This window comes from Pseudochaenichthys georgianus, chromosome 3 (genome assembly GCF_902827115.2).
Source record: "Pseudochaenichthys georgianus chromosome 3, fPseGeo1.2, whole genome shotgun sequence".
NCBI classification, from domain to species: Eukaryota; Metazoa; Chordata; class Actinopteri; order Perciformes; family Channichthyidae; genus Pseudochaenichthys; species Pseudochaenichthys georgianus.
The window spans coordinates 41,638,212-41,782,390 of record NC_047505.1 but is presented as its reverse complement, the minus strand read 5'-3'; the positions used below and the strand labels follow the sequence as shown (position 1 = coordinate 41,782,390).

General features: G+C 41.9%; 5 protein-coding genes across 6 annotated transcripts; 3 read left to right on the top strand and 2 right to left on the bottom strand.

Moving 5' to 3' along the window:
- The first annotated feature begins 46,417 nt into the window (after window positions 1-46,417).
- cnsta (consortin, connexin sorting protein a) lies at window positions 46,418-92,185 on the top strand. Of its 2 annotated transcripts, XM_034075275.2 has the most exons (13): window positions 46,418-46,544; window positions 50,859-50,947; window positions 51,220-51,588; window positions 58,819-59,432; window positions 61,023-61,053; window positions 62,199-62,285; window positions 78,125-78,206; window positions 79,183-79,204; window positions 79,424-79,478; window positions 80,649-81,205; window positions 81,656-81,847; window positions 89,155-89,305; window positions 89,447-92,185. In XM_034075275.2, the coding sequence occupies exons 2-13, from the start codon at window positions 50,935-50,937 to the stop codon at window positions 89,653-89,655; spliced, it is 2,382 nt and encodes a 793-aa protein (XP_033931166.1). In that variant the 5' UTR covers window positions 46,418-46,544; window positions 50,859-50,934; the 3' UTR covers window positions 89,656-92,185. The 2 variants fall into 2 exon arrangements, with proteins under 2 accessions (XP_033931166.1, XP_033931173.1); XM_034075282.2 differs by lacking the exon at window positions 46,418-46,544 and having other exon boundaries at window positions 50,865-50,999; window positions 89,447-92,184.
- Window positions 92,186-92,872: 687 nt separating this feature from the next.
- Window positions 92,873-102,828, bottom strand: pdcd2 (programmed cell death 2). Its single transcript, XM_034102649.2, has 8 exons — window positions 102,419-102,828; window positions 101,249-101,357; window positions 100,118-100,174; window positions 99,449-99,637; window positions 98,935-99,108; window positions 95,734-95,834; window positions 94,279-94,392; window positions 92,873-93,263 (listed from the first exon to the last, which is right to left on the bottom strand). Exons 1-8 carry the CDS (start codon window positions 102,614-102,616, stop codon window positions 93,084-93,086), a joined length of 1,122 nt encoding a protein of 373 aa, XP_033958540.1. The 5' UTR covers window positions 102,617-102,828; the 3' UTR covers window positions 92,873-93,083.
- A 404-nt stretch (window positions 102,829-103,232) lies between these two features.
- Window positions 103,233-110,826, top strand: rhoua (ras homolog family member Ua). Its single transcript, XM_034075268.1, has 4 exons — window positions 103,233-103,779; window positions 104,286-104,344; window positions 105,946-106,134; window positions 106,824-110,826. The coding sequence occupies exons 1-4, from the start codon at window positions 103,542-103,544 to the stop codon at window positions 107,109-107,111; spliced, it is 774 nt and encodes a 257-aa protein (XP_033931159.1). The 5' UTR covers window positions 103,233-103,541; the 3' UTR covers window positions 107,112-110,826.
- A 15,524-nt stretch (window positions 110,827-126,350) lies between these two features.
- On the bottom strand, window positions 126,351-138,792 carry ppm1g (protein phosphatase, Mg2+/Mn2+ dependent, 1G). The gene is made up of 14 exons (XM_034075249.1): window positions 138,645-138,792; window positions 138,249-138,385; window positions 137,080-137,149; window positions 136,712-136,797; window positions 135,924-136,053; window positions 135,579-135,690; window positions 135,297-135,487; window positions 134,305-134,474; window positions 134,080-134,211; window positions 132,546-132,648; window positions 132,284-132,415; window positions 131,979-132,108; window positions 131,763-131,862; window positions 126,351-128,020 (listed from the first exon to the last, which is right to left on the bottom strand). The coding sequence occupies exons 2-14, from the start codon at window positions 138,357-138,359 to the stop codon at window positions 127,841-127,843; spliced, it is 1,647 nt and encodes a 548-aa protein (XP_033931140.1). The 5' UTR covers window positions 138,360-138,385; window positions 138,645-138,792; the 3' UTR covers window positions 126,351-127,840.
- Window positions 138,793-139,626: 834 nt separating this feature from the next.
- On the top strand, window positions 139,627-142,856 carry mis12 (MIS12 kinetochore complex component). Its single transcript, XM_034105337.2, has 2 exons — window positions 139,627-140,040; window positions 141,023-142,856. The coding sequence occupies exons 1-2, from the start codon at window positions 139,633-139,635 to the stop codon at window positions 141,290-141,292; spliced, it is 678 nt and encodes a 225-aa protein (XP_033961228.1). The 5' UTR covers window positions 139,627-139,632; the 3' UTR covers window positions 141,293-142,856.
- Window positions 142,857-144,179: the final 1,323 nt, after the last annotated feature.

The window sequence follows — 144,179 nt, the reverse complement described above, 5'->3', positions numbered from 1 at the left end:
ATCGTGGGTACATGAGTGTTAAAAGTGCATTAAACTGTTTTAATTCCAATGCGCATTTGACTGCATAAACAGCCGGTCATATGGACAGGAAACTGTCCATTTTGTCCACATTTGACTCATGAAATGTACAATAAGATAAGTAGAGCAGAGTCACTGCTGTTAGCAGGGTCTCACACTCACAGGCACACAGGCAGAGACCCAGGGTGATGCACATGGCTCTTCCACGCAGCAATAAGTCTTTGAAAGCTGGGGAAAAGTGCTGTGAATAGAGAGAGAGCAGCCAGAGAGAAGCGGGGTGTGAGACTCACAGAGCGCACCCAGAGAGATCCTTGCAGCACATGGCTCTTGCACCCAGAGAACAATCAATCAATGTTTATTTAGATAGCCCAATATCACACATTTTACATTTGTCTCAGTGGACTTCACAGTTTGTACAGAATATCAGTATGAGAATACGACACCCTCTGTCCTTAGACCCTCACATCGTACAAGGAAAAACTTCCGGAGAAAACCCACAGTTTAAATGGAAAAATGGGAGAAACCTCAGGGAGAGCAACAGAGGAGGGATCCCTCTCCCAGGACAGACAGACGTGCAATAGATGCCGTGTGTAAATTGAAAAGATAATACATTTGCAACATAGGTAGTCCAAATGTTTGGAAATGCATGTGTGTATAATAGGAAGATGAATCCACGAGGATATCCATCCAGGACTTATGATCCAGGACCACAGCCACGACTCAAGATCCAGGGCTCGCGATCCAGGACACAGGACCGAAGCAACAGGATCATCCATGACTCGGGATTCCGGCGTATATAGACACCAAAAAGAAAGAAATTTGGGGAAGCTGGGTTACTCGGAACATGAGAGTACACAGGTATAGACAGAGAGAAGGAACTAGTAAGATGTCCCCCGACAAACTAAGCCTATATCAGCAAAACTAGGGGCTGAATCTAATCAGCCCTAACAATAAGCTTTATCAAAAAGGAAGGTCTTAAGCGCACTCTTAAAAACGGATAGGGTGTCTGCCGCCCGAACACAAACTGGAAGCTGATTCCACAAATGTGGATCTTGATAAGAAAAGGCTCTGGCTCCCATTGTACTTTTAGAGACTCTAGGAACAACCAACAACCCTGCATTCTTGGAACGCAATGCCCTAGTAGGACAGTAGGGTATAATGACTTATTTAAGGTAAGATAGCGCCTGCCCATTAAGGGCTTTGTAGGCGAGAAGAAGAATTTTAAATTATATCCTGAGTTCTATAGAGAGCCAGTGTAAGGCAGCCAGAACAGGAGTAACGTGGTCCCTTTTCCTAACTCTGGTTAGTACACGAGCTGCAGCATTTTGAATCAGCTGAAGCAACTTGACTGACTTCTTGGTACCCTGATAATAAGGAGTTACAATAATCCAGCCTTGAAGTAACAAATGCATGGACTAGTTTCTCTGCATCGTTTTGAGGCAAGATATGCCTGATTTTTGCAATGTTACGTAGATGGAAGTAGGCAGTCCTTGAAATTGATTTTATGTGGGCGTTAAAGGATAAATCCTGATCAAATATAACACCAAGATTCCTTTCAGTTTCACTGGAGGCCAAATGAACGCCATCTATAGTTAGTATATCTTTAGATAATTTGTTTTGTAGATTCTTCGGGCCAAGTACTATAACAAGTACTATAACTCAAAAAGTTTAAGGTCATCCACGTTTTTAAGTCCTTGAGGCAGTCTTGAATTTTATTTAGATGATTAATTTCATCAGCCTTGATTGATAAATATAGTTGAGTATGATCCGCATAACAATGAAAATGTACAGAATGATTCCTTATAATATTGCCTAACGGAAGCATATATAATGTGAACAAAATAGGTCCGAGCACTGAGGCACTCCATGGCTAATTTTGGTTTGCGTGGAAGATTCATCGTTGACACGTACAAACTGAGAGCGTTCAGATAGATAGGACCTAAACCAGCCTAAAGCAGTTCCCTGTATGCCAACTAAGTGCTCTAGTCTTTGCAATAAGATATCATGGTCGATAGTATAAAATGCAGCACTGAGATCGAGCAAAACAAGAATAGAGACAAGTCCTTTGTCAGAGGCTATTAGAATATCATTTGTGACTTTAACCAGAGCTGTCTCTGTGCTATGATGTGTTCTAAAGCCAGACTGAAAATCTTCAAATAAATCATTGTTTTTTAAGTAATCACACAACTGTTTTGCGACTGCTTTCTCAAGAATCTTTGAGAGAAACGGAAGATTAGAAATAGGTCTATAGTTGTCTAAAACCTCTGGATCGAGGTTGTGCTTTTTAAAAAGCGGTTTTATCATTGCTACTTTGAATGATTGTGGAACATAGCCTGATAAGACATATTCATAATATTTAATAAAGAAGTGCTAATTAATGGAAAAACTTCCTTCAACAGCTTAGTTGGAATCGGGTCTAAGATACACGTTGATGGTTTAGAAGGCAAGGCAAGTTTATTTATATAGCACTTTTCAACACAAGGCAATTCAAAGTGCTTTACAAAAAATGAAAGACATTAAGAAAATGGCATTTAAAATCAGTCATTAAAAAGAAAAGCTAGTAAAATAAACATTAAAAGAAAAAATACATGGATAAAAGTTACACTGCAGTTTAAGATATGAATAGTTCAATTAAAAGCAGCGACAAAAAGAGAAAATCATTTAATTTAATTGTTCAAGGTTTATGGCTGAAAAGCATTCTAGTTTATTATCTAGTGTAATATTAGAACTTACGTTTCCGGGAGCTGTTGATAACACTATGCTGGTCAAAGGCAAGAGGTCATTAATTTTGTTTCTAAGAGTAACAATTTTATCGTTAAAAAAGCACATACAATCATTACCCGTCTTGCCTCCGGCCCCCGGTAGGGCCGCATCTTTACCTTTTGGCCCGGCTCTGTGTGGATTTGATGTTCCACCATCGTTGTGCGTCCAGGTCGTAGTGAGAACACATCCAAACTCTGCTGAACCAGTTCCTTGGTTTGCTGTAACTGAGCTTTGGATAGCCCTGGACCATATTCAACTTCGGCCACCTCATTGTCAACTCCTGGAACTGGTTTTCCCTCTATTTCCGTAACATTGCTGCGTGCATGCAACAGATTGGGGTCTTCCATCTGGGCGGTCCCGAACTGGCCCTTCAAACTTGGAAGCAATGAGACTTCACCCTTCTCATCACCTGTGCTTAGGTCTCCAGGGAAAGCAACAAAAGGGTTATCATTTGCCTCATCTGCACTGGAAGATTGGTTGCCTCTCTGCTCCTCCGGCACAGCACACACAACTTTGGGAGACTGCTGAGGAGAAGTACCCTGGGTGGCAATTTGTCCTTTCCCTCGTTTTCCTTTGGCACGCTTGGGCTTTTTGGGACTCACCTCCTTCTGGTGCCGCAGGCGCTTGTATAGTGGGCAGTCTCGCCCCACCAAGACTGGGACTAGTAGGGAAGGAACCACCCCCACTTTCAGCTTACCTTTAACCGTGGTAAGGTGGATGAAGCATGTGGGGTATAATTTAGTGCCCCCATGGACACAGGAGACGGGCACAGTCTCTTCGGATGGCAAATAATCGAGGAGGTGGGGTTGAATGAGGGACACCACACTTCCTGAGTCCACTAGCGCTTCTGCATCTTTTCCATTTACTTTGACTGGAATCATTTGAGCCAGGGAGCTTTCCTGTACCCAGCAAGAGTCAAGAAGGTGGCAGGGCCTTGCACCAGATGAGTGGGCGGTCGGCATTAGCTCATCCTTCCCTGGGCAGTCCCAGGAAATATGGTCTGTCTTCACACTGGTAGCAACGCAGTTGGCCCTTTGGCAGGTAGGACTGTCGTCGCCTTACCTCTTCTGGTTCCCATGGCGGTTCTCGTGCCCGTCTAGACCTTGATGCTTCCCAACTGACTTTCCGGCCCCACTCAGTGTCTGTTCGTGTGGACTTAAGCAGGTCCGCTGTGGCCACGTGACTCTCCACTAGGTTAACCAACTCATCCAGACTGGCTGGATTCTGCTGGCTTGTCATTTTCTTGATCTCATAGGGCAGAGACCGAATGTATTTGTCCATCATTATCCTCTCTAAAACACTTAACTTTTCAGGGTTGCATGTCAGCCAGGCTCTGGTTACCCGGGCTAGGTCATACATCTGAGCTCTGGCTGACAACTCTGGCTTGTATTTCCAGTCATGGAACCGTTGGGCTCTTGTTGCTAAGCTGTAGCCATACCTTGCCAGGATTTCCCTTTTCAAGACAACGTAATCCTTTGCTTGGTCAGGAGGGAGGTCGAAGTAAGCTTGCTGTGCTGGGCCCAGGAGGAACGGTTCAACCAGATCAGCCCAGGAGTCCCTTGGCCAGCCCTCTCTTTCAGCTGTGCGCTCAAAGGCTGTTAAGTAGGCCTCTATCTCATCACTCTCTGTCATTTTGGGGATGAATCGCCCTGGGTTAGGCTGCACGGTTGCTCCCCTCTGGATAGGAGAGGCTGCTGTTAGGCATTTGTGGACCTCCACATGGAGAAGCGCATTCTGTTTCCGCTGTGCCTGTATCATCTCCCGTTGCAGAGTCTGCTGCTCAGTAGAAATGCGCACCAACTCTCTTAGTACATACTCCATATTAAAAATGCAAAAAACTTTCTTTATTTTTTGCAACTTTTTGACTGCAACACCACCACTAGTGTCCTTATGCCCGCATCCTCTACCAGTGTAACAGGACTTGGCAGATAAAGAGAAATACCCACTTGTCTGACAATAACCTGTACGAACAATTTCAATCTGGTTTCCGCCCCCATCACAGCACAGAAACAGCACTGGTGAAAATCACTAACGACCTCCTCATGGCAGCTGACTCCGGACTATAAACTATTCTCATCCTCCTTCATCTTAGTGCAGCTTTTGACACCATTTCCCACAGCATCCTCATTGACAGACTGACCTCCATCGGGATCACTAACACACCCCTCCTCTGGTTTCAATCATATCTCTCTGGCCGCACTCAGTTCATCCAACTCAAAACCTTCAACTCACAGCCACTTCCAGTCACGACCGGTGTTCCCCAGGGCTCTGTCCTGGGGCCTCTTCTTTTTATCATCTATTTACTTCCTCTTGGCAATATCTTCCGTAAACACAACATCCACTTTCATTGCTACGCGGATGACACCCAGCTCTACTTGTCCTCCAAACCAACCACCATCCTCCCTGTCTGACTGCTTACAGGACATCAAATCCTGGTTCTCCTCTAACTTTCTCAAACTTAACGACAGTAAAACCGAGGTTCTCCTCATTGGCACAAAATCCACCCTAACCAAACCTGACAGTTTCTCCATTACTATAGACAACTCTTCAGTCTCCCCCTCCCCTCAGGATAAGAGTCTGGGTGTCATCCTCGACGGCACACTTTCATTCAAATCTCACATCAGTAATATCACTCGGTCTGCCTATTTCCATCTACGCAACATCAACCGCCTCCGCCCGTCCCTTAACCTCTTAAGCCCGGCCCCCCGATACCGGGGGGAAAAACGCGTCACTGCAGGAGACAGCGTCTGGGGGCTTCTTAATATTTAAAAACCTATGAATTTCTTATACTCAAATAACGGGTAAAAACTCAGCAACCTGAAGATATGAGCCATTTTTACCGAAACAAAACACAAGTCTCACAAGAAGCGTTAGCATTAGCCCTTAGTGAAAACAGGCTGATGCTACTTCCGGTGCTAACTAGCAAAAACAATCTTTAAAACTTAATATGGTCTGCGCAAACTACATATCAGCTGAAAGCTGATACTCCACAGATTATTTTGATATAAGTATCATCACTGTGGGACACAAACTCACTGAGCTATCAGCCAGAACAGAGCAAGAAAACAATGTGTTCTAAACCAAAACAATAATTATGTCTTACCGTTGCTGTTTTGTGATCAAAAGTCGTGTTCAAGGGAATAAAAACGCTGCTCAAGGTTAATCCAATGTCTCTTTGTCACTTTAGAATTGTTGTTGATAATCCATCATTACATTCATGGCCGCAGAGTAGCTATAAAGTTTTGCAGTCCAGGGCTCAGGGTGTCTAATGTGCTGTTTACGCAAGCCTCTCTCTCCTTGACGTAAGTTAAAAGCGGGATTTACTAACTCTCCCTCAATTCTATAGGCTCTAAAGTTTCAAAAAAGGTGTCAATCACCCAAATCGACCAATGGGTTCCAGAGATAGGATCCTGCGTAGTATGAATAATGCCAGCAGCGGCTGCTTTACGCACAGACTAGCAGCAGAGGCAGGTGCACAACCGCTCCAGCACAGCAGCAACGAACACAGCGAAGCGACAACACAGCGACGAACACAGAGACAACAGCAGGCAACAGAACAGTCAGACAACAATCAGACCTTGATTATGAACTTCAGGAAAGGTATGTACTCTCTCTGTATCTAATAGTTGTGTATTTGGTGTAATCTATAGTAATTCCACACTCGCAAAATACAACATGGACGCCGCTTTGTTGTTGTAGCGTTATCGTTCCGTGAGAAACTAAAACAATGGGAACATCATGTTGGTGAACGTATAAATAGATACCGCGGTGAATTTAGTTTTAGGTTGGATATTCGACGGACATTCGCGGACCCGCCAGCAGCGTCAGTTTCCCCTGCTGCTGGCTGTATTACGACGGGGAGATGTTCTCCGCGAATCAAGGCTTTCACTTAGGGACCATCAACAAATGAATTTTCAATTACACAAGACATTTTTTCTTTTTAATAAATCGACAGCTTCCCGATCGAGTGAATGTGAAGAAAATCCACGCTAGAGCATGCATTTGATGAACAAACCTCTTTTTATTGCATTGTAATACTTTAAATAAGTTTTATTATTATTTTTGATGGAAAAATGAGCTTATTTCTTCAATACCTTCCAGGTCATGTGACCTAATAACTCAAAATCAGTGCTGGGTCAAAGAACTACACTGGCTGCATAGGACACACCTATTTTTATTGCATTTTAATACTTTAAATATTTTTATATTAATATGTTTATGGAAAAATGAGCCTATTTCTTCAATACCTTCCAGGTCATGTGACCTAATGACTCAAAATCAATGCTGGGTCAAAGCAATACATTGGCTGCATAGGACACACCTCTTTTTATTGCATTTTATTACTTTAAATATTTTATATTAATAATTTGATGGAAACATTTGCTTATTTCTTCAATACCTTCCAGGTCATATGACCTAATGACTCAAAATCAATGCTGGGTCAAAGAACTACACTGGCTGCATAGGACACACCTCCTTTTATTGAATTGTAATACTTTAAATATTTTATATTAATATTTTTGATGGAAAAATGAGCCTATTTCTTTAATACCTTCCAGGTCATGTGACCGATTCGCTCAAAATCAATGTTGGGTTAGGGTTAGGAAAATACACAAGAAGAGGAACAATTTCCAAAGCCTTAACCAGTGGTGTCAGCAATTATTTTACACTATGTTAAGACAGACACCAGTAGAGGAAATAATGGCTGGTAACATAAGCAGAAGCCTCACCAAAGACGTGTTAAAGAAAATATCCTCTGAAGTGAAGAAAAGTGCAAGGCTCCACGATGACATGATGCTTGAACTCATGTTGAATCAAAAAATAATCAAAGAGAGCAGCAGTCATGCATCATCAAAAGGCTATCTTCAGCACCTACAAACTGATCCGTTTGCTGTACATTTATACACAGATGCTGGAATAAAGATATTGACTGAGCACTTGAAAAAGCCAACACCTACGACTCTCTACCTTGATGCCACAGGCAGCGTGATACAAAAAATTCCTGATCAAAATAAGCGGGTCTTGTATTATGCTTTGGTTTTGCCCGGAATGGGTAAGGATAAGCCTCCCTTGCCTGTCACAGAACTGATCACCAACAGCCATTCCATTCCATCTATTTCCCATTGGCTCATGGAATTTAAAAGAAAGTTGTCTTACATAACAAAAAGAAAGATAGCACAGGTTGAGACAGATTATAGTTGGGCTCTGATAAACAGTGTGCTTCTGTCTTTTAACAGGGAAAATATGTCAGTGTACCTTGACAGAGCATTTGAGATAGTGTCTGGATAAACTGAACTGATTCCTAACTTTACTGTGCTGCATCTGTGCTCTGCTCATATCATGAAGGCTGTGTCACAACCATTTGAAAAAAAAACTGTAGACAGAGGCACACAGGAATATGCAACATTCTGTTTTGCGTACATCCTGAACTGCACAAGTATGCAGGAAGCCCTTGATGATTTGTTATCATATGTGTGTGTTTTTTGATGCAGAGGAGTACACTCATTCGGTAAAACTAAATTCACCGCGGTTAAATAGATTAATTGTATTTCGTGACTATAACACGGTAGTATATAAATAAAGCTGTAGTGTATATCAACCCAGTCTATATATATATATATATATATATATATATATATATACAGAGTTGGGTGTAACACGTTACAAAGTAACGCGTTACTGTAATAATATTACTTTGTCAGTAACGGAGTAGTGTAACGCGTAGTAGTGATTAGTGTGATTACTTTATAATTCAGTAATCACACTACAGTTACTAACATTGCCCCGACACGCGTTACTTCGTTACTTTCTAAAATCAGTCATAATCAAACCTCAACAAACAGCTGCAAAGAACACATGCTAAGGTGAAGCTAACGCACATAGCTGTTGTTTATTTATATTACACACGTAGTCTGTTCTTCTTCTCTGTTTTCCGGTTGTTGCCTGTATTGAATGACGAATACACACTACCGCCGCCTGCTGGTAAGGAGAGTTATTGCCACTCACGCATGCGCAGTTCGTACGTGCTCGGCTGAAGTCTTTGCGGTGTGCTCCAGTCTGGCTCCAGTGCAACACATGGCCAACATGCAGGAGAACACGCGGACGCAACAGCGTGAGCAGAGATAGACTGCGCAAAATATACAGATAACAGGAGCCAGAGGACAGCCACGGTCAGATAGGAAAACATTCAGGAGCTATCTGGATCAGTCTTATGCGACAATGGAAACTGAACTAAAGAGAACATTTGAAACTTTAGCAGTCTGCGTGATCTGCCTGTAGGGAGGGGCGGGCCGGCCCTGCGAGTAAAGTAACGAATTACTTTATGTAGAGAGTAACGAAGTAGTGTAATATATTACTTTTTTTTAAAGTAAAATGTAATATGTAATATATTACTTTTTTTTAGTAACTACCCCATCTCTGTTCCACACACGCCAAATGGATTCTGTTTTGTAGTTCGACAGACATTGTTCTGTGATAAACGAAAATAATGGTAACATCGTGTTGCTGAACACTTTTCAATAGATAATTGTATTTCGTGACTATAACACGGCAGTATATAAATAAAGCTGTATTGTATATCAACCCAGTCTATATATATATATATATACTGTTATTCCACACACGCCAAATGGATTCTGTTTTGTAGTTCTACAGCCATTGTTCTGTGAGAAACGAAAACAATGGTAACATCGTGTTGGTGAACACTTATCAATAGATAATTGTATTTCGTGACTATAACACGGCAGTATATAAATAAAGCTGTATTGTATATTGTTATGGAAATCTAGGACCCAACACGGCTGGAGAGTACAAGTCAAAGTGATCAAAACAAATAAATGGTGAATCGAGAAAAGCTGTCTTTTGGTTATTTATTTGAAGCTTCAAATACACGATACAATAATTAAATATGTCACAGGTCTGACAGAGTATGAAAAGTCTGCCCGAGAGTGCGCAGAACAATGAAAAAGCAGAGATTATATAGGAAAAGAGTGGGAATGTTATAACTCTTCTGTTCACACGGCGAGATTGTTATGAGACACCTTCTGGCCTTGAGCAGATAGCATAACGGTTCTTGTGTGACTGTGTATGAGTCTCCCAGTCTGCTGAAACAGCTGTGGCCTTGCAGAGCCTGGGAATAACCCATAAGAGAATATAATAGAATGATAATGGTAAAAGCACAACAAGAGGAAATAAGAAGCATTTGGTTTAAGCATATGAAAGATATAATAAGAATCATATAATAAACATTTCCACTACATTCTCCCCTTTTGATCATACTTGATCAATAAAAAAACAAATGATAGGATAGACTGATATAACACATCAATGAATACACTCCATCGCTGGTTTAAGTAAACACATCACAAATATATCATAGAAAACTGGCTGTTTTTGTGGAGGACAGACTCCAATATAATGTAAGCATAAGAGAGGAGATACACACATGATTATATTGATAAATCGGAATCAGACTCTTCTGATTCTAGCTGGTCTATCTCACTGTGGCGCAAAGGATTGTCGTGTAATGGAATAGTAGTATATTGAACGAAAGCTGAGGATACCATGCTGGAAACGCACTTCTTCAGTATTGGGATAATCAAACAGGTACAACTGATTAATAGGCCAAAAATGATCGCCAGGGGTGTCACTATCCTAGCCAGCCATGCTTCCCACCCGCCTGATGTAAGCCAGGCCCACCAGTCCCAGCCACCTGCGTTGGATATGTCATCAGCTTTCATGTCAGCTAACAGGTTGTTAAGATGCAGCACGGTGTCAGTGATGTTCTTGGTGGCGTCGGGAATGTAAGTGCAACAGGAGTCACCGATCACATGACACAGGCCACCCTTTGAGGCGAACAAAAGGTCAAGAGCAAATTGGTGCTGCATGAGCATGTTCCTAGAGGCTATTATAAATGGGGGCAATGCCTGGAAGCCTTGCGTCGTCTCATAAGTCAGATTCTCTAGCCGGACGTGTAAGGTATCTATTTTATGGGCATTGTTTACTGTACCCCACCATGGGAACAGGCCACCCATGAATTTAGCTCCAGCAGATGTCAGATCTCTTTTTACCTTGTGGTGGTCGGGGTGTTGGAACTCTGGGTAATGATGTGTCGTGTGCATTAAGGACGTGAGTACAGTGACTGCTGGATTCAAATCCACTAGAGTGCATGTACCTATCCAGAGGGGAGCCAGAACTTGATAGAGCTTGTCGCCGCACAACCAAACGTAATCTTCTGGCGCGCTAAACCCAGCATCACTGGGCCACGCCAGTTGGAGGGAAATATGTTTAACATTAGGGAATTCTACGTTAGAAAGGATTCTTTCAGGGGCACCAGATATGTGACAATACGAGATTTTGTAAGCACCGTAACTGCATGTGTTCCGTAGGATGCGGGTACAACCAGTAGTAGTGCCTAGGAAAAAATAAGGTGGTGTAAGAGACGTTTTGTGGTAAACTCTCTGGATGCATAGGCTGTGTTTCATCCCTCTCAAATGACTGGGGTGCACATGGCTGACGGGTTGGTACTTTGCGTATGTGGTGTCAAGCGTGGATGCACGCAAAGAGGAATTAGACCGATTACTGCATGGTGGGGGAAGCTGCCTAGCATAACGCCACTCGGTTACACTGTCTTCACCCTTGATGGGCCTTGTCAGAGCCATAAACGCACAGAGGTGTTCAACCTGGGTCAGAGAGCGCGGACGAACTGGCACGGACATTGATGAGTCCTGGGGGAAAAGAGTGCATGCATAACATGACCCATTTTGTCCTGCGGCCTGCAAGAATGATCTCAGAGTGTGCCACCAGATGTTACCGGTGATCCCATTACTGGTACTGGTCTGACCCACATCAATGTTGCTATGGTCGTTATCGCCTATGTATAGATTAAATGTAGATGTACCTATGGATGTCAACAGTGGCGTCAAAGGTTGCTTACGCTTTTCCGGGGTCTGAGTTTTGGGCGCGAAGTCTATGTAAAATGTGCCACACGGGTCGGCGCCGGATACATACATACAAACAACATAATAACCCCTGTCTGATATCTGGGCAGCCTGTAGTTGCAACAGGATAACGGAGCTCGATGAATTGACCTTGGAGATAGACAATCGCCCTTTGATGTTTGTTTTGTCGTCCCATAGGGTGTAACCCCAATCGGTGTGCGCGGTGGTCCATAAAACAAAAGTCCAGCCCCCCGAGCAGTGAGTGGCGGTGTGACTGTCACTCTCGACATAGCAAATGTAGGCGTCTGCCCCCCCCAGTTTCTTAGGGTCGGGGCAATGCATGTAGTTGCACGGGTCTAACTGCACTGCGCTATCTTCCCCATCCCTTAGAGTAATGTTACCAATCCCTGTCTTGACCAGCCCCTCGACCCATGTGGTTCGCCCTGCTTTCCCCCGCCCCTCGACCCATATGGTTCGCCCTCCTTTCCCCATGAACCTCTTAGATACCTCGATTTTGGCTGACATGCTGTATGCTGACCCTGGATACATAAAATATAGGACTAGTCCTAACACAACTATCATGGCAAGTATGCAGAGGAACCATTCTATGATTGTCCAGGCTCTCCAGTAGTATTCACATTGCTCACGGTTGCGTTGTCGTCTCTCCAGGCGAGCCCTCATCACGAGGGGGAAATGTTCCATGGTGTGTGTGAGTGTATTCTCTCAGTCCATTTCGTGACACGGACAGTCAGACTTCGCACACTGATAACACAAGCGAGGAACCAGAGAGCATATGAAACCGCTCAGCTGGCACTCGCTCGTGACACCTTGTGTGTAGTGTGTTTTGGTGTATGTAGTGCAAGTGTGGTGCTGGTGGTGACTCGGACACGTCACTTGTTGTCATCTGTTGGTGACTCGGACACGTCACTTGTTGTCATCTGTTGGTGACTCGGACACGTCACTTGTTGTCATCTGTTTCTGTTGGTGACTCGGACACGTCACTTGTTGTCATCTGTTTCTGTTGGTGACTTGGACATGTCACTTGTTGTCATCTGTTGGTGACTCGGACACGTCACTTGTTGTCGTCTCCTTCTACCGTTTCTCCTTTCCTGTGACTACGACCTCGCAGTGGCTGGCGTGGACCCATGTAGCTCTCTCGGCGACCTTGACCGCTGTCTGGGTGACGAGAAGCACCTGGTAGGGACCTTGCCAACGATTGGATTTCCAACTCTTTCTCCGGAAATCCTTGACCAGCACGAAGTCGCCCGGTTGAAGGCGGTGAAGCGGACCAGTGGCAGGAGTAGGCAAGGCTGCGGCTACCTGACGTCGGATGTCTGCTAAAGTGGATGATAGGTTAACACAATATGACAACATAGCATCCTCACACAAAGTTGTGGAGGGAAGAGGACATCCTGGAGCCTTGAGTCCAATCTGTGGAGGAGCCCCAAAAAGGATTTCAAATGGGCTGAGTTGACTCCGTGTTCTTTTCCGCATCCTCATGTACATCAGCACAATGGGCAGAGCTTGTATCCATGACAGACCTGTGTCTGCACAGCATTTTGCTAGTTTGTTTTTGATTGTGCCGTTCTCTCTTTCCACCCCACCCCCACTCTGTGGGTGATAAGCACAATGCTTTCTGATGTCCATGCCCATGTATTCTCCTATCTGCGTAATGGCCTCATTAGCAAAATGTGAACCGTTGTCACTAGAAATTTTGTCTGGTAGTCCCCATCTAGGAATGATTTCCCTCAGTAGTGCCTTTGCCACAGCATTTGCTGTCTGTGCTTTTACTGGGAAAGCTTCAACCCATTTGGACCACATGTCGACCACCACTAAACAGTGCTTCTTACCCTCTGATGGGCTAAGCTCAATGAAGTCCAGCATTAGGTGCTCAAATGGCCTGGTGGGAGGTGGATGTGCTCCGGGTCCTGTAACCTTTACTGGTCTACCAGAATTTTGCATAATGCAGATTAGGCATGCTTCACAGTGCTTTTGAGCTGTTACTGTGAATCCCCTTGTGAACCACTCCTGATTAATAGACTCTAACATCCCCCCTTTTGACACATGATCCCACCCATGTGTCAACTTAGCGAAATGAGGGAAAAAATGTCTGGGAAGACATGGATTGGAATTTGGACCAACCCAGATGCTGGAGGTTGGGTCAAAAACAGCCCCAGCAGCCTTCCATTGAGCCTTCTCAACTGGCGTAGCTAGCTGCTGCATGGAAGTCAGTGATGACATTTTGTCAGTGAAGGAGGAGACAGGGATTTTAACAAATGAGGGTGCGTGAGGTGCGAGAGGTATCAGGGCAGCTGCCTTTGCGGCTGAGTCAGCAGACGCATTTCCTAGGGAAACTGGGTCTGTACTGCTTGCGTGTGCGGCACATTTACAGACTGCAACCTCAGATGGGAGCAGAATGGCGTCTAGTAAGCCTGCAACCAGCACATGGTTAAGTACTGGTTTGCCATCAGATTTCAGAAATTGTCTACACTTTTAAGTCCGGTCTAGGTGTGCACACAATGGAAAGTACGTCAACCGTCTTCAGGCAATGTTCAAACTAAATGAAGTCTCTCCTTTTGAAACATCATGTGTTGAAATAAACACCTGCAGTTCAAAAATAAAAAGTGAATTGCCTAATATTTTTGTTGTGGAATCAATTAATTTATTTCTTTAAAGGCAAAAACATGAAAAGGCTAAGAGAAAAACCCTATTGAATACAATATTATTTGGAGCAACTTAATTTATAAATGGTTGTCAACTTAAAAACATGTGTTCATGTTCAACATGTGATAATTAAGTACATACAATTTAAGATTATATTTAAATCATACGGTAAAACAAGTTGGAACTTTTGGAGTAATCAACTTAAAAACTTTATGCTACCAATTATTAAGTAAGTGGTAATTGAAAACACCTCTGATTGTAGAGGAAAAGCCTTCTCCCCTAACCCAAATAACTTTGTTGCTTTAACAACATTTCAATAGAAGTTGTCTTAACTCAATAACCATCGATGCAACCTATTGCCTTGATTTTCTTTGTTAAGCCAAGGCATTTGTTTTTAGAGTGTACGTAGACTGGGCCTCCCATATAACCTATCTGAGCCAATATAAAACAATCAGCCAAATAACTTTTCAATACATTATTGATTACTATTTTTGAGGTACTTTTAGGTTAGAAGTGAACATAAGTCAGAGGTAAATGGTGTACTTTTACTCCACTACATGTATTTAATCCCTTTAGTTACTTCACAGATCTGGATGAATGATGTGAAATATAATCAAGTGTTAAATCAGACTTTAGTTCCACCTGGAGTAAATCCACAAGCTACCCTGCAGTCTACAAAGTACTTCAGACTAGCTGCACCTTCACCAGCTTTGAGAACACTTTCATGATCAATCATTATAAAACATATCATATATATTATTCTGAAATGGACCAATCTGCACAACGACTACTTTTACTGTCTTTCACTATATTTAGATGAGAATACTTTTCTACTTTCACTTGAGTAACATTTTGAATGCAGGACTGTTACTGTAACACTCTGGTACTTCTACTTTTACTCAAGTACAAGATCGGAGTACTTATAATTTCACTACAAGATCTGAGTACTTATTCCTTTACTCAAGTACAATATCTGAGTACTTATTCCACTTCTGGTAGTGTATTAGTCTGAATTGTAGCTACAAAATCACACAGAGCTGCATAAAAATAGAATAATATGTACACGTGTGTACAATGATTTCTAGGTAATTTTGACTACTCAAGACACCTCACTTATACATCTTCAAAGTATTGGCTTTCAGAATATTAAACTTGTTTCGGCAAATTCAGATGATAAATACAACTTTGAAGCTTGTAACGGCATAATTACAAGCAGAGCAATATCAACCCAGTATATACTGTTATTTCACACACGCCAAATGGATGCTGTTTTGTAGTTCTACAGACATTGACTATTAGCAGTTTATAAATAAAGCTGTATTGTATATCAGTCTATATATATATATATATATATATATATATATATATATATATATACTGTTATTTCACACACGCTAAATGGAGGAATTATTTCTGATTTGAGTTACATTTTTGAAAGAATAAGCCAGTGAAGTAATCAAAGTAATTGTTTTTTCCACATTTGTTTTCACAGTGATGAGGACGAGTATCAAATGGCTTCTGGATCACAGCCATCAACATCTGCCTCATCCGAGCTACGACGTGCATCAGATCAGCATACAGTTGCCCCAGAGCCATCAACATCCAAGCTACGCCGCCGGACGTCTGCACCAGTACTAACTCAGCCTCCCTCTGCATCTTCTGATTCAGTGGACAGACTGTCAGGAGGAAAGTGAAACGGGCTAGTGTGTGGCAGACTAAGATTGTTACCGTTCCTGACGCTGTGGTGGACTACAACAGAAGCATGGGCTGCGTGGATGTGTCCGATGCTTTTATTGGGTACTACAGCGTTCACCACAAAACCATGAAATTGTACAAGACTTGTTTTTACCATGTTCTGGACACTGCAGTGGGGACAGCTTCCTTCTCCACAAGGAGCTGCACAAGATGAGGGGTGACCCCGGCAGGATGAATCCCACACACCCAGAAGTCCTTCAGGGAGCAGCTTGCTGCAGACACGAGGGGTGAAGTCCCTGCAGCACCACCACCACTTCCCCCCCCCCCCCCCCCCATCATCACTCGTATGCATTCCCAAGTATTATGGAGAAGATGCCACTGCGCTCAGGAGGTGCTCACAACGGTGAAGACCTATCTACTGCACTAAGTGCCTGGTGCCTCAATTCAAAAACACTAAACACATTCAGGTTGTGGACATTTTTTCTTTTTTGCCAGTTTTTACAAAAAAAATGCTTGTGTTATTTCGGTTTTAGTGTAGTTTTTTAAATAAATCTGCTCCTGTTGGAGACAAATTTATCCTATGTTTCCTAATTTTTATTGTGTAAGTAAACCTTCCTCTAAGTGTTAGTCGGGTGATAAACATGTAAGGACAGTGGCAAAGTCCACACACACACACACACACACACACACACACACACACACACAGACACACACACACACACACACACACACACACACACACACACACACACACACACACACACACACACACACACACACACACACACACACACACACACACACACACACACACACACACACACCATTTACATTAAAAAAGAAAAGAAATGTAACTTAAAAAAAAAAACACTTGTATTGATGGAATGATTACCTATAGTGATAATAAAATAATTGTTACAGTATGGTAGCTGAAAAAGGTCAAATGGCACTGATGGTATCCAAATGTGCCAAAATGTGCCCAAAGGTCAGTCCGCCTGGACTACTTTTTGCTAAACCTCTCTAAAAAGGTCACATTTTACTTGTTTTGCATCAATCTTGATACAGGGTACTTATTATATGTTCTACTTTGGATTCCTAAATCTTTTAGTCTACCATACCATCATTCAAGGGTGGTTTTCACTATAAGTAATGTTTTTGTTTTAGGCGGAGTTAAGAATTTACCTTTTTTTACTATGTTCCATCTGAATTTACTCTGACACAGAAACATCTATATTGATTCTGACACTTCTACATCCAACTCACAGATGTAACCTTGCTTTGATAAAATAAATTATTCATATAACCCTTTTAGAAGTTAAGTTATAGTCATTTGTTTTGGGCATAGCATTTTCGAGCCTGAAACCTGAAAAAGAGGCTCAGGGTTTAAGAGGTTAACCCTAAGACCACCGCCATTCTTGTTCACACCCTGGTCACTTCCCGCATTGACTACTGCAACTCCCTTCTCTTTGGTCTCCCTCTCAAATCTATCCACAGACTTCAACTGGTCCAGAGCTCTGCCACCCGCATCATCACCAGATCCCCCTCCATTAACCGCATCTCTCCTGTTCTTCAGCAGCTTCACTGGCTCCCCGTCAAATCCCGTATAATTTTTAAGATTCTGCTCCTCGCCTTTAAGGCCATCCGTAACCTCACTTCTCTGTACCTCTCCGACCTCCTGCACATCAACACACCCATCCGCACTCTCAGGTCTTCTGCTTCCCTCAGCCTCACTGCACCCCCCTTCCATTTAACCACCATGGGATCTAGAGCCTTCAGCCGCTCTGCACCCCGCCTCTGGAACTCCCTCCCACCTGACATCCGCAACACAGACTCTCTCCCCATTTTCAAATCAAGCCTCAAAACATATCTCTTCACACTCGCATATCCACCCTGATCATTATCCATTACACATCCTCTGTTTTTATTTATTTGGTTATTTGATTGATTTATATACTGCATTGTCTTGTTTATGTCTCTTATGCTGGTGTTATGTCTTGTGTATCTTGTTTTTATGTGTTTGTACGGTGACCTTGAGAGCCTTGAAAGGCGCCTATATAAAATAAATGAATTATTATTATTATTATTAAAAGTGGTAGTGCAGCAATCACAACAGAGGCAGTGTTCAAATCCAAAAAAGGCTTTATTGCAATCAAACTCCAAAAATAGCTTCCATTAAACAAAGGCTAACGTAGCCAGGCCCCTAACCGACTTACCAGCTTACAAAAAAACGTTTCCTTACACTGGGAGCCTCCTGCTCCCTCCATGTGCCACACACAACTGAGCAACTCTGTGTGCTTTGTCTCCCTTGAGGGAGTTATTAGCACCAGGTGTGAGGTCTCCACACCTGCTCTCAATACTGCTAATTGGAAGAGGGTGGAGCCACCTGTTCGGAATGTAGGTGCCTCCCACTACCCTGCCTCTCAGCCCCTTACAAAACAAACACTCATAAATACCTCAAGATGAAGCAGGATGGCATTGCACATTCTCGCTTTCGAGCGCTGGGAACGGCGTCTTTCGTCACGGGATTTTGTTTTCTGTAGCTCGTGCCACTGCCATAAGGCACACACTATTGCGGTCTTCATTCTCAATATTGAGAATATAAATCAGAGGTGTGCCAGGACCTTATATAGGCTGTCAGGTCCCTCATGATTTGGTAATTGATTAGAAATTCGGTGCAGGTGTTTTGTCAAAGAGGTGTGACTCAGGGCCGTTTCTTCCTATAGGCGGACTATGCGGGGCCACTAGGGGGCCCCCAAGCTGAAAGTATTTATTTATTTTTTATTCATCCGAAAAACTAAAAAAGTTTAATTCATACACACAAAGATGAACACAATTATTAGAAGCGGGGGGCTGAAGCATAGCTTGTGGAAAGTAGCCCTCCCGTGCATCATCCTAATACAACATCGGCATTATTGCATCAAAAATGTATAGAAATGAAGGAGTACAAAGAAATAAAGAAAACAATAAATGCATATATATATATATATATATATACAAAAACTAGATATAGGGTCATTTTCTGCACATGTCAATAGCAGTTTCAACTATCTTTTTTTGGAAATTAAAATACTATATATAAATATATACATAGGTACACATGTACTTGGAAAATGAATAATAATAATAATAATATATGCATAATTGCATATAAACATTGTGAACACTTATTTTCAAGTGACTTTTTTTACATTCATATGTTCACGCTGTGGTTTGGAACTGCTTTTGAATGTTATTAGGCATTTTCTTATGGAAAATGTTGTGCATAATCAGTACTTTTTTAAGCTGTACAATCTCAACACATTATAATATATTGAGTTTTTTTAAATATGGGAGTTGTGTGTTCATATTTACCAACACCACAGACTATTCGTAATACTTTTTTTTGGCATGTTATTATTTTTTGTAGATTTGTTGAGTACGTGTTTCCCCATATTTCAGAGCAGTAGTAAAGGTAAGGGAGAAATAGACTGTTATAAAGAGTATATTTTCTTCAAGAATGTTCTTAGTATTATACAAAATACATATTGTTTTTGACAGTTTAGTCTGTACATAATTTATATGGTGCTTCCAATTGAGTTTTTCGTCAACAAACAGTCCTAAAAATGTACATGCACCAACTTTTTCTATCTCTGTATTGCAAATCCGTATAATGCAGTCATTTCTACTCTCAGACTTTGTATTGGATAACATGTAATTTGTTTTGGCCACATTAAGGGATAATTTATTAACTGCAAACCAGTTACATAGTATTTTTAATTCTGCATTCACAATTTTAAAAAGATCCCCAAGATTATGATGGGAGCAGAGAATTCAAAGTTCAGGTTCAGCCTCAATATATTTGGGGAGAATTGAAATGAGCCGTCTTTATTTGTAGACAGCCAAGCCCCCTCCTGTGTTCGCAGTGGCGTTTTTATATGTACAAAAGTGGTGGGGCACAAAAAACGTAGATGTCTATGTATAAGCTTCTGCAGTAAGGTTCATGGCTGGTGAGGCACTGGCTCTGACTCTTCAGGTTTACAAATATTATATTTTCACCTAAATCAAAATATAATATTATTTTCAAAAGCTTTTTTTGTCTGATGCTTCGATTAATTTTAAACAGACAGTTCAACAAAAGGATACCCAAAAAATGTAATTTTATCATTTAAATATTGAATTGTTCTCTCTTAGTAAGATCCCATTTTCAATACAATTGCGGTCTTACCTTGACTTGAAGATTAAGTCCATTTGTCCATCCTTCTGGACAAAAATCTCTATTACTTTTTTTGTAAAAGTCCTCCTTATCTTCTTGTAGTTTCAAAAGTCTATCATAAATCTAATCGATAGATTTATGATTAGAAAATAATAAAAGTAGGGTAGACATGTGGATATTATCCGGCTGAACAAAACATGCATTTATCTAACAGGTATGTTTCCCACAGATCTTATTTTGAGCTATTTTCTAAAATCCCATGGAGAAATATCATTGCTTTTTTGTGGAGGGAACCCATGCGCAGCTTACTTCCGGTATTTAGGACGCGTCTCTCGTCTCCTCTTCACACACCACACTTTTCGTGGCACACATACTTACAGCCAATCAGCTCTGAATTATGTGAGATGACGTATGGCAGCTCTATGCCCCTATGGTCATTATTTTTTTGCCACACACATTAAATAGGACAATACTCTGAGCATGCGCAGTGTAGTTTTTATAGTCACCGTTCACTTAGACATTGAGAGGGAGGGGCATGATCGGTTTTGTCCCACATGGTTCTAAACAGCTCAATAGGCACACACTGTAGACACTAATTAGAAGAACACAGACTAAAACAGCAATGTACAGACGAATCAGATGATTAACCATGATCTTAAAATATATTTTATATATTTATTTTTTGGGGTTGCAGAGCAGAGAGCAGACTCATTCAAAAGGAAATTCAAAAGGAACAAAGTTTTCCATGATGAATATAAAACATTCTTGGAGGCTGTGATAGCAAAAGGTCACGCTCAGCTACTGCCGCAAGAGCAGCTCAAACCTGAGAGTGGAAAGGTGTGGTACATACCACATCATGGGGTTCATCACTAGGGTTGGGTATCGTTTGAATTTCCACGATTCTGATTCCGATTCCGATTCTACTTTTCGATTCCGGTTCTTAACGGTTCTCAATTCCGATTCTTTGAGGGGCAGGGTAAAAAAAATGATTACGTTCTTGTTGAGAAAAACAAGCATATCTGCCTTTTCAGGCATACCAGGAAGAAATGTTTGAACATTTTAAAGCAAAATGCTTCAATCAAGTGCACTTTAAGCAGAATTACTAGAGACTAGATCTAGGGGGTACATAAACACCCATATAAAAAAGATCGGTTTACATTTGAATAATTAAATAAGTATGTGAGCATAACCAATAACCCATAGCCAATAACAAATACATGTAACGTATTTTATGTTTGTTCTTCATTCATATCTTATTTTACTATTTTATTTATGCATATTTTTTTATCTCTCCAGTTTAAAACGATATGTCTGGTTTACTGTCCTATAGTATACATTGGAATGATTTCAAACCTGTTTTATCCCAATAATTATAAAGGAGTGCCTTGGAAATATGTGTTTACATAAATTGTGATCAAAACGTTTGAGACCCACTGAGATAACTTAGACTAAAGTGAACTATCTAAACACTCAAGAGTCCTTTACCTCACTGAGCTGTAGTTATCAGTCTCTCAGTCTGACTGGAGAGGACTCTCCCTCCACATTATTGTAGAAACATCTTCTTCTTCTTCTTCTTCTTCTTCTTCTTCTTCTTCTTCTTCTTCTTCTTCTTCTTCTTCCGTTACAGCAGCTAGCACCAGATGCTAATAACAACAGCGCCGGTTCCAGTGCACCCTCCCTTTCTCCCTCGCTCACTCGCACTTTGGCTGTGAGCTGCGGGTGCCAGATAAGCCAACATCCCCCATTTTCATCACTTGCAGCGCCCATCATACAGAGCGAATGAAACGTGTAACCGGGGTGAAAAAGGGTGTTACATTTACTTAATTATGAATGTTTTTACATCAATTCCGAAAATTAGGATGAGCACCAACGGTCAAAACATTTGTTTTCCCTCCCAGAGCTGTCAGCGCAGCGCCTCCACAGATCTGGCGCCCTAGGCGAACATCTATAACGCCAGTGCAACAGGCCGGCCCTGGTCTCAGGTTTTACTGTAGGAAGTGTAGGTACAACGCTACATTTCCCGCCCCGTCGCAGTCATACAGTAGGCTACGGAGAGCGGCGAGAAACATTTCCTCAGGCATCGAAAAGCGGAACCGAAATTCACATTTCTAAATGATGCCGTTGGAATCGAAATGTTGGAACCGGTTCCGAACCGGAACCGGTTCTCGGTACCCAACCCTATTCATCACCCAAAGAAGGGCCAGATTCGTGTAGTGTTCGATTGTTCCGCATCTTATCAAAGATATTCATTAAATGACAAGCTTATTCAGGGTCCCAATCTTACCAACACGCTACTTGGTGTGCTCATTCGATTCAGACAAGAACAGATAGCTTTCATGGCTGATGTCGAGGGGATGTACCATCAGGTCAAGGTGGCTCCTGCCGATCAAGATTATCTTCGCTTTCTTTGGTGGTCAGGAGGAGATGTCAGTTTACCTCTCGCTGAGTACAGGATGACAGTACATCTATTTGGTGCCACTTCATCAGCAAGTTGTGCAACCTATGCTCCCACTAAAACCGCTGAAGACAACAAAGATGATTTCTCTGCAGAAGCTGTTGACACTGTCGGAAGAAATGTCTATGTTGATGACTGCTTAAAATCTGTCGCTTCTGCTGATCAAGCTGTGAAGTTATGTGAAGAACTCAAGGATCTTTGTGCAAAGGGAGGATTTAATCTGACAAAGGGGACAAGCAACAGTAAAACTGTGCTGGCCTCCATCCTAAAGAGTGAAAAACCCAAAGAGGTAAAAACCTGGACTTAGAGACCCAAGACAATCTTCCAATAGAAAGAGCCCTAGGGATGGTTTCAAGTCTGCTTAAAATCTCAACCAGCCACAAGGAGAGGCATCCTTTCAACAGTCTGCTCTGTGTATGACCCACTTGGATTTCTTTCACCATCTATCTTCACTGCAAAGCATGTCTTACAAGAGTTGTGCAAACTCAATTGTGGGTGGGACGAAGAAATCCCGGAGGCTCTCAAGAAACAGTGGCAAAGATGGCTCATGGGATTAAAGCAGATAGAAAGCTTCAAGATTGATCGATGTATCAAACCAAAGAATTATGGACAAATTAAATCTGCACAATTGCACCATTTCAGTGATGCAAGCGAGATTGGATACGGTGTTGTCATCTACCTTAAAATGACAAATTAAGATGAAGACATTCACATATCCTTCATGTCAGGAAAGTCACGTGTCGTGCCTCTGAAAAAAGTCACTGTCCCAAGATTGGAGCTCACAGCTGCAGTACTGGCAGTACGCATGGACAAAATGATCAGAACCGAGCTGCAAATCCCATTATGCAAATCTGTCTTCTGGACTGACAGTACATCTGTTTTGAGATACATCATGAATGAAACGCTAAGGTTTCAGACATTTGTAGCCAACAGAATAAGTCTGATCAGAGAAGCAACAGCAACATCACAGTGGAAATACATCAACACTAAACTGAATCCAGCAGATGATGCATCTCGGGGATTGGCAGCAGAATCGTTCTTGAAATGTGAGACTTGGATAAATGGTCCATTGTTTCTGAAAAAAACCTGAGGACAAATGACCTGAACTGATAAAGGTTGGAGGAAGGCTAAATAAAATGGCAATGCCTGAGGAAGCAAAGCACCCAACCATTCTTGGAAAACACCACCATGTCTCTAAAACCATACTTCGAGATATTCATCAACAAGTTGGTCACAGTGAAAGGAATCATATGTTATCCAGGTTAAGACAAAAATACTGGATACCATGTGCCAATGCATTAGCCTGAAAAATAATATCTGAATGTACCGTGTGCAGACGCATGCATGGAAATGCAGGAGAACAAAAAATGTCAGATCTGCCAAAAGACAGAATTACACCAGACCTACCACCATTCACATATGTTGGAGTGGATTACTTTGGCCCACTGGAAGTGAAAAGAGGACGAAGCATTGTGAAACGATATGGAGTTATCTTTACCTGTCTAACAACCAGAGCGGTGCACTTGGAAGTAGCTCATTCGTTAGATACAGATTCATGCATTAATGCCTGCAGACGTTTCATCAGCAGAAGAGGAAAAGTATTGGAGATGAGGTCAGACAATGGGACTAATTTCGTTGCCACTGAAAGAGAGCTGAAGGAATCTATAAAAGAGTGGAATCTGAGCAAAATAGAACAAGCCCTCCAGCAAAAGGATGTGAAATGGACCTTCAATCCTCCTTATGGAGCACATCATGGCGGAGTATGGGAAAGACTAATCCGGCTTGTAAAGAAAATGCTGCTATCCATCACAAAGCAACAAACACTTGATGATGAAAGCCTTTCAACAGTTCTGTGTGAAGTTGAAGGAATTCTTAACAGCCGACCAATAACTACAGTGTCAAATGATCCAAATAGTCCATGGGCCAGACCAAATATCGGTACCACCCGAGGTGGCAAAACATTTGTGGTACCATTTTGTTCATAGGGTCCATATAAGTACATTAAGCCATGATAGACTTTCCAACTGAGTAGCTTAGCGGAGTTACATGCTACCCCATTATTGATCAAATAACACATTTTGTCACTTACAAAGTTTGGCGGTATGTTCTGTGTTTGTCCCTGCTATGTGGAAAATGGTAATGAAACTTGCCTGAATGAATATTATATAAACTTTGTATGTTCTATTTGGAATATATTTTCAGATCTTTGGGGAAGAAGCTCATTTTGTTGCTTTTCAGATAATGTTATTGGAGCCGCATGTTATTGCCATTTTATATGTTATCGGACACTGCATCTGATGTACCGGTATGTAGATATACATTTTTAGTAGGGCTGTCAAGTTAACACGTTAATAACAACACATCGAGTTTAAAATACCATCTACAAGCTGATGCTGACAGCCCCGCTCCTGCCGCCCGCTTGTGGCAGACCACACTTCCACGCTCACCAGCAGGCACCGACTGGCCATCGGGAGGACCGGGAGGGTGTGTGTATGTGTGGCCCGAGCGAGCGAGAGAGAGACCTTACGTGCATTGTTGTTGTTAGCATCTGGTGCTATCTAGCTGCGCTAATGGATATAAGGAGCTGTTTAAAGGAAAACAGAGGAGCGACATTTCGCCACAACTGCGCCGAGCACTTGACTTTATGCAGGCAGCCAGACAGTGGGACATTGTACGAAAAGTCAGCACACTCAGCTCGGATAGTGCGCAACATGATTGCAGCGTCCAGGCAGCTCCCGTTCGAGCATATGCCTTGAGTTGCACATAGCTCCAACGATCCATCACACGCACACACACACACACGCACGCATGCACGCACGCACGCACGCACGCACACACACACACACACACACACACACACACACACACACACACACACACACACATACCATTTATATTGTATTATTGTATGAGAGGTTCCAGGTTGAATTGAGGCGAATATTTGTAATGTTCAGAGGTTGTTGTGTTTAATATTCATGAGAATATTTGTCGTTGTTCAAATGATAATAAACATTAGCATAAAGCATATTTGTCCACTCATATGTTGATAAGAGTATTAAAAACGAAGGTACTAAGGTACATTTAGAACAGATAAAAAATATGCGATTAATTTGCGATTAATCGCGATTAACTATGGACAATTATGCGATTAATCGCGATAAAATATTTTAATCGACTGACAGCCCTAATTTTTAGTAAAGATGTATAGTTAAGGTTAAGTTAATATTTCAGTCCCAGAGGCAGGACCCAGCGGCACGGCACCAAAGTGGCCACGCCTGGAGTGCCTCATCCATTGCACATCTCAAGATGAAGACTCAACCCTGGTATCACCAAAAGACATTGGTTCCAGGAAAACCCTGCTGAGAGCAGCAGAAATCAGACAGCATGCACCGATCTTAGACATCGCAAAGGACTTGCCAGATGATGTCATACCACCTGTCACCTACCATCGGAAGTGCAGAAGCATCTTTACTGGAGAGAGGCTCCAGGACAAGTCGCTGTACGTGACCTGTGGCGAGGCATGCTACCTGATCACCAAGGATCACTGGCATGAAATCCAAGATCTGAGATCAACCCAAGAAGAAGCTGATACATGCTATGTATGCATGCTACTTCATGCCAGACATGCTTCAGGTGATGGTCATGGGTCCATAATCATCACAGCTGAAGACACTGATACTGTGTCTTTGCTTCAGCAAGACGATGGCCTGCCCTCTGTATCAGAAGTGTGGTACACAGAATTGTACACGATACATAGACATTGGTAAACTAGCGAGCTCCCTGGGCGAGGAAGTCTGCCAAGGTCTTGTTGGACTACATGCTCTCACTGGGTGTGACACAGTCAGTGCATTCGCTGGTCGTGGAAAGTTAAAGGAGACCTATCATGCTATATTTAAATGATATAGTGTATGACCATACCTATATAAGGTATATTTATACATTTTATTTTTCAAAATACCAAACAGATCATTTTTTAGACATGCCTCGTTTCGCTCATTTTCGCTTTATTCCAAGCCCGTCTTTGAAAATTCTGAGCAGCAGCTGACCACGCCCCCCTGCAGAAGAGCAGGCATGAGCCGGCGAGAGTCACGTTACCATGCTTGCTGTGATTACGAGTGTCGAATAAACATGTCATCTCAGAGCAATGCATGTGTTCAAGCATACTATCAATTTGATCCAGAAACTGACCCTGAAGCAGCGGAGGTTTTGGTGGAGGTGCAAAAATCTCGGTTGCAGCAGGACGTTTCTGAATGGTTAGCTGACAAGCTGTTGTCCCTATTTATTTTACTCTGTTACGATGCTTGCTCCTTATTCCGTTCATATTTTGGCTAATTAGCAAGAATGCAATGTGTACCGTTTGTAACGCAAAAACAGCGATATATATATATATATTTATAAAGGGAGACATTCATATTTTCAGCATATATACAATGGCCTCATTGCGTTTAATAGTTTACAGTCCTTTTCTTCCAACATCCTGCAACAACCGTTGGAAAGTTGAATAACTTAGGATGATAAAAAGTATAACTCCAACAACACCTCAGTTGTCAGCAATGTGTGTAGTTTCATGTGTTTTTAAAAGCTCAGTTATTGACTTATTTGTGCAAATTGCGCCACGACGTCATTGTACTATTATATACTACACAGCAATGGCATAACACACCCATGTGTACGACAAAAAGGTCCACACACACAACCTTATGCTTTTGAAATCAGAATATTCTTTACCCATCCAAACATGAATAATCACGACACATTTTGATATCAACTTGGAACTTTATTGTCAAAATCAACGGTTAAAAAAAGCCATACAAAAAAACTAAATGTAGCCTACTTGTATTTTGTATAAATGACATATATTTTTACAGAAGCTTTGTGAGCTGGTGCTGGGGCTTCCTTGGACGCAGGATCAGAGTGGTGATTCCGGCTTGCGTTGTCCTCAGGATACGCAGGGAGTTTCCTGATCCGTGAAATGTCGATGTTGGGTTCAGACAGCAGCCAAATTGAACCGTGTAGCATACCCGGCGATGACCTCCTCCCTGTCAGGTCGCTCATAATGGTGCAGGGTCCACAAAGACTTGCTCGAAGATGAGGTCCATCAAGTTGGCCACGTAGGGCTGTGCAATGGTAAAAAAAGCACAACAAAAAATGTGGTTTAGATTAGTATATGCATGTAAAAAACTGAAACTTCTTAGCAAAGCTCTCTATTTAGCAAAGCTCTTTGCTTAGCCTTTTCCAATCTGAGTTAGTTTTGAACCGTAACGTGCATGCTGTGTTTCTGACTCAATACAGATGATGTGTTGGAGAGGGGCTGAGCTCAGTAGACTGACTGTAATGAGTGCTAGCCACTAATTAGCCTGTTGCTAGAGGTAAGGCCTTGTCAACAACAACAGACCGACGGGGCTTTAGCTCAGTTTTACTCGTGGTGTGTGTCCCCCCTCGCATACATACACAGTGTTGTATCCTAACACACCCCCATTTATATTCATGTGCGCAAACAAGTAAACACACAAAAGCTTTTACATATAACGCTGCAAAACACGGCATGTCTCATTAGCGTAGCGTAGCTTAGCTTACAGATCGATGATATCTGATCGTTCTTACAGACTACAATCACAAAAGCGTTTACATATAACGCTGGAAAAAACGGCACTTGCCTACAGAAGATTACGTTTGTTATTATAACTTACTCAATATGATTGTAGAGGATACAAAATACTAATAAATAGGAGAATAAATACTTGTGTTATCGCCTAGGGCGTGGCTGTACAGCCTTCACACAGATCGCCATTATGGCAGTATGTCTGAACATGTTAGCAAATGCCTGATAATTCAAATGACAAAGCAAAGACTGTGGAGCGTACAAAATAAAATGCTACAAAAATATATAAACACCTAACCGATTACTATTTGGGTTTGAGGCGACATTGATGCGGCGAAGCTACATGCTACAAGCTAGAGATAGCTTTATCAGGAAAAACACCGCTAAATAAAAACTTACAGCTTCAAAATTGGATGTGTCCTCACTGGCCTGGTCCCGGATGGTTGGTATTGATCCCGGGTTTAGCATTAGTTTGGAGGCATATCCGTGTTGGACTTGAGAGAAGTTAATAAACATGTCCGTGGTAAAATGTTTGGAACACACAAACAGAAATCTTCCGTGGTCTTCTGGCACATGTCCCTTGTAAATGAAGTCTAGCCACAGATTCATTTATTTTTCCACTGATGGCATTGCATGCAGTCCCCTGTCCCGAGTCTTGCAGCCAACAACAGCACAACGTTTAACTGGCTTAGACATCCTGGCAAGAGCAGGCAAAAACACAGATGTGACTGGGGTGTTGATTATTTAGCCTGCCGATGCGAATGAGAGGTTTGGCAATGCACGTGGCCGTGGCTCATTCCCCTGATAGGTGGAGAGTTGACCAATAAGCGGAGCACTTCTTTGTGACGTAGAAAAGTATTGGAATGTGGATCCGTTTTTTTCAGATCCGTTGCAGCCCCTTTTTTAGAGATTTGGCGAAGGAGGAAAATAGAGAGGGTTGTGTTTTCTGACACTTGGTGAGTTCCCTGGAACACCGGGGACACATATATGTATAAAAGACGTACAAAGGTGCATTTTGCATGATAGGTCCCCTTTAAGTGCACTGAAGCATCTGAAGGAGAATGAGACCTACCAGGAGGCCTTCAAGCGTCTTGGTGAAGCATGGGATGTATCTGCTGACCTATTTAATAAGATGCAGGACTTTGTTTGCCGGTTGTATGCATCCTCATACACCACCTCTGATGTCAATGAACTCCGCTACCAACTCTTCTGTGCACAACGGGGAGAGGTGGAATCCAGCCAACTGCCACCATGCAAGGATTGCTTGCACATGCACGTCCTCCGCGCGAACTATCAGACCGCGATTTGGCGACGCTGTCTTGTGAGTGAACCTGTTGTACCAGACCCCAAGGGCTGTGGCTGGACTACAGGTGACGATGGCAGTCTGGAAATAGAATGGATGCAGGGATCACCGGCACCTGATGCAGTATTGCAGCTGATGTCCTGCAAGTGTGCACATATCTGCAAACTGCAGGTCTCCCTTGAAAAAGAGATCTATGATCTCAATGGGACCAATCTGGTTAAATAAAGGTTTGAAATGAAATTAAATGAAAAACTTCCAGCCGGTGTGCGCCTGGAGAACCAACTGAAGTGCACGGACATGTGCAAACTGCAGACATGCACCAACCAGAGAAGTGAAGATGAGGACGAAGTCGCAGTGGAACTGGACGAGTCTGACACTGATGATGAAGAGAACTGACAATGTTTTGTTTAGGCAATGGTCTGGACTTTATAGTCATACCGGTACAACTTCAGATGAATGTATAGTACCCATGAAGTGCATGGCAAGTCACTGTCGATGAGTATAAACTGATATACTCAAGTACTGGGTAAATATGTAAGTAAATCAAACTAGACTTGCCCCCATGAATATGTATTGACCTTGTGAAGTAGTTCTACATGTAAAACTGGTAGTATAGTTGACTTTGTGTAGTTGGCTGGTCAAAGCTAGACACTACAGACATGTACATGTAACTATGTTATGCAGTTCCATGTTTTATGTTGTTTCTTTTTCAAGTAATAATAATTGTATTTGGCTAAAATATTGTCCAAGTTACTTTAGAATGACCTGTCTAACTAAACAACACCATAAGAACAATGCATTAGCCATTAAATGGTTGACTTCATGTTGGTATTTGAGTTATATGTACATTCAAGCCACATTTTACACCTTCGAATTTGGCGCTTCGGGTCATTGTATTCAATAGCTGATTTCTATGACTAAGCTACCACTCTGGAATGTCTATCATACCAAAATATCATCTATAGATATATGCCACTTGAAAACACTTCACTACAATTTGCCACCTTGGGTGGTACCGCTTGCCACGGAGCCCGGCCGGGCCCAGCCCGAAAAGGCAACGTGGGCAACACCTCCGCTTCTCCCTCCCGCGGGCCCACCACCTACGGGAAACAACGATGGGGTCGGGTGCGCTGCCAGAAGGGTAGCAGTGAAAGCGGAGGGTCTCGACGGACCAGACCCGGGCGGCAGAAGCTGGCTTTGGGGACGTGGAACGTCACCTCTCTGGGGGGGAAGGAGCCGGAGCTTGTGCGGGAGGTGGAGCGATACCAGTTGGATCTGGTTGGGCTCACCTCTACGCACAGCGTCGGCTCTGGAACCTTACTTCTGGATAGGGGTTGGACTCTATTCTTCTCCGGAGTTGCTCAAGGTGTGAGGCGCCGGGCGGGTGTGGGGATACTCACAAGTCCCCGGTTAGGTGCTTCGTTGTTGGAGTTTACCCCAGTGGACGAGAGGGTCGCCTCCCTACGCCTGCGGGTTATGGGGGGGAAAACTCTGACTGTTGTGTGTGCTTATGCACCCAACAGCAGTTCAGAGTATACGGCCTTCTTGGAGACCCTGGAAAGAGTCCTGTATGGGGCTCCTGAAGGGGACTCTTTAATCTTGCTGGGAGACTTCAACGCACATGTGGGCAATGATGGAGACACTTGGAGGGGCGTGATTGGGAGGAACGGCCCCCCTGATCTGAACCGGAGTGGTGGTTTGTTACTGGACTTCTGTGCTAGTCATGGATTGGCCATAACAAACACCATGTTCGAACATAAGGATGCTCATAAATGTACGTGGTACCAGAGCACCCTAGGCAGAAGGTCCATGATCGATTTCGTTATCGTATCATCGGACCTGAGGCCGTATGTTTTGGACACTCGGGTAAAGAGAGGGGCGGAGTTGTCAACTGATCACCATCTGGTGGTGAGTTGGGTCGAGTGGCGGGGGAAGCCTCTGGATAGACCTGGTAAGCCCAAACGTGTAGTTCGGGTGAACTGGGAACGTCTGGATGGGCCCAAGTTCAGGAGGCCTTCAACTCGCACCTCCGGCGGAGCTTTTCGTGCATTCCTGTGGAGGTTGGGGACATTGAACCAGAGTGGTCGGTGTACAAAGCCTCTATTGCCGAAGCCGCGGCGGGGAGCTGTGGTCTCAAGGTCCTAGGTGCCTCAAGGGGCGGTAACCCTCGAACCTCCTGGTGGACACCGGTGGTCAGGGAAGCCGTCCGACTGAAGAAGGAGGCCTTCAGGGATTTGTTATCCCGGGGGACTCCCGAGGCAGTTGCAAGGTACCGACAGGCCCGAAGGGCAGCAGCCTCATCCGTGGCCGAGGCAAAGCAGCGGGTGTGGGAGAAGTTCGGAGAAGACATGTAGAAGGACTTTCGGGCGGCACCAAAGTTGTTCTGGAAAACTGTCCGACACCTCAGGAGGGGGAAGCAGGGGACCATCCAAGCTGTGTACAGTAAGGTACGGTGGACTAAGGATTGCACCACTGCTTTTTGCAGATGATGTGGTTCTGATGGCTTCATCGGTCTGCGACCTTCAGCACTCACTGGATCGGTTCGCAACCGAGTGTGAAGCGGCTGGGATGAGGATCAGCACCTCCAAATCTGAGGCCATGGGTCTCAGCAGGAAACCGATGGACTGTCCACTCCAAGTAGGGAATGAGTCCTTACCCCAAGTGAAGGAGTTCAAGTATCTCGGGGTCTTGTTCTCGAGTGAAGGAACAATGGAGCGTGAGATGGGCCGGAGAATCGGAGCAGCGGGAGCGGTACTGCAGTCGCTTTACCGCACCGTTGTGATGAAAAGGGAGCTGAGCCAGAAGGCAAAGCTCTCTGTCTACCGGGCCATTTTCATTCCTACCCTCACCTATGGTCATGAAGGATGGGTCATGACCGAAAGAACGAGATCGCAGATACAAGCGGCCGAGATGGGTTTCCTCCGCCGGGTGGCTGGTGTCTCCCTTAGGGATAAGGTGAGAAGTTCGGTCATCAGGGAGGGACTCGGAGTTGAGCCGCTCCTCCTTCGCGTCGAAAGAAGCCAGTTGAGGTGGTTCGGGCACCTAGTTAGGATGCCACCTGGATGCCTCCCTAGGGAGGTGTTCCAGGCACGTCCAGCTGGGAAGAGACCAAGGGGTAGACCTAGGACCAGGTGGAGGGATTATATCTCTTCGCTGGCCTGGGAGCGCCTTGGGATACCCCAGTCAGAGCTGGTTGATGTCGCCAGGGAAAAGAAAGTTTGGGGCTCTCTGCTGGAACTGCTACCCCGCGACCCGACCACGGATAAGCGGGAGAAGATGGATGGATGGATGGTGGTACCGATAAGTGGAAATCCAGGTATGAGCCCATGGACTAGCAGGGCAGGACCCGGTGTCGGCCGGACAGGAACCGGTGGGACAGACTTCGGCAGGATCCCCCAGGGAAGAGGACCAGGAGTTGGCCGGACCCCCGGCGAGACAGGTGACGGCGGGACCTCGAACGGAACAAGACATGGGATTGGCAGGACCCCCAGCGGAAGAGTAGTCGGCGGGACCCCCAACGGGACAGGACATGGAGCTGGCAGGACCCCCAGCGGAACCTCCAACGGCACAGGACATAGGGTTGGCAGGACCCCCGGCAGAAGAATCATCGGCGGGGCCTCCAACGGCACGGGACATAAGGTTGGCAGGACCCCCGGCAGAAGAGTAGTCGGCGGGGCCTCCAACGGCACAGGACATAGGGTTGGCAGGACCCCGGCAGAAGAGTAGTCGGCGGGGCCTCCAACGGCACAGGACACAGGGTTGGCAGGACCGCCGGCAGAAGAGCAGTCACGACACTGTCTCAGGGGATCTTAATGTCAGGGTTTAGTGCTAGTATGCTGTTAGCTGTTGTGTTTTAGTGTTTTGTCTATCGGTCTGTTGATAATAATCACTATACTCTCTCTCTCCAGGTGTCGGCACTTCCTGTCCGTGTGGCACCTGCTAGACTGATTGTTGTTCCCGCCCCTGATTGTGTCCACCTATGCCCCATTACCTAATATGTATATTTAGTCCTTCTCTCCCTTTGTCTGGTGTTGGTTCGTCTTGTGTTATCGTTAGATCCATGCCTGTTTACCAGAGATCGATATTACAGTACCTAGTAGATCCTAGTGATTCCATGGAGAGTCCTAGTAGAGCCTAGAAGTCATTGATAGCTTTGGTTTCTGTCCAATAAAGACTATTACCAAGCAACAGAATCGAGCATCTGAGTTCTTACGAGCCCATCGTATCAGAACGAACCAACCTAACAAGATGGACTCAGCCGATTCTACAACGCTAAAGACGGCCCTGCACGGGCAGGGTAGACTCCTTCATCAGCATGAGGAACAGCTGTCAGCTATTAACCAAGGGGTCCAGAGTTTGAATGTTCGTCAAGACAACCTTCAAGCTACTGTGTCAACGGAAATAAACCTACTGGCTGAGAAGATGCGGGAAGTACTCACTCATCTCGTGGCAAATCCTGGTGTTCCTGCGGCACAGTTTTCCGGTCCAGCGGGGGTCGGGTCTGCTGATATTCCCGTTCAAGTCCCCGTACATTCGCCTACGATCCGCCTCGCTTCGCCAGAGAAGTTCTCCGGAGAATCTGGAAACTGTCGTCCTTTCCTGGTGCAGTGCGATCTCCACTTCAAACACCAGCCCGCAGCATTTCCCACCGATCAAGCTAAGATAGCTTTTATTGTTTCTCATCTGACGGGGAGAGCGGAAGCCTGGGCAACAGCGGAGTGGTCCCGGAACTCGCCTGTTTGTCAGTCATTAAGACTGTTTTTGGAGACCATGAGCAAGATTTTTGATCTGACATCACCCGGGAGAGAGGCAGCGAGAGCCCTGGTGAACATTAAGCAGTGGCAGAGGAGAGTGATGGATTACGCAATCGAGTTCCGTACTTTGGCAGCGGAGAGTGGGTGGAACTCAGCGGCTCTCTTTGATGCCTTCCTGCATGGATTATCGGATCCCATAAAGGATCAGTTGGCTCCATTACAGCTGCCTGAAGATGTGGACTCGCTCATCGCCATGGCTATCCGGGTTGATCAACGTCTAGCTGAAAGAGGGCGGGAGAAAAGAAGGAATACAGGATCCACTCCACCTTTCAGACAGGAATTACCGAGGGAATACAACGCTTGGCAGAGGAATTCCCAGTCTTCACCTCCAGTGCGACCAGCGCCCCCTATCGCCGCGGAGGAACTGATGCAGCTCGGTAGAGCCAGACTCACTCCGGAGGAGCGTCAGCGCCGTCTACGGGAACGGCGATGCTTCTACTGCGGCCAGCAGGGTCATGTTTCGGCAGCCTGTTCAGTAAAAGATCGGGCTCATCAGCGGGAAGGAGGACGCTGGTGAGCCGAGTGACTTCCGTCGACTCTCCAGTCAGAAAATTAATGCAGGTACAAATCAAACTTGGTGATAATACTATGACTCAGGATGCATTAGTCGATTCTGGGGCTGATGAGAGTTTGTTAGACTGGGAGTTGGCTAAAAGTTTAAACTTAAAGGTCGTTATTTTAGATCAACCCTTAGAGGCTAGTGCCTTGGACGGACGCCTTTTATGTACTATTACTCATCGCACGGAGCCCATGGTATTAGTCATAGATCAGGAACATCGTGAGCAAATAAGTTTTCATTTATTTAACTCTGCTCAACATCCTATCATTTTGGGGTACCCCTGGCTTGTTAAACACAACCCTCACGTTGACTGGCAGACAGGAAAGGTTAAAGGGTGGGGAGTTGAGTGCTCTCGTTCATGTTTAAGTAAAACAGGGTTGAGTAAATTGCATGGATCTAGTAACTCTAAGCAGGGGTCAGGCAATAACACTGACACTTTTTCTAAGCCTTCTGACTTTCCTGATTTGGCTAAAATTCCGGCGTGTTATTTAGACATCAAGGAGGTGTTTAATAAAACACGAGCTACTTCTTTGCCACCCCATAGACCGTACGATTGCCCCATAGACCTTCTGTCAGGCTCTACTATTCCCAAGGGACGGTTGTACTCACTTTCTGGGCCAGAAAGGGAGGCCATGAAGGAATATATCGATTCTTCACTCAAAGCTGGTTTGATTCGGACATCTTCATCCCCAGCAGCGGCAGGTTTCTTTTTCGTGGGGAAAAAGGACGGGACATTGAGGCCCTGTATTGACTACAGTCCGCTAAATCAGATCATAGTTAAGAACAGATATCCCCTTCCACTCATCTCTACGGCATTCGAACTGTTACAGGGAGCTAAGATATTCACCAAGCTTGACTTAAGGAATGCTTATCACCTTGTGCGCATCCGGGAGGGCGATGAGTGGAAAACAGGTTTCAATACACCTACGGGACATTATGAATATTTGGTGATGCCTTTTGGACTTTGTAATGCACCTGCTGTTTTCCAAGCCCTCATTAATGATGTGTTAAGAGATTTTCTGAATGTTTTCTGTTTTGTGTATCTCGATGATATTCTCATCTTTTCTCCAGATGAGAAAACTCATGTTAACCATGTGCACCTTGTTCTTCAGAGACTCCTGGCTAACCATTTGTTTGTGAAGGCCGAAAAATGTGAGTTTCATGTCAACTCAGTGTCATTTTTGGGCTTTGTGATTTCCCCTAACAAAGTGGAAATGGACCCAGCTAAGGTCAGTGATGTGGCTAATTGGCCAACACCAGACAATAGAAAGAAAGTTCAGCAATTTTTGGGGTTTGCTAACTTTTACAGACGTTTCATACGCAATTTCAGTGCTATTGCCTCTCCTCTCCATGCCCTTACCTCTCCCCATGTTCAGTTTGTGTGGAATTCACAGGCAGAGAAATCTTTCCTGGAACTGAAGAGGAGGTTCACCACAGCTCCCATCCTGACGGTACCTGATCGCCACCGACAGTTTGTGGTGGAAGTGGACGCCTCCAACGACGGCGTTGGAGCTATACTGTCCCAGATATCAGCGGAGGACAACAAACTTCATCCATGTGCATATCTCTCCCGTAAGCTATCTTCTGCCGAGAGGAATTACGACGTGGGAAATCGGGAACTGTTGGCGGTGAAGATTGCTTTGGAGGAGTGGCGGCACTGGTTGGAGGGAGCGGAGCAGGATTTCCTGGTCTGGACGGATCACAAAAACCTGCAATACATCAGGAAGGTCAAACGCTTGAACTCTAGGCAGGCCAGATGGGCTTTTTTCTTTAACAGATTTAGGTTCACTCTGTCATATCGACCTGGTTCACAGAATGGAAAGCCTGATGCACTCTCCAGGATGTTTGATCCTGAGCCAGACCCCATTCTGCGGCCAGACCGAGTGATAGGAAGTTTTTCCATTAATTAGCACTTCTTTATTAAATATTATGAATATGTCTTTATTATCAGGCTATGTTCCACAATCATTCAAAGTAGCAGTGATAAAACCGCTTCTTAAAAAGCACAACCTCGATCCAGAGGTTTTAGCCAACTATAGACCTATTTCTAATCTTCCGTTCCTCTCAAAAATTCTTGAGAAAGCGGTCGCAAAACAGTTGTGTGATTACTTAAAAAACAATGATTTATTTGAAGATTTTCAGTCTGGCTTTAGAACACATCATAGCACAGAGACAGCTCTGGTTAAAGTCACAAATGATATTCTAATAGCCTCAGACAAGGGACTTGTTTCTATTCTTGTTTTGCTCGATCTTAGTGCTGCATTTGATACTATTGACCATGATATCCTATTGCAAAGACTAGAGCACTTAGTTGGCATACAGGGAACTGCTTTAGGCTGGTTTAGGTCCTATCTATCTGAACGCTCTCAGTTTGTACGTGTTAACGATGAATCTTCCACGCAAACCAAAGTTAGCCATGGAGTGCCACAGGGCTCAGTGCTCGGACCTATTTTGTTCACATTATATATGCTTCCGTTAGGCAATATTATAAGGAATCATTCTGTAAACTTTCATTGTTATGCGGATGATACTCAACTATATTTATCAATCAAGCCTGATGAAATTAATCATCTAAATAAAATTCAAGACTGCCTTAAGGACTTAAAAACGTGGATGACCTTAAACTTTTTGATGTTAAACACGACCAAAACTGAAGTTATTGTACTTGGCCCGAAGAATCTACGAAACAAATTATCTAAAGACATACTAACTATGGATGGCATTAATTTGGCCTCCAGTGAGACTGTAAGGAATCTTGGTGTTATATTTGATCAGGATTTATCCTTTAACGCACATAAAATCACATAAAATCAATTTCAAGGACCGCCTACTTCCATCTACGTAACATTGCAAAAATCAGGCATATCTTGCCTCAAAACGATGCAGAGAAACTAGTCCATGCATTTGTTACTTCTAGGCTGGATTATTGTAACTCTTTATTATCAGGGAGTACTAAGAAGTCAATCAAGTCGCTTCAGCTGATTCAAAATGCTGCGGCTCGTGTACTAACCAGAGTTAGGAAAAGGGACCACATTACTCCTGTTCTGGCTGCCTTACACTGGCTCCCTATAGAACACAGGATAGAATTTAAAATTCTTCTTCTCGCCTACAAAGCCCTTAATGGGCAGGCGCCATCTTACCTTAAAGAACTCATTATACCCTACTGTCCTACTAGGGCATTGCGTTCCAAGAATGCAGGGTTGTTGGTTGTTCCTAGAATCTTTAAAAGTACAATGGGAGCCAGAGCCTTTTCTTATCAAGCTCCACATTTGTGGAATCAGCTTCCAGTTTGTGTTCGGGCGGCAGACACCCTATCCGTTTTTAAGAGTGCGCTTAAGACCTTCCTTTTTGATAAAGCTTATAGTTAGGGCTGATTAGATTCAGCCCCTAGTTTTGCTGATATAGGCTTAGTTTGTCGGGGGACATCTTACTTCTTCCTTCTCTCTGTCTATACCCGTGTACACTCATGTTCCGATTAACCCAGCTTCCCCAAATGTCTTTCTTTTTGGTGTCTATATACGCTGGGATCCGGAATCATGGATGATCCTGCGGTCCTGTGTCCTGGATCACGAGCGCTGGATCTTGAGTCGTGGCTGTGGTCCTGGATCATAGGTCCTGGATGGATATCCTCGTGGATTCATCTTCCTATTATACACACATGCATTTCCAAACATTTGGACTACCTATGTTGCAAATGTATTATCTTTTCAATTTACACACGGCATCTATTGCACGTCTGTCCGTCCTGGGAGAGGGATCCCTCCTCTGTTGCTCTCCCTGAGGTTTCTCCCATTTTTCCCTTTAAACTGGGTTTTCTTTGGAAGTTTTTCCTTGTACGATGTGAGGGTCTAAGGACAGAGGGTGTCGTATTGTCATACTGATATTCTGTACACACTGTGAAGACCACTGAGACAAATGTAACATTTGTGATATTGGGCTATATAAATAAACATTGATTGATTGATTGATTGATAGGGAGTGTGACCTGGCCAATTGAAGCCAAGGTCAAACAGGCTAACAGCAGGAATCCTGTTCCTAAAGGGTGTCCTCAGAATCGCCTGTTTGTTCCAGGGACACTTCGTTCTAAGGTGATTCATTGGGCCCATACATCTGTTCTTTCATGCCATCCTGGAACCAAGAGGACCCTCTTTATGGTGAAACACAGATTCTGGTGGCCTGCTATGGGGAAAGATGTGGCAGAATATGTGGCAGCATGTCCTGTGTGTGCTAGGAACAAGACGTCTCGTCAAGCTGTGGCAGGTCTTCTCCGACCTCTGCCCATTCCCAACAGACCATGGTCGCACATTGCGTTGGACTTTGTGACAGGATTTCCACCTTCGGCAGGTTACACCACAGTACTCACAGTCATTGATCGTTTTTCCAAGATGGTACACCTCATCCCCATGTCCAAATTTCCTACGGCCAGAGAAACAGCACAGGCCATGTTGTCCCATGTTTTCCGTATCCATGGTTTCCCAAACGATGTCGTTTCAGACCGAGGCCCACAATTCGTTTCACGTTTCTGGAGGGAGTTTTGTCCCCTGATCCAAGCCACTGTGAGCCTGACGTCCGGATACCATCCCCAGTCAAACGGCCAAGCGGAGAGGATGAACCAAGAAATGGAGACCTGTTTGAGATGCCTGGTGTCCCAGAAACCTACCACCTGGAGCAAACATCTGATTTGGGTTGAGTATGCACACAACACCTTACCCACATCAGCCACCGGAATCTCTCCTTTCCAATGTGTCCATGGATACCAGCCTCCATTGTTCCCGGAGCTCGAGCAGGAAGTTATCGTACCATCAGCACATGCTCTGGTTCGCCGCTGTCGCCGGGTATGGAAGGGAGTTCGCCAGATGCTGCAGAGAAGTGCGACCGGCATGAAGAGGTTGGCTGACCGAAAGCGACGTCCATCTCCTAGATACAAGGTCGGTCAACGAGTGTGGTTGTCCACCAAAGATCTTCCTCTGCACGTCCCCTCCAGGAAACTGGCTCCTCGGTTCGTTGGTCCATATCCCATTTCAAAAGTTATTAATCCTGTTGCTGTTCGCCTATGTCTCCCAAAGTCCCTCAAGGTCCACCCCACGTTCCATGTCAGCAAGCTGAAACCAGTTTTAGAGAGCAGACTGGTTCCCCCCTCCACACCACCTCCACCTCCCCGGGTCATCGACGGAGGTATCGTCTATACAGTCAAAAAGATTCTGTCAGAAAGAAAGCGGGGTAGAGGGAGACAGTTCCTGGTCGACTGGGTAGGGTATGGAATAGAGGAAAGATGCTGGATCCCGGGCAGCTTCATTGTCGACAAGTCCCTTATCACAGATTTTGACAGACTACGGTCTCACTATTCAGGGACGTCTGGAGCCGTCCGTAAAAGGGGGGGTACTGTCAGGGTTTAGTGCTAGTATGCTGTTAGCTGTTGTGTTTTAGTGTTTTGTCTATCGGTCTGTTGATAATAATCACTATACTCTCTCTCTCCAGGTGTCGGCACTTCCTGTCCGTGTGGCACCTGCTAGACTGATTGTTGTTCCCGCCCCTGATTGTGTCCACCTGTGCCCCATTACCTAATATGTATATTTAGTCCTTCTCTCCCTTTGTCTGGTGTTGGTTCGTCTTGTGTTATCGTTAGATCCATGCCTGTTTACCAGAGATCGATATTACAGTACCTAGTAGATCCTAGTGATTCCATGGAGAGTCCTAGTAGAACCTAGAAGTCATTGATAGCTTTGGTTTCTGTCCAATAAAGACTATTACCAAGCAACAGAATCGAGCATCTGAGTTCTTACGAGCCCATCGTATCACTTAATATTTAAGAACCTATTAATGTGTTATACCAGATTGACGGGAATAATCACAGCTAACTGACAATACATTCCATTTTTACCAAAACAAAACACAAGTCTCATAAGAAGCATCTAAATGACCGCTGAGCGAAAAATGCTAATGCACTTTGGCACAGAACTCAAGATAAAAGATACCCTTATTACTTATCGTAGCTGCACATACAATATATCCGATTAAAGCTGAGGTTCCACAGATTATTTAGGTATATATATCATCACTGAGTGATCCGAACTCTTGACAGGGGAAGCAAACACAGACATCACAACACGTACCTTTACAGAGCTTTTACGGGAGATCGTCTCACCGTAGCTGTCAATCTGATCAAAAGACTGGTTCAATGGCATTAAAACGAGAGAAAACGCGGCTGTATCGGTTAATCCATAGGTTGATAATGTTTCTGGGTAATCATTTTTTTAATTTATAATCCATAATTCCATTTTTATGTAAAGATCAGAGATTAAAAGTTAGCTGCTAATGGTAGCCACCAGAGTTATCGCAGCTTCCGGTCTTGGCTATGCAGTAGGCAGTCTCACACACACACACATTACCAAATAAGGAGTATGTCGGAGTTCCCCTCGATTCCATAGAGAACCGCAGTGACGCGTCCTAAAACCCGGAAGTAAGTTAGCATTTTTACCACGTCCGGTTCCTTCGATAAAAAGCAATGCAATTTCTCCATAGGATTTTGGAAAATAGCTCCAAATAAGGTCTGTTTGAGACACAAATTGAAGAGACAGATCACGTTTTGTTCTACGACATTAAATACATCAGCAGTGACCCCGCTAGTGATTTTTGAAGAGTTTACGTGTCTGAATAACGATGGTTGTTAACAAGTGGCTGAATAGGACTACAGAAGTTGTCCAGGCCGTTTTACGTCATTACACCGAAAACGTAAAACACTCCCGCTAAGTTTGTTTGCCCTGTTCTGCTTGAAAGCAAGTACCTGCCTCCTGGAAACTGTTCAAACAAACACTTCAACTTGTACCATTTACAATCTGTATGTTTGAATATGGATCTTAAGTTGGCGTGACGTTGAAGCAGCGACCCTGCTGTAGTTACTTTATAGCATAACGTTAGCATTGTGCTTCTTGCGACTAGATTTATGCTTCAAAAACTATAAAAGTAGGATAGACATGTGGATATTATCCGGCTGAACAAAACGTGATCCGTCTCTTAAATGTGTGTCAACCACAGACCTTATTTCGAGCTATTTTCCAAAATTCTATGGAAAAATTGCATTGCGTTTTTGACAAAGGAACCGGAAGGAGTTTACATCCGGGTTTTAGGACGCGTCACTGCGGTTCTCTATTGGCTCTGACTGTTAGAAAGAGATGTCAATCAGCAAAATCGACCAAGGGGGGCCAGAGATATGGAAAATCCAACCAAATGACCCCAGAAGTGGTTTATTTTTTGCTAAATCTCTCTAAAAAGGTCAAATTTCACTTGTTTTGCATCAATCTTGATACAGGGTTATTATATGTTGTAGTTTGGATTCCTAAAGCTTTTAGTCTACCATCCCATCATTCAAGTGTGGTTTTCACTATAAGTGATTTTTTTTTGGACGGACACAATCATTTACATTTTTTTACTGTGTTCAATCTGAATTTACTTTAAAATAAAAACATCTATATTGATTCTGACACTTCTACATCCAACTCACAGGTGTAACCTTGCTTTGAGAAAAAAGATTATTAATGTAACCCTTTAGAAGAGAAGATATGGTCATTTGTTCTGGGAATGTCATTTTCGAGCCTGAGACCTGAAAAACAGGCTCGGGGCTTAAAATAAGTGCTTAAACATGCAGTAGTTAATATTGCAGGAAAGCAATATATTAGTACTTTGTCAGGCTTAATATTTATACCCTGAAGTAAAGTATTAAGCAGAAAGTTTGGTATAGCGTATTTCTGGTATATTCATTTATAATGTCATCTAATATATGTGTGTTTTTATATATATTCATGTGTGTTAAAACTTGGATGGACAAGTCCATTTTTTCCTCTAAAATATAGAGAGGTTTTTTATATTGATGTATTCCTGTTAAGTGAGCTGACTTGAGGTTAGAGGAAGTTCAGAGGATGTCGTGCGTGCTAAATTGCCACAACATGTTGGAGTAATTGGCTTAAATATATGTGTGTGCTTAATTACTCTGTAATAGGACCAGTTTGCATGACAGGAAACATCCTTATATAGACACACACACACGTAAGGAGAGGGAGCGAATCAGACGGAGTCAACGGCTGCTGACTCATTGTCTTGGGTCCGCCCAGAAGTGAAACTGGCCAATGGAAAACTGCCAACTCACTGGCTAGCTCACCCAGAAGTGAAATCGCCAATAACAAATAGCTAGGGAGGAGGAACCAACACAACTCCTCCCCACTTGTGTGTATACATATTATGATATGCTCATGCTCGGCACTGTCTTCTGACTGACTGTCGTGGTACGTATATCACACGGTAGTAGAATTCAGCCCGGAGCGCTCTGTATTGTACTATTGCAGAGTGCTCTGTATTTGTATTGTTGTTTACCATTAAAGCAGATTATTGTTTAACCCTTTATCTGGTGCTTTGAATTCCTTCTTTTATAAATCTGACTAGCTCATCAAAGGACACGCGGAGCCGAGGTGGGTTTCAGACCACTCCTTGCTCCAACAACCCCCAAAGCTTTTTTCTTATTCAAAATAAGACCTTAACCTAAAGTATTATTTAATGTTTAAATAAAGCCTTATTAGTTTTTATGTCTACATTTCTGTCTACATTTCAATCACGTGCTTTAACCACCAGGTGTCCCTTTCTATCAGCTGTGCGCCGTTATGGTGTAAATATACCAATATACCGATTGGAACAAATATAAAAGTCAGCCGAATTAGTGTTGATACTGCAAAGAGACTTATATTGTGAAGAGAAATTGAAGATTTTGTTTAATTGATATAGCCTATTTATGATCCACGTCACATATTCAGTTTCGGCGGCAGTTGTTCCTGTTTGTCTAGAAGTCTTCTCATCAGGGCTCTATAAATAGCGAACTACGGCAGATATGTAATATTTAATGCAGCCGAACCGTGTATTAGAATGCCGTTATGTGATGACCTCCATAGAGAAAAGCAAGCAAACTCGGAATAAAGTATTATTTTTATTTTTTTTAATGTTTTCGGATTTCACATCAACAGGAAGTCCGGTTAACTAAAAATGTCCGTGCGGAACAATACCCCAACCCATAGATCCGTGGGTGAATTATGTCAATCATCACATCACACACATCCCTTTACATTTCAATTTTAATTCACATTAAAGTATTTCGTGAGGCCTTCTAACATGTTTTTAAATATAATTAGGGTTGTAGTTGAAGAGTTTGTAAATGATTGCGTTGCCTGGCACGCCCATTAATTCCACAACCACACACATGGATTAACATCGATTTAATACATTAATGTAGCCTTTATTTATGCTAAAAGAGGTGTCAACCAGCTGGGGCAACAAGAAAATCGGCGAAATCGAGTGTGACTATTACAAAATAAATAATTATTGACAATAACAACCGACCGTCGGGGAGCGTTCTCATGGCGTCTATTATCAACGCTATGGGAGGTCTATGAAAGTCTATAGGACGCCCAGCCGTTGAAAACTGATTCTCAAGGGGTACCCTGTCCGTAATAGAGTGACGGGGAGGGGCCCTGACCGACCGTCAACATGTGACGGGTTGGGAGTGAGAACGTGTTGCCCTTGCAGAGGCATCTTATTTCAGATACTTGTACAAGTGATGGAGGTAACGAGATATCTCGAGCTTTAATTTGTGGTTTAGCTCTCTCTTCACTCCCAAGGTCTGATACCAAGGTCCATGGTGCCGGAGTTGCAAAACTGTCAGCTGCAGCTATCGTTCAAACAGTTAATCTCCCACTTGTTCATGACCCTACCTGACCCCTCTAACTGTGTTACAACATCCCAAATGAGCCACCTCACCTGTGAGTCATAGAGTAGAGCTTGGCTGCATAATTTACTCCTGCAGGACACAGTAGAAGCTGGAGCACAGTTTTCACAGCAATGTGCACAATATTGTCCATCAAATATTCTACTGGTGAGTAAATATGGCTTCTGAATGAAAAATATTTCACTATTTGGTAGATTTGATTATCTGTCATTTTTAGACTAGAGTTCAGATTTAAATGAGTCCACACAGTATTTTATGATCTAAATTATTACATTTGTAAGCAATGCAAACAGCTGGCTTTGCAAACACCTGTAGGAGCAAACACAGTAGTGGTGGCTTAAATCCCAGCTCTGCTCCGCACCGTCCGTTAGATGAGCCTGGTCAGATTAATAAGAAAAGGAGTTCAAAACACCGGCATAAAAGTTATAACAAGAATCTGATTTTAATGGTAAAAAGACACAATACGAAAATACAGAGTGCCCTGTAACAGAGCACTCCGGGCTCCCCGCTCTACTGCCGTGCGATACAGGTATCGGGACCAGCCAGTCAGCAACAGGGGGCATCGTGCATGAATAAACAACAGTATATATGGACATATTTGGGGCGGAGAGTCACTGCTTATCTTCCACCGGACTGTACTCCTTTAATTTCCCAGGGAAGGTTTCACACAAACTATTCTTTCTCAAACAATCAAACATTGTACACAGATATATTGGTATCAAACATTGTACACAGATATGTTGGTGTTTGAGATTATATTGGCCCCAAAAAGAACCTTGAAAAGGACATGTGTGTGTGTTTGGTAAGAGGAAGTGTGTGTGTGTGTGTGCGTGTGTGTGTGTGTGTGTTTGTGTGTGTGTGTGTGTGTGTGTGTGTGTGTGTGTGTGTGTTTGTGTGTGCAGGGTTGGGTTGTAACGGAATACATGTAACGGCGTTACGTAATCAGAATACAAAAATCAAGTAACTGTATTCAGCTCGCATTACATTTGAAAAACGAGTAATCTGATTACAGTTACTTTCGTAAACCTGAAGTGAATACATTTTGGATTACTTATTGGAATTATTGGTGGAAAGATTTCCTCTCAACATTTAATATTCATCACAGTCCACAAAACCTATTAGGCTACCGCCGCAGATGGACCAAAAAAGCGTTTGAAAAAAAAAAGTCGCTTTTTGTTTGGTAAGAGGAAGTGTGTGTGTGTGTGTGTGTGTGTGTGTGTGTGTGTGTGTGTGTGTGTGTGTGTGTGTGTGTGTGTGTGTGTGTGTGTAGTTGTGTGTGTGTGTGTGACAGGGTGTCTGGGTCATGGAGTGTGAGTAAGAAGGTTTATATATATATAGGATTACTTTAAAACAGTCCCAAATAATACATGTTCACTTCAATACAGTTTAAGATAATAACTGTTTACTTTAATACAGTTTAGAACAATATCTGTTTGCTTTACACCATAAAGTGGAAATAACTAATCTTAGAGAAAATGCACTAGATTAAATTGCTTGCATTATTGTTAATGCTTGTCCCAAAAATAAATCCACTGATCACTTTAATATGATGAATGGTACTGACAGAGTAAAAGCAGAAGATGGCGACAGTGCACCGTTCTCCCAGCAGCAGCAGAGCAGCAGCAGCAGCAGCAGAGGCCTGCTGACAGGAACGACCTACGGTGACGACCCCTGTCTGTCTGTCGGAAACACCTTCATTCAGTACAAGTACAACAACATCCCCAGCAAAGAGTCTGATGCCACAGCTGTTTACATTCAGCCATCCGTTTCAGCCGTAAGTAATGGATTCACTGTTTGTGTGGTAGACCTTGTAGTGTACACTAGCTAATATTTAAAAGCGCATTTATGTAAATTAAAATGGGTATTTTTTTAGGTTTTCTCCATGGTATGGTGGCCAGATGTGTTATCTATCGGCTAGCTTAGCGCTAACTAATTGCTTGCCGTAGCGTTTTGTGTTGCTGTTTCGTTACGTGTTTATGGATAGTAGTTAGCTTTAATGTTAGCTTTAGCTGGTCGAAGGTTTTTACAATTTGATGAAACAGAAGACTGTCAATAACGTTAAATCAACTGCGCATGATCCGTAACGATAGCGACCAGGCTAATCTCCTGCTGTTTCATCAAATTGTAAAAACCTTCGTAACATGCTAGCTCTACATCAACACACTTAATAATGATTACACGTTAGTTAACCGTCGGTTCGCAAGCAACCAGTTATTGGTAACAGTGTCATGGTGGAAATGACTGCTGTCAGTCACCTGAGTGTGTTTTGACTTCCTCGGGTCATCAAGGTAATGTTACCACAGTTTACATTAAATATATAAAGTTATAGACATATTTTAAAGTCAAACGCCCTGTGCACATTTTAACAAGTTAGCTTTAACGTTATGGACTTGCTGGCCTAAACTAGTGATCTAGCCAACAACTATGCCCCACCTCTTTGAATGACTAAATGCGCAATGACTGCAAATATCTTAGCCAACGTCTAATTTGCTATTTTGCTAGATTTTAGAATCGAAAATACCTATTGTCTCATTTTTTCATGCAACATACTTATAGAGGTTTTTATTTGCAAACGCTGCAATCAAAAAGGCTGCATTTGAAGCACAACCTAACCTATACAATCTAGACAGAGGTGTAAGAAGTACTCAGATGTTTTACCTAAGTAAAAGTAGGAATACTACAGTCTGAAAATACTTTGTTACAAGTAAAATTCCTGCATACAAAATATTACAAAAAAGTACAAAAGTATTGTATCAAAATATACTTAAGGTTCCAAAAGTAAACTACTACTTATTGTTCGTAATGTCCCATTTTATAATCATATATATTTATTTACTGGAGTATTATAAATGCATTAATGTGTTCATCACTGCTGGTAAATGTAAAGCTAATTTAATTACCCTATGTGCTGCGCCTCGGAATCTTAACCTTTCATTTTATATCATAGTTTATGTATTCGTTTATTTATATGTTGTAGGCCTATTAGTTTATAATGTGAATATGTAAAGTAACTAGTAACTTTTGTTGTATAAATGTAGTGGAGTAAAGAGTACAAAGTGTTGATTTACAGGGTGGCTTGGCCATCTTACAGTTCACTCCAGTCTGGGCCCCAGTCTGGTTTGGTGACAGGACAGAGGGGGTTTGTGCTTTGTCTTGCTTTTGACACTTCAGTGATTAAACAAGTGAAATGGAAAAACAAGTGAGTTTAGGTGTTTAAAACAATTCTTTATGTAAACATAACCTGACATATAGCATTAACCTATATTTCTGCCTGTCTGTAGCTCTGCTGTATGTTAGAAGTCTTTGCAGTGGCCTCTCACTGGACAGTGTCAGTTCCCTCCACCCTTTGTTTTGTTTGTCCCTTCTTCTGTCTTTCATTATTCATTGTCCCCCATGGAGTAGGGTGCAAAAAAAAGAGAGGAGAGGATGGACGGTTGTATAGACAGATGGCTCTGTGGGGGATAAATACACCCTTAAATCATAAAAAAACATGTGTGATGGGGACAGTAACACCTGTGTGTATAAACAGGAGGTTGTTGTTGCATCAGTCTTTAATATCACAGTTGTTTGCAGGGACTGTTTTATCCTCCAGAGCTGTGGTTCCCAACCTGCCAAAGATCGCAGGGGGGCGCCAGGCCTCTGATGATTTGAGGCCAAATATCATATTTAGACTTTTTTCTTTTACATATAATTGTAAGGCAATACATGATTGTCACTAAAAGCCTTGTCTCTACATTACAATAAAATATAAAAAATTATTGACTAATTAATTTTAATAAAAATTCAAGTTAGTATTAAAGGCATAAAAAGACAGAAATGTATAATTCTTTCATTAATATAAATGTTTCTTCTGCCCATAAAGTGTCCAAACCAGGCTTGTCTGGATAAGCGCATTGTCACAGTTGCTCCAATCAGATCGGTCTCCTCCATTTTGTAGATTATTTACGATTTTTTTTAATCCACATAAACACATCGGCAAAATCCGGTTTACTTTGAGCATGTGTTTTAAACAGTTTAATCTCTTTGTGAATTGTTTCCACTTGCGCCGTCCTTTAATTTCTTCATACAGCGGGAATCCAAATAAATTAATCCTGAGTCCAATAACCATCAAAGTCACTCCAATAGTGCTCCTTAATTACGCTTTCATCCTCCTTTAACAAAATACTTCACATTCATCCAGTTTGTGACAGTAGTTGTAGCATTTTTGAGACTTTTAAACCTTAATTACCACTGTTGCGCAACTTCCAACAGGAGTTATTTGGGGGGGCTCTTGGGAAAAAAGGTTGGGAACCACTGCTCCAGAGGATAATGAGAGCCTGGAGACAACAAGACAACACTCTCTTCTATTTGTATCTTAGAGCTATGTTCATAGCTAGAAAAGCAAACTTAGCTTCCTATTTTTACATTTATTCATACCGATAACTTCCTGCTTCTCAAGACCGATACCGATAATAATATAATATATATATATATATATATATATTAAATGTACCTGTAGTTTTTGCACACCTGGTGGTAAAAAAAAGACTAGTAGTGAGCAAATGACATGAGCATTACTACTATGAACAAAACTAACCCTGGGGTCGTCTCTGGCAAACTTCTTGCCTTTTTCAAAAGCCTCGTCGATAGGTAAAAGCCCCGGTGCCTTTGCAGCTGGCTTTGGATTCGCCGCTCGTTTAGCAGCGCAGGCGTCTTCGTACGCTTTTAACACACCATCGTAGCGATGTTTCAGGTGACTAATCAGGTTGGAAGTATTATAGCTCGTTGCCTTTTTCCCTCCTCGTGGAACTTCTGCATTGCATTTGTTAATACAAATAGCAAGCGAACTATCTAACTCTGTAACTTTGAAATAGTCCCATACTACCGACGACATGTTTGTTTACTGTCCTGGCTTCACGGCCGCACACCATTTACGTCACAGCCAGGCATGAGTTAGGTAGCGCTGGATTTGTGAAAAACTCCCCTCTTCCTAAACCACTAATACCACAGTACTGGCAAAACGGGAGGAGCCCTCATCCCAATCCACCCACACCCAGGGGCGCCGCTAGGGATTTTGGGCCCCATGAAAAGATATCACATTGGTTTCTGAAACATTTTTTTCTTTATGTTCTAAAATAGTTTGGGCTCCTGTCAGTCACGGGCCCTTAGAATCGTCCTAACTTTTCACCCCCTTACGGCGCCCCTGCCCACACCGCAGTATTTTTTTCTTTTTTTTACCCAAAGAATATATTGTATATTATCGGGGCTATTAATACTTTTATCGGGTTTATCGGGATGACGTCATAATTCCTAATATCGTGCACCACTAGCATTTATCCATAAGGTGTTGTCAGTCTCCTTAAAATGTATCTAATCTTATGCAACCTTAAGGCAAGATGATCCTAGAGTTTCTCACTTCAGTGTTAGTGTTAATAAACCAACATATTAATCTGTGGCACTTGTATGTGTTACAAATATATGTACTACATATACGTGTTTTAATATGAACACAGGGAATCAATGTTGAGCAAGGTCTGTTTGTCAAGGCTTTTTATTTCTAAATGTGTTTTGCTGAATGTTAAACAGGGTTACAAGCAGAACAATTAGCTTAGTGATACAGAAAACGAAATAAAATATGCATTTAAGCTTTATTCTGGTGAGCAAGTACAGTAGATGCTGATTTATCTTTGGATAGGTGAGAAAACTCTCTATTTAGTTGGTGGTATCCTAATCGTTAAAGGACTTGTACACAGTGTTCAGTTGTTTGTTTTGTTGTATTTTCGTTTGTTATTTATAGTCAGGGCTGTATCTGGGCTGTAAAATTCCCATGTCAAATTGCAGTGTACAACACATGTGTTTGTGGTATTACACTACAGTACAATGTGTTGTTGGTAGGACTTTATTCTGGAGTATTTAAAAAAAAAAAAAAAAAAAATCAGTTTAAGCCTTAGGGTTGGTTTGACAACTCGGAATGATGCTAGACCTGTTTTGTATCTTTCCCTTTCTCACTCTCCCTGTCACCTGAGTGGAGTCTGACTTTATCTGTCTCGTCATGCCTTCTGTTATTGATATGCATCTGTTTTCTGTCTGGTTTTTCTTATCTCTGCAGGCTTGAAGAAGTGCTTGTCTAATAGGCGGCGTTGACCTTCATGCTGAAAGCTCAATCGTTTTGAGGGTGTTGCCCGATGGATCATGGTGGTGAGTGTCTACATTTCACTAAAGCGGAACACATAATATCATCTCGACATATGTAAGTACAGCAACTTGAAAACCACAATATAAATACTAATATGACTGTTGGGAATATTTTTTTTTTGTTGTCCTCGGTTGCTTTGTCCCAAGTTGCCGCTGACCTGTTAATATGAAATCAACTGAAAGATATTCATAGGAGTTATATATATATATATATATATATATTTGTATTGATATTTATGGAATTAAGAAAAACTGATCCTTTGTTTTATTTATAGGCCAGCTTGCGAGGGAGGACAGAGTAATGTCACAAGTTCAGATGGGAGAGGTTGACCTCTGTGATAACCTTCCTAAATCTGAAGATCTCACTTCCCAAACTCGAAATCTCAACGAGACAAACACACTCTCACAGAGACAAAATGAAGAGGAAGGAGGGCTCATACAAAAAGCCAACAACAATGGGAAGGACGTGGAAGAGGAGCAGGGAAAGGCAGCATGCACAGAAAGAGGTAGAGAGGATGAGGAAGAAGACATTGATGAGGTGATGAAGGATGAAGAAGACGAGGAAGAGTCAGAGGAATCAAGCTGTCTAATGCGCTGCCAGTCTCCAGACACTCCCATGACTGATTCCTCCTATTCAGAAACAGGTAAGGAACATACACACATGAATGAGAAAATCATATCATATACAACCATAGACAAACACTTCCCCACACAGTACAGACATCTTTGTTTCTCGGTAGTACTTTTGTTGGCCATTTAGAGGCATTAGAAAACCACAACAAGCTTAGGGCTACACAGCTGAGCATTTTATTAATACCTAAGCCTGATTATAACGGGCACAGTTTTGTCAGAACATGAAACACAATTCACAGAACCACACACACAAATAGCAGAAGATCTCAGAAATGTTGCAAAAGGAAACTAAAGGAACGGCTGAAAACAGCACCTCTCTCTGCTCTGTTGAGTTTCATTGGTGTTCTCCAGGTATACACACCTATGTTTCCTTATAGTGCTTACATCCTGGTTAATGAGTCGGCAAACAAGGTGTCTGGCCAGAGGCCTGTACTACGAATCCAGTTCAACATACCCTGGATATGTTAGAGTTCTCTGGCTTAACTAACCCAAAACAAACACGATCTCGCTAAGCGATCCTACGACGCTGGTTATCAACTCGGTAACTCAAGCCAGGGTTTCTCTGTCCGCTCACATGAAAGGGGCGGGGTTAGCAACATTTGACCAATCACAAACATGGACAAGCGTACTGACGGCTAGTGCTGCGTACCGGTATGCCGAACCGGTACTGGACTTGTAAAAAGTTTCGGTTCAAGTCCGGTTAAAACCGGAACGTCAGAAACCGGTACTTGGACTCGCAAAAAAACTAGCACTTACGTATATTCTGGTGTCTGTGGTTATTTAAACATTCCCTGATAAACGTTATTCAGCGTCAATAAATGAGTGCTAATCCCAGTGTGCTCAATGTACAACATCACATGTCATTTCACCTTCGACTCACGGTTTGAAAACGTAGCATTTCGCCACATGCTAATGCTCACCGGAAGAGAAGAATTTTCAGAATACAAGTATTAAGTAAATAGTGTGAACTTCTGTTTTTTTCAGAATAAAACTGATTTAAATTAAATAGTGTATTTAATTCAAAATTACGCCATATCAACATTGATTTTAATTTCTTACAGTATGTATGTACATCACTATGTATGTAGTATGTACTGTATAATGTACACATGTAGAGTTGTAGAAAAGACATGGTGTACAGATAGTACAGTACACTCTGACTGTACAGTCACTACAGTGTAGCCTATACTGTATAGTAGGTGTGTAACAGTGTAATGCGTATAGTCTACTCTACACTCTACCTTTCAGCAACGTTTTAGGGATTTAGGCTCAGTCAGCTCAGGGACTGTTTGGTTACTTTAGTTTGGTAAATGAAATAAATGTTTGAACTTTGTAGTAGTTCACTGTAGTTGCTGCCATAAGTCATTTGTAGACTAAGTGGCAAAAAGTGTTTTTTTTACATTTGTACTTTTTAGAGAAATGTGGACACAAGCTGGAAGGGAGCACAATAAACCTGACGAGATTGGATTTGAGTTGATTATGAGTTAATTTTCAATTGATAATTAGCTCACAATAAGTTCACTTTAGTTACTCACACAACTTGACACAAGCCATGGTTCAGGTCCGGACTTATAAGTCCGGACCTGAACCTGAACCTCTGGATTTGAGTCCGGACCTGAACCTGAATGTGAGTCCAGGTACGCAGCACTACTGACAGCGCAGCGTCATACTTCCTGAATGAAAAGTAAACTATGATATTAGAAAAATATGAAGACGTTAATCTTTAAACATCCTTTAAACACTTTATCCATAAAAGCAACATAGTTGCAGCTGCAAGGTGAATACAGCTGGCAAAAGAAAAAGTGTTTAAATACATTAACAGGTTTATGATATCACTGCCCCGTCTAAGACACGAGTGGATCTGACTTTAATTACATTTGTCTCGAGTGTTTCGTCAACTTAATGTGTTGCTTAAAATAATACTTCTGCATACAGTATGTGACACTAAGTGTTGCACGGCCAGATACGGCTCAAGAAGCTGACTCGGATAAGGAAATATATGATACATTATGATGTGATATCATCAACGGTAGTTTTTCTGTATTTCCTTTCTCCTGTAATATGACTTGATCACTTTAAACTCCGCACACTGAGCTCTCATTGGTCAGCAGGCGGTGCTTTCACTGGGTTGATCTCTTATCCTGGAACCAAACCTGCTATGGACCAGAGGCCTGTACTAAGCCGTATTTTCGCTAACTTCAGGGAAAACTCTGGATTTCCGGTCCTACGAGGCTGGTTCACTTCTTAGCAGGCTAGATCTCTATGGTAAATTATGCTGAACGGCTAGCCAGGGGGGTATACTACGAAGCAGGATTTTCGTTTAGCAAGATAACTTCTGGGATTTCCGGTACTACGAAGCTGGTTCACTTTTTAGCGGGCTAGATCTCCATGGTGACTTATCCTGGAACCTAGTCTGTGCTCCGAAGCAGGATAGGTTCCAGGATAAGAGATCAACTCAGCGATAGTGTGCGGAGGAAATACAGTTTAAACTGCGGTTGCAGGAAAGACGGCCGGCCAAAATCACCGACTGTGTGAACGTGAAAATTAATAGAATATCACCTCCCATGTTCAGAGCAATCGGACTATTATAACTATCATTATACTATTATGTTAAGAAAGCTTAATTAAATATCTGCCACAACATAAGTAACCAGATCAAAGTAACATTACGTAGCCTACAGTCCGCGGCACTGTGAGTGCAGACGTCGATGTGTCCCATTATCATTCATATCACATCATATCACATGCATCATAATGTATCATATATTTCCTTATCTGAGTCAGCCGAGCCGTATCTGGCTGTGCAACATTCACAGTGTCACATACTGTATGCAGAAGTATTATTTTAAGCAACACATTAAGTTGACGAAACACTCGAGACAAATGTAATTAAAGTCTGATCCACTCGTGTTTTAGACGGGGCAGTGATATCATAAACCTGTTAATTTACGCATTCAAACACTTGTTTTTTTATCAGCTGTATTCACCTTGCAGGTGCAGCTATGTGGCTTTTATCCTGGATAAAGTGTTTAAGTCATGGATGTTTAAAGTTTAACTTCTTCATATGTCTAATATTATAGTTGACTTTTCATTCAGGAAGTATGACGCTGCGCTGTCAGTACGCTTCTTCATGTTTGTGATTGGTCGAATGCTCCAGATACCACCCCTTTTATGTGAACGCGCACCTAACTAGATAGGACACGGCTGGCTTGAGCGAACGAGTTGATAGCCAGCGTTGTAGGACAGTTTAACGAGAGCGGCTTTGTTTTGGATTAGGCCAACCGGCTAACTCAAACATATCCAGGATAGGTTGAACTAGATTCGTAGTATACCCCCCTGGTCCGGAGCAGGTTAGGTTCCAGGATAAGAGATCAACTCAGTGAAAGCACCGCCTGCTGACCAATCAGAGCTCAGTGTGCAGAGTTTAAAGCGATCAAGTCATATTACAGGAGAAAGGAAATACAGAAAAACTGCCGTTGCAGGAAAGACGGCCGGCAAAAATCAACTGACTGTTTGAACGTGAAAATGAATAGAATATCACCTCCCATCTTCAGAGCAATCTGACTATTATAACATTAGCGTTAAGAAAGCTTACTTAAATATCTGCCACAACATAAGTAACCGGATCAAAGTAACATTACGTACAGTCCGCGGCACTGTGAGTGCAGACATCGATGTGTCCCATTATCATTCATATAATAATAATAATCCTTATATTTATTATAGCGCTTTATCAATGACTCTCAAAGCGCTTTACAAATACACATTACACATACAGATCATACATACATGTAATGGTCATCTACTGTGGACAATACCCACAGGAGCAAATTTGGGTGAAGTGTCTTGCCCAAGGACACAACGGTCACATCATAATGTATATTTCCTTATCGGAGTCAGCTTCTTGAGCCGTATCTGGCCGTGCAACACTAACGGTACGTCCACACAGCAGCTTCAGAAGAATCTTCCACCGCTTCCAACGCTTCTCTGCCCAGAATGGGGATGACGTCACTTTGCCTCGCTTTTCGCCGAACTGCATTGTGGGAGAGCGAAGCGAAGATTTCCAGGATGTCCAGGATTTCCAGGATTCCAAAGTTGAGCAATGTTCAACTTTTGAAGCTGAGCTGGAAGCGCTAGCCAATCAAACACGTTTATGCAAATCTGACAGTAGAAGCGCTAGCCAATCAAACCGCGTGTAAGCAGGGAGAACCAGACCGCAGTTCATTTCCTCATATTCCTAACGAGAAATTACGGTAGCAAATCACCCGGTTCTTTACGACCAGAACTATTAACGGGATACAAACCGGAGGAACCAGGCATGGAGGGAGGTGGCAGGGACAGTGGGTGAAACTGGTAGGTTTTCGCCTGTTTGGGGAGTTTATATATATATATATATATATATATATTGCTCGCATAAAATCCCCGGGGTTTTTTGCTTTGTATGTCGGGGGCGGGAGATTCATGTGATTGGTTGTTGGTCGCATTGCTCGCAAAAAATCCCCAAGCTGTCAGACACGCCCAGCTCCAAGATTTTCAAGATTTTTGAAAAGCTGCTGTGTGGACGTACCATTACAGTGTCACATACTGTATGCAGAAGTATTATTTTAAGCAACACATTAAGTTGACGAAACACTCAAGTCAAATGTAATTTAAAGTCGGATCCACTCGTGTCTTAGACGGGGCAGTGATATGATATCATACACCTGTTAATGGACGCATGGGCATGCAAACACTTTTACTTTTGCCAGCTGTATTCACCTTGCAGGTGCAGCTATGTGGCTTTTATCCATGATAAAGTGTTTAAGTCATGGATGTTTAAAGTTTAATGTCTTCATATTTGTCTAATTATAGTATGACGCACTGCGCTGTCAGTACGCTTGTCCATGTTTCTGATTGGTCGAATGCTCCAAATACCACCCCTTTCATATGAACGCGCACCTAACTAGATAGGGCAAAGCTGGCTTGAGTTAACGAGTTGATAAACAGCATCGTAGGACAGTTTAGCGAAAGCGTGTTTGTTTTGGATTAGGTAAACCGGGTAACTCAAACATATCCAGGTTAGGTTGAACCGGCTTCGTAGTACAGGCCTCAGGCTAGCCGTTCAGCATAAGATACCATGGAGATCTATCCCGGTAAGAAGTGAACCAGCGTTGTAGGACCGGAAACCAAGAGTTAACCCTGAAGTTACCTCGCTAAAGGCCCTGTCACACTGTCCCGAAATTGACACCCGATGGACACACGATAAAGGAAATGTTCAAATTCGGCTGTGATCGTAGCAACATCGGGCCATTCGTGAGGGCATCTAAGCCATCGTATGACCGCCGGTGGAGTTTCTCAGGCTCCGGCAGCAACTTCGTGAGCGGCAACTTCGTAAGGCACTCGTGAGGGCATCTTGTCAAATCGTGTCATCTTCGTGTTATCATCGGTGCATTCGCCCTCACTCTGATCGGGGCGAATGCCCGATGGCACCGAGGATAACAAGATGCCCTCACGATGGCCTTACGAAGGGCAAAATTGACACATGAATTCAACACGAAAATGAACCTTCGCAAGGTCCTTCGGCAATTTTTTGGCATGCCAAAGATTTTGCCTCCGCTCACGAAGTTGCTGCCGGAGCCTGAGAAACTCCGCCAGCGGTCATGGCTTAAGATGCCCTCACGAACGGCCCGATGTTGCTACGATCACAGCCGAATTTGAACATTTCCTTTATCGTGTGTCCATCGGGTTGTTTTATTGCACAACAAAATCATGTAAATATATTATGTAAATAACCCAATTTGTGTTCTGTGAAACTAAAAAGGATATAATATATTATTTTGAAGGACAGTTGACAGGAAATTGTTGTTGTTATGGAAACAACATTACGGAGAAAACGTAATATTTTCTACATATAAAGACGGATAAAGTAAAGAACAAAGTCTGAAGATATCAGTACAGTATCATAGTACTGTAACATAATTGTTTTTGGTACTTTCATTGCAGTTGTATGTCTTAAATGTAATGTAAATGTTGCCTTCGTGTGTGGTTCGGGGCCATCTTCGTGCGAAATTCACAATTCCATATTCGTGTGTCCATCGGGTGTCAATTTCGGGACAGTGTGACAGGGCCTTAAGCGAAAATCCGGCTTCGTAGTATAGGCCTCAGGTGGCACGTGTGGCCGATTGGCCCATGGATGTTACATTTTTACCTGCAGTGTTTTTAAATAGCAACAAGTCACTTTCTGTCTGATTCAGTAAAGTCAGTAAAACCATGTGCAGTGTACAGACAATCAAACCATCTTAAATAGTCAAAAGTGCAGTGATAGTAAAATAACATTTGACACTTTCACAACTGTTGACTGAATATTAATGTATCAACAGTGCTTTGACAGAGTGTAGTGAAGAACAATACTCGGGTCAGGATCTGGATTACTCTCTGTTGGAAAGCTTTTTTATTTAGTCGTTTTTTTTGTAAGTGGTCAGCATTATGGATTGAGGTCAGGCTGACGGCAGTGATTAGGTCATTCTGATCACATGATGAGATTGAGGGAGTGAAACAAAGCAAATAAGATTTAAGGAGGCTGCGGGTAGAGATAGAGACAAAATGTATGAGAGGAATAGATGAAAAGAATGATTTAAAAGACCAGAAAATAAAAAAGTGATACACATATGTTTTCAAGCTTGCCAGACATGGTAATCAATAACACTGTTTTTCAAACCAAATAGTTTAATTTCCTGATTTTTACCTGTTTTCTTTACACACACACAAAATAAATAGTTGCTGTGTTGGTAAGCATTCAATTGTGCTCTAGGTTTCTCCAGTGATGTCACATTTGGGACAAACAGTGTGTAAGCTATTGTGAAAATGTTAGCTTAACACAGTTCCCATAGTTACATGTGTATGTTAAGGAGGTTTGTATAATAAGGCCTGCCAGTGGTCATGAAACGTAATTGAGATACTTTTGTTGGTTAATGTGTGAAAGATATATCACATATTTCAATTAATTGGAAGTAACCCTCCGATATTTATAGAAGTTATACATGTAATAAGAATTTGGTGAATTGGCAGCTGACATGATCTTCTTAATTTAGTTTAAAATATAATTGTCAGTATCAAATTGTTACAGCTTTTATACACCTGTGTCCTCAGGATTTTTAAACAGTTGTAAGCAAATTATCTTGTTGCAACACGTTCGCTGTGCCCCTATATATTATTTCTCTAACTTCTCTCTCTGTTTGCTGCTGTCCTCTTTCCCTCTGTAGGCAGTCTGCTGGAGACTCCATATCCCTTCAGCCCTGGGACCAGTCCAGAGCCTACATCCCCTTTGGTGGTCAGTCCAGAGACCATCAGTGGAGTGGATCAGGGCCAGGATGCTATCAAAGGGGACTCTCATAACTCTGAATCAGTTGCCTCCACTACAGGGTCCAATACTCTGGCACCCACCTTCACCACGGGGCCTATTAATTCTACTACACCTACTTTAACCTCATGCACTTTCCCACCTGGGACTACATGTATCACAGAAGCTGCAGACAGAATAGCAAAAAATACTGACTTCCCTACAGAACATCTTACCTCGGAGCCATTTACAGGAACTACTTGCACTACGAGGAATAATACTTCCATTGCTTCCACCCCTCTGAGTTCAACCACGGGACCCCTTACCACACGGCCTACGACTGCAGGCACAGAATCCACTACCACCACAGGACCTTTGACCTCCAGTTGGAAACACATTACCTCCACTCCAGTGCCCACTTGTCTGTCAGACTCCACCTGCGCCACAGGGCCTATTCTGAGCTCTGCACTGCTGAAGTCTCTGGAGGAGTTGGCACAAAGAGGAGATGACACCCACCTTCCACAGTACCTTCACCAGGTAACCTCCCTGTTATATTCCTGCCATATTATGTCAAATACTTCAAGCTTATCACCACTCTTTCTGCCAGTCATTCACTTGAGCAGACTTTCTCCCCTTTAATGGTTTCTTTAAGTGTTATTTCTTGCTGTCTTTCAGTCATTTTAGTATCTGTAATGTTAGCTCTCTCGCACAAGTTATTAAATCACTGTTATCCAATCAACCCTATAATCGTAGTGGCACTTTGTACCCAAAGGCATGGGTGTCTTCAGCGTCTATATTCGAATACAACGAAAGATATGTACGCACTTAACCCTAGCACACTGCAAACCTGCGTGACTGAACATGTATATTACAGGGTGTGTGAATATTTTAGTCAGTTTGATTTACACATGCTTCCACCAGGCACACCTGAGCTACTTTTTCGTGTGTGTGTGTGTGTGTGTGTGTGTGTGTGTGTGTGTGTGTGTGTGTGTGTGTGTGTGTGTGTGTGTGTGTGTGTGTGTGTGTGTGTGTGTGTGTGTGTGTGTGTGTGTGTGTGTGTGTGTGTGTGTGTGTGTGTGTGTGTGTGTGTGTGTGTGTGTGTGTGTGTGTGTGTGTGTGTGTGTGTGTGTGTGTGTGTGTGTGTGTGTGTGTGTGTGTGTGTGTGTGTGTGTGTGTGTGTGTGTGTGTGTGTGTGTGTGTGTGTGTGTGTGTGTGTGTGTGTGTGTGTGTGTGTGTGTGTGTGTGTGTGTGTGTGTGTGTATTTTTACATATTTACATTCCCAGGACAATTAGGTAATTTTAATTGGGTTTAGTTTTCATATATATTTACTTTGCATTTTCTTAGTGTAGATTGTCACAGTTTCTAAGGGGGAAACCCTGGATCATCAAATTGAATCACGTCAGTACAGTAAACTAAAGGTCATTCAGTCGTCACCACCCCCCCTCATTAAAATGTGAGAGCCTTTTGTGCCCTCCTTTCCTCTCTCTCTCTCTCTCTCTCTCTCCCCCTCTCTCTCTCCCTCTCTTTCTCCCCTGTCTCTCTCTCTCTTTCTCTCTCCCTCTCTTTCTCCCCTGTCTCTCTCTCTCTTTCTCCCCCCCTCTCTCTCTCCCCCTCTCTGCCTCTCTCACACACACACTTCTCTTGTTCTAAGATCAGCTGAGCAGCATGAACGCAACACTTGCTGAAGAGAGGTAGAGTGTCTACGACGGTCTCTCGTCTTTCCGTCTTGCCTTTCACTCTCACACTCATTTTCTCTTAATGATAATGTTATTATGTCATATATTTTTATTTATTTTTGTCAAAGTTAATGACTATAGAACTCCTTTTAGCAGCAGAACAGTTACAGCTCTGGACAGATTGATGTATCTGATGTATGTTATTTATTGATGTTCTTTTTACATATTTTCTTGTTCTTTATCAGACCAATCTTTTCTTTGACTGATTTTGACTCATGTATCATGTTCAAAGACCACTTTTGGATGAATGGTTTTAGTCTGGTTTGAACCTTTATTGAGACATATTGTTTCTGATAGCTTTTGTTACAAACTGAATAGGTAAAAGCCCAAAAAATATATTATAATCGCGCACGCTATGAAAAATGTAAATGTCTCTTTCTCTCTCTGCAGATTGCCGAGACCTTTGTCTTTCACAAAGACTGTATCCTTATCACTATGTTGTGTGTCTGACTGTTTGTATTAAGGTTGGTTGCTCTACTCTGTTTTTATTCATGTGTTTTTCTTAGGCTAACTTCTTCTTGTCTATGTTTTATAATCAGTTTTTTACACACACTGGATTTAGAGCTGTAGAATTTGGGGTAACTTGTCGCACTAATTTCATTTGATTATTTGATGCCTCACTGATTTAAAAAGTGAGGCTAATAAGAGATCAAAATACATTTGACAGAGAATAAAAGAGCGAAAAATAACTGAACAGAGAGACGAGGAAGCATGACAGTAACAGAATAGATAAGGAGAACCTAGAGAGGGGTAATTATTACATAAGATGAAACAGAGTGAGAGGAAAAGCACCGGTAGCTGAGCTGGCTTCTACAAAATGCCCAGAGGCTCACAAGAGAGGCAGAGAGAAAGAATACACAGAGGGAAGATACTCAGATTAAACATGAAGGGAAAGAAAACCACATCATGTTGCCAAAACAATGATGAAAGATTGCAGCATTTACAGGTATTTCCCAAGTAAATAATGATTATCAACATAGAGATTCATTTAAAGATGCTAATTCGCTGTTCTTTTTAGCTGCAAATCAAAAGATTTGTTGTTTCTGAACCAAAGAACCTATTGATCTTCACGTACAGTGCATACTCACAACCTTATAGACTCTTATATAAATAACACTTGCAGTAAATGAAAAAGCGGAAGAGAGGAATAAAGGCAGGAGAGTGAGTGTGCATGGGAAAGGATTGGAAGCTTGGACTGATTTAATAAGAGGAAAGAGACAAAGTGGGATGGAGGAAACGATAAGAGTCACAGGAAAGCTAGCGTAGCTATGTCATGCATGTATAGAGGGTTACTTGGGGAGAGAGAGAGAAAGCATCTAGCCATGTCAAAGAAGGATTGTGTTCTGCCGGCTCATATCCATAAACATGAGCGACTGCATCCTGGAGAGCTTTCTTCCTCTGTCTCTTTTGGCCCGACTCTATTTCCCCTCGTCTCCTCCTGCCTCCGTCTCTCTTCATCCTCCTATTTTGTCTGTCTCACTTCTTTTTGACCTTTACCTGAGGCAACCTGTTCCCTGAGTCGTGTGTGTGTGCATTTGTGTGTGTTTCTTAACTTGTGATGTTCAGACCAGCGGGCATTATGGTGCATTCAACTAGAGAGACTCTATCACCAGAGAGTATTGGACAACTTGAATGCACTCCAAGGGCAGTGGGGTAAGAACCATGCACATACAGCACACATGGGCCAGATGCATGTACTGTGTAAGTACAACCCTAATATACATGTTTGTCTGTTTAACAAAATACTTACATTAAAATAGAAATGTATGTTTCTAAAACTAAATGCTATAGAAGTATGAGTCTAACACATGTTCCTAAATCCTTGTTGTTGTATACATGCACAGCTTATAAGCATAAAACGATAGTTACGGCTGTAACTACGGTTCTGTGAGTCCCGGATGACCGCCAGAGGCGGTGCTTTAAGCACTGGATATGTCCATCGCGCGCATGCGCAGCTCGAGTACCAATAACAACAAAGTCACCTGTGACCCACGTGACACCGGCTATATCAGCCGGTGTCGTCAGAGGATCTGTTCCCAGAATCTTCTCGCGAGTACACAAGAATTCTGAGTGACAGGGAACTCTGGCGGTCATCCGGGACTCATAGGACTGTAGTTACAGCCGTAACTATCGTTCTATTTCGTCCCTACTGACCGCCAGAGGCGGTGCTTTAAGCACTGGATGACTTATACCAACAATGTCATGAAGAATCCAAGCCCTTGCTCACCACTGGAAGCAGCGGAGCTCGGCAAAAGGACCACGTCCAAAGAATGGGGAGTGGCGACATTGACCTGATGACAACTGGAGAATGTGCCAGAAGACGCCCACGACGCCGCGGCGCAGATGGTCTCCAGGGGCACCCCTCTCAGAGCAGCCCAATATGTTGAGATGCTCCTTGTAGAGTGGCATCTCAGCCTGATGGCAGGGGGCGGCCACTGGCCCCGTAAGCCTGTGAGATGGTATCGACAACCCAGTGGGGCAGCCACTGGTTAGAGGGCATAACCTCCTTTAGTGCCGCCAGGGCAAAATCAAGAGTTGCTCCTCCTGCCGTATACAGGCAGTAGCCTTGATATATGCCCTTTGGTCACCCCCAGGGCACAGCAACTTCGACGTGCCGTACTCCTGAATGTTAAAGCGTGCCAGCTGGGCAGGCTGATTGAAGTGGGTTTGTGGAAGGACCCCGGGCGGGAATGCCACATTTTCCCAAAGGGCAACGCCTGAAAATCTCACCTCGGGCATGTATTGTTTATGGAGAGGACATGCAACTCCCCGAATCGCTTCCCTGAGGCTATGGCAAGCAGAAATGCTGCCTTCGTGGGCAGCCACCTAAGCCCCACCTGGGCCAGGGGCTCGAAGGGAGGAGATGATGGGGCATCCGGCAGCAGGGGCAGGTCCCAAGCCGGAGCCCTCGGGGTGCTAGGGGGACGCTGCCGTAAAGCCCCTCTCATAAAGAGGGACACCGACCTGTGGCGCCGTCGACCAGAACATGTCGGGCAGAAATCGCAGCCACATAAATTCAGAGTGGAGTGAGAACGTCCACTATCTAGAACAGGGGTGCCCAACCAGTCGATCGCGATCGACCGGTCGATCGCGGGGAGATTCCCAGTCGATCGCGAGATGTGTCTAAAAATAGAACAACAATATTCAGTTGTATCGTTAATGTCCTATAACATAATCTTCCTGTGCCAGAATAATGCACTTGAACGCATCAAAGCTTTGTGATTGGCCGGCGTGACCCCATGTGTCGGGGCGTGGCTTGTGGGCAGTGGGCACTAGTTCGCTGACGTTGTCCGTGTCAACAGGAGTGACAGTCCGCACACACAGACCGCAATGGTAGAAGCAAAAAAGCCCCAAATATATCATTTTCACTCCGAGTGGGAGGATGATTATTTTTGTATCTATTCCAATTCAAAGTCCATTTGTCTCATCTGCAATGCGAGCGTGGCTTTATCGAAGAAGGGTCGTTTAGGAGCGGCATTTCAAAACAGTGCACAAACGCTACGAGACGGAATCCCCTCCTAATTCTGCCCTACGCTCAAAAAGGGGAGGGGCCTGAAAGGACAGCTAAATGCACAGCAGTCCATTTTCACCAGGCCCAACAACAAGAGCAAGCTGGTAGAGCACCAGAGCATCTTATCGTGTCAGTCACGTTCTTGCGAAACACATGAAGTCTTTCAAAGACGGCGAAGTTGTGAAAGAAGCATTCCTGGAGGCTGCGACGCACTTTTGGGGGACAGTAAAAATAACAGTAGCATTTCAACAGGTTTTTGAAAAAATACAAACTCAAGTTAGATACCGTTATTAATCAGCTGTAAGTTTTAGTTTGAACTTATTCATTATAATTATTGTACAAAATGGTATAAGAATGCAAACATTAAGATCTGTTCTGTTTAAATTGATTATAGTCTATTATCAATTCAGGTTAAGAAACTAGTGTTGCTTGCATCCTATTTTAAAGGCATTTATTTTTATACTCTACTAAAATGCAACAAAAAAAAGGGTTTGATTCTATTAATTTTGTCTTTTTGATTCCTGTGTAGCTTCAGATCTGAGTTGTCTTATTGGTAAACCTAATTTATACTTTTGTAGCAACACTATTTAGTATTTTTATATAATGGCAAAGAAAGGGTTCAGAGTATTTTCTTTTTTCCTGTGTCATATGAGGCAGCACTGTTCAATGTTTCTTGAAAACATTACCCACTGTATGTGACATGTGAATAAACTCCAACTCCGTATCAACAACACTGTTGTGTAACTTCAGTTAAATACTTGTATGTGTGTAGATTAGAAAGAGGAAAGATAAAGGATCTGCAGTATTTTATGAAGTATTCATCGTACGAAGGTCAGTTTTATACAAGTAGAAGTGTGTCAAGTTAGGTAGTACCTACTCAACCTGGTAGTAGGCTGTCAGTAATGGCTACGCCTCTCTATTTGGACTGGTAGATCTCGGCAGACTGGCAACTTTAAAAGTAGCTCTCGGTTCAAAAAAGGTTGGGCACCCCTGATCTAGAAGGTACTGTTGTCTAAGCAACAACGTACATGCTGTCCCCGAGGAACACGCACATTCTTGCCCCCCCAGTTGGGGTAGAAAGTGCGTGAGTGCAAGCTGCACAGCCTGAAGCTCTAGCACGTTGACCTGGCGCTCACTCTCCTGGGCAGACCGCTGACCCTGAACTGTCCTGCCCTGCCGCACTGCACCCCACCCTGAGAGACATGCACCTATGGTGATGGTCTCCTGGCGGGATGGGATGGCGCCCATGGGCACACCAGGGTTTCCGCTAGGATTTTTTCTCGCCGGTCAAATGTCCGGGCAGAATTTATTTTACCGGACTAATTTGAAACTTACCGGTCATATTTCAATAATAATAAGAGTTGTGTAGCAGAGTTTCCGTTAGCATCTAGCTACCGGACTATGAGCAGATATGCTTCAGTTTAAAACTCAGTTCACGGGCTCATTTTTATATTGCTTCAGTTTATAATCGTAACAGATCGAAAAATTCAGATTCATTTTTCAATAAATGATTCCACAAACAACATAATTATTACATTCAAACAAACTACTTGTAGTAGATAACGTACATTATTCAAAAGTTTACATTACATTTGAATAATAACACGGGAGAAACGGATCCTCTCTTTTCCCTCTCTCTCTCTCCTGACAGCCCGTCAGTTTCTCATGCAGCTCCTGCAGCCCGCTAAACAGAGGGCGGGCTTCAGGTGCTCATGCAGAGCTGCGTGTCTCAGCAGCTGATCTGATCTCTCTCTCGCGTCCGGTTATACTTCACTCGCGTTTATGTCCATATCGATCAGATCCAGCTCTCCTGATCGGCCTTTATAGAGAGCACCGATCAAACTATTAAGAGTGAATATCGGCCGATAATGACCGGCGGCCGATCGATCGAAACCTCCCTAATTATTACCAGACATGTTGACCGTCAGGTTTTGAATTTACCGGTTTTTAATACATTTTACCAGCTAAAAACCGGTAATTACCGGCTAACGGAAACCCTGGGGCACACCTACCAGGAGATGGGCCCTGCCACAGGCAATGCTGCGACACCCTGACTTCCCTGTGCCTGTGCCACTTGGCGTCCAAGTGAAGGCTGTTCAGCCACATCTGCATGGGGCGCAACGACAGCGGGCCTAAGGGCCCAGCGGCCGAGGCAGCTGCCAGTCTGCCCAAGGGCCGGAGGAACTGAATATAAGGCACCCTCTTGCCCGGCCCACGTGGAAGTAGGCATCCCTCAAGTCCACGGTTGAGAACCACTCCACCTGTGCATATGCAGTGGTCAGCATATAGAATGGCAGCACCTTCAGGAATCTGTTGATTCCTCTGAGGTCCAAGATCGGGCGAAATCCGCCGACTTTCTTGCTCACGAGAAAGTACGCCGAGTAGAACCCCCTGGGCTAAGCAGAGGGTCTTACTGGCTTGATTGCGTCCTTGGACAGAAGGAAGGACAACTCTTGGCCCAGAGCTAGGCCCCTGCCGGATCGCTGACGACTGTCAATTAGACCCAGCCGAAGGCTAGGGGCCGGAGCTGCAGTCCGTACCCCTTGGTTAAAGAGCATCCCAACAACTGTACTAGTAATCTCGAACCGTCAGTTTAAAAAAGAAAAAGCGATACCGTTCCGTTAAATATCAATAATTTCGAACATCGCGGGGAAATGCCTTCGACTCATTTTGAAGTTTTGGGGGAAGCCGGAAGTGACGTCAATGCGGGAACGCTTCGAGAGCCAAACACGGACAAAGTGTGTTGTCATGCATAGAAATGGTGAATTACTGAGATTAGGCACGTTAATAACGTTTTAATGAAGTTGACTACAGTATATTCATATTTGTCAGTGCTTTCATGTCAATTCGGCGACATAAACATAAATAATCGTGGTGAAGATGATGATTACATTAGGATTAAAAATCGGGAGTGAGAGCTGCTGAATCTCCTCCTGTCAGATGTGATATAAAAACAAATCGATTATTTTTGTGGTTGTAAACTCAAGTGGATGAAACTACATTTATTAGTGCTTTCATGTCAATGCGGCGAACATATGATACATTTATGATCGTGAGGATGATGATTAAAAATCGTTTGTTTGAGCCCGTCTGCATTTCCTGATGAAAAAACAAACCGATGCTTTTTGTAGTTGTAGTACACCAACAACATGGATTAAACGTGTGGTTTTTTTACCACAATGTTGGGGAAATTAATGGATAAAATGCACGGATTATTATTATTATTATTCCCACTCCGATCGGGACACTAGGTCCACCGTTTCCCCGCAGCGAGGCTCCCCCCGTTGACAGTTTACGTGGGCTGGGTGCAGTGGCGGACTGGCCATCGGGACGAATCCCGATGGGCCGGTACCGAAGTGGGCCGGTCGGATAAGTAACTAGCACATCCCCCATAGGCGGCGCGTGAGGCTCACGTTTGAGAAGGCTAAATAACTTCTTTTACCTGACGCTGCCCGCCTCCGGCGTCTATAGAAAAGAGATCAACTCAGTGTGCGGAGTTTAAATCTCTCAAGTCATATTACAGGATAAAGGAAATACAGTTTAAACTGCCGTATGGAGAGAAGACGCCGACGTGTCGCACTTATCATTCATATTACATCATCAATCAGATCATCGATCATATAATATCATATATTTCCTTATCTGAGTCAGCTTCTCCAGCCTCATCTGGCCGTGCAACACTCACAGTGTCACAGACTGTATGCAGAAGTATTATTTAACACATTATGTTGACGAAACACTCGAGACAAATGTAATTAAAGTCAGATCCACTCGTGTCTTAGACGTGAACGCGCTCTCAGCTGGAGAGAGAAACCCTGGCTTGATTTACCGAGTTGATAACCAGCGTCGTAGGACCGCTTAGCGAGATCTCGTTTGTTAGTTTGTTGTTGTTAGTTTGTTTGTTACTCAAACATATCCAGGGTCTGTTGAACTGGCTTCGTAGTACAGGGCACAGGTGGCTAGCAGCGCTAATGTCAAAGACACAGACATTATACATTATATTTGTATTTTACCAGTATGCAGTGACACAAATATTTACATATTTACATTTACTATCTACAGCACCCGCCGCCCCTGACATCCCCCACTCCCCCCGTTGACAATTTACTAGCGGTACCGAAGTGGGCCGGTCGAGAGTCCCGGGATGATTTGTAGTCTGGCTACATGACCGTATGATCGCCCATATTGACGCACCTCATTCCTAAACTTCTAACAGATACAACATAAACCGATCCTTCAGCCTCATATGAGCTCTCAGACACGTTCAACATGAACCTGTCTGAGCTTGCTGCTGTGTGCGCCGTCGTGCGTTTACATCTGACTGTATATATATATATAAAGGTTTACATGCAGAAGCTGGGATCCTGGAAGGTGCAGCTGGAGCGCTGTGCCCGCAATGACGTCACCCATCATTTGGCGGGACTTGAAGAATCCGCGAGAAGATCCAGAATATTGTCAACATTGAAGGGCAGATTAATGGTTATCAAAGTACAAATATCCAAAATCAGTTCAGTAACGGTTTTCAAGGGGACAATATGTACTCAAATTGATGGGTTTGGATGATGGGGGAAAACCGTGTCACAGGCTCTTTAAGGTGAAAACCACCCAAGGGACTGAAGTACAGACCGCCCAGTAACTGAGCTGCTGCTGGGAAAGCAGCCGACGACCGCCCCCGGGATTTCAGGGCCCCCCGGACCCTGGAGCCTCTTGGGGGGCTCCGGTAAGGCTCTGGGGCACGAGGCCGCCTGGAAGGCGGGCGACCTGGGGAACGAAAGTCATTGGGAGGCGGTTGAGTGGGCCGCTAAGACCTCTGCAGACCACCCCTGTAATCCGGCGGCTGAGTGCGGCTGCTAGAGAGGCCCCTGGGCCTGCTGGGAGTGGGCACAGGTCTGCGAAGACCCGAGTGCTGCTGCCTGGTATGCCTAGCTTGGGCGGCACGCTCCAGTCAGGGTTTCCGTTAGCCGGTAATTACCGGTTTTTAGCTGGTAACATTTATAAAAAACCGGTAAATTCAAAACCTGACGGTCAAAATGTCTGGTAATAATTAGGGAGGCTCCGATCGATCGGCCGCCGGTCATTATCGGCCGATATTCACTCTTAATAGTTTGATCGGTGCTCTCTATAAAGGCCGATCAGGAGAGCTGGATCTGATCGATATGGACATAAACGCGAGTGAAGTGTAACCGGAGCGAGAGAGAGATCAGATCAGCTGCTGAGTCTGACCGAGACACGCAGCTCTGCAGGATCACCTGAAGCCCCGCCCTCTGTTTAGCGAGCTGCATGAGAAACTGACGTGCTGTCAGGAGAGAGAGAGGGAGGGAGAGGATCCGTTTCTCCCGTGTTATTATTCAAAGTTGATGTAAACTTCTGAATAATGTACGTTATCTACTACAAGTAGTTTGTTTGAATGTAATAATTATGTTGTTTGTTGTTTGTGGAATCATTTATTGAAAAATTAATCTGAATTTTTCGATCTGTTACGATTATAAACTGAAGCAATATAAAAATGAGCCCGTGAACTGAGTTTTAAACTGAAGCATATCTGCTCATAGTCCGGTAATTACCTGCTAACGGAAACTCTGCTACACAACTATTATTATTATTGAAATATGACCGGTAAGTTTCAAATTAGTCCGGTAAAATAAATTCTGCCCGGACCGGCGAGAAAAAATCCTAGCGGAGACCCTGGCTCCAGTGTCTCCAGGGCAGCTGACCTAAACAGCTCCCCTGGCTCAACTGGTACGCTACGGAGGACTCTCCTACATGCCTCAGTTAGTGGTGACTGGGCCAGCGAAACCTGGCGACGAGTCTGTACCAGCGACAAGGCGTCCTCATACAGAGGTGCGTCAACCGAAGGAGGTGCGCCAACCGAAGGAGGTGCGCCAACCGAAGGAGGGGCGCCAACCGAAGGAGGGGCGCCAACCGACTTCATCATGCCCCTATCGGCAGCTAGCCGATCCACTTTAGAGGACAGCCTGTTTCTAGTCCTTCTATTGGGGGGAGCACACATAGCCATCGCTCCCTCAAGTCGCCGGGAACGGCCAAATTGATCTGGAGGAGGATGTGACAAGGAGAGGTGTCTGTTGGCTGCTGCCAGACGTTCCACCTCAGTGATTCAAGCCACTCTGAGCGCCCGAGGCATGCAGCTACAGCTCATGCAGGCGTTTACCGTGAGAACCTCCCTCAAATGCTCGAATTTCGTCCCCACTGACCGCCAGAGGCGGCCGAGGCAGGAGGGGCAGCGGTCGTGGCCATCCTCGGGCTCAAGAGAAGCCATACAGGCGCTACATGAATGAGCCATTCTGTAGGTAGCCAGATGCAGCGTAGCCGGGAGCGGGTGCAGGAACACAGCCTTCACCAGCTACCTGCTTAATGGAAAGAGTAGAGCGTTGCTGCTACTCGCCGAACAGAAAGAGGGATGTAATTACATCCACGTTACCGGCAGAGGAAGCGGGAGCGAGAGCACTGCCTTCACCTGGCTGGATTAATAAACACGGCAGTTCAGCGTCTACCAGGAGCGGGGGCGAGAACACTGACGGCTGAGTTAGAGACGAATGCCAGATGCAGCATAACCGGGAGCGGGTGCGGGAACACAGCCTGCACCAGCTACCTGCTTAACGGAAAAACAGGGCAGTTCCGCGTCTACCAGGAGCGTGGGCGAGAACACTACCTTCACTGGTTGAGTTGGAGACGAATGCCAGATGCAGCGTAACCGGGTGCGGGAACACAGCCTTCACCAGCTACCTGCTTAACAGAAAAACGAGGCAGTTCAGCGCCTACCAGGAGCGGGGGCGAGAACACTGCCTTCACTGGTTGAGTTAGAGACGAATGTCAGATACAGCGTAACCGGGAGCGGGAACACAGCCTTCACCAGCTACCTGCTTAACGGAGAAACAAGGCAGTTCCGCGTCTACTAGGAGCGGGGGTGAGAACACTGCCTTCACTGGTTGAGTTAGAGACGAATGTCAGATACAGCGTAACCGGGAGCGGGTGCGGGAACACAGCCTTCACCAGCTACCTGCTTAACAGAAAAACGAGGCAGTTCAGCGCCTACCAGGAGCGGGGGCGAGAACACTGCCTTCACTGGTTGAGTTAGAGACGAATGCCAGATGCAGCGTAACCGGGAGCGGGTGCGGGTACACAGCCTTCACCAGTTACCTGCTGAACGGGAAGAGTAAAGCGGTGCTACTACTCGCCGAACAGAAAAAGGGATGTTGCTACATCCGCATTACCGGTAGAGGGAGCGGGAGTGAGAGCACTGCCTTCAACTAGCTGGGTAAAATAAAGAAGATTAACAGTATGCAAGACGTTAGCCGAGCGGCTGCTGCTAACGATCAAGCGAGATCAAGTCAAATAACACACATGTTTAAGACCAGATAACTGTTTAAGAGAACAGCACAGTTGTTTGTGCCAGGCGGGTCGTCTGTTAAATCAAGGAGTCGTTTACCACGGACTGGAAATCAGGATCGGAATGCTCCGGGTGGATGAGGCCTGATTTATCTCGAGAATTACGCTGCTTCCTTATAACGTTTAAACAGACTTTTCATTCACAGGAACTTTTGAGAATCTTTCCCTGAGATCTCCTCCTGCAGGTTTGGTCTGTCTTGTTCACCGGTTGCTTCAGTTCGAGTTTAACTTCAGTAACTACTTAATGAATGTATCTTTTCATGTTTAAAGCATATTTGTTCACTTCTTATAGTAACAGTTGCTCACAAGATCATACAGATAGCATATAAGCAAAACGTTTGTGAGAGGGTTTAGCTTTGAGCAAAATACCTGTTACAATTATTTTGCACATGTCTTTGGGGTCTTGGTTTTATGTGATTATTGTTTTTAGCTTAGAATAAGGACACTAGAGGAGTTCAATGCTGGATAAGCAAATTCTGTTAACTAAGGACCGAAAGTGGTTAGATATTTAGGTAATGGCGGTTAGAGTAAAGCGTGTTAAGCTTTGGGAAATACACTGTTTGTGTAGGGGAAATGGGAAAATGGTGAGAACAATGTGTGATAAATGTTTTCTTTTTTGTGTGTGTTATAGTCTGTTTTTGTTTTTGTTTTTTTCTTATGGTTTCTTTTATGAATGCTCCAGAGTACGGCAATATTTTAGCACCTTAATCTATGACCAGCTTGTACTTCAGCTCTCCATTCTTTCAATAAGAAATCTTCAATGACGACTCCATCTGCCCGTCCTGGGGTGTATGGCTGCCAGGTCAACTTTATCAGCTGGAACTGTAAGGGCCTTAATCAACCTGTAAAGCGTAAGAAAGTCCTCTCCCATCTTCAGAACCTGAAGGTAAATATTGCATTTATCCAGGAAACACATTTAAGGATTTCAGACCATTCAAAACTTAAAACTCAGTGGGTGGGTGAGGTGTATCACTCCAAATTCAATGGTAAAGCTCGAGGCACTGCTATACTTATTCACAAATCCGTACCCTTTGTTGTATCTCAGATCACTGAAGACCGCAATGGTCGATATGTTATGGTATCTGTCTCACTGTATAACACACCCTTAACTCTTATTAATGTTTACGCACCGAACGGTGATGATTATATGTTTTTTAATGAGCTATTCTTAAATGTGCCTGTTGCTGCGGGTCACCAATTGATAGTGGGGGGAGATGTGAATTGTGTTCTAAACCCAAAATTAGACCGCTCTTCAGCACGGCCCGTGCAGTTAACAAAATGTGCATTGGGTCTGCAGTCACATTTAGAAACTCTGGGAGCCGTAGATGCGTGGCGCTTCCTCTTTCCGTCAGCTAGGCAGTACTCTTTTTTTCCCCCTGTTCACCAATCGTACTCACGCATTGATTACTTTTTTATTGACAAACGCCTTCTTCCGATGGTAAAAAATTGCTCCTATGATGCTATAATAATATCAGATCATTGTCCTTTGATCATGGAGCTATGCTTTGAGAATCAACCAACGCCTTGGAGATGTAATACCCACTTACTCTTTGATGAAACCTTCATAAAATGCATATCTTCAGAAATTGACATATTTTTTGAGATGAATATTGATAAAGACATGAAATGGAGTTCTGTCTGGGAAAGTCTTAAAGCATATATCCATGGGAAAATAATCTCTTATAGCTCCTTCAAAAACAAACAAAGAAGGATGCGCTTGCTGGAGTTGACCAATATGATTTTAAATTTGGATCAGCAACATTCTGCTTCTCCATCTCCCGATTTATATAAAGAGAGATTATGTTTACAGACAGAATTTAATGTTCTTTCTACTAGGCAGACTGAACAGATGATTTTAAAATCAAAGGGATTGGTTTATGAGCAGGGCGAAAGAGCATCCAAAATTCTTGCTCACCAATTGCGGCGCTCCGAGAGCTCACGACTAATAGCTCAAATCAGAAATGAATCTGGCCATCTGACCCATGATTCTGGTGAAATCAACAAAACATTTAAGAACTTCTATAGTAGACTTTACGAATCTGAATCCTATAGGAATGAAAAACTGCTGGATACATTTTTTGAAGGCATTTCTTTTCCCACTTTAGGCGATGGTGCTAGGAAGCAGCTCGATGATCAAATTACTGCATCTGAAATTGAAGAAGCTATAAAAACAATGCAAGCAGGCAAATCTCCTGGGCCAGATGGCTTCCCAGTTGAATTTTATAGAACCTTTAGCAAAAATCTTACTCCTGTTTTAAAAGAAATGTATGATGAATCCTTAAGATCCAGTTCCTTACCGCCAACCTTAAATGAAGCTACAATATCCTTACTCTTAAAACCAAATAAAGACCCATTAGAACCTTCGTCATACCGCCCAATCTCTTTATTGAATGTTGATTTTAAAATATTATCCAAATGCCTTGCTAGACGCCTGGAAAAACAGTTGCCGAAAAAGCCTTTGACCGGGTAGAATGGGGTTATTTATGTTATACGCTTGCTAAATTTGGATTAGGTGAACACTATATATCATGGATAAAACTATTATATTCATCTCCGATGGCACAAGTACAAACCAACAAAGAGAAATCTAGTTATTTCTCACTTCACCGCGGTACAAGGCAAGGCTGCCCACTATCTCTCCTCCTATTTGCAGTAGCGATTGAGCCCTTGGCAGTTAAACTCCGTTCTGAGGCACATTTTAAAGGAGTGTTTAGGGCTGGAGAGGAACATAAACTTTCCTTATATGCAGATGATCTCCTGCTCTACATTTCTGATCCCCTGGGATCGCTACCATATGTCTTCAGTATACTCAACAGCTTCGGAAAAATGTCAGGCTATAAATTAAACCTTCAGAAAAGTGAGTTGCTTCCTATAAATAAAATAGCTAAAACTCTACCTTTTCAAAATTTCAGTCTGGGACAAACATCCGAGTATATTACTTATTTAAGGGTAAAAATTCCACAATTACATAATAAACTCTTTGATCTCAATTTTACTAACCTTTTAGAAACAGTTAAGAAGGATTTAAAGAGGTGGAATACACTACCCCTCTCCCTGGCTGGCCGAATCAATGCCGTTAAGATGAATGTTTTGCCGAAATTTCTTTATTTGTTTCAATGTGTGCCAGTATTGATAAGAAAAAAATTCTTTGTAGCCCTTGACAAATCTATCTCAACATTTATTTGGAGCAATAAACCTTCAAGAATTCGTAAGGCTTTTTTGCAAAGGCCAAAACAATCCGGAGGAATGGCTTTACCTAACTTTGAGTATTACTACTGGGCAGCTAATATTCGTAGCATATTATTTTGGAAAATGCTGTTAGACAACCAACAACCATCCTGGTTGGCTGCTGAAGCCTCATTCTGTAAACAATCTTCACTACCTGCTCTCTTGACATGCCCCACAACTGTGGATCTCTCTGCATATAAAAATAACCCAACACTTGGACATTCCCTTAGGATCTGGGTACAGTTTAGGAAAAAATTTGGACTTGTATTAATGCCCCTTTCAGCACCTATTGATCAAAATCATTCTTTTCCCCCATCACTGCAGGACCTTGCTTTTAAAATTTGGAGACAAAAGGTATTAAATCTTTTGGAGATGTATATATTGATGGTAATTTTGCCTCATTCACCCAGCTGAAACAGAAATATAACCTTAATAACAATCCATTTTTTAGATACTTGCAGGTTAGAAACTTTGCTCGAACTAATCTAGTTAATTTCCCTTATCCCCCGGATAAAACAATATTAGACCATATTTTGGATGTTAACCCACTCGGGAGGGGTGTGGTTGCTCAAATATATAAGATCATTTCTCAACTTGACTGCCCCTCCTTATCTATAATTAAAGGCCTATGGGAAGAGGACTTACAATTACAATTGGATGAGGACACATGGGATTAAATTCTAAACAAAGTTCACTCCTCCTCTATCTGCGCACGGCATGGAATCCTACAGTTTAAAATTCTTCATCGTCTCCACTATACGAATGCGAAATTAGCCAAGTTTTATTCTAATGTGAGCCCCATGTGTGCTAGGTGCAAGAATCAAGTAGAAAATCTTATTCACACTTTTTGGACTTGTACTTTGCAAGTACTGGGAAGATGTTTTTAAAACTCTCTCAGAGGTGTTTGAAATTCCTCTCAATCTGTCTCCACTGACGGCATTGTTTGGAATTGTTGCTAGAGAAGCGCAACTTCCAAAATATAAATTAAATGCCATTGCTTTTGCATCGTTGATAGCTCGACGACTAATTCTTCTTAAATGGAAGGATGAGTCACCACCCACCCATAGTCACTGGATTAGAGACCTGTTGCAGTTTTTGCGTCTGGAGAAAATCCGGTCCACTCTGAGGGATCTACTGATAGATTTTATAAGGCCTGGCAGCCATTGATCACACACGTAGAGAAGTGCAAGCTGGACTTAACTCTTTAAAGAAGATTGTGTATAGATTTGAGTGTTGCTGAATCTGGGTTACTACTAAAGCAATATTGTACGTTTTGCATATATTTTGTCTTTTTGGTTAACCATGGCCAGGGCTCACACGGCATATAACCGTAGTTACAGTAGTAACTATGGCCAGTACTTACACGGCCTAGAACCGTAGTTACAGTCGTAACTATGGCCAGAACTTACACAGCATAGAGCCGTAGTTACAGTAGTAACTCTGGCCAGTACTTGCACGGCTTGGAACCGTAGTTACAGTAGTAACTATGGCCAGTACTTACATGGCTTAGAACCGTAGTTACAGTAGTAACTATGGCCAGTACTTACACAGCATAGAGCCGTAGTTACGGTATTGACTATGGCCAGTACTTGCACGGCTTGGAACCGTAGTTACAGTAGTAACTATGACCAGTACTTACGGCTTAAACCCGTAGTTACAGTAGTAACTATGGCCAGTACTTACACAGCCTAGAGCCGTAGTTACGGTATTGACTATGGCCGGTACTTACACGGCTTGGAACCGTAGTTACAGTAGTAATTATGGCCAGTACTTACGGCTTAGAACCTTAGTTACAGTAGTAACTGTGGCCGGTGCCTAAAAGTGTCAGCCAAACGGCTGCCCACTAGACAATATAATATTGGGAGGATGAAATCCTCCTTAATGGCCATACATGCAGAGCACACAGCAAACACAGTGAAGATTGTTCTCTGCATATCGTCCTAGTGCTATGAGTCTAGTACTAGGAGCAGTAAATACAACGATATAGCGCTACTGCAACCATACCATGCGTTTACCGGGAGCGAGAGCGAGAGCACTGCCCTCACCGGCTGAGTTAAATAATGAAGCTTAACAGTACATGCAAGGTGTTAGCCAAGCGGCTGCTGCTAACAATCAAGCAACCAAGTCAGAACACAATGTTAAGACCAGATAATTAGCTTCTAAGAAAGAGAACAGCCCACATAGAACCGTAGGCCATGGTTACAGTACCATGCTCCGCACATGCAGAGCACACAGCACCCGCAGTGAAGATGTTCTCTGCATATCATCCTAGTGCTAGGAGTCTAGTACTAGGAGCAGTAATACAACGATCTAGCACTACTGCAATCAAACCCTATGTTACCGGGAGCGGGAGCACTGCCCTGAGTTAATAGTTAAGCTCAACAGCAAGGTGTTAGCCAAGCGGCTGCTGCTAACAATCAAGCGACCAAGTCAGAACACAAATGTTAAGACCAGATAATAGCTTCTAAGAAATAGAAAGTACTTACCTTACTCTCTGCATCTAAATAAAAAACGGGTTTAAAGTATGACACTCTGGGCTTTCCATAGTAAATTGAATGAGGGACACAGCCAAAGCTGGGACTCAAATGCTAATGATAGCTCGGGCACAACGCCACAAGCAGAACTTTCAAAAGAGCATAAGGGCAACTTTATGGGAGAGGAAGCGGGAACACTGTCGTCACCAGAAAGTCTAAGCCAAACAAATAATAAGACGGCAATCAGGACAACTTGGCTGGGAGAGGGTGCGGGAACACAGCCATCACCAGCAACAAGCTGACACAAACCTGTCTGTCGAGGCTCTGCACAGCCGGCCACAGCTCCTGGAGGACGCGTTAACGACCCGTATCTCCGACTGTCAGTCGCGAAGCTGCACGTGGCCAGCTGCTTGCAGAGAAATCCCTCAGATCAAACGTTCAAACCTGAACGCTGTAGGCTACAAAAATGTAGCCACGGTACCCTCGCACAGCGAGAAGATGAAAGGAACAGATCCTCTGACGACACCGGCTGATATAGCAGGTGTCACGTGGGTCACAGGTGACTTTGTTGTTATTGATACTCGAGCTGCGCATGCGCGCGATGGACATATCCAGTGCTTAAAGCACCGCCTCTGGCGGTCAGTAGGGACGAAATAGAACTATTCAACTGTATGACTGCAGCCTCTGTGTCTCGTACATGGGATCCTCATAATATAGTTTTATTGATCGTATCATTTAAATTCCATAAGATATGGACCTACATTACGTTCATAATTGTATTGCCTACAGGAGAACATGCTCTTAGTGTCTTCCTCGTAGCTGTAACAATGCTTTTACCTGCCTGTGTCTCTCTGTGTGTCTCCATCTTCTAGAGAGTCAGTGTAGAAGTTCTTCCTCCGACCTGGAAACTCAACATCTGGACACTCTTAAAAACATCTGCCAGACACACAGTCGGTCAGTTGGCATGCATGTTTGTGTTTGTACTCTTTCAGGGCTTTAAATTAATGAAAATATATCATTTGCACATTATTTACAGCTCTATATGCAGCAGTTACTTTCACTATGAGATGCTGAACAAAGCAACTTCACTTAGCATCTTATAACCTGTTATATCTCTGCTACTTTGTGAAAATATAAATGTGTCGCCTTTTTTGTCTTTCTAAACTCTACTTCCTAAACCTCTGTGAGAGTTAAACAGATACTTAATGGTGTGTGATGTTCTCCCCTTACTATAGCTAGGAGTCCATATTAAAGTTATTACCCAAATGTCACTCTTTCTATATACAATATGGTAAGGTGTGTTTGGTGAAATATTTCCAAATGTGTGATTTCATCTCATACAATTAAGTGTGTGTGTGTGTGTGTGTGTGTGTGTGTGTGTGTGTGTGTGTGTGTGTGTGTGTGTGTGTGTGTGTGTGTGTGTGTGTGTGTGTGTGTGTGTGTGTGTGTGTGTGTGTGTGTGTGTGTGTGTGTGTGTGTGTGTGTGTGTGTGTGTGTGTGTGTGTGTGTGTGTGTGTGTGTGTGTGTGTGTGTGTGTGTGTGTGTGTGTGTGTGTGTGTGTGTGTGGCACTGCAGTGATAGTTAAAACATATGTCCATTTGCTGCTGCTGCACTTTCAGTCATTTGAGCTATCACACTACTAGGGTTTCACTTCTCTTAACACACACACACAACACACACACACACACACACACACACACACACACACACACACACACACACACACACACACACACACACACACACACACACACACACAGACACAGACACACACACATATTGTATTAGCCAGGGAAATGTGTTTGAGCTAATATTAGATTGAATGAGTAGAGAAGGGTCACCCATCTTTCACGTCTTCATTTACTAAAACCTAGAACAGACCTTCAATCCTCTCCCAATCTCACTGTGTCTCTTTTTCTTCTGTTTACAGACCAGGAGCTACAGATGCTGGGGTGAGACATTAGTCATTCATTTGTGTCTTTGTATGAAAGTGAAAATGTACATAGAATGAATGTGCATTTCAAATGACTCGTTGATTTTTAAATACACACCTCTCTTTAGTTCACTGTGCATGTTGCCATAGGTTACATTTTTAAATAATGCGTAACTTGCATATTACTAAACCGTGTAGTGGTATCGCGTGTGTTACATTTTTTCGTTTGTGTGTACAGTGTCCTTTGAGGCCTACCTTTGAACAAAGTGGTGTGCTGCCTTCAAGTACCTCAGGTGAGTGATTGTATTATTGTCATGTCCTGATTAAGTAGAAAGTGTAAGAAAAGGTATTGAATGGACCTTAAGCCAAACATTAATGTTCCTGCTCATCAGAAGGGTGGTTGGTTATAATGTAATTCATATGCGGTTTTAGGACATTTGGCTAAGGCATAATAAAAATAAGAGTATTTTTCAAAAAAACTCCCTTCTAAGTCATGAGAATTATTTTTTGGGATAATTTGTAGGTTCTCACTCAGTGAAATGTATATAAATAAAGGCATTAGGGTGAACTATGATGGTTTCGTACTGTGTGAATGTGTTAAATGGGTACATTCAGTAGCGTTGGTGGAGAGACTGAACAGACTAGATTAGATTAACATAGTGTGAAGCTGACAATTGAGCGGCCCGACCAAGCAAGAAGGCAGAAGCAGAGAGTACAAATATAACCCGGTGTGGGCATTTATTCCTCATGGGCACATGATTCACAGCCTCAATATGACTGTCCTCCCTGAACACAGTCAGCAGCCACAAGGATCTCACACACACAAACAGGAAAAACAGAGCCTAAATACACACAGACTAATCAAGCCAACAAGACACAGGTGAGGGGGGAGGAGACAACACAGGGCACCAGGTGAACACAATCAGCAGCAACAGACAAAATGGGAGGGGGAACACTTTTCAAACACAAACAGGAAACAGAGACAGACAAATTCAAACACAGACAGATCGCGACAAACGGATGCACAAATTACATACACTTTGCCACCAACGAAGCTATACAATCCGTAACGGAGGCCGAGATCGATGGCCCCAGAGATCACCTCCGTTACACATAGGGAGATTTTTTTTCAGAGATATGTCCTTTTAAGTATTTAGTTTGTTTGAAAAGAAAATACAATACCGCTAAATACACAAGTCCCTCTCAACTGCATTTCGGTTGTAATTGCTTTGGTAAGATTAGAAATAATTTATAAAACATAAACAAATAAGTGAAACTCTTCCATCCTGCAATCAGTCGAAGGTTGGTGTGATACATAAACTGCCCCGACCTGGGACAGAGTGTGAAGCCAAATGTCCTCTAGGATTAATAAAATAATCAAATTCTATTGTGATGCCTTAAACAAGTTTTTTCTTGTTGACCCTTTAATACCTACCCCATTGTGTCTCTTTGTAATCATCCAGTCCATCAAGTTGATGAATGGATGGAGCCGAGAGGCCATGACTCCTCCTCCCCTCGGAGCAGCCCTCCGGTCGTCCCCTCCATTAATTTGACGGATCACCTCGATTCCCCTGAGACCTCAGGAAGAGAGAGGGAAGACCTGAACAGGAAAGGATGTTTTCATGGAGATCAGCTGACCGTCAAGCAAGGCAGCGACGGTGAGGTAGGAGAGGCAGAAGGAGGGGTAGAACAGACCACGTCAGTCATTGGAAATGGACTACACCCCTCTACAGATGGAGAAATGGATCAGTCCAAGCCTGCAGAGCAGCAGGGAGGAGATTTAGGTCCCGCACAGGAAAGGGAAGCAAAAAAAGACGAAGAGGAGAGTGACCTGGAGAAGGCAGCCGAGGTCTTAGCGATGGAGGAGGAGGGAGAGGAAGAAGAGGAGAAGGAGAGGCAGAAGAAAAGAGACGCTCCTTGGTGTCAGGAAGCTCTCCCAGTGGAGACTCTGATCAGTGGGGCAGAGGTGGAGCTACAGCAGGAAGCCCATGCTGAGGAGCAGCTGCGCGAGGAGACCCAGGTACAGAACCAATCCAATTACATTAAGAGAAATACAATTTATATTTTAAAGTCTGTCGTTTACTGTTAGTTATTTTGTTTTCGTAATTATTTTAAACTCTGCTATCCTGGAACTACATTGTTAAACTACCATTACCGTATATATTTTACTGGTTTCGAAAGGTTTGCATTGCTAAAGGTTTTTAGAGTTGTGATGATGATTGGAGCTCATTCTAACCACTTAGTTCCTCTATCTATATTATGAATCAGTATTGCTCATGCTAAATATAAATTGTATCACTTCCTCTGTTCCTTACTATTTCCTGGGAACAACCTCCCTATCACTTAGTTTAGAGCCTTGGTTTTAATGGCTTCCATCAGAGTGTTGTTATAGCAGGTCAATAGAGAGTAGAGCAACACAAAGGGATTAGTATCATCATAACTTTATGTTGGTATTTCATTGTGACTGCAGGAGAGCACTCAAACCGGCCTGCCCCAGGAGGTCCGCCTCCCTCAAGGGGATCGTTTGGAGGAGCAGGCTGAGGAGGAGGAGGAGGAGGAGGAGGAGGAGTATGAAGAGGAAGAGTACGAAGTGGAGCAAATTAAAATCATCAGTGAAGCTGCCTCACTGGACGACATGGCTAAACTCATCACTGTACAGCAGGTGTGTATCTTATCTTGCTCTGCTGTGGATTGGTAAGGGAGAGTAACCTTGTTGGACTTTTCAGCAAGTTATTGATTTGATTTGTTGGTTATTTATATTTTATTTAAGTGCTGGCATGCATTAGGGCTGCCTGTGGTAATAGCATTATGTTCACGATAAAGATAACACAAGCTAAAAGTCTAGAATACTATATAACTATTCATACACACTAATAAAACGCAACTTTAAAAAAGAAACTGGCAATTTGATGACCACAAAGGTTTCTGTCTGTTTCTGCCCATCCTGGCACTTTATAATGGACAGCACCATGCCCTGTTGAGCAGCCCTCATGGTATTACATAGCTATTACTGTTGTACTTTAGACTAGATTAGTTTTGCGGATATGGAAGCCACATTGACATTAAACTCTTCTATAGTGAGGTAAAAGTTGGAGAACTGAAATGTCAGGCCCCTGCGATGTCAGAGTCTTGATTGGTTTCTTTGTTGTTGTTTTTTAAAATTATCTGTGCGGTGGGTTGTGAGCATACAGTCTATGGTTGTGAGATAAAAAGCTTCATTTTTATATTGAATTAAAATGTAATATGTCATTGGTTTTAAGTGCTGGTTACATGACTCACAGAGAAAGGTCGAGACATAGATGAAAGCGAGGAAGCTGCTGGGAGATGCTCAGCATCTGGAGCGGGGACAGAAAGAACTGAGGCACAAAGTGGCCTGCTTTCATCAAATATAGGATGAAGTGCAGCCTGGGAGACATGTTTCAGGCAGCAGTACTGTAGTACTCAGTAGGTAGCTCTGTGATTGGTCTACTCAAGGTGCGGAATTCAAACGTATCTTATTGGAAGCTTGGTAACACTTTATATTAAGGTACACAAATTAACCATCAACTAGTTCATTAACATGCATATTAGCAGTATATTGGCTCTTTATTAGTCATTATAAAACACTTATTAATGCCTTATTCTACATGACCATATTCTACAAGTAATAGGCCATTAGTTGAGAGTTTTTCCTCAATAACCCTCTAATTAGTGCTTATTTATTGCAAGTAAGGAAATTGTTGTAGCCTGGTCTTAATATGCTCTGCTCAATATGGGCCTAATAAGTAGGGTGACCAGATGTCCCGCTTTGCGCGGGACTGCACAGCATTTTCACGACTTTTGGTGCGTCCCGCAAATTGAGACGATGTCCCGCATATCTCATTTTGATTGGCTAAAACGCTTTTCTTTAAAATCAGATTCATCCCATGGCTGTTGAGAAAGCAGGGAAGGCTATCATCAGGGGGCTGTGTTTGTTGTCAATCAAACTGTAACACACGGCGGGTGCTGGTCAAGTGTTAACCAATGAGAGTAACTCACTCACACACCCCCCCACCCCGCCAAACAACAACAACAACGAACGCAGGCGAAGCAGCAGGTTATGGAAAATGGAGGAAACTGAAACTACAGCTAAGAAGAAAAGAAGATGCACATACAACAAAGACTGGGAAGACACTTACCCGTGGGTGAAGCCAGTGCAGGGCGACTCTCAGAGAGTTTTTTGCAATCTTTGCAAGAGTAATTTTTAAATTTCACATGGCAGTGAATACGACGTCAAAAGACACAGAGAATGCGATTCTCACAAGAAACGTGTCGCTCAAAAAGAGACATCCCACTCTATGGAGACATTCCTACTCAAACCAAAAAATGATGGCCACTCAGACAAGGTACCAGCAGCAGAAATAACCAGTGTTTACCATATAGTGCAACACTCCCATTCATACCGGTCAAATGACTGGTAACAAGCTAGTGCCGACCATTTTTCCAGACTCTGAGATAGTAAAGAAAATGTCATGTGGTCGTACAAAAGCAGCGTCCATAATAACAGATGTGCTTGCCCCTGCCTCTGTGGAGAGATGTTTGACAGAGTCAAAGACACCAGTGGTTCTAGGTGACAAAATAGCCCACACACTGTGTGTGGGGGCCCACCTTCTGTTGCTGTGATGGACACAACTGAAAGCTATTTTTTATTTTATGTATTATTATGCTTCTGTTCCCTCCTGGCCAGTGTTGGTTTTATTTTATCTATTAATTTATGTTGTGCCTACTTGTACAGGTAATACACTAGTTGAATTAAGAAGATGCATTTCTAAACACTTGAAGTGAATAATGCCTGCTGCCTTGGTTAGCCTTAGTTTACTTTTCTTTATTAAAAAACTGCATTTTGACTTCACTTTCTGCTCTGTTGTTATATATTTGTTACGTTTTTTTTTCCCGGGGGTTGGGGGGTGCTGTTGAGAGGGTGTCCCACACAACCATACTCCTTGTCCCACATTTGGTTTGTTGGGATCTGGTCACCCTACTAATAAGGCAGTAGTACCACAAGAATAGTAATTCTCCCATAATAACACTTAACAATTATGATCTATTCTTATGTAACAAGACACGAAACTATAAGTGTTAATTGTTTCTAAATAACTCAAAAGTAGGTATTTATATCTAAGAACATGTTCCCTATTTTAAAATGAAGTCTTGTTCATAACCAATAAGCTATTAGTTTGACTCTAATTTATAAGAATATGTTTTGGGGTATTGACAGTTCAGCTACCAATAGCAAGGTGATATTGACCTGTATGTTTCATATTTGCACATTTATAATTTTGTAAAATGTATAGGCCTACTGAAGGTTAGGAAACCGGGTAGGCCTACAGGAAGTACTACAAATGTTCCCTATGCAACCTGAAGAGTAATGGGTCAAGTCCGTCAGAAAGCAATGACTGTAAGTGTAAGCCTTACACTTACACTGTAAGTAACATGTATTGTGTTTATGTGATGACATTTGGAGATGTTTAAACACAATGAGAAAATGCGTTAGCATTCGCGCTAGCATTCATGCTAGCGTTAGCATACATGCTAGCGTTAGCCATACTAGCCTGTATACAACATGCTTATTGCACAGCTAGCATGAGCTATATTTACCTTGTTTACACTTAGCGGTCCTATGTGTTAATCTGTGTATGTTACACTTGCATGTATGAGATCATGAAGTGCCTTGTAACTTCTTTTTTTATAGTTTCACTCCGTTTGAATGTCAGTGGACTGCAAATAAGTCAATAAAAGAGCATGGCTGCTCATTCCCTGGCTCTCAAAAGAGTTTGTCTGGCTGTTTAATTTAGGTTCACACTGAGACAGTAGGCTACTACACAGAGAGAGCAGGTCCCACAGTATGATCACAAATACATAAAATCTGTTAAAAATCGGTTTTTATTAAAAAGTACAGGCTGCATATGTGTTCTCTGCCTTGGAGAAACTTGACATGTTTTGTATGTGTCTGAATGATCTCTCTTTAGTGGTTCATTAATAAAACAGATATGTCAACCGTGAGCCTACTTTGTTCATGTACTGTTGAGGTTAATTTCAGTAGGTGTGTGCTATAATGTTTACAAAGTGTGAAGAGGAGGCAACTTTAGAATAGGGAACCTGTTCAGGTCAATTAGAGTCAAACTAATGGCTTATTGGTTATGAACAAGACTTCATTTTAAAATAGGGAACATGTTCTTAGATATAAATACCTAATTTTGAGTTATTTAGACACAATTAATACTTATAGTTTCATGTCTTGTTACATAAGAATAGATCATATTTGTTAAGTCTTATTATGGGAGAATTACTATTCTTGTGGTACTACTGGCTTATTAGGCCCATATTGAGCAGAGCATATTAAGAACAAAACTCATGTACAACAACTTCCTTACTTGCAATTAAATAAGCACTAATTAGAGGGTTATTGAGGAAAAACTCTCAACTAATGCCTATTACTTGTAGAATATGGTCATGTAGAATAAGGCATCAATAAGTGTTTTATAATGACTAATAAAGAGCCAATATACTGCTAATATGCATGTTAATTAACAACTAGTTGATGGTTAATTTGTGTACCTTAATATAAAGTGTTACCGGAAGCTTTTCTGTTATACAGTGGGGCAAAAAAGTATGTAGTCAGCCACCAATTGTGCAAGTTCTCCCACTTAAAAGGATGAGAGAGGCCTGTAATTTTCATCCTAGGTTCACTTCAAATATGAGAGACAGAATGGGGGGAAAGAATCAAGGAAATCACATTGTAGGATTTTTAATGAATTAATTGGTAAATTCCTCGGTAAAATAAGTATTTGGTCACCTACAAACAAACAAGATTTCTGGCTCTCACAGACCTGTAACTTCTTCTTTAAGAGCCTCCTCTGTCCTCCACTCGTTAACTGTATTAATGGCACTTGTTTGAACTCGTTATCAGTATAAAAGACACCTGTCCACAACCTCAAACAGTCACACTCTAAACTCCACTATGGCCAAGACCAAAGAGCTGTCAAAGGACACCAGAAACAAAATTGTAGACCTGCACCAGGCTGGGAAGACTGAATCTGAAATAGGTAAGCAGCTTGGTGTGAAGAAATCAACTGTGGGAGCAATTATTAGAAAATGGAAGACATACAAGACCACTGATAATCTACCTCGATCTGGGGCTCCACGCAAGATCTCACCCTGTGGGGTCAAAATGATCACAAGAACGGTGAGCAAAAATCCCAGAACCACACGGGGGGACCTAGTCAATGACCTGCAGAGAGCTTGGACCAAAGTAACAAAGGCTACCATCAGTAACACACTACGCCGCCAGGGACTCAAATCCTGCAGTGCCAGACGTGTCCCCCTGCTTAAGCCAGTACATGTCCAGGCCCGTCTGAAGTTTGCTAGAGAGCATTTAGATGATCCAGAAGAGGATTGGGAGAATGTCATATGGTCAGATGAAACCAAAATAGAACTTTTTGGTAAAAACTCAACTAGACGTGTTTGGAGGAGAAAGAATGCTGAGTTGCATCCAAAGAACACCATACCTACTGTGAAACATGGGGGTGGAAACATCATGCTTTGTGGCTGTTTTTCTGCAAAGGGACCAGGACGACTGAGGAAAGGAAAGAATTAATGGGGCCATGGCTGCAGTCAGATTGTTTAAAAATCAGCTCCTAAGTTCTAACCCTATCGTCTATTCCTTGACCTCTGAGTGAAACGTCACGGGGTTAAGGGATAGTGGATAGGAGAATTCAAAAGGACTTAGGAGAAGAGACTGCGGTACTTTAGAAAATCCGAATGCACTTTCACTATCCGACGTGTTTATGATGCGCCAGCGGACGTCATTGTGTGCGTCTGCTGCTGTGGGGAAACCACAGTTTTCTATACAGCGGACTACAACATGGATGTTTAATAAGAACGAGGGACTACTGTGAACTCATCTAGAGACTCTGCACCGTGCTCTGATGCTGCTGCTTTGCTTTATGAACGTGGACAACAGAGAAACATATTCTTCAGGACCAAAGTTGGAATTGAAATACAAAAGGAAAGTGAAACTTCTGCTCGTCCCCCTCTCCCTCCGGTCCACATTAATACAAATGATCCCAATAGGCCTACGTATGATTGTATGAACTAAAGATCTTAAAATCAATACAGATGTATTTATTATAAACGTTAGTCCTTAACATCTATCACTGTGTATATCACCATTCAAACATCTTTTAAAAGTTGAACAAACCCCACACAGCTCAGTAAAGACTGAAATGTTGACTTTATTTGATAATTTCAGTGAAAACTAACGTTCATATTTCTCTTTTTGATTATAATACTGATGAACGTTCAAAACAAAGCACTTTGGCAACTTACCACCTATGTTTTAAAATGCTTAATAAGCACCGTAACTTTCATGATATCATTTCTCGGTCATAATCGGTTGTTTCCGTGAACGGCCGACTGTTGAGTGACGGCAAATGCTGCGGCTGCAAGGCATTGTGGGGCAGCATTTTCGCTTCTCCTGTCGGTTAGGGAGGTCCAGTGGTTCCTAAGCTAAAGGAGGTTATAAAGGAAGTTTGAAACCTCCTTTCCTATCATTCTCATCATTCTAGAGAATTCGAACGGCACTTATCATGGCTGCCACTGAGGGACTTCCGGGTCATTTCACTCCTTTAGGAAGGTTCCTAAGCTAAATGGACTATTCGACTTCAGCCCATGTATCGTGATATTTTGAGTGACAACCTCCTTCCATCAGCAAGGGCATTGAAGATGAAACGTGGCTGGGTCTTTCAGCATGACAATGATCCCAAACACACCACCCGGGCAACAAAGGAGTGGCTTCGTAAGAAGCATTTCAAGGTCCTGGAATGGCCTAGCCAGTCTCCAGATCTCAACCCCATAGAAAATCTTTGGAGGGAGTTGCCCAGCGACAGCCCCAAAACATCACTGCTCTAGAGGAGATCTGCATGGAGGAATGGGCCAAAATACCAGCAACAGTGTGTGAAAACCTTGTGAAGACTTACAGAAAACGTTTGACCTCTGTCATTGCCAACAAAGGGCATATAACAAAGTATTGAGATGAACTTTTGTTATTGACCAAATACTTATTTTCCACCATAATTTGCAAATAAATTCTTTAAAAATCAGACAATGTGATTTTCTGGATTTTTTTTCCTTCTCATTTTGTCTCTCATAGTTGAGGTATACCTAGAATGAATTGCAGGCCTCTCATCTTTTTAAGTGGAAGAACTTGCACAATTGGTGGCTGACTAAATACTTTTTTGCCCCACTGTATAAAGAAGATATCTTTCACTGTTTTGGTGGTCTATAACTTTTTCAAAAAAATGGCCTTGTGTTTTTCAAACTATAAAGAAACCAACTACATATCAAGACTATTGCGTCAGATGTGTTTATTTCACTACAGACTTAAAAACATGTGTTTGTAACAAATATAGTACAAAGGTCATAGTACTAAACAGATTCTCATATTTTAATCTGCTTCCCATCCAAAGGTTAATTGACATTAAAGTTTAGTCACCAAATCGTGTTTTTACTTTCACATTTGTCATTCAGCTCAACCTTGTGAGCAGAGTTATCTCACTGTCTGGCAGCAGTTGGATGATAGCATTATGATACATGATGTAATGTGAAGTGTTTCAAAATACGAATGGTACTCTGCCCGACCTCGATGGCCAAAGTTCATTTGCAATCCTATACGTATTGTATCACTTTGCATTGAGCCTGGGATAAGAGTTGGAAGTCTAATGTGCATAACTTCTGTCAAAGGAAGCAGTGCATTGTACTGTGAGCCTGACTGATAGAGATTTAAAGCTGCTGATTGTGTGATTTACTGACACCTGGTGGACATGCCTGGTGATGTGTATGAATATGAACAGAGATCCATCTGTATTTTTATATAATGAAAATTATGTTATGTCAACATAATTGTCTGAACTTCCTAACATCTTTGTTTTATTTCTGTTGTTTTCTTGTCAGGCGTCTCCTGCCTCTGGCCTGGTGTCCATATTAAAGAGGCGTCCTGTGTGTCTGGAAGACGTGAGTGTGATCGGCTCAGAACCCCGACCGGACAAAACCCCGGCCAAAAGACGCGTCCGCTTCAAAGTCTCCGATGATGGCTGTGAACAAGGTGGGTTTTTCATTTATTTCCCAAAGGTTAAAGACCTGTATAGACCTCCATAAAAACATCAAACACAGGAATTGGTCTGGGTTAATTATGATGAATCCACTTCCTCTCTAACTAAATCTCTCCTTCTTTCTTCCTCTGTAGATGTTGGCGGTGGAGACTCCTGCCTGCTACTCTTCCTGCTTTGTTTTGTTACCGTAGTGATCAGTGTGGGTGGCACCGCCCTTTACTGTGCTCTGGGCGACGCCCACTCCTCCGTCTGTCAGGACTTCTCCAGGAACGCAGACTTCTACGTCGCCCAGCTGCAGAGTGGGATATCTCAGATCCAGCATTGGTTGGCCCCCGGTTCATAGCAGCAAACAGCTAGTCAACATTAAGGAGCAGCAGGTCTCACTGTGGATCTCTGGGGGTCCAGATGCCCCTGCTGCTTCCTGGGACGATGTTTTATGAGGTCAGGGAGCCAGGCAGCTGCCACAGTCCCTAGCGCTGTGTGGAGCTAGCTCGTTGGTTGGTTAATATTACATCAGATATTGGCATTTTTAAGCCTGCTCTACTTCGTTTTTAATACTCTTTGAATACAATCCCCGGGTTCATTGAGCCTAAAAGTCTTAGGTGAGATTATTCTTTACCACAGGACTTTGAGAGTTAAAGTAGGGCAGAAAGAGGAGAACGGAGTGCTTTACAGAAGAGGAGGAACTGACCTGCACGCCTCTCAATGCTGTCCACATTAAAAAGGTTATTCATTCTCGAGCTAAGTTTAGACATTCAAGTGTCCTATTGAACTAAGGTAACACGTGCACCGTCTGCCAGTGACAACTACATTTCTAAGGTCACTGGTAGTGAAATCTACCATGACTGGATACAAACTTTCACCGACTTCTCCAAGACTCATCTCCCTCAGTTAAGAAAAAGAACAAAATAAATGAGCTGCAATCCAGGGTGATGTTTAAAAAAAAAAAAGTATATATAATATAAAAGTATATATAATGTACACAGTTTGTTGACTGGGGGCTCAGATATGTTGTACACACACTGCACAATGGGAATGGCCCAATGGGCATTTTACAAACCTTTGCAGCCACTAGCTTTTTATTGTTGACTTTTTTAATTCACACATTTTTAAATGAACAAAGCATTTTGCGGTCAACTACTTGGAATGAAATCATTATGTCTTAATCAATCTGAATGAATGTTTGGATTTGTAATGTTAGACTTTGATTTGTGTCACCTGTAGGGAATTTATGTATTATTCACATTGGACATGGGTCTCCTGTCTCCTTTACTGTTCTTTCTGCAGTGTGCTGACATGGCTGCCATGGAGACTCAAAGTCCAAACTGTACGTTTATGGTTTTCAATGAGCTATTCTTAACTTTATGTAGCATATGCAACATGTACAGGAACACAGTGCACCTCTGTATATACTGTCAGAAGAATGTTTAACATGTTACACATAATACTGGTACGATTCTAAAAAAAAAATTCATTTAATTTGATCAGCAAATATCCATTTCCACAAACTGTTTTCCGGGTCAGTGTGAGTTCATGCCTGTTATGCACAGATAACTTGAACAGAAAATAATCTTATGCGGGTCTGGTGAGGTTTGAGATGTCTTAAAACATGGGACGATCGATATTTGAAGCTCTGTCTGCCTGTGTGTTTGCTCTTCTTAGATTATAGGCATCACTCTCAATATGTGATTGTCAATGTTTACTATTTGTTTTTTTCCCAAATTATTCTTTGCGCTCAGTGTCCTTAAATAGTAATCTAGTGAACATTTGTCATTTCCGATAAACAGTTGTCTGATTTGTTTACATCTGCTTGACCCGGTTTTCTAGACAAAGAGGTCCTTTCTCTTAGTGGAAAACTGATTTCCTTAACGAGAGAAAATACTTACTTTGTCCATGAATCAAAACCTTTATTCATACACCAGTGCTTTAACTACTATTTCTAATCATTTAAAGCAATCTTTGCCTTTTTGCCTAATTTCTACCTTTTTGTGTCAATGTTTGGTCTCCAGTTAGTCATCTTTCCTTTCGTGTGGATGCAATGAAAACTGCCCGTATCTCACAAAGGTCTTAATTGTCAGGATGTAAATAAAAAGACTTACTTATGCATTCAGAACAGTTAACCTCTTGTTATGGTGTGTCATCTACATAACCTGTACTAAGTTTGAGATGTGAGTTTTTCCTGGGACATCAGGAGTAGATCGTTATTTTTATTTTGCACATGTTGTCTGGCTGGTTCAGATAACCATCACTCAGAAAACCTCTTATTTAATCTTCTAGATGATTTTAAGTATTTGTAATACAAGGGATGTCAAATGGAGGTGGTTCAAAAAAACGAAGGTGCCTCTTTTGCATCGGTTTGTTTTTCTTGCTTGATAATTGTAATCAGTTATTTCACCTCTTGCATCACCATTGTTCTTAAGGAGCCTTTGACGGAACATTTTATTTCTCAGTCCATAACTCTTCCTAATGCCATGGTACACGTTTAGTTTCTAAAGCTGGCTTGTGACTGATGAGTTACTGCTGTCTTTATCTTCTTCTCTCACAGATTGTTAAAAGATTCATGTTTCTCCCATCTGTAAGCATTTGATTTGTTTTCATTTCTTTTACCCATTTGGGTTTTAGGACATTCAGAAATGAGAAGTCAATTTTTTTGTGTATGAATCAGTACTGTGTACGCTGATATTAGCCGGAAGATGGGCATTTGTCAAATTGTCTGAGTTCTTGCCTCTTCTTCTTACAGATTGTTATAAGGAGATGAAAAAAAAAAAAAAAAACTTCTTCCCTGACATGTTTCTTGATAAAGCCATTCAAAAAAAAAGTTGTTTGAGCCTCAATTCAGTCTCTCCTGGAATGATGCTCGCTGCTGTTCTTGTTCATTCAGTTTGAAAGTGGCCTGATGGTATATCGAGGTCCAGGTGCATGATGGGTTAAAAAAGGCTGTCTGTAAGTCTTACTGTGGATGTCTTCGCCATAAAAGCAACACGATTAGAAGTGAATGGGGGCAGTTCAGTTTGATCTTTACATGTATGAACCGTCATTACTAAATATTAACACTGCTTTCATCATAAGCTCGGGATGGAAACCTATAACAGGTTCTTTGGGGTTTTTCACCAGAGAATTTAAAGTACAATTACACAGGGTTCTTGGGTGAATCCTTTTAAAGTTATAAAATACAAACAAATGATGGATAATTTGAAATTGTTATATATTTCTTATGGGATGTAAACAATTACATTCATATCAGTATGTTGTTTCTTTTTAAATTTTGATAGTATTTTAACAACAAAACAACAGGATTTGCCTCACTTTGTCCACTAAATGATGCAGAACATGATATGACTGCTGTTAAGACAGGTTTGGTAAACACTTCATTGTGTGGGAAGTCACATGTTCCTTTTGTTTTGTGGAGTATTGGCTCCAACATATATAATGTATAAACAGTACAGTATATGGCAAAAAACCTTGAACCCATAAGTCAGAAACACCACCGATGCATTGTTCCCAACAGTGAAAAGTCAAAGAATAATACAAAGGGTTTGGAAGTTGCAAGGAAGCAGAACTGTTTGAATATCTGAACTTTTATTATTAATCCAGACGGTGAATATCTGCCCCTCCAAAAAAAATCGTCATTGTCCTTAAAAGTCTTGTAGAGAGGAGTTTGATCAGATAAAGTACAGGGACATCACTACAGGTGTGATCACTGCAGTCAGAGAGAAAACCAGTTTCCTGACAAGAGTTGTCTGAGCTTCACATGCATCAGTGTGACAGATATTATGAAGGTTGAGTCTGTGTGAGTCGATCTGAGCTGAAGTCTTGTTTCCATATGAACTCGGGGCAGTACTGATCGTCATTGTTACAGCTGGCTGAGCAGGCGTAGACAGCGAGCGTCCCCCAGTCGATACTGGCTCCTGTAGAGTCCACACACAGACTGTTCAACAGCTGGGGCATCACCTGAAGAAACACACAGATTATTCCATGTACTGACCCTTTAAGGTGCTGACAGTGTTGACGTCACAGTGTTAGCTGATGGGAAAACAAAGCTAGGTTAAAGGTAAACAAATGTCATCCTGCTGTCTTGTTAGTCGCCAGAATCATAGGACTCATGCCTACAAATTATCCCAAACCACTGGTAAGAAAACGAAGACAACTATGGTTAAATTAGATAAGACCAGGATTGTTCTTAAAAATGCTGGTAATTGTAGCAAACATATCAGATAAGGAAAGTTGTATCTCTTATAGTTATGGATATGTGTTTAAAGGTTTGTCATGCTCATGGAATAATAATAATTCAATAATTGAAGTAAAAGGAATAACATCCCTTTTAATTCTCAGCGCATTATCTGTACGGCCAGGAAGATAACTGCAAATAGCAGGGGTAGTAGTTATATGCATCTTGAGATTTATTAGACCTCTGTTTCTCCAATTACACTTGGTTTCTCCGGCAAATGTCTGCAGGTAATCCTGTCAGATCGCCTATCCATAGAGTCAGACGGTATCTTTCGGGGTCAGTCAATCTGCCCGGTAGAATAATGTTAATTTATCAGAATAATACTCACAGTTTCGGTCAATAAAACTTGCTAGAATAAGCTACTGTGTTCAGGGAATAATTCTGCCTGTCACACCAACCACTCAAGTTGCAGTTTATATTATGTCTGCAGAAAATGTCCTCACTTTATAATTTAGTCCTATAAGACAATTTGTGTAAAATGGTCATAATAAGCAGCTGAGTGGGACACACCTGTAAACATTATACTTTTGCAACGGTAACAGCTGTGCCCAATGGATAATCTGTCTTTATCAACTTAAGTCATGTAAACAAATAAAATGCCCCTTAACTTGTTTTTTATCACCAACGTGCACACACACTTTTAATACGTGTGACAAAATAATCGCACATAGGCATTTGAGACAGCGTTGAAGGGCGAAAGCTAGGGATAAAGAAGATGGAAGGACAATAAATGAATACCTGAAACTCAAAGATCCTCTTGGCGCCACAGGTGCATGGTGGGATATCCTGATCTGAAGGGATGTCCTGAGAAGACACCCACAAGGGGGATCCCCCTCGACAGTACCGCACCACCTGAACAAAACAGCACTGTGAGAAGGACTCGGAGAAAACGGCAAGATCTTTCTTACTTCATATCCTAAGTGTAGGGGTGTCCAAACTAATGGCGCGTTTCCACTGTCGGCCTCGCTCGGCCTCGCTTGGTTGGTTTGGTTAGGCCTTATTAGGCCCGGCTCACTTTAATGCTGCGCTTCCATTACAGTTTAGGAACTGGGGTAGTTACTATAGTAACGCAGTGTAGGCAGAGCCGTGACGTCATCTTCAATGAAAGCCCCAGAAAAACAACACAGCCGTTAGCTCTTAGCACTCAGAGCTCACAGCTCTTCATATCTGTTCAGAAACTAGACAAAAGTTAAACAAGTACAAACCACAGACTGCCTGTGTCATGGCGAATACAGTCGCTGGTTTATTTATGTCTGTAGGCCGTTGTTGTGAGTGTGGATGGTCGGAGCATATATAACGTTAGCTTAGCCAAGCTCCATTTAGAAAACAAGCATTTTAAAAGGGTTTTTCGCCTGCCGTCTGTCTGCAGACTTGTCAAAGCATTAATTCATGGTTTTTACTAACCGGTATCAGTATGTTGTTACTTCGGCATCATTTTGAAACGTGTATTACAATTAAATCACGGTCAAATATGTTCATCTTGTTGTAGTTGTAGCCCCCTTGCCAGCGATTCTCTCTAGTTTAGCATACTCAGCCCGACTCAGCCTGGTTGTTCCTGGCCCTAGAACCATGTTTGAGTCGGGCCAGAAAAAAGGTGAAAAAGTAGCCCCGGGCCAAAACTAGGCCAAGTGGAAACGCAACCAAAAACAGGCCCCGCACGGCTCGGCACGCTTAAAGCGAGCTACCCGCTGCAGTGGAAACGCGCCATAAGGCCCCGGGGGCCAAATGCGGCCCATTTTGAATCGGCCCTCATCAAATAAAAAAAGTATAATGGAATATGGCCGTAAATGAAACTTGTGCTTGTCTTACATTGTACTTCTTAAATATAAATGTAGATTACACAGTAGTATTCGTGTGTTAATAAGACCACTTTTCAAATAAATTCAGTCAATTAAAGTTGGAAACATTTTTCTAACATATCTTAGTTGATAAGAAAAAAGCCCAATGACTTATTTACATAAAAAGCTTGAAATACACCCTTCCTATTTCTCCTTATTATAATCACTGAGGCTTCTGTTTTAAGGGATGAGCTGCAAACACTCACAAGCATCATTTACCTACATTTGATTGCTTGTGCTAACTTATAACTGAACTTATGAGGCAATATAACTCTAGTGAGTGGCCCAGCCCTTCGTATATTCTTCTGTATGTGGTCCTAGGTGAAAAAGGTTTGGACTTAGTGTGTTTGTTCACCTGGTGTGGCTCTGGTGCAATCCTCTTTTTGAACCGCTGCACCATATTGTTGTCTTCAGTCTCGTGCATCGCCATCTCCTCCAGGTCTGTCTCTGCCAGGGCTGAATACAGATAATAATAATTTAGCCACAAATTAAAGCAAAAACATTTCTGCAGTGCTGGTGATGCCTTCCAGCAGTGGAACTCCTGTCATTATCCAGGTAACCATTCAGTGCATTAGTGTTACATGATTTCTAGGAATGCTCCGATCGGGAATTTTGGGGCCAATCGCCGATTCCACAAACAACCAAAATAATTATTACATTCAAATGAAGTACATTATTCAAGTTTACATTAACTTTGGATAATAACATGGGAGAAATGAGCGGAAGCGCTCTCTTTTCCTCTCTCTCTCTCCTGACAGCCTGTCAGTATCGTCTCATGCAGCTCACTGATCCAGTAATGAGTGACCCGACAGTGAAGAATACATATATGTATAACTAGTAGGGATCGACAGATATGGCTTTTTCAAGGCCGATACCGATTATTAGTAATCAAGGAGACCGATAACCGATATTTGGAACCGATATACATTTGCAGTAAAATCAGAAAATCTTGGTGTCAAAATATAGAATAACACAAACTCCAACACAACTTCTTTGAAATGCATTTAAGCATAGCCTATATTATGTTTAATGAACTTTTAAACATCTTACAACTGGTTTCCTCTCTGTGCCCTTTTCTTTAGTGCAGCCATCTGCAATGAGTAATGCGGCTTTCACACCAGCGCTTTTCAGTTTCTAGCTCCGAGCGGGAGCTTTTCTGCTTCAGCTCCGGTTTCCCTTTTCAGCTCCCGCTCTGTGCACACCGCCCACTGGCGCCCCAGAGCTGCCCTTGCTGCGTCATGACGTCACCGTTTACATCGCTGATTTGCCATCCAACGGCAGCCATTACGGCGCTCACAACAACAACTGCGTCGGGTCGATGATCGTGTTGCTTTTAATCACACGAAGCCAGAATAAATTGAATAACGACTTCTCCAACCTTATACTTTTCTCCAGAGTGCCGTGGTTCATTGTTTATTAATGTGTTTCTGCAGCATTTACCGACCGCTGCAGTGCTGCTCTTCCACGGAGTGTATTCTCCCGTTAGCTCCCGGTTAGCTCACACTGCAGCGGCCGCTCTAAAGTATTCACTGTCCGACTCACACAAGCAGCTGATGCATATCCCCAGTACCCTTAGCCTAAGTGAATGTGTGTCAGTCTGAATTGATACTGTTTGGTATCACAACGCTGTTATGAAAGTTTCTCTGGTATAAAACGGGTGATGTTAGCATAGCAACCGAAGCTAAACTGACTACTTGCATCCGATAGCTGCAATAATACAAAACAACACGTCTGCCTCTCTCCACAATGATCGATAACTGTGAACGGATGGTCAAAGTAAGGCACAAATAAACAGAATCACACGAAGCCTGGTTAGTGTTGCCTGACTTTATAAAGTGTGTTTATAGGCACTACTGCTTGTAGGCACTGGCAGGCATGACAGTCGACCCATGGGGAGGTGGGTTTAGTTTCCTGCACGCCTCGACGTAAGAGAGACGTAAGCGACGTCACCTCTTAGCTCCAAAGCTCTTGCCTCTGGACCGACAATTTTTTGGAGCTGGAAATAAAGCGGATTCCGGAGCTAAGAGCCGGCGCAGCTCCGGTGTGAACTGGAAAACCCGGCGCTTTTCAGGCTCTAGCTCCGAGCCGGAGCTGAAAAGGCGCTGGTGTGAAAGGGGCATTAGAGAGAGACAAGAAGTGGGGCTGCAGGCTGACATGCTTAACTAACAATAATGCTTAATTTATTATATCAAACCAATGCCTGTCTATCTAGCATAAAATCCCAATAAACTGCTAGCAACTGCAAAACACTATGCTAGCTAATGTTTTGCAAACTATTAAAAGTGAGTCTATTACAGTAGACCTAACGTTAGACTAGTAGCCTCACTTCTAATATTTTGCTAAACATTTGCTAAATACATTAGCTAATGAGCTAGCCCCCGCAGCCTCCCCTCCGCACCACAGTTCCGCTGCGAGACGCTGCACGCTGCGAGACGCTGCACGCTGACTGACTTCCCGCGTCCCTGTGTAACTGGGAAGCTGATAGAATTGGATCAATAGATCGTGCTGTTTTTGCAACTTCAGCATAGGGGATTGGGATGTTTATTGAACTTCAGCTTTCAACTGATTTACCTTCGAAACACATGTATGGCTCTGCCGCTCAGCGCTGCTGCTTGCCTCTGTCTGTGTCTGCGTTCTTCGCACCTGCCTGTAATCTGAGAAGGTCCCGCCTCTATGGCTGGCTCCCGCCCGGAAAATCAGTGTTGATTGACACTTCAGTTCAGATAGCACTGTGGGCGGGACATTGCTCGTGTACAGAGAGTGGTGACTGCAGACAGAGAAATGGCCGCATCAGAGCCAAAGTGTTATCGGCAATTTTATAAAAAAAAGGCCGATACTGATAATCGGTCAAATGATGAATATCGGCCCCGATAATCGGCCTGGCCGATAATCGGTCGACCCCTAATAACTAGTTTAGCTTGTTCCAGAGGTAGATAAAATAGCTAAGTGTGTTAGGTCTAACTCTTAGTGTGTGTTTTGCTCCGCTCAGCGGTCCGTCACAGCGGGTGGAGCTGCAGAATTTCTGCTTCACACACATACCCCTATTTTATTGTCATTTTCGGACACCTTAACATACTGCCAGACTGGTGAAGCCATTTTGGCTTGTTTTGCCGCGCACAGAAAAAAGTGTCATGTATTTTACGTCATGTGATCGGCCTTTATAGATCGGAGCATCCCTAATGATTTTAACATGTAGAAGCGACCAGTAGCCATACAAGTTAAATCTTAATGCAACAGTTTTTTCTGTCCTGTATTATGTTTGGACCAAAAATATAAAGCACTTTGCTCATTTGCTACAAACCATACATTCACTCATACCACTTTTATACGGCTTTTTGAGCTCTACCTGCAAAATAACAGTGACATTTCAACCATATGAAAGCATTGTTCCCACAGACGTTAGAGGCCGTTGTGTGAGACTTGTGTAATGTGAGAGTTTGCATGTGCATGAGAGAGATTCAAGCAGTCAAATTGCTTTTGGTATTTTTTGTGTAGTGAACTCCTGAAATTACATGTCTTCCCCAACTTTCCATATCAGAAATAATTGAAAGCTTACCGTCTGCTAAGGAGTCTGCACCCTGTTTCTCTTCCTCTTCTTCTTCTTTAGACTCTTTTGTGTCTTCATCCTCCTCCTCCTCCTCCTCCTCCTCCTCCTCCTCCTCCTCCTCTGGTTCAGTGACCAGCTCAGACTCAGGGAAGAGGAAGGTTGATGTTGTGACAATGGGAGCTTCTATACAAACGGACAAGGACACAACAGAGATATGAGGACAAGAATTGTTTAATACTCTGACTCTAAACTCAAGCTATAATAATGACTTCACATGTATTAATCACACACACACACACACACACACACACACACACACACACACACACACACACACACACACACACACACACACACACACACACACACACACACACACACACACACACACACACACACACACACACACACACACACACACACACACACACACACACACACACACACACACACACACACACACACACACACACACACACACACACACACACACACACACACACACACACACACACACACACACCTTGTCTGCCACACTCCCTCTTGTGTGTGTGTTTCCAGTGGAGGGTCTGGTGCGGTTTTCCACAGTATGTGACGCTGTGACAGCGGGAGCAGGCTTTGTTGCCGGGGCAACCGCAGACCCAGCATAGTTTCACTCCGGAGACGGACAACACATTCGGGTCCGGCTCAGGATCACTCGGGGGTTCATCCTCTGAGAAAACAGAAGATTGACAAAAAGAAGATCCCTCATAAGGAAGACAATTTACTGTTGAAGAACAGTTTCTTCCCCTCTGCTACCGGCCCCCCCACTGACACTTTACCTCTGCCACATCATAGACTATATGCATTACATTAATGCACACAATGTTCATACTCCTTTCTGCACATATTCATATTTCACATTTCATAGTTTATATTCTAAAATTCGTTTTAATATAATTCTGTTTCCATGTAAATGACTGCTTTATTTAAATGTTATTGCTATTTAACTGTATTTTATTACGGTGTAAAAGATTTTTTGTTTTATATTAGATTTCTTGTTTTTTATATGTTATGTATGCACCATGACATCAAGTCAAATTCCTAGTATGTGCGAACCTACCTGGCAATAAACCTGTTTCTGATTCTGAAGTACTTTGAAAACTGCACAATGAGAAAAATGTCAACTGCAAATTATTAAAAAAATAGCAACCTGGTGGAGGGTTGTAGGGGTAAAACTCGTTCCTCCTCGATACCTGGCTTCTGAAAACTGAAAAGGGAAGAGGAAAGTTCAAAATCGGAAAAATTACACTTACTCTTAAAGATCTCCTATCATGCTATTTTTATGGGTCTCAGATATATAAAAAACATGTCTATGATGTGTTTTGCTCAAAATACCAAACAGATCATGCGTTTTAGACATCCCTCATATCCCTCTATGTCAGCCCTGTTAGAGAATGGCTGATTCTGGGTCCTTAGCTTGAGAAATAAAATAAGAAGAGGGGGAGCTTGTGCCTGCTCAGAATTCTACCACAGATTCAGCTAAATGCTCCCGTGATGAAACGCGTATCATGTTCCAAATCACATCAAGGATTATTTCTGAAACAGTATGGAGCTCAAATGCTTTTTCTCTTGCGGTTTTACCACAAGGTGAGTTCCTTTTTTTATTTTCTGCTTTTTTACACATACTCTCTCTGGTACAGGTTAGCTCTGAGTGTTAGCATGCTTGCTAATGTAAACAAAGACCATATTACGTTGTGCATTGTTTCTGATAGCAACTTTCTGATAGTGCCGTGGGTGTAAAGCCAGCCCACCTTTCCGAGATATGGGTACGGAAGAAAAGAGAGAGGGTTTTGTTTTCTGACATGTTGTGAGTTCCCCGACACACCGGGGACACATATTTATGTATAAAGGACATTAAAAGGTGCATTTTGCATGATAGGAGACCTTTAAGAAAGACATCCTGCCCTCATGGGACAACATGTGAAACATTAACGGCCCGTCCACACAGCGGCGTGCTTTGACGCTTGCCGGCGGGCGTGTCTGACACTCGACCAACAACCAATCACATGAATCTCCCGCCCCTGACACACAAGCAGCGGTTTGATTGGCTAGAGCTTGTACTGGCATATGATTCGATTGGCTGACGCCTCGCCGAGGCGTCAAAAGTTGAACATTGCTCAACTTTTGCTGCGAGACACGCCAGCTACGCTCCACGTCGCTTCCCACGATGCATTTCGGCTAAAAGTGACGTCACCCCATTCAAAGTGAATGGGGAAGCCTCAACGCACGCCGCTGTGTGGACGGGCCGTAAGGAGTAAGGACCAATCACTGTTACAGGTACCTTTAAAACAGCGGCTGTCATTATGCGTGTAGCACTCGTGAGTTTTGCAGCAGAACAGAAAGAGTGTTCTGTGGAAACTTCTGTCCTGACCAGAAATTGGTCCGTACACCTGAAAGGAAAATGCAGGAAGTCAGTACTTTACATTTCATACATTAATTATCGTATTAATTGGGCTGATATTGTAAATAGATGTTAGCTTCTTGTTCATAATAAAAAGGGAGGAAAATAACTACCGTACTTTTCGGACTATAAAGCGCACCTGCATATAAGCCGCAGCAGCTAAATTGTCCGTCTGTCTTGCTCTCATTCTGTCTCTCGGTTCCACTTTTACTTTGGCGCGCTACCTGTCTCACTCTTTTCCGGCCTGCTGGAGCCCGCCGCTTAAAGGTGGCGGGCGCGGACCGGTCATAGAGCCCATAGTGTTAAAGGTGGTTAATTTTACCTGTAAAATCCATAGATTTAGGAGGTTAGTGGCCGTTAGCTGTACAAAAAAAATTGGGGAAAAAGTCGCGGTTTATAGTCCGAAAAGTACGGTATTATATTAAGAGGAAATCTGCCAAAATGTATTTCATATTGTGATGTCTTTTCTCTTTTGAAATGTCTATGAAAGTAATGTTAATATTTTTTTTACACTTTTACTCATTAATGATATTTTTTAGTCTTGATTCTACTGGTTCAAACTTTAAATTAGAAAACATATTAATCAAATGTTTTTACAACACAATGTAAAACAAACAAACAAGGCCGCTTCCTAAAGATGAATATTTTTGTTTGACATGTTTTTTTTACTTACCTTTTTTATATTTCTTGTGGTTGACTTACTTTTACTTTTTCCTGAATGTGTTCTGTCTGTTACTATGTAGTTGTATTTATACTGCTCACTTGGCTAGGTCTCCACAGTTCCAAAAAGTACTTAATCTCAAGGGGATGCTCCTGGTTATAAATAAGGGTTAAACAGAACAAGAATGAATAAAAAATAAATAAATAAAAGGTGTGTCACTTAGGGACTTCATGAGATAAAATAAAGGCTAAATCTGTATAAGGAACTTTGGGGAGCGTTTAAACGTCATGTAACACCTGTGTCACGGTGGGTCTCCGTCCTTATGGGTTAAGATTAAAGCATATTTTACTGTGAAAAAGAAATATGTATGGCTTCTCCGGGACACTGACCTGCAGCAGGAAGGCCATCGGCAGGCGGCACATCTCACACTGCAGCCCGGGCAGGGAGGGCAGGCCTGTCCGGCTCAGCCACGCCGGCCTCCCCCCCACTTTGCTGGGGAACTGCGGGGCCAGAAGCCGCCACGGCTCCACTTCCTCCAGGAAGCCGAGGACCACCTCCTCCGAGGACAGGCTGCGACCTCCGGACATTTTAGAGAAATGAATATGATATGTTAAAATTGACAGAATAAATCCTGCTTCACAACCGTTCACAACACATGTTTTGAAAATGTGGTGCCGTTCAGAAAAGGGTCCGTGAGGAAACAGCGATCCGCAGGTGTTTCGTTCCGCACTCCGCAGTCCTCGAAGCACCACTGTAGAAATACAGAGGCTAATGCTGTTCGGGGGACACGCAGTATTTGTTCACCTGACACTCTGAGACCCATGAAATGTTATAATGTTTTTTTAAACAATATTTTACGTCATCTTTATTTCCCACTCTGTCCACTAGAGGGCCCACATGTCTTGTCAACAGTAAAACGTTTCAGGCAAATAGACTTGACAAAAATAAGTGTAATGTTATGAAAAATAAATGGGCTATTATTACTAATAATATTGTTATATTTGTATTATTATAATTATTGCTATTATTTTTATTATTATTGTTGTTATTATTATTATTACTACTAATACAAGCTTGATGACACTCCCTCTCACACACACACGCACGCACGCACGCACGCACACACACAGACACACACACACACACACACACACACACACACACACACACACACACTGTGATGTCATTTGAAGGGGAGTTTGGGACGGGTCTGTCCATTGGACGGCTGGACGGACACAGACTGTGACATTATTGAATCAGCGCTCTACTAATCGGACTTTAATTCACATTTAATTCAACCATGAAGCTCATAGTGTACACAGAGTCAGCTTTGTGGCTTTGTGTGGACAGCAGAAGTTCCAACTTTTTATAATTAACCTAAAATGGAAACTAAAGTGAGGCGGACAGCAGAGAAGTCAGTTGACACACCGGTTGATAATCACGGAGGAATTGACGATGTGAACACTGGCTCGACCCGGGACTGAGCCTCCTGCCCGGGGCTCCTCCGGCTACATGTCCCCCTCCTCTCCGTGCCAGATGCCTCCGCGGGGCGAGGGGTGCTTCAAGCCGGCCCCGGTATCCCCTGCTCCGCCTGTCCCACCGAGGAGGGTCCGGGGCTCCGGGAGGACGCGGCGGGTGAAGTGTGTGCTGGTGGGGGATGGAGCTGTGGGGAAGACCAGCCTGGTGGTCAGCTACACTACCAATGGGTATCCTACCGAGTACGTGCCCACCGCGTTTGACAACTTCTCAGGTAAAGGAGGAAGATGATGATGATGATGATGATGCCTACTAAAAAGGAGAACAAATAATAATTTCCGAAAGTCTTTTGCAGACATTTGCAGTGTTGTAAAGGGACAGTGCAACAACAACATGAACTGTAGGAAAGAATAGATAGATATTCTGTTTATTTATTTGTAAGTCTACCCCAAGATTATTATATTGTATTTGTATATTTTCACCCCATGTTATACCTTGCAATCTTTTACTTGGATTCTTTTCCCTTTTTATTTAAATATTGTAATTTGGAGTTAACCGAAGTTACAAGATTGTATTGCCAACTTCACTGTAAATGCTCTGCACAAATAGTTGCTAAAGTCAATTTTATGCAAACATTTTACAAAATGCTGAATTCAGCCTTGCATATATTGAGATGTCTTGCCCTTTTCTGTTTTATTATTATTTAACTGAACATCTTTGACCAAATAAGATATTTAAAGATTTAACCTTGGACTTTGACTTCACTGTTTGTGTGTGCAGCCGTGGTATCAGTGGACGGGCATCCAGTCAAACTACAACTCTGTGACACAGCCGGGCAGGTCAGTGACCTCATCACAAATACACAACACACACTTACACTTATACTTACACTCACACACACACACACACACACACACACACACACACACACACACACACACACACACACACACACACACACACACACACACACACACACACACACACACACACACACACACACACACACACACACACACACACACACACACACACACACACACACACACACACACACACACACACACACACACACACACACACACACACACACAATACGCACACAGAGGGGAAGAGTGAGCAGCAGCATCATTTCCTGTTTTAGTTGTATTTGTGTTTGAAACAATACTGACCATGTGATGAAGATTAAACCCTTATTTCTCTCTTTCTTTATTTGAAAAGAGAAGTATACTCAAACACAAATTGTATTTTTGTGAGTGGCATTATTGTTGTTGTTTTCATAATTGAGAGAGCTAGACAGGAAATGTGGGAAGACAAAAGAGGTGGTGTGACATGCAACAAAGACCACCCCCAACAATTAGTCTACCCTACAAGTTTTAATTGAAAACTTTTCTCAAACTTAACAAATATCTTGTTTTTTTATCATGGCAATTCAGAGATGTTGCTGCAGTTTTCTTATAAAAAGATGTGGCTGCTTTATCCAAATATCTTTTTAAATGACAATGTAGTTTGACTGACATGGTGAGCATGGAGATAATAGGCACACAGATTAAGTTAAGTTTTAAACTAAATATGCTAAAACGTTTAAACATCTCAGTTGGATTTGATGTGTTTGTTGGTGAGCTCAAACTGTCCCGCAGGTAATTCCTGGGAAAAATGATGTCGCACACAGGAAGTGATGCATTTTGCATCTGCATATGGAAGAGCAGCAGCTGTTCTCTGAAATAAAACCAATAATTAAGCTTCAACTAATTAAACTTTAAATTATTGTGAACTATACTGGAGAGGTTAATCCATTAATGAATTAGTAATTTCTTCAAGAAAACAAACTCAAACCTCTCTGATTCAAGTTTCTTAAATGCGATATTTTCAGTTTTCTTTACTCCTTTATGACTGCAACTAATAATTGAGCTGTGGACAAACATTTCAAAGACATTTCAGGACGTTTCTTTGGCTTTGAGAATCACTGAAAGCAATGTTTCTCTATTTTGTTTCATTTTACAGACCAAACAACTTGTCGATTGATCGAGAAATTAATCTGCAGAATTAATGATAATGAAAAAAATCATTGTTGTAAATGTTGACCATGTAACAATTTAAGTGTATCTGTTAAAACAAACAAAGTGTGTTTTCAGATGTGATGGCAGAATGAATGGGAGGATCACAGGCAGAGGAAGGATAGACTCAGAGATAACACGTCAGGGAGGAAAAGCTCAACATATCCTCGTAGTTTATCATCTGTCATAAAGAACAGACACTGAGTAGCACCAGACATTGTTTTGGAAAGACATGATATGCAGAACGTTGTAGATGTCTTTCTTATCCTGTACCATACTCTGTTTTTTGTCCAAATACTCCTCAAGTCTCTTCTCTGCTGCATTTGTCAAATCTCTTCATCCTCAAAACGTATCTCTCTCTTTATCTTGATTCCTCCCTCCAGGATGAGTTTGATAAGCTGCGTCCTCTGTGCTACACCAGTGCAGATGTGTTCCTGCTGTGCTTCAGCGTTGTCAGTCCCGCCTCCTTCCAGAACATTCCGGAGAAATGGATCTCGGAGATCCGGAGACATGCACCCTTTGTACCCATCGTCCTCGTTGGGACGCAGTGTGACCTCCGAGAAGATGTCAAGGTGGAATATTTACTGATGTAGAGAGAACGTAAAGAAGTTGCAATATGCTAGACAAAGTGATGCCTTTATTCTGACAAAGTTCAAACCACTAGCTTTGAAAATTCTGAATCACAATTTGACCCATTTGACACATGTGTTTTACAGTCTTTTTCACAACAGACATTTTTGATTGCCATTAGAAAAAAAGCACACATGTTATTGATCACATTAACAATGAAGTCTCCTTGTAAAACACGACAGTGTGACAGATCAGCCATATTTAAATAGCACCTTAAAGACAATAATTGTGTTTAGAAATATATAATGTTACTAAAGTGATAATTTCGATGTTTTGAAGTGGGGATGTATGAGGTTGCTCTTTTTCTACATTGACAAAAACAGTAATTTTACATTGCAGTTTGCACTAGTTGTTGGTCTACTGCTGCCTTAACTGTATTATTTTTAATGTTGTGTGACTTTGTTGTTTTAAAAATACAAATTCAGATTCATGAAAGTCACACAATAACACAAACTAGAAACAGAAAAGTGTCAATGTTATGCCAGTCCTTCGATCCTAAACCCTGTTTCTTTGTATTTGTGAATGATCACTGATTGAAGAAGAACATTGCAAGTGTCTTCTTCCTCTTTAACAAATAAGAAGATACAAGCTCTACAGAAGCATGGTAACATTGAGTTTCCTCTTCTCTTAGGTTCTCATTGACCTGGCTAAGTACAGGGAGCGACCTGTGGACCCAGCAGATGCCCAGGAATGTGCCATGGATATCGGAGCTGTGGCCTACATGGAGTGCTCGTCCCTGACCCAGAAGAACTTAAAAGAAGTGTTTGACACAGCCATACTGGCCAGCCTGCAGAACTGCAGCTCCAACAAAAAGCATCCCAGAGGGAAGCAGAAACGACAGAAAAAGCAAAGGCAGACACCGGACAAGATGAAGAGTCTGTCCAAGTCCTGGTGGAAAAGGTACTGCTGTGTGGCCTAGACCGACGTCTGAAGATTCTCTGTTACTGACTTATTCTGGTCTGGATTCAACTTGAGTCGCTCTCTGTTTGGGTTTCTCTCTTTTCGAGCCTGACGTGGTCCTCGACTTGACTGTGACTGGGAACCAAAGTAAGACTGGCAAGGATCGTAAATATTTTACTTTTTCTTTTTATTCCAAGAGGGGTTTCAGTCTTCTTGTCGATGAGATTAAGTACTGAGTTCTAACAACATTTTCTATAAAATATAAGCAGTACCGCAGTGTCCTTTTTCCAACTCTTCCGGAATTGAATCGCCATCAACTGGGACTAACAGGATATCGCTCTATGTCATGGTGGATGTGATAATGTTCCTTAACATTTGGCCAGTCCAGAAAGTCTTGTCTATGTTTAACACTTACAATGTAAGCGTGTTTAGTCTGGTGTTCTTGTTCCCAACCAAGTATGCATTTTGGTCGCTTGGTGAGCTTGACTTACTGAAACTGCTTCCGAACTTCCTTTTTTTATCTTGTCTCCAACACTCATGATTAGAAAGAACTGCCTCCTGATAAAGAGCGTCTCTCAGACAAAACATTGTTGTTTATTAAGGCTGACCTTTCCTATTCCATTAGTAATTGTTAAGGTGTTTTTCATGCTAAAATACCTCTTTGTAACAAAAAGATCTATTGGTTCATTTCTGGTGTGGCCTAAAAACCTAATCTGAAACCAGAAACATAGTTCATCTTTTATTTTGGTCTCGATTTGAACTATTTGTGGGATAAGTCTGGCTTGGTTTTGAGTTTGTTTCTCACTATTTGGGCAATAAAACAACCAGAACACTCATTCTTTTTGCTGAAGCCTAGGTTTAGGCTCATATCGTATCTTAATTGAAAAATAATTATATTTTCTCCTTCAGGAGAAAAAATATCACAACATCCATGTGATAAAACCCTAGCATTGTTCTGTTACTGCAAGTTGTATGTTTATCTCGAAGGCACAACATTGCATGTTTGTCAGGTTTCAAATATTGGAGGTCTTTCTCTATACAGACTTATCCTTCATTATTACTGAACAGCTCTGAAAGACATAGAAAATACTATATTGGCTTCAGATATGTGTACTGCTTGTGGGGTGTTTGATTTATCTTTGCACACACTTACACAGCTTTACTGTAAGTGTGAGCACTCAACAGAATTAGATCAACTCAGCGCCCTTTGCATGTGTTCAGATGTTTGTTCATGTAGGTTTGCAGAAAAGATGAATTTTGTATCTTTGCTTTTCAATGCAGTTGTGTATCTAAAAGACTGTGAAGTTTTAATTATGTACATATTCAGTGACATATTTTTCTTTAAACTTAATTTTCATTAGTCAGGTTTGTTGATCTGTGTTTGTTCCCTTTACCCAAAGTATGCTTTATTATTAACCATTGGTAATTTTGGTAACTCTGCATCTCATTATGCCTGGTTAGTTTTGCAGCATCTCCTCTCTCCAAAGATAAGGACACACATTGTAAAGCAGAAAAAAAACGCATAATATGTTGATGTCAATGTTCAGCTGCCACACCTTCCTTTGTACATTGTAGTTACTAAAGCAGAAGAAAACCCAATTATTTACAACTACTTCTCTACAGTGCCTTCATCTGAATGGCTCTTTGTATCACTGCAGCCGAAAGAAAAAGGGTGCAACCAGGTCGCAGTCTGTAATGACCTCAAAGAAAACCGGACAGTTTTTTGTGAGCAACATCATCATTCATATTGATCAGACATAAAAACAAAACAACACATTTACACTCTAGCATTCTTAGCATTAGGACAATCTAAATCATGGCCTTAACCACTGTCTAAATCCAACTTAAACCTTTCTCTCCAACCCAAAGATTATACATTGGATAAGGAGTGCAGAGTTAACATCTGCATAGTTAATATGTGTTCATCTCAACAATATTCATTATGACCCTAAAAAGCTCGCCAAAACTCTGCTCTGGAGCAGTTTAAGTCAAGTGTATGATGAAAAGCCTATTCAATTATGTGAAAATTAATAAATGTCTTCATCAATGTAAGAGAAGCAGAATAGCATTAGCTTTTTCTAGAGTGTAGTGTGAAATGGAGTGAGCTGTGAAGTGCTTTTAAATGTAATTGCACTGTGAAGAAATGTCTTAAAATGTACAAACAAAATGTTCACAGATTGGCAGTCATGCCATGTTTCAAGTGTTACAAGACAGCTAGACCATGTACAATCATAGCAGACAATATGCATGACTCTATTGACTTCTGTAAAAAGGTTCTTACTGGTAACACTCACTATAACTTCAAGTGTGTCTCCCAACAGACTCTTCTGCAGAGGAACTCAGTGTGTGTGACCCTAACTGACCTTACGGTTGCTCTACTAATTGGCTACAACCTGTAAACCAATGCATAGAGAGAGTTGAGAACTTATTCTAAAATGTATTTGAACTCATAATGTTGAAGAAGTGTGTTTCCTGAAGCTGTTTGGTAACTTTCTGCTGAAGATTTTACAACTGCGGATGAATGGGTTCACTGTGTCCCGATGTTTTACTCATGATAGCAAATGCATTGTTTCTTGCTTGGGAAAAACGTCATAATAAGTTGCTTGTCTTGCTGTTTGGGTGCAGGCTTGGTTGATGGTGGATTTAAGTGGGGTAAATGTGGTTCAAGCCTGCCTTTTATTTTGAGACAAATATTTGTTAGATTACTCCTGCTTGAATACATTAAAACGGAAAAATTATGAAAACAAAATATACTATAACCCTTTAAAGTGCGTTCATGCTGTCAACTCTGGCCACAAATGATAATGTTATGTATCAAAATGTGAATAGTAACATGAGTTGAGAAGAGTCATACTTTCCCTCACTGATAGCTACTGGTTGAACCACACAAAGTCACGCTAGTAGCAAAACAAAGTATGCTGATAAGAAGGTCTGCATTTCAATGTTCAAATCAAACATTTTATTTTTGAAATCTTTGCTTGCGTGTTTTATTCATTTGAATGTTTTACCTGCTTTCAGGAGCCAGAATAGGCTAAAAGCAAAGTATACCCTGTATGACAGATGAATGGCTTTGTAATGTTGAACAGATAGGTCTCTGAAAGTGAACTAAGGTGTTAAAAGAGAGTCAGAAAAGAGACAGGAAGGTGACTGGATAGGAAGTTATTTGTTGGTTCTGGGGTTTGGTTGAAGGATAGACAGAAATGTGAATGCTCTGTGTTTGGGACGGAGGCAAAGTCTGTAAAATATAGGTATGACTGCAATGATTTCCGTTTTTTGTGATACAAAAGGGTGTAGAAATCTACCAATAAAATACAAATACAATTGTTGCTTTACGTGACTGACCTGGGATTACCGTAACTGCATTCGTTTTTCTCAACACTGCCTTCCCACACAAGTCTAATTGTACAACAATATCCCATAAAGTCCAGTGAGGTAAAACAAAAAGCAGACCGCCTGGGGAAACAGACAGAAAGGTTCATTCTTGAGATTTCAGGGTTTTATTGAGGTTACCCCCTGAAGCACACCTGAGCTCACTCACATGAGACACCAGGAGCTTCCCTCAGCCTGTGTGAAACATCCTTTCTCCTGCATGTAAAAACATTGTAACAGAGACATTTAAAAACAGAAAGCATGCTGACACTGAATTCTCTGTGTCACCAAGGACGTCAGTCAGAGAAAGAAATGTTTGTACAGAAGTTTTATACCCTGAGAAATAAAGAATATTTGATATAATACATGCTGTGTTTTGTTGGTTTTGAGGCTGTGTGCTCAGCGGCGGGACTGGGGAATGTGTGTGTGTTTTAAATATAACTCCCTGTGACAGCCCACAGGCTGTAAAAGAGAATATGTATTTTGTTTCGTTTTTTGGGAATGCATTTGTATTGAGTCTATATCATTTGTGCACATTGTATTGTTTCCTCATCAACAGAGTTTTACAAATTATACCAGAAAGAGAGTCAGGTAATGGTCAGGAGGGTAGGTATCAGATACAGGGCTGCAAATCACAACTAATTACTTTGCCGATTATTTTAGATCATCAATACAAAATGTCTGAAAAAAGGGGTTAAAAAGTCTATCCTAGTTTCTCAATCTTCAAGGTGATTTTTTCTTATTCTGTCTGTTGTTGTCTAAAATCAACAAGTTTTGCATGATATTAAACAGAGAAAAGCAGGAAATCTCCATATTTAAGAGGCTGAAAACAGAATTTTCTGCCATGTTTGCATGAAAAATAACTTAAATGTCAAAATGGTAATCATTATTTTCATTGCAGCTCTAAGTTAAACACACAAAACAGGCCCTCAACTCAATTTTTAAGACAACACATGCTTCTTGTTGTTTTTTGGGCACCAAATTGAACACGTTTTTTAATGATGTTGTGGCTACAGTAATGTTTTGGAATTTAACTTTGAACTTTGTGATAACAGAATGCAACAACCATGCTGCGCTCAGCTGATGCACATCAGAGGCAGGGGATAAGATGTGAGCCATGTTTGGGGACACACACACACACACACACACACACACACACACACACACACACACACACACACACACACACACACACACCCACAGAGAGAGAGAGAGACGCTCACAGAAAGACCTCTAACTTCAGACTGGATTTTTGTAAACAGACTCTGCTTCCAGGCCCTCGTGGTTATGCAAGAGCTTTATTTTGAAGGCTGCCATGTGACATTTGGTTTGTCTGCTGTTCGTGGGGTCATGCCCTGACTTCACTCTGTCTGGGAAACACAGCTTTCCTCTACCTGACAACACACAGTGTGAGCACATAATGAGGAGGCCGACTGTGTCCTGGTTACATCACTGCTCTGTGACTGAAGCTGTGCCAGGTCCCATTTACTGCTGTTCTGCTGTTGTTCTCACACTGACTCATACACATCAATTCCCTTTTACAATAACAATCATTCATTAACAATCATGAAATAAAAATCTGCTGGAAAACCAAATCAGAAAGACTTTAAGAGTGCACAACATTTGTTTTATTGTCTTGGTCTCAAGTCAGATTTTCAGCTTTGATTTTATCTTTTTTATTTAACGAACCTCACAAGACCTGTAACAAGTAATGATGTTGAAACAGTAAATATTTATGTAGAATCTAATGAAATGTTACTCTAAAATCTAACCAGGCCTTATAATGGAACATGTAATCACACCTCACAAACTGTAAACACAGGTAGCACCAACATAACAGTTGAAGTGAGTCGTTTTCCGATCTTTATATGAAATCAGCCAACAATCTTTGAGGTAGTTCAAGTTCAAAATGGTTTCCAGAGCGCTCATAATGTCACGATATCATGTTGTTAAGGCTTGAACTCATTCAGAAAGACACATCTGCTCTGATGCCTGTAAGATGCTTTTAGTAATATTCATAATTGCGAAATAATATCCAGTGATTTATCATGTAGCAGCTTATTTTAAACACATTTACTTAATTAAGTAAGTGTTATATCATCATGAAGGCATTCAAATATGGAGAAACAAGGATGGAAAATGCAGAAATGCAGAGAGATAGCCTTGTTTGTTACACACAGTATAATTACGGTATTTTTTAGTACATGGGAGAGGGATGATAGGATCAAAACGTCTAGATAAATGTATTTTTGCAGGACTTTATTTGTAACTAGTTATTGCGAAATGGTAGAGCCACATGTGCATACAGAGGGCTGCCAGAACTCAAGGCGACTGAAGCTCTGTTCCAGCCCATTTTATAGCCTCTCTCTCTTTGTGTGTGTGTGTGTGTGTGTGTGTGTGTGTGTGTGTGTGTGTGTGTGTGTGTGTGTGTGTGTGTGTGTGTGTGTGTGTGTGTGTGTGTGTGTGTGTGTGTGTGTGTGTTACATAAAGAGGGGCCAGAGTGACATCAGTGCTGACTCTTAACGAGCAGAGCTGAAATACAATATCCCCTTTCCTAACAAGCTATAAACCCAATCAATGTGTGTGTAGACAGCTGTGTGTGTGTGTGTGTGTGTGTGTGTGTGTGTGTGTGTGTGTGTGTGTGTGCGTGCGTGCGTGTGCGTGCGTGCGTGTGTGTGCGTGCGTGTGCGTGCGTGCGTGTGTGTGTGTGCGTGTGTGTGTGTGTGTGTGTGTGTGTGTGTGTCTTTGGGTAAGAGAAAGTTAAGAAAAAAGCTATAGAAGGGGCAACAGCCGGTAAGCAGGAGAGAGAAAGACAGCTTCTGTACTTTTCATCTCATGCTCACACAAGCACGAGCATTCCCTCTGTGCATTGATAGGGGTCGTGGTTGTTGTTGTTTGTTAGAAAGAAAATAGATTAACCTGCTGACAACAGAGGCCTGGATTATTTGAGGTCATGATTTCTGGACAGAGACATTGCTGTAGAGTTTGTAAAATTATTAGTTTTTGCACTTTAAGCACCATCAATCAATCAATGTTTATTTATATAGCCCAATATCACAAATGTTACATTTGTCTCAGTGGTCTTCACAGTTTGTACAGAAACTACAGAAACACCACAAGCCAAGTAACATCTAGTTCCATTATATTCAAGACAAGGCAGACATCTACCACAGAATTCTCCAACACACAATTTCGATTTATATATAGCTCTAAAGATAATGTACATATTAACATACATATTTCAGATTGTCGGGGTGAACTGCTCCTTCAACTCTTAAACCTGTATTGGGAGGCAAGTCCTGAAATTGTGAGAGTGTGTGAAGAGATGTTCTCCCCCACAATGTGGTAAACACAAGTTCACACACACACACACACACACACACACACACACACACACACACACACACACACACACACACACACACACACACACACACACACACACACACACACACACACACACACACACACACACACACACACACACACACACACACACACACACACACACACACACACACACACACACACACAGTTTACTGAACAGATTCCAACAGACTGACACATACTCTTGTAATCTTTGCTGGATGTGCTTTATCTCTGACTCAACTCTGGTACAAACACACATTTTCCCTCTTTACTTTCCTTTTCTTATCAGTCTTTGGTTACTTTTTACTGTATTTTCCTGTTAAACATTTCCTCTGCTCCCCTCTTACTGTCCTTCATCTCCTGTCACAGCTCATCACATCTACAGGATGTCTATTTGAATAACCTGGTGACGTGATGTGCGTGTTTGCATTCGTGTTCAAAGTTCACAGAGTGTGTCATGTGGCATGTGCACAGTTGAGAAACACTGACAAACAAAGATCACTCCTCTCAACATACATCTCAGCTCCTGCTGACGTCCACATAAACACATTACTAAAGTTAACACCAAAAACACCATCAAGGTCAACATCCTCCACATTTTCACATCCCGATCCCATCACTGTACTTATGAATAAACACCATATGTCATGTCTCTATTTATTTATTTAGTACTTGCTAAGTTAATTACAGTGTTTACAAAATATTTCAGATAATAGTAACACCTCTTAATAGCTATTTTTGGATTATCAATTTCAGTTTGAGGCCTCTACTAAATCAAATCACTATTTTTAAATATATATAATTCAATATATCGTGGCTCACAACCTAACTGAGGAGATACATCTTTCTAAGACAAGCTAAAACACAAATTAAATTAAAACACGGTACAAATCTAATCTAATTATATACTTGAAAACATATCAGAAAAAGCACAGGTGTAACTAGAAACACCGATTACTGCTCCAGTAGAATGAGCATCGAGTCACTTCATCAACTTATTAATTAGACTGTGTGCTTTTCCTACCATGACGTGACAGTTTTACTGACTATGCTGAGTAATAAGAGACAAAGTATTTGACTATTAATGCATGAGACTGCCTACATGTGAATAAGCAGCAGCAGCTCGAGGGCAGATGATTTGTTCAGGTGAGGAGCTGAGGGGGAAACTGAGCAGCTAACAGGTGTGGAAAAAGGACGAAAGGACAGTGTGTATCTAACCGTGTATGTTTTATCTAAAGCCAACTTTGAGTGCATTTAGAAGATCTTTAGAAAGCTAAATTAGTGTTGTCAAATAAGACAACACTTATAAAACATGAAAAACAATGTTTTTGCCTGTAATTAAAAAAATAAATCTCAATATTGACTTCATCTTATAGTCTTAAAATGATAATTTCAAGGTAATGTTTGCTGTTGCAATAACTGCATCTCACACACACACGCACACACGCACACACGCACTCACTCACTCACTCACTCACGCACGCACGCACGCACACACACACAGCACCCTTGTGGGAAACAGGGATTAGTAACTGATACTGAGAGGTGGGAGAAAGCAACCTCCCTCTGTGGCCTCTTCAACCAGATGTAACCAGCTGGCACACACACACACACACACACACACACACACACACACACACACACACACACACACACACACACACACACACACACACACACACACACACACACACACACACACACACACACACACACACACACACACACACACACACACACACACACACACACACACACACACACACACACACACACACACACACACACACACACACACACACCAGGCTTCTGGCCAGAACGTTTGTCGTTTTCTCAACAGTGTGAACTGACACATAATGTAGTGTGTGTGTGTGTGTGTGTGTGTGTGTGTGTGTGTGTGTGTGTGTGTGTGTGTGTGTGTGTGTGTGTGTGTGTGTGTGTGTGAGAGAGAGAGAGAGAGAGAGAGAGAGAGAGAGAGAGAGAGAGAGAGAGAGAGAGAGAGAGTGTTAGAGAGACCCACTTTAAGTTGTGTGGAGTTCAAACACTGCTTCAATGAATCTCTCTAACACTTTGACCGGCTCATTTAAAACTTTTTTCTCCATATTAGAATAACAGATAAAGATACACCACACGTTGACAGAGAGAATAGATGCAGAGATAGTGATGGTATGACACGTATGAGTATGTTTTGAGACAAGAAGATGTGTGAAGTGTTATTGTTAGTTCGCGCTAAAGGCAGTATGGGAGTGTGACTGATGTGGTGTTGAGGTGGTGTTTTCAGGGAGTCAGCTTTATCTTAAGAAGCAGTGCATCATGGGAGCTGGTCCTGAGGGCAGAGGCAGATGACTCATTTATTTCTGTAGAAAAACATTTGAGTGTTGATAATTGTAGAACTAACACCTGTTATTTGTTCATCATTTTATCGTCAAATGTAACAAACGTGTTGTGTTTTTATAAAAAAGTTGGGCAGTGTTTATGAAAACCTTGAGTTATAAACAGCAGTTTTAGCTGTATCCAATGACCTGCTTTGAAATGTAGCCGTCAATTGTTTGAAACATTATATGCTGTAGACTTGATGCCTTAATTTCTTAAATAAAATTACTTTGTGGCTTCAAGTTGCTGGTTTGAAACCCTGGACCATTTTATTAAGGGGCAACATAAATAAACACTCTTCAAACAAGAGGAGCAGTTAAAGAGCCTGTGACACGGTTTTCCCCCATCATCCAAACCCATCAATTTGAGTACATATTGTCCCCTTGAAAACCGTTACTGAACTGATTTTGGATATTTGTACTTTGATAACCATTAATCTGCCTTCAATGTTGACAATTTTCTGGATCTTCTCGCGGATTCTTCAAGTCCCGCCAAATGATGGGTGACGTCATTGCGGGCACAGCGCTCCAGCTGCACCGTCCAGGATCCCAGCATCTGCATGTAAACCTTTATATATATACAGTCAGATGTAAACGCACGACGGCGCACACAGTAGATGACAGTTTAATGTTGAACGTGTCTGAGAGCTCATATGAGGCTGAAGGATCGGTTTATGTTGTATCTGTTAGAAGTTTAGGAATGAGGTGCGTCAATATGGGTGATCATATGGTCATGTAGCCAGTGGTGGAATGGGACTAAAAATCATCCCGGGACTCTCGACCGGCCCACTTCGGTACCGCTAGTAAATTGTCAACGGGGGGAGTGGGGGATGTCAGGGGCGGCGGGTGCTGTAGATAGTAAATGTAAATATGTAAATATTTGTGTCACTGCATCCTGGTAAAATACAAATATAATGTATAATGTCTGTGTCTTTGACATTAGCGCTGCTAGCCACCTGTGCCCTGTACTACGAAGCCAGTTCAACAGACCCTGGATACAGGGCCGGCCCTGACCAATTTGCCGCCCTAGGCAAGATTTTAGCTGGCGCCCCCCCCCCACCCCAAATGCAGACACTCACTATGATTCACGCGTGCACGGTTGTGGCATGACCACCAACACAGAAAGATAAGAAAAGAAAAAGATGGACTTTTATTAATCCCTCGTGGGGAAATTATTTCTCTGCATTTGACCCATCCTAGTGTTAGGAGCAGTGTGCTGCCATTTTGAACGGCGCCCGGGGAGCAGTGTGGGGAACGGTGCCTTGCTCAGGGACACCTCGGTAGCACTTGGTCTTGCCGGGACTTGAACTGGTGACCTTCCAGTTCCCAAGCCAAGTACTTTCTTTATGGATATTTTACAAATCACTCCCCTTTCAAACTGTATTCTTGTTTATTAATAACAACTTTTTTGTACTGTCAGTATTTTATACCTGTTTTTCACCTATTCTCTTATTTTTTATAACTATAATGATCATATAAAGGTGTGCCTTTATCTCACTGAGCTGAGGTTATCAGAGCCTCTCAGTCTTTCAGGAGAGAGCTCTCTAAAGCTCTCCCCCTCGCGGCCGCTTACACAGTAAATTCCAATGTTAATAAAAGCACACAGAAGCTGTGTACGTTTTTTGGGAGTTTGATTTATTTTAAATGAATACAAATACAAAATTAAAACCTATAATTGCACACTAAAACCATTATTTCAAAAAAAGAACAATTTCACATAAACCTCTGGTTTTTACTGGGACTGGGGCAGTTCAACTTGATTTGGGGGGGGGGTGCCATAGTTTATGGGCGCTGTACGCAATATATACGTAGTTATGTTAGTATAAGATAATAAGATGTACTTAGTTGATCCAAAATCGGGAAATTGTGTTGTTATGAAATTTAAAAAAATATTTTTTTTCAATTTCTAACTTTTTTTTTTCCGGCGCCCCCTATGGGTTGATGCGCCCTTAGCATTCGCCTATACTGCCTATGCCGAGGGCCGGCCCTGCCTGGATATGTTTGAGTAACAAACAAACTAACAACAACAAACTAACAACAACAAACTAACAAACGAGATCTCGCTAAGCGGTCCTACGACGCTGGTTATCAACTCGGTAAATCAAGCCAGGGTTTCTCTCTCCAGCTGAGAGCGCGTTCACGTCTAAGACACGAGTGGATCTGACTTTAATTACATTTGTCTCGAGTGTTTCGTCAACATAATGTGTTAAATAATACTTCTGCATACAGTCTGTGACACTGTGAGTGTTGCACGGCCAGATGAGGCTGGAGAAGCTGACTCAGATAAGGAAATATATGATATTATATGATCGATGATCTGATTGATGATGTAATATGAATGATAAGTGCGACACGTCGGCGTCTTCTCTGCATACGGCAGTTTAAACTGTATTTCCTTTATCCTGTAATATGACTTGAGAGATTTAAACTCTGCACACTGAGTTGATCTCTTTTCTATAGACGCCGGAGGCGGGCAGCGTCAGGTAAAAGAAGTTATTTAGCCTTCTCAAACCTGAGCCTCACGCGCCGCCTATGGGGGATGTGCTAGTTACTTATCCGACCGGCCCACTTCGGTACCGGCCCATCGGGATTCGTCCCGATGGCCAGTCCGCCACTGCACCCAGCCCACGTAAACTGTCAACGGTGGACCTAGTGTCCCGATCGGAGTGGGAATAATAATAATAATCCGTGCATTTTATCCATTCATTTCCCCAACATTGTGGTAAAAAAAACACACGTTTAATCCATGTTGTTGGTGTACTACAACTACAAAAAGCATCGGTTTGTTTTCTCATCAGGAAATGCATACCGGCTCAAACAAACGATCATTTAATGTATCATATGTTCGCCGAATTGACATGAAAGCACTAATAAATGTAGTTTCATCCACTTGAGTTTACAACTACAAAAATAATCGATTTGTTTTTATATCACATCTGACGGGAGAAAATTCAGCAGCTCTCACTCCCGATTTTTAATCCTAATGTAATCATCATCTTCACCACGATCATTTATGTTTATGTTCGCCGAATTGACATGAAAGCACTGACAAATATGAATATACTGTAGTCAACTTCATTAAAACGTTATTAACGTGCCTAATCTCAGTAATTCACCATTTCTACGCATGACAACACACTTTGTCCGTGTTTGGCTCTCGAAGCGTTCCCGCATTGACGTCACTTCCGGCTTCCCCCAAAACTTCAAAATGAGTCGAAGGAATTTCCCCGCGATGTTCGAAATTATTGATATTTAACGGAACGGTATCGCTTTTTCTTTTTTAAACTGACGGTTCGAGATTACTAGTAGCCCAATATTTCATTGCACAACAGTTGTTGGGATGCTGTCACAGGCTCTTTAAAGTCATGGACGGATTGAGAGACTTTTAGCCGTCACCCCGTCTGGATATGAACAACAACCCCAAACTCAGAGAGTCTCAAAGTGTACTTTAATCATTTTAATCTCTTTGCAGATATTCTGTATCTATTTGTGGTTGTTTTATCTGTTTATGTTGTCTTTTTGTGTCTGTTTGCAGTTGTTCAAGACTATTTTGGTTGTTTTTAACATCCTTGTGGCCCCCAGAGAATGCATCCTAAAGACAGGTGACCCTTCAGTATTTCTCCTATCGTGGCCAGTCCTATGACCTTGTGATTATGAGTTAAATGTCATTACAACTCAGGACACCATCGGGTTTAATTAAATAAATGATTTTCAGTGATAATTTCTGCAAACATATAAGTGGTTGCTGGATATAACAAGTTTTTGTAGGAAGCAACATATAATATATCTGTTATGTTAATTCATGATGAATTGATTAATGAGCAATGAATAGATGCTTTAACATTCTCAAATATGGTATAAGGTCTATTTTCTTGGTTAAACAATTATCCACAGTGGGTTCGGTCACAAGATATGAGACGCCTGTGCTACATTTACAGCACAGAGCTTTAGTTGCTCTCCCTGGAACTGTGGTTTTAATCCCGGTCACAAGATGATTTAGCTGTGGGGAGGAACACCATTTATTCATCACAAGATGTGCAACAATATCTTCTTTTTTTTAGTGTAAGTGTATGAGTAAGTGTTGTATTCTAGTGTCAGTAGACAAAGCTCTTGCTTCACATAGATTACAGCAGGAAGAAGGACTTCTCTCTGGCTTCATGTGACAGCTGAACCACGGCTCTTTCTCTGACAGAAAGCAGACATGTAGGGAGATTTTTCAGCCGCATTATCTCTTAACACACTATAATGAAACCTCCATGAAGGCGCTGATCACAGTTTGGATGCTCACACTGGGACTCCAGATTATTTAGGGCATGTGACACGTTTATGTCATGTCGATGCTTTATAGAGCACACATAGAGACCACTTTCTTTATTTTGTGTACAATGTTGTGGTGCTTTTGTTACTGTGCATGCACTTTTACCGACGCAGCATCATCTCACATTATTTCCCTTAAAGTCATGTTATCTTCCAGGGATCACTATGGGTTTATCCACCACTAATGTTATGAGAGAGAACTTTCAGCAAGGGAACTATAAAGGGCTGAAGCCTTACATGATTTTAACCCAGGACCCTGTGACCAACCCATGAATAACTAAATAAAGAAGATAAAAGGAATACAGAAGAGGAATAGAAACCATGACAGGAACATGTGTCAAAATGATAAAGTACTCAGAGGGAAAGAAGATCTCATAAAAAGAAGCGTGGAAATGAATTAGCTTGGATTTCCTTTCCTCTAAAAAAAGAGTCAATTCTTTGTGCAAGGAAGCAAATACTGCCTCCAAGTATCCAACAGAAACAATTTCCTGAAAACATTAAAGATATCGCGCTACAGGATAAACAGTTTTTGTTTTCAGAATCATTGTCCATTTATCCGCTGTTCATTGCTATGATCAGTTTTTTCCAAATGGCTATTTGCAAAGTAATGAGAAAGTGAGGAAATGTTCAGTGATCAGATAGCAGTTTCTTTCCACTTCTCTCTTATCTTAGACCGCACCCGTGCGTGGGCGTGTGTGTTCGTGTGTGTGTGCCTACAGTACATACAGATGTCCAGATATGTGTGAATCTGTTTGTGCAGGTGGGTTTCTGAATGTGCTGCCCTGATGAACCTGGATATTTTTGACCAAATATTCATATTTATGGACTTTGACATAATATGATCTCTCTCATGTTAAGGATGTTTTCAGCCATTCTTTTTTTGTAAGTGTCTCAAGTGTTAGTAATACTGCTCTTCTTTTGATTGGTTGTTGCAGCATGATTCTCTTTATTTTGTATTTATGTTTTGGTTTTAATGCCTTTTTCTATAGATAAATCCTGTATTTGTGTAAGCACAACAGTGGTTAATAAGAGCTTTAGACAGGACAAATACAGGGTGTCCGTGTGCTTATCTGATGACAGTCTTCCACAGAAGACCGCATTCCACGATATCAGATAAGAAGGAAATGGAAAGGAAAGCATGGGAAATATTGGAAGACAAAGAGGATGTATAATTTACTGAAAACAGAGGAGGGAAGAAGAGAGGAAGTGGAGTGAAGGGGTGACAGGAAGTGACAGTTGGTGGAAAAGAAAAATGGGAGGAGGCGGCACAAGAGATGTAAAAGGAAAGAGAGGGGGAAAAAAAGGATGTGGGGGGTTTTCCTGTTATTCCATCCAACATGCTTAGCTTGATGCAGACGACACACACACACACACACACACACACACACACACACACACACACACACACACACACACACACACACACACACACACACACACACACACACACACACACACACACACACACACACACACACACACACACACACACACACACACACACACACACAGAGAGATGAGTCTGGATCTGACATGCTGCTACATCCTGTCAGCAACAGAACAGCTGACTTTGACATCTTCCTATTGTGTATGTGTGTGTGATTGATTTTTTTTTAAAAAAGCATTAAGTGTTTTGTCTTTCTCCATATCCTCTTTGGGTAAATTGCTAATTGTGACACTAAGTACACCTTATATAAGATCAATGTATTAATATAATAACATGTTAATATAATGATAATGTATTATAATATATCGTGTTAAAGAAAACTACTAAAGTCCCAATAATAAATATTTGAGGTGTGTGTGACTCTGAAAGAAACCTTACAGTTAACTACTTTTGGTCACAGCAAGTTTTAAATGGCACTACATGTGACCGCTGGAATGTGTGTGTGTGTGTGTGTGTGTGTGTGTGTGTGTGTGTGTGTGTGTGTGTGTGTTTTGGGACATTGCTGCTGAACTCTATGCAATGAGAAAGCAACGAGGCCAATACAGTTTTAGGAGCGAGAGGGAGATCGAAAAAGATCTTGATGAATACTTACTGTGTCCGACTACAATCTGCTGTTGTGGTCTACTTTTCTATATATATACACCTGCTGCCTCGACCTCGACCACACACACACACACACACACACACACACACACACACACACACACACACACACACACACACACACACACACACACACACACACACACACACACACACACACACACACACACACACACACACACACACACACACACACACACACACACACACACACACACACACAGTTAAACATTTACAATTGGAGGTCTAGTTGGCCTCCTGTGGCTCTCCCCCAGCCATCACTCAGGTTTAGGACACACACCCCCGACACACAGCTGGACAAGGACGCCATTGAGCTCCATAGTAGAAGCCTTTTAGACACATTTACTGCAGTCAAAATCTGCCTGAAACAGCTTCCTATAGGGGACCTTTGAGAAACAACCAATCATGTATTCCAGGAAAACTGTTGTAGAAATCGAAACACTATGGCTGTTCAGTCATGCGTCTTGTTTTTGCGATCACCAAAAGCGGAGTAGTTTTATCAGAAGGGGAAGAACTCAGATCTTGTACCTAATTGAAAGTACAAAACGAACACACTATACTTGAAGTACCAGAGGTAAAAGTATTAAGTATACAAATGGGTTCATTTCAACTGTAATGAAATAGAAGTATAAAGTGGCAAGAATAAATATTAAACTCAAGAATAGTACAACTATTTCTAAATTGTATTCAAGTACTTGTATAGACATTTAATTGGATTTTTGTAATAACTTCAAAGCAACTCTTTTGCAGCCTCTCATGCCAGGAGCTTTTCCCACTTACTCATCATATTCATTATGCATACAAGATCAAAATGGTCACACTCACAGAAACCCAAGTGTGTTATGTCTGTTTTACTGTCTATATAACAGATTTTCCCATAAGCTTAAACACAATTGTCCATTCAGAAGATACATTTTGGCCAGCTACACTTAAGCATATTTTCTCCAAAGATAATTTCACAATACATAATAAACCCTGGTGTACAGAACCTGATGATTTAACACAGATGACCTGTTGAAATACTGTAAATACAAACAAAAAAACATCATGAAAACTCTCCGAATGGCACCTCTGCCATAGCCTTTGGTTTTAAAGGTTTAAAGGGTGATGTTGAAGTTTCATCAAGAGTGTCTTTGCAATCTAGAAAAACGTTGCTTTCATAGTGTCCACTCAAACCACTTACAGTAAGCTTAATCTGCAGACAAAAACGAAAAACATCCTTCCTGGTAAAGAAAGGGTAAAAGTGTGTCCATTCTGGTCTTTTGTGTGTGTGTGTGTGTGTGTGTGCGCGCGCGCGTGTGTGTGTGCGTGCGTGTGTGTGAGATGACATTTTTAGATTCCAAGGACAGGGTGTTTCCTCTCTTGCTCTCTATTGTTCCTGACGCAGCAGTGATCCTCGGGGAGCAGAACAACCACCAGGCTTGTGGAGCAGCAGCAGCCAATGGGAGGGCAGGACAGAGAGGCCCCTGGGCTGATGGGAAATAAACTCTGTCCTTTTTTGCTTTCCTATTTCTTTGGAGAATTAAATTATAACATGTTCACTTTGTCCTTATGAGAAATGCGGTGAGTGGTCAGTATGTCCTGAAGGTGTGTGAGCTACAGACATCTCCACTTCTGTCCTTCATGGCAGGCTGCTCTCCTCTCTGCTTTAGAGGGATCATAAAAGACCTCAACAACACTGGCCCAAACCTCTCCATCTGCTGCCATCTACAGGACTGTCTCTGTGCACGCCGTCCAGGAAAGAGCACGGACAGTTGGTCCATGCAGATCAACAGGCAACACAGCATAGGTGGGGAAAAAGGTACTCTGATATTGTAAAAGTACCAGAGTGTAGGAATACTCAGTTTTAAGTAAAAGTACAAAAGTATTAGCATCAGAATACTTAAATTACCAAAAGTTGAAGTAGTCATTGTGCAGATTGTCCCATTTCAGAATAAAATATGTTTGAGTATAATTATTTTTATCAAAGCTAGTAAAGGTGAAGCTAATTTGTATGACTTTGTATACTGCCGGGTAGCTTTTGAATTTACTCTAAAGTCTGATTTAAGTGTCGCTTGTATTTCACATCCAAATCGGCAACGTAACTAAACGTAATGAATAAATGTTGTGGAGTAAAAGAACACCATTTACCTCTGAATAGTAGTAAAGTAGCAACAAATGTAAGCACAAATGCCTCAACATTGTACTTAAAGATGGGGTAGGTAATTCACTTCAGAAACACTTGTTGCTCTTAACATCCCGATAGCAATGAATATATTAAATGCTTTGACAATAAATACATACAAAAACGTCATCTGTGGAAGCCGTAAAAAGCACGTCCAGTCATTTTAGCCGGCTAAAAATAATTGTATAGTATGGCCTTCCTGCCTGTCAGCCTTCCATCTCGTGCACAAACTTATCTCGTGCCATCATTGGTCATGTGCGCGTTCGTGTGTGTTGGAGGAGGGGCTCTGTAAGGAAGTCTGAAGGAAGAGGCAGATTCGGCTGCGTACTTTCAAATTCGAGCGCACTCGAGCTGGTTTCTCCATTCTTACCTACCCTACCTTTAAGTGAAGTACTTGAGTAAATCTACTTGGTTACTTATGACTGCAACACATTGCTTGTGTCTAAAACAGAAATCTTTACATGCTAGGCAGAGAGCAAAAAACCCTTCAAAAGCATTTAAACTATATTGTTAGACATTTGGAGAATAAAGATCAGTAACCATTACATGGGTCATTCCATGTCCCCCATATAAAAAATCTAATAATCCATGCCCAAAATGCTAAAACATGCACTTGTGTTAAACATACTTGTCTTGAGACAAAATGTATATAAAGTTGTTTCAAAATATTATTTAAATGATCAAATAGCTCTCGAACATCCCCTAAAATGGCATTTTTTTCTTGTCCCCGCTTCTTGGTGACCAACTTGCATGTCAAATATAACATTTAAAATAGCGATTTAATTTACTTTTTTTGGTATTATTCTATTGATATATGTCTCTTGTAATGGTACAATCAATTTGTTAAATCATAAACATATTTTAGATAACAGTAATTTTGCACAGAAGGTGTGTCCCTCAACATGCGTTCAACCCTGTTACCCAAACCTTTTTAGATTGGCAGAGGAAGTGACAAAACTGTAAGTCAGATGACACAGTGGAAAGGACATCAGCAAGCCATGTGCTAGTCCCATGGGTAGACCAAAACTAAGTCCTCTCTTTTATTTTTCATATTTTTACAATCTTTTCAGTCTTAAAAGAGTGTGGCATTCTGACCACACTCAAGCCTGTTACTGATATTATCAGAATAAAGCTTATTCATTTCAAAATTATCTTTCTTGCATTAGATATCCAAGTTTGTCCTTGCCTTGAAAGTAGCATTACATGCTACATCTAGCAATACTTCCTGAGGTTAAAGCTCAAATTAGCATTGATTTTCAACCCTGTTACTATAATTAGAGTAACAGGGGTAATTCTTCATTGGAAAATATACATTTGATGCCTAGCTGGGCAAATCACTTTTTTTGATGGTTTATTATCTGTTTTTCATAAATACATAACAATTATAAAATAAAGGTTCATTTTTCAAAAATGTTGGTGTCTAAATTGTCCTCCAATTCTGGAATGACCCATATATTGACATCAAAGTGATAGCTCTTTTTAAACAGGATAGTGCATTCAAGGTGACTTGAATATTGTCTGACTGGCAGAGGAATGTTATATCAAAAATAAAAGACTCATCTAAAAACCCTGATTGAAAAAAAACACAGGAACACATTTATGATTATTTAAAAAAATGTATTTGTATGTACTTACATACTGGTGTCAAAAGAGTATGCACCAAAAATGTCACATTGACTCACAATTACAAAGAAAAAGCTTTTTTCTTCTTCAATTACAAGTATTGAAAAAACTATTTACAGAAAAACGGGGAATGGTGACAAGAAAGTACACTAGAGACAAACTTATAGTCACACGGTGCGGTTTAAATGAGGATTCTGCGAATAAAGACGAGAAATATTCTGAACAGTTACGCTGTCTTGGTGCTCTGAGCTTCACACTGTATTTCCACTCAAAAGTAACCTTGTGCATCCTCTCCACAGTACAGCGTTTCCAGAGTGTGCTGGCAAGAAAATAAACTTACTATAACTGTTACATCAAAATAGAAAAAGAAAAATAACAACAAACATTTGAGTGGAAATACTTTTTTTACTAAAACACATAGTGGACAGACGGTGAGAGGGAATGTGGTGGACAATCACCACTTGTCTCTGGATGGACACAGAAAAGTACACTAGTTCAAGAAACCCTGGCATCTTATATTTGTCTGGATATTTACAGAATCTAATCAAAACCAGAAACAAAGCAGGAATGGAAATAAAGGCCAGATAACAGGGATGTGTTGTTTTTGATTGGGCTGTTATGGAACCGAAGGGGCTAGTTCCCCGAATCCGTCACTTAATAGGGAACATTCGGCGGCACATTCACTGGACAAGTATGCTCACTCTCGCTGCTCCTGGAGTCTTTAAATTGACTACAAAAGACAATAATATCCCCTTTCAATCATTTTCAATACCGTAACCTTTACACGTCTATCTGAAGCCATTTCGGGTCCCTTCAGTGCGTTTGAGGATGTGAAATGGTGCCTATAAAAAAGGGATTTAATGGCACTTTGAGATATAATTGGGCACAACACAAAGCATTGTGCGATTCCATATTGGGAAAGTAGCTTGCATGTGTCAGGTTTCATATTGCAAAATGGCAATGAAAAATGTGTGTCTTACTGTAATATGCCAAAAGCAATTATACACAGGCCACTAGGAGAGCTATCCTCAAACTTCCACTGAAACAAAACTGTGAAACTGCCATGTGGGGAAATATTTTCACTACAGAGGGCAGTGATGTAAGGAGAGATGCAGAGGAGATAAGACGTCTCTTAATGTTTAGAAATACACAGATGTCTATAGACTGGATCATTCGGCATCTAGTTACAAATACTTGGAAAATAATGAACTATTCAGCATGTATGACTCCTCTGAATTTAAGAAGTCTTTACAGCGACACCAACAAAAAGAAATAACTGAAAGGGTGTTAAAGTGAGAATAAAAACTATACCGATGATCTCAGTTCAGCCGATCTTTGAACATACGTATAGTCATTTAAATTCGTTTTGAAGGGGGGTGTTTGTGCGGCAGGGATCAACTGTAGAGCAGAGTTTGCCTCTGGGGAGCCGGGACCAGCTGCTGCCTCTGGCTCCGTTTCTCTCTTTATTCACTTTTGGCCTTTTTGCTGTCGTTGCCGTTCTTCTCGTCCTCGAGCTTCCTCTTCTTCTTGTCGTCCGGCTGAGCGGTGGCCGGGTGAGGCCGGAGGGTGATGATGATGCAGGTCATGTTGTCACATCCGGTCCCGTCTCCAGATGTGTCTGGGGCCAAACAGTGGTCCAACAGCTGTTAGAAAGACATATGGGATTTAAAATGAACGTGAGAAAAGAGAGCTACAAAGATAATTGTGTTGTGGTTAGCTACTTAGTCTACAAGCTACATAGCACAATAACTATCTACAGGGAAAACTCTAATGTACGCGACTGATCAAATACTGTTGATATTGGGAGGAGGGGCTGCCGTGTCATTCAGTCTACAATAGTTGTTAGAATATTTTGAGATGCTTAGCTAATTAGGCTAAACATTTAGGTTACATACAATCAGTTTTGGCTTAAGCTTGTTTATAACAGTGTCATAAGGACTGCGAGGGGGACCCGAGTTCCCATCAGCAAAAATACATCGGTTTGCTATCCTGGCTCCAGAATGGTGGGATGAGCTCCCCATTGACATCAAGACAGCAGAAAACGTACACATCTTCCGGTGCAGACTGAAAACTCATCTCTTTCGACTCCACTTCGAGCGATGAAATTACTAACAAAGCACTCATATCAGGGTTCTTACACCTTTTCCAAAGTCAAATTCAAGCACTTTTCAAGGTGCATTTTCAAGCATCTTACAGCTGTTGTAAATTACATATTTATATACACATACTTATACTCAAATGATTATTTCCCTACGTCACATAAAATCAGATGTTCTTTATGCTGTAAACAACCAAATATGTGTTTCATGATAGCCTTCTACACGAGGATGAAAAATTAAAGAAAAGAAAACTTTAAAAAAAGTTTAATATTTCAAAATGAGTGATCTGTACGTAGACTGGGCCTCCCATATAACCTGTCTGAGCCAATATAAAACAATCAGCCAAATAACTTTTCAATACATTATTGATTACTATTTTTGAGGTACTTTTAGGTTGGCAGTAAACACAAGTTAGAGGTAAATGGTGTACTTTTTCCTCCACTACATGTATTTAATACCTTTAGTTACTTCACAGATGTGGATGAATGATGTGAAATCTAATCAAGTGTTAAATCAGACTTTAGTTCCACCTGGAGTAAATCCACCAGCTACCCTGCAGAATACAACGTCATTCAAACTAGCTACACCTTCACCAGCTTTGAGAACACTTTCATGATCAATCATTATAAAACATATCATATTATTCTGAAATGGACCAATCTGCACAACGACTACCTTTACTGTTGCTACTTTCACTATATTTTGATGATAATACTTTTCTACTTTTACTTGAGGAACATTTTGAATGCAGGACTTTTACTGTAACGGAGTATTCCTACACTCTAGTACTTCTACTTTTACTCAAGTACAAGATCTGAGTACTTCTACTTTTACTCAAGTACTTGTACTTTCACTACAACATCTGAGTACTTATTCCACCTCTGGTAGTGTATTAGTTTGAATTGTAGCCACACAATCACACAGAGCTGCATAGAAATGGACTCACAATGGTAACAAGTGGAGAATAATATTTACTAATGTGTACAATGATTTGTAGGTAATTCTGACTACTCAAGACACCTGACTTATACATTTTCAAAGGAAGACTGTGTTCGTTCTACAATTCTTTTTATATAAAAGACAGTTTGTTTTCATCTGTTTTCAAGTAAACAAAGTATTGGCTTTCAGAATATTAAACTTGTTTCGGCAAATTCAGATGATAAATACAACTTTGAAGCTTCGGCATAATTACAAGCCGAGAACGGAATAATGTAACATCACAGCAAGCATAACAACAGCCGGTGTTTCTTGTGAGTGTTTCCCCGGTACACAAACGCACACACACTCGCGAGCTTCCCCCAGACCAGTAATACAAACGAAAATGTGTCTTCGGGTCAATGTGACTGATTTCGATAGAGCAAGTCACATTTGGTTTAGGCACGAAACATACTACCAGTAGAAATACATTGCTTTCAAAATCGCTCTGTGTCGAATCAATAGATTATATTTCATGACTATAACATGAAATGCCGTGAGTGCTTCGTCCTCTGAACACCACAGGATGGCGACTGTAACGCACATAACATAGGTACGTTCCTCTGAAATGATTGTCCCCTGCAATTATTATTATCCCTCAATAGAGTTCGCTATTCAGCTCGCTAACGTTAGCTTAAACAAACGTAACATGCAACGTTAGCCAAATCTAAAATGCTCTTCTACGGCGTACCTTTCATGTGGCTCGTCAGCGCAGACTCTCGCATCGTTATTTTTGCAAACTTTGCAGGAGGCTACTCGTGGGCTTGACCCTCGTCTTAGCCATGGCTTGTATTTGTCTTCTGCTAGCCAACGCTAGGGCTGAACGATTAATCGATTCTAAATCGCGATTTGAAATAATGCGATTATCAAATCGCAAAGCCTGCGATTTTTTTAACATTTTTTTTTTAATTTAATAATAATAAATTACATTTTTTATTAGAGCGCTTTTACAGGTGCTCAAAGCGCTTTACAAGTACACATTACACATATTAGACATGTAAGAGTCATTACTGCGGACATTACCCACAGGAGCAAATGCGGGTAAAGTGTCTTGTTCAAGGACACAACGGCCTGACCCAGTTGATCCCGAGGCGGGATTCGAACTATTGTGTGTCAGTCATCCACACCAATCAGAAGTGCTGCCACATGTACCAGCCATTGTTAACCAATCAGAAGTGGCCCATGATAGAAGGTGATAGACAGATTGATCCAATCACCTGCCAAGTATTTTTGAAAGTGCCTGCCCTTTCCAAATGGCTTCCAATGGAGCTTTCCTAGATGGTTTCTGAGTCAGGTTAGTAATGCTCCATCACATGTTTTTATTACAGGGTGAATCTTAAACTGAAGCTTGACTTTAAAGCAACCCAATGGAAGTTTCATGTAAGTTTAGTTTTTTCACTCGTAGCTCGGGCTGCGGGGGTGCTAGAGACGGGAGTACGTTCATACGACCTTCCTAGCCGGAGATATGGCCGCATTTTACAATAAACTTCCGTTGGGTCGCTTAAAAACAAATATCGCAATTCGAATCGCAATCGCAATATTTGTCAGAAAAATCGCAATTAGATTTTTTTCCCAAAATCGTGCAGCCCTAGCCAACGCTCGTTGAAACTGCAACCTCCTGGCACACATCAGAATGCCCAGGTCACACGTAACACAAACACTTGCAGGTCGCGCGCATAGCGCTGGAAGGCCGCAGCGGAGCTGTTTTATGTAAAAGCGAAGCAATTAAGTGCGCTCCGACTTCTTTATTTTCTTTTAATCTAAAAAGCGAAGTAAAGCATTTACAATTTCAAGCACTTTATCCCAAATTCAAGCACCATTCCCAAAATTCAAGCCCTTTTCAAACCTTGAAAACACCTCGTACAATTTCAAGCATTTTCAGCACCCGTACGAACCCACTTATATACTAATAAAGGGCTGGCTTATCTAAAGCCAGTTGAGTAGCACTTGTAATGTTTTACCTCTATGAAACCTGATGTACTTATATGATTCCGTTTTCTTCAAGTTTGTATTTTGTTGGTCGAATGCACTTATTGTGAGTCGCTTTGGATAAAAGCGTCAGCTAAATGCAATGTAATATGCCACCGATGTGAGATGGGTCATCAATGCGCAATATGCATCATTTACTATTATTGATTTGCATCGGTGTCATCTCAGTTGAAATTGAATACAAATGTTGGAGATGTAAAAAACTGCAGAAATCTATTTTTTGTTATGTATGACATGTAATTATAATTCTGTTAACAGAAACTCGGACAAATGTATGTACAAGTGGTCATTTTGTATTAAGTGTGTAAGAGGAGTCTCTTACCTCTCCCACTATGGATGAGAGGGATTTGACTTTGCCGCTCTGGTCTGGTTTGATCCTCTCACTGATGAAGTCCACCACCTCCTGACTGCTCAACACATTCCTGCACACAGGCATCAGAAAGGCTCATTAGCAGGGAAATAACAGATCAAATGGACAAACAATATTATTGTGTATTCAAATCTGGTTTATGATGAATCCTAAATAATAATCAATTACCAGATGCCGTCGCAGGCGATGACCATGAAGTCGTGGTCCCCGTTAAGAGTCAGGACTTTGACGTCTGGCATGGAGGAGATCATCTGCTCGTCTGGAGGCAGAGCCTTGTTCCTCTTATAGAAGTGATCACCTGAGAGGCAGAGTCCAGGGCAGAAGGTTCATAGAAACTCATTCTGCTTACAGGAGAAGTTCATCTCAGAGAATCAGAAACGTATTTGTTTGCAAATTGACTTCAGAACAGACGAAAGGAACCTAACAGTGACTAAGAGAAGCTGTGTGTTCAATTCAGATGCAGTCAGCCATACCAATAGCTCTGGAGAGGTTCAGCCCCCCGTTGACCCGCCCATCCATGGTCACTTTCCCGCCAGCGTTTTTGATGCGGGTCAGCTCCAGCTCGTCCTCAGGCTTGTGGTCGTACGACATGTCCACTGCTTTGCCTACAGCGACACAGAACTCTGACATTATTACCAAATTGGTCGTTTAACTGATTAACATTTAGATTTTTCACAAATATCTCATATAGCGCTTCTATCAATAATAATTAGACCCGGCATGGTTGAGACTCACCGCGCTCAGACACCACGCAGCGAGAGTCTCCGGCGTTGGCCACGATCAGCTGTTTTCCTCGGATCAGAGCCACCACAGCCGTGGTGCCGCTGTCAGAGCCGGGCTGCACACACATGAACATGAGAGATGTGATGTTACCTCATGATGGTTTACTCCTCTATACATACAATTAGGGATGCTCCGATCGCCGGAATCAGTATCGGCCGATACTGATCCGATCGAGTGGGCGGGGCCTATGGGGATCTTCCATTTAAAGTGATGTTTAAACTCAGTTAATGGGGCTCATTCACTGGCGCTTCCACAAACAACAACCAACATAATTATTACATTCAAATGAAGTACATTATTGAAGTTTACATTCACTTTGGATAATAACACGGGAGAAATGAGCAGAAGCGCTGTCTTTTCCTCTCTCCCTCCTGACAGCCCGTCAGTATCTCATGCAGCTCACTGATCCAGTAATGAGTGACCGGACAGTGAAGAATAAACATATTTATAATTAGTTTAGCTTGTTCCAGAGCTAGATGAAATAGCTAAGTGTGTTAGGTCTAACTCTTAGTGTGTGTGTTTTGTTCCGCTCAGCGGTCCGTCACAGCGGGCGGAGCTGCAGGATTTCTGCTTCACACACGTTGCATTTTATTGTCTTTTTCGGACACCTTAAAAAACTGCCAGACCGGTGAAGCCATTTTGGCGAGCTTGTTTTGCCGCGCACAGAGAAAAGTGTCATGTATTTTACGTCATGCGATCGGCATTTTTAGAGAGCACCGATCGATCGGCAGAGAGTGAGTATCGGAGCATCCCTACATACAATACAATCAGAGTACTCTGTCAAATTCCCGTACCAGCACCGAAGCTTCACAAAAAGTCATCAGAAATCACAAACCTGGCTTCTAGTGTGATGAGGCCAAGCTTTACAGCAAAGCTATTTAAATTAAAAAAAAAACTACTGCTAACTAAGCCTAATCTTTTAAAAGTCACAAGCAAAGATATTGTGATTTTGAATTCAGTGATTTTGATACGACCAATTCCAAACATCAGCATATGACAACTTTTTAAAGCTTCAAAGATGGAGGTCAAGGCGCTTTAAAAAGTTGTACAACTCATACATGGAAAGAGGTCCCAATTTTTTTTTTAATTTAATGTCAACTTAATCGTTAGAGAAAACTTCGATTTTAGAAAACGTGATTTCTCTGTACATTCATTCCCAAAACGCTGCATTGTTGTTCCCACTTTAGTGGACTCGGTCACTATCAGCGATAACATTAATTTGCAACAGAGCACATTTACATGTTATTGTTTTCTACGGACACTAGTTTATCCATATTTTAATACAGTGTGATTGTATATCATCAATAATCAACCCGTTATGCATGAGAGCAGACGGTTTCTACCCAAATCCTAAGTATCACTCCGATTCAAGTAAGAACAGATATCGACATTAAGCAAGACGTGTTGTAAATACCGAAAGTAGTATTTGTATCAGGTGCACTTGTTTTTCTTAGTTGCATTAGATTAGTTTCTCTTTTGTTCACACCTCCTCTTTCCCGTCCATTCCAGGAAGGCACATTTCCTCCTCCTCCTCATCTTCTGAGTCTTCCTCTCCATCATCTGTATCCTCCTCTTCTTCCATCTCACTGCTATCACCATCGTCTTCTTCGCTACCATCCTAATTAAAAGAAAAGATCATATAAATACAATGCTTTCCTCATGTCTTGAGGGAGGTTTCCAAACATGACCGTAACTCTGGTGTCTGCTTCACCTCTTCCCCACTGCCCTCCTCCTCTCCGTCAGACTCCTCGCTGTCATCGAAGAACCTGGACTTTGAATCTGCTACAGCCTTGGAGGACGAGCAGGAAGGACCTGCGTCTCCTTCTGCCTTTCCGGCCTTTCCCGCCCCATTGGCGCTTCCTGACCCTCCACAGTCGGCTGCTGGAGAGGAGAAACCAGGACACGTGTGGTTAATGAGGGGAGCGGGGAGAGAGAGGACATTTGATAAGTTATAAGATAATACTTCAGTATTTGAGCAGGCTCACATTATCATTGAGTTGACCCCCCCCACACACACACCACAACAGAATATCACCCCTTGCTGCTAAATACCAACAAACTATGTGCAATATATAAATACTGTGTAATATATACCTGGCTGCTAAATCTTAAGAACTGTTACAGGATGTGTATTTTTTTTAAATGATGTAACTTTTTATTATCATAACTTAGTACTTTTTTTTTTTTTAAATGCATGTCACATATTTAACATATGTAACATTAAGCTGTGTGGCTCTTTTTCCTGCTGTAACTACGCACATGTCCCCTCCGTGGGACTAATAAAGATATTCTGATATGAAAGAATATTTATTTCAATATTTAGGTCGCTAACCGATGCTCTCTGCTGCACTCTCAATGTGTCAACTGATTTTGTGTTATTGTCAATATCATCCTATCACTGCCATTACTTAGAGTGCCATTATGTGAATCTGAACTATAACCCCCTCCAATATTATGTTACCCTATGCTCATTCTACGTCTTTTATAGGTAAACCCTGACATCAATTTCCTGTGACTATTTTATGAGATTCAATTCTCTACTGTGAAGCACTTTGGACTGCAATTCTTGTATGAAATGTCCTATACAATTAAAGCTTATTTTTATCATTTATCTAAGCTTCAAACCAAACCATTAAAAAAAATAAAATGTCATTGTGTCATCTTTTGAATACAAAATGTACATTACTGAATCCCAGCTGTTACCTGCACCACTGGCCTCGGCTCCTGATCTCCTGGATGCTCGCAGCTTCGATCCACTTGCCGCTCCTTCGCTTTTCTTCCCATTGCTCTCCTCCTCCATTTCTCCATTTACTACATCCTCCTTTCCTTTCCCAGCTTCACCTTTGCTTTCCGAGACCTCGGGGTTGGAGCTGGCTGCTTTCTTAGCAGCAGCACTAAGAGCAAAACATGAAAAATTTGTTTTTCTAACATCCAAATCAATAAAGCCAACAGTCCTTATAAGAAAGATAAAAAGTGTTACAATACCTGATGGCAGCTGCATGCTTGACAGCATTGAGGTTCTGGCCATAGCGTACCAGCAGCTCCTCTATAGTCATGGTGGCCTCCTCATGGAGCAAAGCAGCCTCCTCCGTTTCCACTGAGAGGGGAGCAGAAACATGGAAACAATCAGAGGATGTCATAACATTTTACATATTTTCTCTCATGTATTAGCAGTGTATGTGCATGCATTTCAGGATGTATCCCCATGGTCATTCTAAATTAATGTTTTTTGCTGGATGTTAATACTCTACAATCCTGCATTTCTATTGTTATTATGTTCCTTACCACTCTCATAGTCATCACAAGTTTCAGTGTCAGCAGTGTACTCACAATCGTCCTCCGGTGACACCTTGACCACAGGCGGCTCCTCTGTGGGCCGCCCAGCGATCTGGACCAGCTCCTTAATGACATCCTCTGTGGTTATTTTGCCATCGATGACCAAGAAGGCTTCCTCCAGAGCCTGGAAACATCGCAGAGAGATGCATCAGTAAACATGAAGCGACAGTGTAACGTTGGGTACTACATCGATGAGTCTGTTCAGCGAGTTTTGAATGTGTCAGTACTGAAGAACTACAGGTGACATTTTCTTTGCAAGTAGCCCTGGTTTTGATCACTTCTCATTAATTGCTGTGTGTGCACTGCAATAGTGTGTGTTTTACTTGCAATGTATTGCCTTTTGAATGGGAAATGATCTTTTAAGCATGCGCACTTCCTCAAGAAACATAAAAAAAGATTTAACCATAATTATGGCAAGTCATTAGGCTGTTCTTTGCTACTAGCCAAGAACAGAAAAGGCATGGTCTAATGTTAAAGCCTTGTGAAATGTATCTTTTAGTATAGAAACAAACTGAAACCTAATGCTGTCAACTTTATCCTGTTGTATGGAATATACATATTTTTTGAAGGTTATCTAAATATTAAAAAGAAGAGAAAAAAATATGTATATTTCTCTACAACTTTAAGTGTGACAGGGGGGAAATTGTGGCACTTTCAAAAGACATTACCACTAATCCCAAAAATGTGAACTATGCCACAGTCAAACAGCAGGTCTCCGTTCATTGAGACACCTGAGCTGACAAAATAGTAAAGATCATGCAGTGGCTTCTACGGATTCTCACCTTTTGCAGTTTGCCATCTTTGTAGGTCTTCTGCTCCTTGATGATTTCAGGAAGGTACTTTGAACAGTACAGAGCCACCTCTTCACCTAAATGGGAACAGCAGGTTATATACACTCTCAGGATAGGTGTGCAAACAGAAGACTCAAGAGGTGTAAAACCAACAATAAAAGGGGAAACCTTGAAGACACATAGCAAAAGTAGGTGTGTTCTGATGCTGTGAAAGATGGTTTCTGGGAGAAAGTCATTTTTAGAAAGTGTGTGTTGTTCATTAGGATAAGGTAAATATTTGGTCAGAAAATACTGTTTAAATGCACACTGAGAAATTATATAAGAACGTGACAGTATTTGTACAGTGTATATGGGTTTACCTCCATGTCCATCATACACAGAAAACATGGCTGTGTCCTCGTCAAACTCTGGAATACAATTGTGAGAGTCCTACAACACACACGAAACAATGCACATTACATACAACATGACAGTTGGAACAAATGATCGCAAAGATAATTTCACTTTGGGTAAGAAAATGTGCAGGACGGCGAGTCACACGGGATAAGACATCATTTTCACTCAATGGACAACTATTTTTTTACTTTTCTTAATATTGGGTAAGAAAGCTTAAAAAGTCCAAACACACCAAATGTTTCAAATCATGCTAAAACATGTTTACCCAGGCGTGCTGTATAATGAATCATACTAGATCAAAAATAAGAGGTATGTGGCTAGTTGTGTATTATTAGCATAAGTAACACCCCCTAAACACTATATATGGACAGGGGTTGTGTCGTGTGCAAATATTCCAGCACATGCCCAAGAATTGGAGGACTTGGATCTAAAAGAGACTGTGGGAGGAACATCAGCAATATCCAAGTCTTGTTTAATACACTTTAATAAAGTAAACGTGGTTTTCCAGAGCAGTGCTGGTGTTACAAGAAAAAAAGCATTAAAAGAGCAGTATTTGGGCCATTCAGAAGCTTAACATGGGAAATATCATTCTACGAAAGGTTTTATAGACCCTAGCCAGGTTCTTAATTTTTCAATGATTATTTTGTGTGGCAACATCCGAAAGGTCAACAAAAGTAAGATGGTTGTAATGACCACTGCTTGTTAACCAGCTTTCCCATCTTGGACATTAAAGTCTATTAAATCAATATATTTTTAAACGAATTGTTCACATGGTATGTATCTAGGTAGACATTTTAGTTTTTTTTTTTATTCTCTGGGGAACTGCTGTTTTATCACCATGTTTGCTCACTAGAAGTTACCAACAGAAACAAATGCGGTCAGCTTCAGTGAAGTACGTTGTGAAGCGATGTGAATGACATTCTTCTTTATGTTGTTAGGGGTGATAAGAAAAACACCCCGAGAATGACTTAGGATTTCACCCATCACTGCAGGTAATTTAGGAGTGTGACGAACTTTGGAAAGATACCAACAAACATGGAGATGCCACACATCAATGTATGCCGCCATTGGCAACTCAAATCTAATTTTCAACATGGAGTGTCTTTGATCCGGTCATTATTTTCAGCCTCACCTCCATGGAGACGCGCCAGCCCTGCATGGCAGAGAAGCCGTAGCTCAGGGTGCTGTTGCCGCCATCGGCAAAGGTCTTGGTCGTGTTAGGTTGAGACAGATAAGCCCCCATGGTGGTTGATTTCTATGGCTTTACACCTGAAAAGAAGGCAACATAACAACATCACATATCAGCTTTACATAATAAAGACACAAGCAGTGCATTTATCATACTTCAACTAGCTTGCTAGCTAGCTAATGTTAGCAACACCAAAACAAAAAGTAGACGCATCTGCTAGCTAGCACTAGCATGCTAACCGGCTAAACTTCCAGCCTCAACCTCCCTCCCCCGCCATGCAAGCGGCAGCGCAGTTTCAGACAAAATCAGACACCACGCAGACTCAGACTGTTAATTTACCTTTTCTGATGGAGCGGGGTCTGCTTATTGAGGGGTCCCAAAGAGACAGCGCCACATATAAGAGATTACACGTGTGGGAGCAGAAAGCCGCTATCAACACAGAGCGAGCAAACCGAGAGCTGTGGAGAATGGGAGCGCGCACGCATGTACATTTCGTTCGAACAAGTGGGCGTGGTCCCAACGTACGTCACACGTCATGACGTGAAGATTATTAATTGTTTTTAAATGAATGAAAAACGAACATTTTAGATTTTTTGTGTAGGCTTTATTTAACCAGGTGAAAATCCCATTGAGATCAACAATCTATTTTTCAAGGAAGACCTGCAGCACATTGGTTACACATAAAAACAACAGAAAACAAAAAGGACATCAATACAACATAATTACAGGGGTATACATTAGCAACCTATTCACAATGACAGATATCTAATAACATTTCATCTATCCGAGCTTTAAAATTATGCAAGGGAACCAAAATGCTCAGTTTCAATTTTGTTTGCATAGTGTTCCAAGCTAGAGGAGCAGCACACATAAAAGCGTTAGTACCTAAAACAGTCCTAGCACTTGGCACATGTAATAAAAACACATCCTGGGATCTCAGGCAATAGCTACTTGCCACTCTCTGTCAGATCAAAGAGCATATATAAGTTGGCTTTATAGATAAACATGTACCAATGACTGAGCCTCCGTACAGTTAGTGAAGGCAGACCTGCCTTGGGTTAGGGTTAGTAATACTAATACAGTTTAAAACAACCTTGTGTAATTAATTGTATATTATATTTGAATCATTTACAAGAACAATATCCTATTTATCAATAGTAGGCTATGCTGTTTTTAGCAGTATCCAAAATATTTTCTCACGCTGTAGTACTGCTGCTGAACGCTACACTCCCTACCAGTAGGTGGCGGTAAAACACCACCTCGTTGTTTGCCAACTGCCAAAAAATCCCCGTAAGAAGAATAAAAACACAGACGTCATCGATTCAACATGGCGCGGGAAACCCAAGAAGGGACGGAGATGGAAGTTGGAGAAGTGAACGAAAAGGCGGAAGATCTCCCTCCATCGTCGCTTAAACTATACGAGGCGCAGTTCTTCGGCTTCACCCCGCAGACCTGCATGTTGCGGGTTTACAGCGCCTTCCACGACTGCCTATGCGACATATTACCCGTCGTGGAGAAGGTGTGTCTGAGGCAACTCGGAAAAGTGTCCCCCGGGCCCGACGAGCAGCTCCGGGCCCGAGAGTGTAGCCGCCGGCTGCAGCAGTTCCTGGAGGACCGGTTCAAGCAGCTGTCGCAGAGGATGGACTCGCTGCTGATGATGCGGTGCCTCTCCGTGCCGCCCAATGTGCTGCTTCCCGAGGACCATTCACACAAGAACTACCCCCAACACATACAGGTGGGTGCAGCGGTGTTTACATTAAGACACTATTATGATCTCAATTCATGCAATGTTGATTCAATTAGAGTATGACAAACAGCGTTGTAAAGTAACTAAGGACATTTGCTCAAGTACTGTACTTTGAGAGACTTGCACTTTACTTGAGTATTTCTACATTTTGCTACTTTGTTCTTTTACCCCACTACAATTCAGAAGAAAATCGTGTACTTTTACTCCACATTTATTTAATACATGTAGTTACTTCGCAGACTTAAATTAATGATGTGCAACACAATTAACATTTAAATAAGACTTTAGTTACACACCTGGAGTAAATCCACAAGCTACCCTGCAGTATACAACATAATTAAAACTAGCTGCACCTTTTACCAGCTTTGATAAACACATTAATGCATCAATAACTATAATCAAAACATATGATGTATATTATTCTGAAATGGACAAAACTGCATAATGAGTACTTTAATTATATTAAAAAAGAGTAAGCTTTTGATTGTAGGACTTTTACTTGTTACAGAGTATTCCTAAACTCTGGTACTTCTACTTTTACTTAAGTCAAATATATAACTTATTTTAGTGTGGTTGTGTGTTTCTGTTTTGCTGTTGTTTCTTGTCAATGTTTTATTTAGATTATAATGATTTGTGTGTATGTCATTATGAGTATTTTACAAATAATGTTCTCTGCTACCTGAACAAACAATTATCAATGAACTAAATATAATAGATACTGTTTTTTGTTAAATATTGAGATCGGCCTACTGATAAAAAGGATGGCTTATGACACATTTTCCGTTCTAGCCATTTAGGTTTGTTGCTCCAGTTTTTGGGGGGTTTGATCATTATTGAGTATTATGTTTTTTTTTTACAGCGCAGTCATTATCCAATATGTTTTTTTACCAGCCACTCATGATGTCTTCATATTTTGTTGATAAATAGAAGCAATGTATGTCTTTGGTTTGACTTTGGTCTGCTCCCTCAGGAGGTGCAGAAGCTGGATTCGTCCCTCGCTGACCTCCAGAGGGCGTACGAGGAGGAGGTGTGTGCCCTGCAGGCGCTGCAGGCGGAGCTGGACGAGCAGGCGGAGGTGCAGAAGCAGCTGGATGGGATCGTGACGTGGGTCAGAGAGCTGCAGGCGGCTTGGGAGAAGGAAGGTAATGGATGCTTCCATGAAAGTTTCCGCGTGGTAATGGAGTCGGTAAAGAAGCTGCAGGAGGCCGTCAGGGAGGCCTGCCACAAGGCGCCTCATTGAACTGACCTCAAACCTGTAAAAAGACATTTCTCCACAACTTTTATTGTGTATTCTGTTTTTATTCTAGCTGAACTTTATGTAATTTCCCCCTCTTAATTATTTCCATTTTCATCTTGTCTTAATAAAAAAAATCAACAGGGAATTAATGCTCCAAAGTATTGAAACATTGAATACCAGCATAAATAATACGTCTTATAAAGACTTAATTCCTTCCCTTTGAATTCAGTTTAGTCTTCATACAGTTTCATGTAAATAAACAAAACAGACGGATATATTTCTGTATGTTTGCACAAGGGCTTTTTTGTTGTTGCATGAATCAACAAATATGCATTTTTAGATCATTTTCAGGTCAATTTGTCTTTCTAACAGAATTGACAATTTATATTTAGAATCTTTTGAAAGTGAGGGATAACCCTTCGTAACCTCGTCCCAGGTACACATATTTGCTCCATTGCATCACATATACTCTAGGTTCCTTTTTAACTGATGCTGACTCACCTGGAAGTGTGACAGGTGTGAACTGTATACCATGTGCAGAACACATCAGACAAATCTCTTTATTAAGCTGTTTGTTTTACATTTAAAAGCCCCATCCTCTCAATTCCAGGGGCAACCTTTACCGATTGTATTTGCATTTTAACACAGTCCTATGTTTATTTCACAAAATGACATCTGCCCATCTTTAGTCCTCCTGATTTATGTTGTCTACATTTGCTACTCTCATTTACACTGTCTCTAAACCATAGGCTGTATACCTTATACAAACACCTTTCATTTCTTTAACTTTATTTGTAACTCGGTGTTGTTGTATTTGTTTATCATTATACTTGATTGCATTAAGGTGTATATGATATTCTGTCCATCCTCTCAAGAGCCACAGTTTTAAGATGCTTGTGATTCCCAGCAGAGGGCGCTCTCTGCTCGTTAACATCGCTCCAGTCTAATTCAGCTGCACATAAAGTGAAGAGCTAATTGAATCCTTAAATAAACAGTATATGGGTGAACCTCATACATTTGCAAATGAGCATAAGTAGCATTGTATGAACCTCCAAGAATCATTTTGTTGATGGAGACACTGGAGGAACATTGAGTCCATTTATAAATCGGGTTGGTTTACAATACTAGCTCTTTACTTTAATTTAGTCTCACTGAGGATTTGAGTTCCTATAATTTATAATTCAATTAAAATGAGTCTATTGCACACACTGGGACCACATTTTGTGAAAAACTTATATGGGGTTTGAATTTACTATATATTCACAATGCAGAGATAGGAAACAATAATAGTTTTGATATGTATCATCTCATAATTTGTAAAAAATAAATATTTGCTATCAGTGTTTGTTTTCTGTTTTATAGAATTATTCCCCATTAATATGTGACACTTTTGTCTAATATTAAACCCAAAGTTAACAATATTTACCTGGAGAGAAAACATAACAGAAATGCCAGAATGATACTAAAACGCAGTGACATTTTAACCTTTTGTAAAAGCCTATTTGCAATTTACTGTATAAATGACAACATAATGTGTAAAATAAAGAGATACATTTCTTCCATTTAATTCTCTGATGATTTAAACAATTAGGTGTTTGTGGGTTTTTCACAGCTTCATGGATGAGCCACTGGGGGCGCTGGTGTTCATCTATTATGTCCCCTGCAGTGTGTCTCACTTTCAACTCAGCACTTTCTAAACAGCCTGTCCTCCTCCAAAAAACGACCAAATAGGTTGATTGTTCAACAGCTTATGACGAACTATAGTCACGTTTTAAAGTTTAGCACCTCTAGTGGTCGTACTTCCCCCTATTCATTTCTATTGACGGCAGCGTCCATGTTAAGTTGGCGTCATCCCTCGCGGGTTGAAAAAACATCAGTTTATTCTTGTTAATTACACAACATTGATTGGTTTAAATTGTGTACAATGCTTTTGTGTTTTTCCCCTTCGATTCGGAGAAACAAATAGTTTTTTCTGAGTTTAGGATGGCCGAAGACACTACACTACCCACAATCCTCAGCTATCGTTTGGGACTACACTATCCGCTTTGCTTGACAAACCCCGTGATTAGTCCTCAAGCTCTGTGATTGGATGTTGGAGTGGCAGACAGCTCTTTGAAATGGAATGAACACCACGGCAGACTATCCAAAACTGGATTTGAACGGGTCCACCCCCTAGAACTACCCATGCTGGCTAATTGTGTTGCGCAACCATGTTCGCAACATGTTCTATGACACGTCTCTACTGGGAATTGTAGTTTTAAAAGACGTTTTCGTATTTCCTATAATTAGAAGTTGCCAGTATTAAACTGTGTACATCCCTGGAGGTTTAGGGGATGGGAAACTCATTGGTGTTGTCAAATTTAAAACATTTAATTAATTAATGGGTGAGAATTGCTTGTGTCCATAATGGGCAGCATTAATATATACCCACATGCCAGCTAAGGTCAGAAGAGCTTTATTTAACAGCTGGTCTTATGTCTGTGACCCCTCCTGTTGTTAATTTATAAGCCTGAAACATGCACTTGTCAAGCTTCAGAGGCACATTTTTCAAATTTGGCAGTAGCCATCGATCATCTTAAGATAAGATATGCTTTATTGATCCCAAGTTGGGAAATGTTTTTGTTACAGCAGCATGTACAACATGCAATTTATTATACTTTGTTCTAACCTGGTATTTTTCCTCCACTACATTTATTTGAGTTACTTTGCAGATTCTGATTAATGATGTGAAATATAAGCAACCCTTAAATCAGACATTAGTAAAATTCAGGGAAGGTGATTGTCAAGTGCCAAAATAAACTATGCAATATATTAGACGGCAAGTACTTTGTCAGACTTAATATTTATCTGTTGATACCCCTAACTTTTTATTTTTTCTTATTCAAAAGAA

What these genes read in the sequence shown, in the direction of transcription:
- cnsta (XM_034075275.2), top strand. An exon ending in TTCCTCCTATTCAGAAACAG is followed by an intron (nt 51,589 to 58,818) that starts GTAAGGAACATA and finishes TTCCCTCTGTAG; the next exon opens with GCAGTCTGCTGGAGACTCCA. An exon ending in GCTGCCTTCAAGTACCTCAG is followed by an intron (nt 79,479 to 80,648) that starts GTGAGTGATTGT and finishes GTAATCATCCAG; the next exon opens with TCCATCAAGTTGATGAATGG.
- pdcd2 (XM_034102649.2), bottom strand. Translation starts at nt 102,616, where the DNA reads ATGTCCGGAGGTCGCAGCCTGTCCTCGGAGGAGGTGGTCCTCGGCTTC. An exon ending in GAGGGAGTGTGGCAGACAAG is followed by an intron (nt 99,109 to 99,448) that starts GTGTGTGTGTGT and finishes CCGTTTGTATAG; the next exon opens with AAGCTCCCATTGTCACAACA. An exon ending in AGAGGATCTTTGAGTTTCAG is followed by an intron (nt 93,264 to 94,278) that starts GTATTCATTTAT and finishes GTGTTTCTTCAG; the next exon opens with GTGATGCCCCAGCTGTTGAA.
- rhoua (XM_034075268.1), top strand. Translation starts at nt 103,542, where the DNA reads ATGTCCCCCTCCTCTCCGTGCCAGATGCCTCCGCGGGGCGAGGGGTGC. An exon ending in CGCGTTTGACAACTTCTCAG is followed by an intron (nt 103,780 to 104,285) that starts GTAAAGGAGGAA and finishes TTGTGTGTGCAG; the next exon opens with CCGTGGTATCAGTGGACGGG. An exon ending in ACCTCCGAGAAGATGTCAAG is followed by an intron (nt 106,135 to 106,823) that starts GTGGAATATTTA and finishes CTCTTCTCTTAG; the next exon opens with GTTCTCATTGACCTGGCTAA.
- ppm1g (XM_034075249.1), bottom strand. Translation starts at nt 138,359, where the DNA reads ATGGGGGCTTATCTGTCTCAACCTAACACGACCAAGACCTTTGCCGAT. An exon ending in GGTGTCACCGGAGGACGATT is followed by an intron (nt 135,691 to 135,923) that starts GTGAGTACACTG and finishes CTCCCCTCTCAG; the next exon opens with TGGAAACGGAGGAGGCTGCT. An exon ending in CTGCGTGGTGTCTGAGCGCG is followed by an intron (nt 132,416 to 132,545) that starts GTGAGTCTCAAC and finishes GTGTCGCTGTAG; the next exon opens with GCAAAGCAGTGGACATGTCG.
- mis12 (XM_034105337.2), top strand. Translation starts at nt 139,633, where the DNA reads ATGGCGCGGGAAACCCAAGAAGGGACGGAGATGGAAGTTGGAGAAGTG. An exon ending in ACTACCCCCAACACATACAG is followed by an intron (nt 140,041 to 141,022) that starts GTGGGTGCAGCG and finishes CTGCTCCCTCAG; the next exon opens with GAGGTGCAGAAGCTGGATTC.